We start from the raw sequence: 144,179 nt of genomic DNA on the forward strand, positions 1-144,179 counted from the left end.
TGGTCTGTGGTCCCCACCTGCAGAACCACTCCTTTATTGAGTGCGTCTTGATAATTGCCAATAATTTCCATCTGTTGTCTATTCCATTTGCACAACAGCATGTGAAATTGATTGTCAAGCAGTGTTGCTTCCTAAGTGGACAGTTTGATTTCACAGAAGTTTGATTTACTTGGAGTTATATTCTGTTGTTTAAGGGTTCCCTCTATTATTTTTAGCAGCGTATATACCTGTACTATGTGTATACATTTATTTTATCTGTTCTATTATTATTATTATTTATTATTATAGCGCCCATTTATTCCATGGCGCTTTACATGTGAGATCTATTTTAACCTGGCAGTGTGATTTTACATTACAGCGCCCTGAATTGCCGGCTTTTCTAAAGGACACTGGTGCGTATTTCTTGCAAGTCACATGCATGGTCCGTGTGTAATCCGTTTTTTTCTCGCACCCATAGACTTGCATTGGCGAGTCTCGGCCATAATACGGTGCAAATCGCAGAATGCTGGGATTTCTCTCGCACGTATAATATGCACTAGAAAAAAACGGATGATGGGAGCTGCCCCATAGATTAACATTGGTCCGAGTGCTATGCGATATTTTATTTCATAGCACTCGTCCGTATTCCTCTCTAGTGTGACTCCGGCCTAACAGTGTTTATCTTACACACTATAAGAGCTCATGCTGACATAGGTGATTTTTCAACAGTGTTTGCATGCCAAAACCAGGAGTGTCTCTAAAACATAGAACAGGTGTCAATATTTAAATTATATTTTTTTCCAGTTTGGTTTCGGCATTCAAACACTTATGAAAAATCACTGACGTCTGAATGAGCCCTTAGGGATTCAGCATCATACAGTACATGCCAAAAATTCCAAACTTCTGGGGCTGGGCAACCAATTAGTTTTATCTGAGGAAATAAGATTGCACAAAAAATCTTGCTTATGTTCAATTAACATTTTGAAATTACAATACGACGTCTCCAGACTCATTGAAATTATGCACCGCAGTTTAGGATGGTTTCACACTTCTGTTTTTTTCCAGTACCAGATATGACAGTGTCCATGTGGGTAATACTTGCGACACACGTGTGGCATACGTGTGATGCCCATGTTCCGCATCAGTACCACACGGATGGGCGCCAGGGAAGAAGCGCTACAGTAAGCACTGTTCCCCAGTGCCAGGTGCTGAAGACCGTTCTCATCATTCTCCCCTGCTCTGTCAGCAATCAGCGCGAGTAGGGGAGAATGATGACAGTTATATTCAAGTGATAACAATGAGAGCAGGTGGCAGCAGATGGGACTATTACTCAGTTCAAGCTCAGTGACTTCACCGCAGATCACAAGGAGAAATTCTCACTGTGATCTGCGGTGAAGTCACTGAGCTTGAACCGTGGCGACCTCATCACTGGATTTTTCCCATGGTGCTGAGGTCTCCGCAGTTTAGCCCTGCTGGGAATGCAGCCTCACTGACCGGCGGTAACCATTCACCAGTAGTTCTCAGCCTGGACAGTCGCATCTTGACTCCGTAGGGGTCGAAAGGTATTTATCCCCCAGACATGGATTACAGCGTGGGACAGAACGATGGACGGGTGAGGGATATTATTTTTTTTTTAATTTTTGCTTAATTACAGGATACGAGAGCTTTGGTGGAATTAGGCGTTAGGTGAGTATAACTGTGTTTGTTAATTTTAAATAAAATGGAAAACTGTGTTTTGTTTTATTTCTTATAAAAGACTTTATTCTGGCTGTGTCTTTATTTACCAGATAGCTACAGGATTAGTAATGGATAGGTGTCTTATAGACGCGTCTCTCCATTACTAAGCCGTGGGCTTGATGTCACCTAACAATACAAAGGTGACATCAACCCCACAAATATGAAACCCACTTGTCACCACTACAGGGCAAGTGGGAAGAGCTGGGCAAATCTCCAGAATTGGCGCATCTATGCGACCCATCTTTTGTGGGCAGCTGCGGGCTGCTATTTTTAAGCTGGGGAGCCTATACTGACCCCTTACCAGCCTGAGAATACTAGCCCCAGCTGTCAGCTTTAGCAAGGCTGGTTGTTAAAAATGGGGGGGACCCCATGCCAGTTTTCTTTAATTATTTATTTAAATAATTAAAAAAAACAGCATGAGAACTCCTCTACTCTTGATAACCAGCCTTGCTGAAGCTGAGGGTTGCAGCCCCCAGTTGTGAGTTTTGCCTGGCTGCTTATAGAAAATAGAGGGGAACCCATGTTTTTCATGTATTTATTTATTTACAGCACAGGACCCGGCTGATGAATATTTCCATCATCCGCTCCTGCTGTCACTGTTATTAGCGGCAGCAGGTGTCGGCTAATGGGAGTAAGAGTCCCATCAGCGACTGCATGCTGTCATTGTTCTCACTTGAATATAACTCTCATCATTCTCCCCTGCTCGCGCTGATCGCCAGCAGAGCAGGGGAGAATGATGAGAGTCGTCTTCAGCACCCGGCGCCAGGGAACAGCGCTTACTGTAGCACTGCTTCTCAGGCGCCTAGTCATGTCACACATCCTAGTAGTGTGTCATCCATGTGCACGTGTGCGGGACGTTTTGCGGCCGTGCTGCCGGTAAAAAATGGACATGTCTACATCACACGGTTCGAGGAATCACACTGACATGTGCACAGCAATGTAGATTTCAATGTGTCTACGTGTGTCAGTGTCTCCGGTACATGTGAAAACTGTCACCACATGTACTGGAGACAGGGACGTGTGAACTGTTCATTTAAAACACTTCTTACGGTTGTTGATTTCAGTTGTTTGTATCAGTGAAACTCTTCCAATAAAAATCTTTTATTTTATAATATATTCAGATATAGAAGATTTAGCTGAACTTTTTTTCTGGCATATGAATGTGATAGAATATATTGATATCAGCTATCAGGTGTGTAGAGTCATTACACAATGTTAATAAATACATCCATTGCTTCTCATGCAATTTTACAAAAACACAACAAACCAAAACTAGAGGTTGCCATACAGGAATTAAATATGACTTTATTGGCATGTTAATTATACGCACATTTTCTAACATTATCATTAAAAAAAGCTATTGAAAAAGCAGAATGATGTTACATGTGTTTCAAGTTACAGAATTAGCAGAAGATGTCAAAAAGGCCCAGATTGTCACTCAAAGCTCTAAGACAACAGCCAGACTTCACCGTGCAGGGGACTGAAAAAGTATAGTGACGGGAAGTAATGCAAATGCTGTGGAGCAATCCTAAATAACCATTATTAGTCATTAAATAAGATTCATGCACAGATATTTTGCTATGACTATAATTATTATCCATGCTCAGCTAAAGATGTAACAGAACAATTAAATTGGATTTCCTTTTAAATAGAATTTCAGTAGCAGATAAAAGCAAGGGCTCATGAACACAACTTACAAGTTGTACCCTTTGAGATTTTGGTTTTGGCTTTTATCCTAAGTCGCTCGTTGGAGAGTCGATATTGACTTTGTGGATTGCTACTTCCAGTAGTTGGCACTAGAGGTCTAGTCCTCTTCCTCTCTTAAGAAACAATTTGCATATTTCCCATTGCAGCTTAAAGGTTTCCTCACCTTGGCATGCTTGACATGTCACTCTACGCAAGGAGAAACGTAACCCCTGGATCCAAGTTGTACCCATAGAAGTCGATATTCGGTTGCTTCACTTGTCTCTGATTTCACATTGAGAGACATGAACATCTTCTTTTCCCTTAAATGCTGTATTACAGGGGTTTCTATCTTCGGGACATCGCTGCTAGAGTAAAATTTATCTGCAATATTCTTGGAGACACCGTACAGATGTTCATAGAGTGCCGATGGCTTTTTAGTTTTTTGCTGTAGGGACTTGTTATGCTCCACGAAGCCTCAGGATGGTCTTCATACCATTTTTAGCACATTAGCAAATTTTCTATGATAAATTGTTGAAGACCACTTTATGTAGTCGCTGATGCAAACATAAGTACAGTTACAATTATGAAGACTGTGATGTTATAAAATAAACCTAATACACATGAACGGTAGTCTGGGGTGTTGCGGGGCACAGTGACAGGTAGGAGCCTCTTTGTCATATTTGGCTTGTTTTGTGTAATACATAAACACGTTACCAAAACTATTACAATGCCCCAGGCCCCAAATAGCATAGCGTATATTAACATCGAAATTTGTTCAAAATGCTTACAAACCTCAATTGGCAAGTCCACTTTTTAAGAAATTACTGGAGAACTCCAAAACACTGAATACTTTTCAGAAATATATATATATGAAATCTTTCCAAAAGATAGCATTCACAAACTTTTTTTTAAAGCTTATGAAAAATTGCTTAATCAGCTTAGTTGCATATAAAAAGAAAGATAAGTGCTTGTGTTCTGTAGCAGCATTGGGCATATTGTTTTATCTTTTTTGAAGGAGGAACATTTTCATAGAATAGCACCAGTAATTTTATGAATTATGTAAAAATATATTTATGGCTGCAAATCTAAACATCTTGTAGAATAAGATGATGTTTTTCCATTAATTCACCAATGTGCCAAATCTTGAAACATTGTATGGCCACATGCACTAGAAGTAATAAGACGTAATAGAAAGCATGCAAAAAAGATAATGTTTATGTCTATGGTGAATGCTGGTGCCATGGTTTCAGGAATTTCGAAAAACTATTTAATTTCAAACACACTATTATGGAAATTTAAGATAGATTCCACCATTTAAAGCTTTACCGATCAGCGATCATATCGTGCTGCCGGTCACTCCATGTAAATGGATTTTCACGCAAACAGCAATATTTATAACCAAAAACATATGCGCAATTTGCATCATACAACTATTTTAGATCTGTGATTTTGCAGTAAAAAGCAGCTAAATCACAAAAACGTTGCATACAAGTCGCAGTCACATGCATCTTGCAATCAAAGTGTATAGCATTTGGAAATCCATCACATTTCAAACTGTCGCTGTAAATCACAGGTTTCACAAGTTGTTTTATCTTGGTCACATTTATAAAAAAAAGGGTAGATTATTATATTATCTATAGAAGAGATTTCAATACATCAGAACATTACTATGTGTTATAATAGACAAGGACGCAACTCGTAATCCAATATCTAATTTGCTATTTGATCATTTAAACCTGCAACATGTTACGCGTAAAATCAAGAGACGATGAGTACCTTTGTAATTACTGTGGTTTAGTTATCTTGAACTTATCACAAGCAAGGATTTTCTTCTGCATTAATAACTAATCTAAATTGACAGTTCTGTTGATCGCCTGTTATACATGCCGAGTTGATGTGTGATAAATCAGGAACGCTTAATGGGAACCTGACAGCAGATACACTGCCTTGTCCACAGGCAGCATGTAGCAGACGTTCGGCCATTTTTGACTCTCCAACGCTGCTGCATTTCAGAGAAACACATACTTTAGAAAGTGCCGGTGACCAAACCAGATGGGACACTAGACAGACAAACGGGTCCCCGGCGGCTTCTCCCTGTCTGCTGTCAATGACTAATAGGTATTTCCCTATTAGGTATTTCACACTCTATGGAAGTAATGAGCTTTGAAATTGTACCCCATCACTGAAGGAGGGGGAATTTTATTAAAACAATGTCCCGAGCTGAAAGCAAGTGGATTTTTACTTTGGATACCCTGATCCCTAGGGGACTAGATATTGAACTTGAATCGTTTGGCTTTTATTTATATTGACACTAATTGATTGATACTGGATCTATAAAAATGACTCTGTCCGTCAGAGAGACCATCCCTGAAGAAGGAAACCGAGTTTTCAAAATGCGTAGGTTTTTAGTCGTCTCTGCCACCCATACCTCCATCCAGCAGCAGTCACGTGGCACCATGTGATCCATCGCTTCACACAGGTCCTGCTCCTTCAGCACACCAGGACGCAGCCACCGACCAGAGTGACCGGATCCCCGCTGACCGCAGGAGCACTTGTCTCACGCTACATCATTATTAATACTTTGTATTTATTTTTATTTAACGCTTCTGTCTGGTGCAATCCCCATTAGGAAATGTGCTCCACTATTGTTAATGCCATCCAGTGCACATCTTGCCACATGTATGCAGTCCTTGATCAGCCGGCCGAGGGTGCATACTGCTGTGCGAGATGTGAGCACGTTGTGCATTTGGAAAACCAGATTCTGAATCTAATGTGCAGCTGGCAACACTGAGATCCATAGACAATATGGAGAGGAGTCTTCTGCTCACAGAGCAGATGCTCAATGGGATAGATGAGGAGGGGGATGGTAGGATGGAGCTGCAGGACAATGCAGTAGGTAGCTGGGTGACATTCAGAAAGCGGGGTAGAGGGAAGAGTGCCAGGGAGGCTAGTCCTGATCTGGCTCACCCCAATAAGTTTGCTAAGTTGGCAGATGAGGGGGGTGCCAGTACAGGGGTAGCACTGCTGCAGCCAGGCATGTCCTCTGAAAGCCGGAGGAGTGACTGCTCCAGTAAGGAGGGAAATAGGAGAGCAGGGCAGGCCAGACAGGTGCTGGTAGTGGGGGACTCAATTATTAGGGGAACAGATAGGGCAATCTGTCACAAAGACAGGGATCGTCGAACGGTGTGCTGCCTACCTGGCGCTCGAGTCCGACACATCGCTGATCGGGTGGACAGATTACTGGGAGGGGCTGGCGAGGACCCAGCGGTCATGGTGCACATTGGCACAAATGACAAAGTTAGAGGTAGGTGGAAGGTCCTTAAAAACGATTTCAGGGAATTAGGCTGCAAGCTGAAAGCAAGGACCTCCAACGTGGTATTTTCCGAAATACTGCCTGTACCACGTGCCACGCCAGAGAGGCAACGGGAGATTAGGGAGGTTAATAAGTGGCTCAAGAATTGGTGTAGGAAGGAGGGGTTTGGGTTCCTGCAGAACTGGGCAGACTTCTCAGTTGGCTACAGGCTCTACGCTAGGGATGGGCTGCACCTCAATGGGGAAGGTGCAGCTGTGCTGGGGGAGAAAATGGCTAGAAGGTTGGAGGAGTGTTTAAACTAGGGATTTGGGGGGAGGGTATTCAATTTATAGGAGGGGAAGATAGTGCGGATAGAGACCTTGGCACAAATAAGGAAATTGGGGGTGGCGGTGGCATGGGGGGTGGGGTAAGAACAGTTAATAATTTAAGAAAGAATAGAGGTACAGAGAGGAACATCAAGTGCATGTATACAAATGCCAAAAGCCTAGACAACAAAATGGAGGAATTAGAATTAATGTTGTTGGAGCATAATTATGACATGGTGGGGATATCTGAAACATGGCTAGATGAGAGCCATGACTGGGCTGTTAACTTGCAGGGCTATAGCCTTTTCAGAAATGACCATACAGATAAGCGAGGGGGAGGGGTGTGTCTGTATGTAAAATCATCCTTAAAACTGATCCGGCGTGATAATATAGGTGAATTAAATGAAAATGTAGAGTCCCTGTGGGTGGAGATAAGGGGAGGCGGAAAAAATAATAAATTACTGATAGGGGTTTGTTATAAATCTCCAAAAACAATGGAAGCAATGGAGAACATCCTTGTAAAGCAAATAGATTAAGCTGCGACTCAAGGAGAAGTCATTATTATGGGGGACTTCAACTACCCTGAAATAGATTGGGGAACAGAAACCTGCAGTTCCAGCAAAGGTAATCGGCTTTTGACAACTATGAGAGACAATTACCTTTCACAACTGGTTCAGGACCCAACAAGGAGGGGGGCACTGCTAGACCTAATATTAACCAACAGGCCAGACCGCATATCAAATATAAGGATTGGGGTCACTTGGGGAATAGTGATCACAAAATAATAAGTTTTCATGTATCCTTTAATAAGATGGGTAGTAGGGGGGTTACAAGGACACTAAACTTCAGGAGGGCAAATTTCCAACGGATGAGAGATGATCTTGGTGTAATTAACTGGGACGATATCCTGAGACATAAAAATACACAAAGAAAATGGGAGACGTTTATTAGCATCCTGGATAGGACCTGTGCGCAGTATATACCGTATGGGAATAAACATACTAGAAATAGGAGGAAACCAATATGGCTAAATAGAGCTGTAAGGGGCGCAATAAGTGACAAAAAGAAAGCATTTAGAGAATTAAAGGAAGTAGGTAGTGATGATTCATTAAATAAATACAAAAAAATCAAATAAATTCTGTAAAAAGCAAATCAAGGCAGCAAAGATTGAGACAGAGAGACTCATTGCCAGAGAGAGTGAAAATAATCCCAAAATATTCTTTAACTACATAAATAGTAAGAAACTAAAAAATGAGAGTGTTGGCCCCCTTAAAAATAGTCTGGGTGAAATGGTGGAGGAGGATGATGAAAAAGCCAATATGCTAAATGCCTTTTTTTATCAGTATTTACACAAGAAAATCCCATGGCAGACAATATGATCAGTGATAACAAAAATTCCCCATTAAGTGTCACCTGCTTAACCCAGCAGGAAGTACGACGGCATCTAAAAATCACTAAAATTGACAAATTTTCGGGCCCAGATGGGATAAACCCCCGAGTACTGCAGGAATTAAGTAGTCATTGATAGACCATTATTTTTAATCTTTAAAGAGTCCATAATAACAGGGTCTGTGCCACAGGACTGGCGAATAGCAAATGTGGTGCCAATATTCAAAAAGGGGACAAAAACTGAACTCGGTAATTATAGGCCAGTAAGCTTAACCTCTACTGTGGGTAAAATCCTGGAGGGCATTCTAAGGGATGCTATACTGGAGTATCTGAAGAGGAATAACCTCATGACCCAGTATCAGCACGGGTTTACTAGGGACCGTTCATGCCAGACTAATTTGATCAGCTTCTATGAGGAGGTAAGTTCCGGACTGGACCAAGGGAACCTAGTAGATGTAGTGTATATGGACTTTTTAAAAGCTTTTGATACGGTGCCACACAAAAGGTTGATACATAAAATGAGAATAATGGGGATAGGGGAAAATATGTGTAAGTGGGTTGAGAGCTGGCTCAGGGATAGGAAACAAAGGGTGTTTATTAATGGAGCACACTCGGACTGGGTCGCGGTTAGCAGTGGGGTACCACAGGGGTCAGTATTGGGCCCTCTTCTTTTTAACATATTTATTAATGGCCTTGTAGGGGGCATTCAGAGTAGAATTTCAATATTTGCAGATGACACTAAACTCTGCAGGGTAATCAATACAGGGGAGGACAATTTTATATTACAGGATGATTTATGTAAACTAGAAGCTTGGGCTGATAAATGGCAAATGAGCTTTAATGGGGATAAATGTAAGGTCATGCACTTGGGTAGAAGCAATAAGATGTATAACTACACGCTTAATTCTAAAACTCTGGGCAAAACCGTCAATGAAAAAGACCTGGGTGTATGGGTGGATGACAAACTCATATTCAGTGGCCAGTGTCAGGCAGCTGCTACAAAGGCAAATAAAATAATGGGATGTATTAAAAGAGACATACTGTAGATGCTCATGAGGAGAACATAATTTTCCGTCTATACAAGTCACTAGTTCGACCACACTTAGAATACTGTGCACAGTTCTGGTCTCCGGTGTATAAGAAAGACATAGCTGAACTAGAGCGGGTGCAGAGAAGAGCGGCCAAGGTTATTAGAGGACTGGGGGGTCTGCAATACCAAGATAGGTTATTACTCTTGGGGCTATTTAGTTTGGAAAAACGAAGACTAAGGCTAGGTTCACATTGCGTTAGGGCAATCCGTTTAGCGCTAGCGCTAGCAGATTGCGCTAACGCAATGTTTCTGTAGGGGCCGGGTTTAGGGGTCGCGCTAACGTCCCCGCTCTCGCAGATCCCCGATCTGCGAGAGCGGGGAACGGACCTCGGGCGCGCCGCGGAAGCTGCAAGCAGCGTCCGAGGCGTGCTAAAAAAGAACGGCACATCGCCGAAAAAGGCACGCGCTAGCGATGCGCTACAGGCGAAATTTACATTGCTGCTAATGGGTGCGCTAACGGACCCGTTGCACGGCGTTAATTGCGACATTTTCGCCGTGCAACGCTGTCCGTTAGCGATCACCCACTAACGCAATGTGAACCTAGCCTAAGGGGTGATCTTATTTTAATGTATAAATATATGAGGGGACAGTACAAAGACCTTTCTGATGATCTTTTTAATCATAGACCTGAGACAGGGACAAGGGGGCATCCTCTACATCTGGAGGAAAGAAGGTTTAAGCATAATAACAGACGCGGATTCTTTACTGTAAGAGCAGTGAGACTATGGAACTCTCTGCCGTATGATGTTGTAATGAGTGATTCATTACTTAAATTTTAAGAGGGGACTGGATACCTTTCTGGAAAAGTATAATGTTACAGGGTATATACACTAGATTCCTTGATAGGGCGTTGATCCAGGGAACAAGTCTGATTGCCGTATGTGGAGTTGGGAAGGAATTTTTTTCCCCAATGTGGAGCTTAAGGTACCTTCACACTAAACAACTTTCCAACGAGAACGACAACGATCCGTGACGTTGCAGCGTCTTGGATAGCGATCTCGTTGTGTTTGACACGCAGCAGCGATCTGGATTCCGCTGTGATATCGCTGGTCGGAGCTAGAAGTCCAGAACTTTATTTGGTCGTCAGATCGGCGTGTATCGTCGTGTTTGACAGCAAAAGCAACGATGCCTGCACTGTTTCTTCATGGAGCGAACAACCAGCGAGAACGATAAGTACGTCACTGGATCGCTCCTGCATCGTTCCGCTGTTGCCGGTGTCTGACGTCTCCTAGCGACCTAAACAGCGACGCTGCAGCGATCGGCTCGTTGTCTATATCGCTGCAGCGTCGCTTAATGTGACGGTACCTCTACTCTTTGCCACATGGTTTTTTTTTGCCTTCCTCTGGATCAACATGTTAGGGCATGTTAGGTTAGGCTATGGGTTGAACTAGATGGACTTAAAGTCTTCCTTCAACCTTAATAACTATGTAACATCATGGTACATCGCTGCATCCTTCGGGCCTGACTCCAGGACGCAGTTATCGGATCCCACGCTGATCATTGGAGGCACTGTGAGTAGCTAAACCCGCACACAGCTACACATGGTGGATCTACCCTGTACTGTCTAGCGCGCATTTGGGCATGAGCCCTCTATTACTTGGAGAAAGTAATTGGAGTAGCTGTCACCGACCAGGGCCGCTCTCCCCACGACTATAGACATCGAACTATCCTATTGAATATAGGTTTATATCACCATTAACCATGAACTAAAGGACACTATTGGATCTTTTATGCCAGGACTTATTGCTTATGACTATATTATATTATATTTAATCCACTTGTGTGCCTTTTATATGCATTAACGCTTTACTTCCTGCTGCCTCCTTTTGCGGCATCCAGGAGTACTCCATTTGGTTACATGTCTTCTCTCCCTGGTTGAATTGTTTTACTTACTATTTTAACTTATACACTAAAAATCTTTTTTTCACAGCCTTGCATCGGGCAAGCTGCAATATATACTATTATTCAGACATATTAATCACCTTTTTTGCACAGCCATCATTCTATTTTTATCCCTACTAATGGGCTAAATGCAACTTATCACTTACTTCTATCAGGTTTTACCTATTAAATGTTTGTTCATTTTATGAATAAGTAAATAGTTTTTCTCTTACCTCCTGTTTTTTTTAAGTGTAAATCTTTCACAAATATTTATTTCCCTATACCCGACTAGTCCCCCATGCGGCTTGGTCTTTAGCAGCTTTTAGATAGTTTTTTTCTCTGAAACGTCTCAGCACTTTAGAGCAAAATATACTTGGCTGAAATCATGTAGCTAGTGTCTGATACACTCTTGTTTGTGGGTCGGGCAGCTTCTATCAGCTGCCAGGTTCCCTTTCAAAACAACAACAGGTCACACCGAAGTAGAAATGTTGATAAATGAGTTGCGACTCTGATATCCTGCCTTTTATTTACCAGCCTATTAGTATAAGACAGGAAAAAGTGCCCCATAAATATTACGTAAAATGTGATAGTTACCTGTATAAATGTTTGTTTCCTTTTAAATACAATCTGCATTTATTTTGGCAATGCTGGAGTTACATCAGAAGAAAAGACAAGTACATTTTGTTCTCCCACGTATTACTTGTCATCTTAATTTACTCACTTCTTAATGTGTCTACTATTATAGATCTTCAGTTTTATGTCATCATTAAAAACAAGACAAATATCATAATGTCTTGTGAGATAGTTGGATGGGCCAATATAGATAGTATGTTGCAGCAGTGGCAAAGATGAGCCTATGGAACTCCGAAACTGACGTGTAGCTATGGGGTATTGTACATATTTAAGTCCCCTTCACCTGTATGTGTCTCCTGTACATGTAGCATCCATTTTTACACGTATCCACATGTACCCATTATAACCTAAGAAGCTGCACACATGTACGTGTTTTCACACAGACCGTGCGTCTGTGTGATCCACACGTAGACATGTCCATATTTATGCCAGCACGGATGACAAGGGCCAATACAAGTCAATAGGTCCATGTAGATACCTACCGGAATAGACTGCAGAATAGAAACTACAGATTTGTAAATGTTAAAGATGTGCAAAGATAATAGATACACAGATAATGGATAGAGATAGATAGATAGATAGATAGATAGATAGATAGATAGATAGATAGATAGATAGATAGATAGATAATAGATAGATATACAGGATAGATAGATAGATAGATAGATAGATAGATAGATAGATAGATAGATAGATAGATAGATAGATAGATAGATAGATAATTGATACATATATATGTATAGATAATGGATAGATAGATACATACATACATACATAGGTAATAGATAGATATACAGTATAGATAATGGATAGATGCATAGATAGATAATAGATAGATAAATGGATAGTTAGATAGATAATAGATAGATATATACATGATAGATAGATAGATAGATAGATAGATAGATAGATAGATAGATAGATAGATAGATAGATGATATGGGATGGATAGATAGATAGATAGATAGATAGATAGATAGATAGATAGATAGATAGATGGATAATAGATAGATATACAGTAGAGATAATGGATAGATGCATAGATAGATAATAGATAGATAGATAAATGGATAGTTAGATAGATAATAGATAGATATATACATAATCGATAGATAGATAGATAGATAGATAGATAGATAGATAGATAGATAGATATGGGATGGATAGATAGATAGATAGAGAGAGAGATAGATAATAGATATATAGATATGGGATAGATAATGGATAGATAATAGATAGATATATAGATAGCTAGATAGATAGCTAGATAGATAGCTAGATAGATAGATAGATAGATAGATAGATAGATAGATAGATAGATAGATAAAGAAGGCAGTGTTTGTAACTATATATACCTCACTATTTTCACTTTTACCTTGCTTGAGAAAGGTTCTATGAACTAAAATATTGCCATTTAGGCTTAATAAAGTCCTTTTTTCCAACTTTATTTTTGGATTGGAGTGCTGCCTTCTTTCTATGATTAATATTAAGCAACAAATTGAACAATTTGTCTGAAGGCCTGGCACCCGCTGTGAGTAGACTCTAAGTGGTGCTGCTCCATAATCTTGTCTAGATAGATAGATAATAATCCATGAAATATATATATATTATGCCTTGCTTGTGTAGCTTACTGTGCATCTTTTAATCTAATAAATAAATTAAAACAATGACATGGGGTCCCCCCATTTATGGTAAACAGGAAAGGTAAAGTACACAGCTGTGGGCTTATATTATTATATTAAGTCCTTCCCAGCCTAAAAATACCAGCCCATAGCTGTTCCAGAAGGGGAACATAACATGAGATGCTCCAATTCTGGGACTGCTACTTAGCACGTCCTGATGCCCTGGTGCATTGGCAATTGGGGTAATGGTGTTTGGTGTTGATGTCACCTGTAAAGTGTCCACTTTTTTTTCTTTTTTTAATAAAGTGGTGAACTAGGGAAAGTGTTGGGGAGAATTTATTTAAATAAAGTATTTATTGTGTGTGTGTTTACCTTTTATTACTGGATTAGTAGTGAGGGTGTCTCTCCATTGCTAACAGCAGAGCTGGTATTTTTAGGCTGGAAAGGGCATAATAACCAGGAACCTTCCCAGCCTGGTAATATACATTACAGCTGTCTGCTTTACCTTTGCTGGTTGCCAAAAATGGGAGAACTCCATGTCATTTTTTTTCATTCATTTACCTATTATTTATCAGATTAAAAGATGTATAGTAAGCTGCACAAGGGGCAAATTATATATCTCAGATATCTATTATCTATCTATTATCTATCTATCTATCTAAAAAATCAGAAAAAAAACAGGCAGCACTCCAAAAATCAAAGTGAAAAACCGTGGTTTTACTGATCCATTAGCAGTAACGTTTCAGCAGATTTCTCTGCCTATTATCTTTGCACATCTGTAATACATAAAAATCTGTAATTTCGTTTCTGCATTCTATTCTGGTATGTGTCACGCGTACAGCACATCGATGTCACACAGACGGCACATGGATGGTACACATGAATGGTACACACAGACGGCCAACAGAAAACCACATGGATAGTAATAATGGACAGACTCACGGGTACGTGTTTTAAGCAGAAGTGTAAAGGCGGCTTAAGGGAGCTTTATGAAAATTTGCGCCCAATAAAAGTGAACTAGTATCCATAGCAACCATTTTGGCCACTGCTTTCTTTATCCAAAAGGCCTTTACATAACATAATGTTGGAATTTGTGGTGTTGCTGCCATTTGCAACTAATAATAAATAATTTTATTTTTCTAGCGGCAACAAATTCCGCAGCACTTAAAAATTCAGAATTGAACATGCACAAACAATATTAGATATTATAAAATAACATAGAATCCAGCAATATAAACAAGAGGAGTGAGGGTCCTGCTTGCAAGCTTGCAACCTATAAGCAAATAGGGATAACACAAAAGGTACAAAGTGCTTGTAGTGTATGGTCTATCCATCATTATAATAAATAGGAGTATTCAAATACAGCTGCATGAATCAGCCACTATCTATGTAAGTACAGATACAAATTGCTATTAAGGGCATGAAGGGTGTGGAAAAAGATAATATGTATATAGTATACAAAATTAGGAAGGAGAACAGGAAATAGATTAGTGAGGTGAAGTGATAAGCCTGTCTAAAGAGATGTGCAAGCTTAAAACTGGGCATACTGGGAATTGACTGGATTGTCTGGGGTAGTGCATTAAAGACAACTGATGCCGCACGAGAGAAGTCTTGGAGACAGGAGAAGGAGGTTCAGGTTATAAGGGATGTTAAGGTACCGTCACATTAAGCGACGCTGCAGCGATATAGACAACGAGCCGATCGCTGCAGCGTCGCTGTTTAGGTCACTAGGAGACGTCAGACACCGGCAACAGCAGAACGATGCAGGAGCGATCCAGTGACGTACTTATCGTTCTCGCTGGTTGTTCGCTCCAGTTCGCTCCATGAAGAAACATTGCTGGCATTGTTGCTTTTGCTGTCAAACACGAAGATACACGCCGATCTGACGACCAAATAAAGTTCTGGACTTCTAGCTCCGACCAGCGATATCACAGCGGGATCCAGATCGCTGCTGCGTGTCAAACACAACGAGATCGCTATCCAGGACGCTGCAACGTCACGGATCGTTGTCGTTCTTGTTGGAAAGTTGTTTAGTGTGAAGGTACCTTTAGTCTTAGATCATTAACATAATGGAGAGCACAGGTAGGTAGTTACACAAAGATCATGGGGAAGACTTAGGGTGGTGCCGAACTGTGGAGTGCTTTGTGGGTGACAGTGATAAGTTTACATTTTACTCTATAGCAATTGGGCAACCATTGCAATGACTGGCATAGGGTGGAGGCATCAGTGTAGAGAATGGACAGAACTATGATCTTGGATACCATATTCAGGATAAATTGGAGAGAAGAGTTTAGTATAAGGGAGACCAATTGATAGAGGCAGTAGTCGAGACAAGAATTAATCAGGCCAATAGTAAGAGTTTTTGTAATGTCAGAAAGGTAAGAAAAAGTTGAATTCTGGAGATTCTTTGAAATGCATGTGGCTTAAGCAAGTGAGTGATTGGATATAGGGAGTGAAGGAAAGCTTTGACTCAAATATCACTGCTAGTCAGCTGGTCTGCTTCCCGAGAATAATAGTGGAACCATCCACGGAAATGACAATATTAGATTTAGGTAGGTTAGCAAACAGAGGAAACAGAAGTTCATTTTTGGAAAGATTTGTTTCAGATAGAGGGAGAACATGATGTTAGAGACAGCAGATAGTCACTGATTTTTATGGTAATGCAGGATTGATGTCAGCAGAACACCTATTGGAAGTAGCAATCCTAGACACTTTAATGAGCCTTGAAATATGACTTAGGATAAAAGAATAATCAGAATCTCAATTTCTAGACACAGTGTTTCGGGAATTACTTCTTCCAATAGGTGGCACAAGAGTTTAAGGCCTCTTTCTCTCTGAAGAGACAATTTACATATTTAGAGTTATCTAGGGCAGCACGGTGGCTCAGTGGATAGCACTGCAACCTTGCAGCGCTGGAGGCCTGGGTTGTAATCCCACCTTGGACAACATCTGCAAGGAGTTTGTATGTTCTCTTCGTGTTTGCGTGGGTTTCCTCCGGGCACTCCGGTTTCTTCCCACATTCCAAAGACATACTGATAGGGAATTTAGATTGTGATCCCCATCGGGGACAGTGATGATAATGTGTGCAAAACTGTAAAGCGCTGTGGAATATGTTAGCACTGTATAAAGATTATTATTTATTATATTTAATTTCCCAGAGGAGCATGCAAGGAGTTTAAGTCTTCTTAGGCCTCTTTCACACTTCCGTCGTTTGGCATCCGTCGCAATGCGTCGTTTTGGGGAAAAACGGATCCTGCAAATGTGCCAGCAGGATGCGTTATTTACCCATAGACTTGTATTGCCAACGGATCGCGATGTCGTGCACTGGATGCGTCGTGTTTTGGCGGACCGTCAGCATGAAAAAACATTCAAGGGAATGTTTTTTCGTACATCGGGTCCACCATTTCCTACCACGCATGCGCGGCCGTAACTCTGCCCCCTCTCCCCGGGACTTTACAATGGGCAGCGGATGTGTTGAAAAACTGCATCTGCTGCCCACGTTGTGCCAAATTTTCACAACGTCCGTCGGTACGTCGCGCCGACGCTTGCGACGGACCCGTACCGACGGAAGTGTGAAAGAAGCCTAACACTGGAATGCCAAACCTGGCATGTCACTCTCCACAAGGAGAACCTTTAGATCCCAGTCTTAGTCTCTCACCTAGCCAAATCATATCTCATACTTTGTACTGATGAGGGGCAATACCCCCAAACACCAAGTCTACAAACTGATATTCTGATTTGGCTTTTATGCTCAGTCAAATTTCAAGGTTTGTTAAAGGGTCGATAATGACCTGTAGGAATTCCTACTTCAAATAGGTGGCACTAGTGTTCAAGTCCTCTTCCTCTCTCAAGAGACAATTTGCATATTTGGTTCAAAGGAGGAAAGTGAAATTGATGAAATGTGGAAGGGAAGGGGATTCATGCTATTAGGGAATTGGGAGAAAATTTCTCATTGGATATGGTTAATTTTTCTGTGAATTTAGTGACCATATTGTCAGTGCTAAAGTTGGTGATTAGGGCATGCAATTTAAGCATGAGGACGGAGTTAAAAGTGGTATTTAGGATTGTTGTGATAATGAGGTGATGAGGGTTGTGAAGTAGGCTTGTTTGGACGAGTGAAGGGCAGAGTCATATGTTTTAAGTATAAACTTGTAATGGATTAAATCTTTGACCAAAAGGGATTTTCTCCATAGATGTTTGGCATACCTAGAGCACTCTTGGAGAAAACGTGTTTGCAGCATGTGTCATGGTTGCATCATCTGTGCTAAGGTGTTCAGTATGTACAGTAGGTGATGTGGCTTTATTGAGACCACTTTGCAGTGTCTCATTATAATGTTGCAAAGCTAAGTCAGCACATGCATGAGAAGGAGGAGATTGAGGTCAATGATAACTATAAATATTCCATAAGTCGCTGGATACTGATGGCATGCAGATGCAAGTGTGTCCTGAATAGGTCGACAAATCTTGAGAGAGAAGGTTGTAGTCAGAGCGGGAGAGGGAAGTGAGTAAATTCATACACTAATGAAAGTTGGAGGAAGACAAGGTCCAGTTTATTCCCATCTTTATGTATAGGAGAGTTAGTAAAGTGTGATAGGCCTATAGAGTTAGCGATAGAAGACAATTGACAGATGGAGAGTGGATTTTCAATGGGGATGTTAAAGTCTCCATGAAGAGGATGAGAATGTCACAGGATAGAAAGTGTGGAAGCCAAATGTAAAAGTGATCCAGGAAATGGTAGAATTGGTTCAGAGTGTGGTACACATCCGTCACTTCCAAAGAGAAGGTGGAAAAGACTGAAGCTGTGGACCCTAAAAGAGGTGAACATAAGTGGTGGGATGACTTGAAAAGCATATTTTGATAAAAGAAGCATACTAACACCTTAAATTTGTCTGTTCTCAGGTTAGAGGATATGAGAAAAATGTAGTCCACCATACAAAGAAATAACAGTGAAAGTGGAAGGTTAAGAGAATTTGGAAGGAAGAAGTCATGAATGCAGGGAAGTTTGTTGCACATTTACTGGGATTTCCAGAAAACACAGTGAAATGAGATAAGGGAAGGCATGAAATTATTGTTAATGAGATTAGCAGGGTTTCTGTGTTCAGCAGAAAAGGAGTTAAATGTACTAGTACAAGGAGGGTAAGAATTAGGGGAGATATCTCCTGTTGCCAGGAGAAGGAGACTAAAGAGAGTAAGAAAATCATTCAGTGATATACGAGAGTGGATAGTTTTGAGTGTTATAAGAATGTGATAAAGAGCATGTGAGCTATTCATGGGTAGAGGGGAGGAGAAAGGGACTGATGTGAATGCAATGTATTCAATGTATGAAATGGCTAGAACATAGCTGAAGTTAATAGGTAAGGAAAAAGCATTTTGCAACACAACTGAGCTAGAGACACATTTCTGCATCTTTCTTGTTTCACCTGTCTACTGCCCTGTCTAAAGGCCATGTTCAACTGCTATGCACTTCTACCCCCGATGGGACCACTTTTCATTTGCACCAACAAGGCATGTCATATTGTCTTCAGCACTTTACCTGCCACAATGGCATATTAGATGGCCTGACTTAATTCACAAACCTGCTCCTGTATGTTTATTCAGAGACTGCAAAATTACTAAACTTAACTAGTATGCAAATTACCAGTTATGAGTGGTCATCCAGACATTGCAGCTTGTGGGAAGAGTGAAATATTCTGCTGTCTAACCTCTTCCCTTCAATCTTGATTGAAATCCCCTACTACACTACCATACTACAACTCTGCACTCCTGGGCATCCATAGTGCAGTAAGGTTTACTGTGCACAGCTTCACTGCTGTACTGCTCATGCAGGAATCCTCTACTAACAGACTGAATGTAAACTGTTAAAAATGCTACAGAATGTGCTGCAATGTGCTCGTTTTGGAAGTATAAGGCTATGGGGCATGTGCAAAATTTTGAATGAGGCAGGTAGTGATATAAGGATCAAGCTTTTCACTTCCTTAGGATTATCTACAAAAAGCTTTTTTTCTGCAGACTAGCACAGTGCACTATGCCAATATGCTACAAGCACCAGATCACTAAGGTGTAAATCTTATTTTTTTGGTACTTTATCAAATGTACCCCATTAAGCAGAAAGCAGAGGATAAAATTAATACGTAACTAATACTATTGTGCTGATACAACATGTCTGTAAAATGTAATTCTGCATTGGCCTGTGAGCTGCATAATCAATATACATGCTCTACATTCTGCCATGTCCATAATCTACCATTACAATTTGTAAAATAGCGAAAGTGACTTGTGTCTAGTATATAAAAGTAATACTGCAGAACATTACCTTGTCATTTAAGGTTGATGTTTGCCTTTTTCTACACTATTCTTCATAGCTTTGCATTGTCAATCCAAGTCCCAATAACAATTTTCTATTGAAATAAGAAGCAAACACTTTTGCAACTTTTGCAAAAGTTTTGACCATGTTTAACTTAGAAATAAATAGGTAATATACATGTATATGTGAGAGTTGACAGGAATTTTTATATACTCCTTGATGTAATGGATCATGGTTAGTGTTGAGCGATACCTTCCGATACTTGAAAGTATCGGTATCGGATAGTATCGGCCGATATCCGAAAAATATCGGATATCGCCGATACCGATACCCGATACCAATACAAGTCAATGGGACACAAGTATCGGAAGCTATCCTGTATGGTTCCCAGGGTCTCAAGGAGAGGAAACTCTCCTTCAGGCCCTGGGATCCATATTCATGTAAAAAATAAAGAATAAAAATAAAAAATATGGATATACTCACCCCTCCGGCGGACCCTGGACCTAGCGGTGTTAACCGGCAGCCTCCGTTCCTAAGAATGAGCGAGTGAAGGACCTTCGATGACGTGGCGGCTTGTGATTGGTCGCGTGACCGCTCATGTGACCGCTCACGCGACCAATCACAAGACCGCAACGTCATCGCAGGTCCTTCACTCACTCATTCTTAGGAACGGAGGCTGCCGGTTGCAGCGGTTACCACCAGGGCGCGTCAGAGGGTGAGTATATCCCTATTTTTTATTTTTATTCTTTATTTTACACATGAATATGCATTCCGATCCCGAGTCCCGATATCGCAAAAGTATCGGAACTCGGTATCAGAATTCCGATACCGCAAATATCGGCCGATATCCGATACTTGCGGTATCGGAATGCTCAACACTAATCATGGTCTATAGCAGCGACTAAGGATTAAATGTTTTTTTCTGGTCCAAATCGATAAATCTACAGTCACTCTGTGCTGTACGCTGCGAGGACTCGCCGGTTTCTGAGTGGGGATCGGAGGGTGTGTATGAGTTTAAGGTTTTCTGATGTTTTTGCCTGATCCATCACTTGCTACTTTTCAAAAAGTGGCAAAATTTATTGCAAATGTACTCCTGCTCCCCACTGGATTGATTTTATGTACGCCAGGAATTCTTCAGCAGTTTTTGCAACTTTTTGCTGTAATAATCGCAAAAATGGATAAAGACAGATAAAAGAATATTTTTGACATTGGGCAAAATTCATGAACCATTGATGAATTTAGCAAAATAAATGTCAGTGAGTACAACAAGATAGAAAAAGAAAAGTTACTTAAAAAAACCCCCGCAAATGATGATTCGGGCCCATGGCGTCTTCTTCTTTAATAATAATACACATTTACTCATAGAGGGTAAAGAATGATACAGGGGGATAAAAAGACTCTACCAAAATCCTGATCGTATCCCATTACCCCCTTGACACTTGATTGAGCATTTACAAACAACAATAATTTGCCCTATGAACTGAGAAATACAGATCATACAAGGACTAAAGAAACAAGGACTTGGACAAAATCTAGTTCATGGTCTGGGGGTTAGATTGTACCCTCAAGGGAGTGAAAGAAACTCAAATCTGCCGTGATTTACAGTGCGAACATTATGCATGAAGTTTTCAGAAAGAACACGCTACAGAAAATATAGGCAGTGTAACGTGAGCAGCTGATTTGCAACAAGGAGGATGAAATGTGGGGTACTTTAGCAATGATTTTTCTGCGATGTGGGAACATACTTCAAGTAAATCGAAATACCTGAGGGTATGTTCACACATTCAGTTCGATTTTAGTGCCAAAAATCTGCAGAGTAATATAGCACCAGCTAAGCAGGTGAGATTCTAACAAACCTCATATATGCGTTGCACAACATTTATAGACAGTGGTTGAGATCCGGTGAATTTTTGAATATCAGCAGTAGGTCAGTTCTTTATGCAAAATCATTGCTCGTTTCATGCTTTGCAATGGAAAGGGAAAACTCTGCAGCAATTCTGCTATGTGTGAAAATCAGTAGTGATGAGCGAGTGTACTCATTGCTCAGGTTTTCCCGAGCACACTCGGGTGGACTCCGAGTATTTGTTAGTGTTCGGAGATTTAGTTTTTGTTGACACAGCTGCATGATTTGCGACTGTTAGACAGCTTGATTACATGTGGGGATTCCCTAGCAACCAGGCAACCCCCACATGTACTCAGGCTGGTTAGTAGCTGTAAATCATACAGCTGAGTCAACAAGAACTACATCTCTGAGCAGTCATAAATACTCGGAGACCACCAGGGCGTGCTCGGGAAAACCCGAGCAACTAGTATACTCGCTCGTCACTAAAAATCAGTGCTGGCTGCAATGTCAGATGCTATGAAAATATAAAAAGTGTCAGCCAATTGTGACTTTTATTCCATGATGAAACAATTTTTTTTTTGCTTTGATGCAGGAGAAAAGCTGTATTGTCACAAACCACTAAATTGCTGAGTAGCTGCAATATAATACCTAATGCCCACATTTCATTTGTGTTTTCACCAGTGTCCTGGCATAAAACACCTTTAAAAGTCACATTTTTGCACGACGAGAAGTTGCACAAAAATTTAGCGACTTTTGGTGTTTTCATGCCAGTTCTGGCCAGCTTCACCAAAATTGGAATTGGGCCCTAAGTTTTTGTCTCTTTGTTTTATTGGTTACTTTGTTGCAAAGATCGTGATAGTCTTACCATATTACAGCAAGTCTATCCCCCACAAAGTAAGGGTTGCGGCAGACAGAACATGTTCAGCTTGGCATGCAGTGCTTATTTCGATACTGAACAGATTATTACGCTGAGTTTTCCTTATTAATGACACTTTTTGAACATGTTATATCTGCAGGTAAATTTATAAAGAAGAAATGCTGGTTTCCATTGGCCTTCTCAACTCAACGTACTCAGCTGTCATCCATACTATTCATTAGAACCAGGTACAGGACACATGGGAGATGACACATTTAATTGGGCCTTTGCCTTAACTGGTTTAGTAGTTAGGTTTGGAAACACTCAACTAACATGTTTCATCCTTAGCAACAACGAAACTGAAAAAATCTGGACCATTGTATTTTCATCACTGATGTGTTATGTCTATGTGATATAATGGTCAGTATAGAAAGTGAATGTTAGTGTGAAAAACTAAATGACTTACAGTAATCTGGGTAAGTATCTACATTTTATATCCACTGGACTCTAACATTATTATATTGGAAGCACTAATTATGGCTTTATTCACCAACTATGCACCGGTAGTTATGCATAAATCTGAGAAGATTCAAAGTGCACAAATGCTGCAATCTTCATAAATGTTACCTTTCTATCAGTATCAAAAGTATCATCAATTGCTCAGGTTTATAAAAATTGTGTGCAGACTTCATACCAACCCTGTCATACTAATCTGAGTATTTTCTGGCCAGACCTACATGGGTAACCAGCCTGGTGCAGATATCAAATATACACTATTCGCAGCTAATATTCCCTCTAGGGTGAGTATCCCAGAATGGGAAGAGTTAATGGTCTCTCCCTGTCTATCATTAATTCAATGTTCTTTATGCTCACACTAAACAAAGGTAACTTTTACATGTCCAATGACAAAAGCACAGCTATTACCAACCCAAAAAACACTAAGATACACAATGATAAACTTCTTTTGGGTTTAAAACTGTACAACTTGATTTTAGTCATTATGCTGGTGACATGTAAAGGTGTTATCCAGACCCTCTCACTTACATCGCGAGCTAAGAAACGCTATTGACGTCTGTGGGCCACTTGCCAGGCTTGATACACAACCAGCAGGTAACGGGGACTTGTCTTATTATAGAACAGACTTCTTTTTAAAGGTGTTGTATCACAAAGATAACCCCTTCTCTAACAACATTTAGGTGGTAACTGCAATTTGGGCTTTTGTAAAGCATGGCACAACATTTTCCCTGCAGCATGTGCAGGATCGGCAATATAGTATAATACTGCCTCAGTTCATATGAATAAATGACCACTATGGTGAACATAGAAGAACACAGCAAGGACCAAAACAGCTTCCCATAATATTGCCTAGTTGTGCCACCTGCAACTAAAGAATAACACAAATTCCTTAGTTTGTTAATAACACAGAGCTTCTGTCCTGGGAAATATACTCCTGATTTCCACCACCTAATAGCAAAGGGGATGGAGCCAACTGCATAGGCTGAGGATATAATATGTACACCCTTCGTAGGTCATGTAATACATGTCCACTAGAGATGATCAAATAAATTCAATGTAAATCAAATTTGAGTCGAATTTTATAACATTGACAGGGAATTTAACAAGATGAGAGTAGTAGTCTGTGAATAGTTGGTAGACAGACAGAGATAGGAGAAGTGCTAGCAGAAACAGCAGTGCCCAAGTATTATTGATCAGTGATATGGTGTAGCTGGCATTGGTCCTTCTGTATTTGAATTTCAATTACACTTTTTTCATAATTCTTAATGCACTGGAAAGCAAAAGCAAGATAGAACAATAGCTTTAACAGAGAAATTCTGCAGCCTTATGCCACATTTTGCTTTCTGTACGTATACCTACCTAACATTTATTACGTCCTTTTTGAGCAAGGTGGAATAATTGGGATTGAAATGATTGGCAAAAGATAAGTTTAGTGTTGTTCAAAATGTATGGTAAAAGAAAAAGTGGCAATGGCAAAGGACATGGTAGTGTAACAAAAAAACAACAAAAAAGGCTAAGAGTGTGGGCGTCACTAGCAGTAGCACTACCAAACAGAGTCCACAATTTAACTTTGCCTCCAGTAAGTGTATTACTGTGGAGGAATTGGAGGGATTAGGGAATATATGGTATATCAATTGACACCACAGGATGATATTACCTCAAACAGCAATACCGTCAGTATGAGTCAGTGTTCTGTGCAGAACAGTCTGCCTGATCACAAATAGCTAAAAGAGCTAATTTTTTAGCCCAATTTTATTTAAAATGAATATTTTCTTAGTATAGTCTTTTAATACATTTGTTGTTGGTTAATATTGGGTTACCATCCATTTCTACGTTGAGAACAATTTGACCTTACTTACGCTATGTTTACATTAAAGTGAGTGAAAGGGGTTGTATACAATTCTAAGAGGCCTCAGAGTGTTAAACACATTTTTTTCAGCTCAATTGGAGTACCCACAAAATGAGGGGCATTTCATTGTGGTAAATCAATTTTTTTTCAAAAATTGCCAGACTTGGTGAATTCGAATTTCAAAAGATTTGATCATCTCTAATGTCCACCATAGTGTAAGGCAGACTTGCAAAGTGGCTCTGGCTAATAGATGGGGAGATCCCTTATACGGCCCAATAGGGCTTATGGGCAAAAGGATTCTTCATGAAACAACTGCAATTAAATTGGAGACATACTACAATTGACTTTACAAATATGTCATATTTGTGATAATATCCAGTATTTACAATTTTAGTACTTTTTTTTAGTTTCCAACTTACTAGTATTAAGACTCTGAAGATGATACAGATTGTGGAAATTGGTAGTTCCCCAGGAAGTTGGAAAAGCACATTTTTGACTCTAAAAAAGGAAACAATTGGCAATAGCCTCACTTGGGCTGTTAAGTCTTCTTCTGGATCAACACCATATGTATTTTTTAAATTTTACTACGCAACACAGAAATATAACAGTCAGAGCAATCATTAGCTAAAAAGATGCTTTCAGGTTGTTTTGTTTCCAAAACAATAGCATGTTAAATGGCTTCTCTGCTTTTATAGCTATATACAGTATAAGCAATAATGATGCATACTATGAGTTAACACTGTAAGATAAAAAACTGGTTCTAAAAAGTGTAGGGTTAAATACCATATGCTATAAAAGTAGCTTCATTTAAAACGATAGTCTTGCCAAAGACAGCAAAAGCGTAGCACCCATATAACACAAACTAAACTTATTAATAAAACCGGCACCCATAAGGTCAAACGCTTAATGTGAGTGTGCCACCCTCTAACTAAAGTAGATGTAACATCATTGAAAGCATTTCATTTCTACCACTGAATCCATGAATGTATCAGGATATGAAAGAACTGAAGAGGGAAATGAAACCCAAAAGTGGTCTACATGGTAAAATGTGCCAGAGCTTTGCACCATTGAGAGAGCACCTAGGGAACACAGAGCCTGTTGCTACTGCTAAAAGTATGTATGCACAGACATAGGCACCTCAAAATCTAGACTAATAAACAATACTGTATAACTACTCACAAAAGTGTCCGTGTACAAGATAATGTCAGGGGGACACAAAGTTTTACAACTCCAAAAAGAGAATATTTAAAATTCTAAACTCTACTTCGTAAATATAAGATAGCTCATGTTGCAGCACAATCGCCATATGAGTGAGTCGTGCAGAATGTGGAGTCTTAAACATCGCTGCAATCTATACGTACTTCGTCATGCTGAGTAGAATGATTGATGAGCACAATACGGTAAGCATTGGTCAGAAACACTCACTTTGTCTACTGGCCAACTTCACAATATGGAGACGAATGCACTAGGCACAAAATGTTGGATGTTCTGTAGATTCAGGAGGAACTGTGCTATGTTCATACTTGTGTGTCATGTGAGTTGTGCAGATAGCGTGTTGTGCCTCATTGTGGTGACGTTAGTTTGCGTAGAACTATGGCATCATGTATATATGGCGCTCTGCATCGTGTAGAATTTCTGTGCTGTGTCGCTGCAGTCCACAATCAGTCAGGGCCTCTCCTCAAACTCGGACACAGTAATACCACAGCGGCCGCCATGGCCAGGAGAAGGAGTGGATTCCAGAAAGCACCCTGGGAAAAGGAGAAAGAATGGGACATTGAAAACAATTTACAGTGAAAGTGATTATGGTTTTCTATTCCTTTCCTTCGCATTCATAATACAGCGGGTGAAATAAGTATTGAACTCGTCACCAATTTTGTAAGTTAATATATTTGCAAAGGTGCTATTGACATGAAATTCTCAGCAGAGGTAGGTAACAACCCATTCAGTCCACACAGGCAAAGGAATCAAACCATAGATGTCCATAAATTAAGTTATGTGTATGGTCATCTGTGGTTGATTTCTATAAGTGTGTGGACTGGATGGGTTGCATCATGTCAATAGCACCTTTAGAATATATTTACTTAGATAATTGGTGTAGAGTTCAATACTTATTTCACCCGGTGTATGTGTGAGTTTAGATGAATTTTCTAGAATCAGATAATTTTAAAAGTAACAGAATGGCATTTGTACAGTTGTCATCATCACAGTTATTTGAGTTTTACTGCACTGAAAGTATAAGGCTAAACTCACATTGTAAAACCTACAAAAACCAGCACAGGACCAATGTGAATGATTAAAATAATCTTTATTATATACAAAGTTACATAGTTACATAGTTATTAAGGTTGAAGGAAAACTTTAAGTCCATCTAGTTCAACCCATAGCCTAACCTAACATGCCCTAACATATTGATCCAGAGGAAGGCAAAAAAAACCCATGTGGCAAAGAGTAAGCTCTACATTGGGGAAAAAATTCCTTCCTGACTCCACATACGGTAATCAGACTAGTTCCCTGGATCAACGCCTTATCAAGGAATCTAATATATATACCCTGTAATATTATACTTTTCCAGAAAGGCATCCAGTCCCCTCTTAAATTTAAGTAATGAATCACTCATTACAACATCATACGGCAGAGAGTTCCATAGTCTCACTGCTCTTACAGTAAAGAATCCGCGTCTGTTATTGTGCTTAAACCTTCTTTCCTCCAGACGTAGAGGATGCCCCCTTGTCCCTGTCTCAGGTCTATGATTAAAAAGATCATCAGAAAGGTCTTTGTACTGTCCCCTCATATATTTATACATTAAAATAAGATCACCCCTTAGTCTTCGTTTTTCCAAACTACCGTATATACTCGAATATAAGCCGAGATTTTCAGCCCAAATTTTTGGGCTGAAAGTGCCCCTCTCGGCTTATACTCGAGTCATGATCGGTGGTGGGGTCGGCGGGTGAGGGGGAGAGGGCGCTGAGGCATACTCACCTAGTTCCGGCGTTCCTGGCGCTCCCCCTGCCCGTCCCACTGTCTTCGGTGCAGCAGCCTCTTCCCCTGTTCAGCGGTCACGTGGGACCGCTCATTAGAGAAATGAATAGGCTGCTCCACCTCCCATAGGGGCGGAGCCGCATAATTCATTTCTCTAATCAGTGGTGCCGGTGACCGCTGATAGAGGAAGAGGCTGCGGCACCCGGAGACCAGCTGTCCGGGGGAAGGAGCGGGACGCCGGGAGCAGGTAAGTATCGCATATTCACCTGTCCTCGTTCCACCCGCCGGGCGCCGCTTTGTCTTCCCAGCGTCTCTCCGCACTGACTGTGCAGGTCAGAGGGCATGATGACGCATATAGTGTGAGCGCCGCCCTCTGCCTGATCAGTCAGTGCGGAGAGACGCCGGGAAGATGGCGCCGAGGAGCTGCAAGCAAGAGAGGTGAGTATGTGTTTTATTATTTTATTGCAGCAGCAGCACAGCTATGGGGCAATAATGGACGGTGCAGAGCACTATATGGCACAGCTATGGGGCAATAATGGACGGTGCAGAGCACTATATGGCACAGCTATGGGGCAATAATGGTGCAGAGCACTATATGGCACAGCTATGGGGCAATGGTGCAGAGCACTATATGGCACAGCTATGAGGCAACGGTGCAGAGCACTATATATATGGCACAGCTATGGGGCAACGGTGCAGAGCACTATATGGCACAGCTATCTATGGGGCAACTGTGCAGAGCACTGTATGGCACAGCTATCTATGGGGCAACGGTGCAGAGCACTATATGGCACAGCTATCTATGGGGCAACGGTGCAGAGCACTATATGGCACAGCTATGGGGCAATGGTGCAGAGCACTATATGGCACAGCTATGAGGCAACGGTGCAGAGCACTATATATATGGCACAGCTATGGGGCAACAGTGCAGAGCACTATATGGCACAGCTATGGGGCAACGGTGCAGAGCACTATATGGCACAGCTATCTATGGGGCAACGGTGCAGAGCACTATATGGCACAGCTATCTATGGGGCAACGGTGCAGAGCACTATATGGCACAGCTATGGGGCAACGGTGCAGAGCACTATATATATGGCACAGCTATGGGGCAACGGTGCAGAGCATTGTATATAACACACAGCTTTATGTGGAGTATCTATGGGGCAACGGTGCAGAGCATTGTATATATGGCACAGCTTTATGTGGAGCATCTATGGGGCCATAATGAACGGTGCAGAGCATTATATGTGGCACAGCTTTATGTGGAGCATCTATGGGGCCATAATGAATGGTATGGAGTATCTATTTTTAATTTTGAAATTCACCAGTACCTGCTGCATTTTCCACCCTAGGCTTATACTCGAGTCAATAAGTTTTCCCAGTTTTTTGTGGCAAAATTAGGGGGGTCGGCTTATACTCGGGTCGGCTTATACTCGAGTATATACGGTAAATAGCCCCAAGTGTAATAACCTATCTTGGTATTGCAGACCCCCCAGTCCTCTAATAACCTTGGACAAGACACATTGATTAAAACCATATATGATAGGACAAGACATATAAAAATAAATGCCCTGACTCCCTGAGGAAGCAATGTGAAACGTACGTTGGAGAATGAGAGGACAAGCAGTGCATTCTGGCAATATGGGTTTGTAGCCCTTTACTATTCTTATATTGATGTGAACCTTGATCCATTATTTTGTATATATTTAGGTTATTTATTCTTTCCATTCCATGATATATTATTTATTTAATAATGAATTAAGATCTGTGTTATTTATTATGCACTGGCCCTATTTGTTTTAAATATGCATACATATTTTTACATGGTGTATATGGTTTTATTTTATGTATTATTGCACTTTGCACTTTTCATGACTATTTATAGATAGGGATTTTAAGCACCAAGCACTTTGGATCAAAAATGAGGATTATTGAGTTTTTATCTAATTATTTATCCTGTCCTTTTAATCGGGTTTTGTTTGTCCTATCGTTTATGGTCGTAATCAATATGTCTTGTCCACTTTGTATATACTAAAGATTATTTTAATAATTCACATTGGTCCTGTGCTGGATTTTTGTAGGAGCTATTATGCTTCTATTTATTTCCAGTTGACTAACTTATTAGTCCTCAATATATATTACTACCCTCTTCTTTAGTTGTTAATAAATTCACATTGTATTCGATGTTTGTTTTCCTAGTGCATACAATAATAGACAGCAAATACATGCTATCATAATGAATTGGAGATTGGGGCAAGTTTTTATAGTGTGCATTGTATTCTAGATAAAGAGACTCATGTACTGATTACTTGTTACTACATTACATATTAATGTTCCTCTTAGGGTACTGTCACACAGTGCAATTTTGATCGCTACGACGGCACGATCCGTGACGTCGCAGCGTCGTATGATTATCGCTCCAGCGTCGTAGCCTGCGGTCACACTTTGCAATCACGGCGCTGGAGCGATGCCGAAGTCCCCGGGTAACCAGGGTAAACATCGGGTTACTAAGCGCAGGGCCGCGCTTAGTAACCCGATGTTTACCCTGGTTACCAGCGTAAACGTAAAAAAAACAAACAGTACATACTTACATTCCGGTGTCTGTCCTCCGGCGTTCTGCTTCTCTCCACTGTGTAAGCACAGCGGCCGGAAAGCACAGCGGTGACGTCACCGCGTCACCGCTGTGCTAGCTTTCCGGCCGGCAGGCGCTCACAGTGCAGAGAAGCTGAGACGCTGGAGGACAGACACCAGAATGTAAGTATGTACTGTTTGTTTTTTTTACGTTTACGCTGGTAACCAGGGTAAACATCGGGTTACTAAGCGCGGCCCTGCGCTTAGTTACCCGATGTTTCCCCTGGTTACAAGCGAACACATCGCTGGATCGGTGTCACACACAACGATCCAGCGATGTCAGCGGGTGATCCAGCGACGAAAGAAAGTTCCAAACGATCTGCTACGACGTACGATTCTCAGCAGGATCCCTGATCGCTGCTGCGTGTCAGACACTGCGATATCGTAACGATATCGCTAGAACGTCACGGATCGTACCGTCGTAGCGATCAAAATTGCACTGTGTGACAGTACCCTTAGGGTAATTGCCCCAGAAAAGAATCACTATCTGTTAATAAGTATGAAGTGATGCTGTAAAGACCTGCTCCTGGTTTAGAAGACTAGATTGTTTATTGCGTATGGGACAACCACAGTATGGCTAAATACACACATCCGTGTTTTGTGGTCTGAGTATAGATCCCAATGAAGGGACCAGATGTGGGTCTCCTTACCTGGACTCATGTTCTTAATAGGCATATAAGAGGCTGTCAAGTTCAAATCGTGAGACCCACAGCTGGTCTGTGTATGAAACACGGATGTGTTAATCAGGCATAACAAAAATCTGTCACCGGATAGACCTCTTTATTAAAGACTGCCTACAAAGCCCATTCAGAGGTCCCTGTTTTTCACGTCCGCCAAAATAACTGACCCGCCTACCAGCACTAAAGGCATTCAGATGCCACTTTTAAAAGATTTACAGTGGCATTTAAGTGATTAAACTACAGCGATCGGAGAACGCTCAGATTGCTATAGTTGCAAGTAGATGATAGCTATGTAACACAGTTGGAATTTATCTGGTATGAAGTAGGTTTAGCTCCTGAGCCAGCTTTTGTACCTTCGTTATTGACTTATGATGAAAATTAACGTAATAGATTGTTAATGGGTGGAAGCCTACCTATCGCTAATATTGTTGTTACTAAAGAAAAAATTGGGCAATCTCAGATGGATGATTTTTCTAAATATCACATATTAACCCCCTTCATGACGTGGCCAATTTCCATTTTTGTGTATTCATGTTTTCCTCCCCTGCTTCCCAGAGCCATAATATTTTTATCTTTTTGTCCACATAAGGCTTGCTTTTTACAGGATGAGTTGTAGTTTTCAATTACACCATTCATTTTACCCCATAGTGTACTGGAAAACAGAAAAAAAAATCCAAGTAGGGAGAAATTGTGGAAAAAAACACAATTCTGACATTATGTTTTAGGAATTGTTTTATTGTGTACATTCAGTGGCAAAAAATGAATGTACATTCTGATTCTGCTCATCGGTACGATTATGGCGATATTAAACGTCCAATTTTTTTAAATTATTTAGTGGTTTAAAAAAATCATACTATTTGCAAAAATATTGGGGGATTGCGACGCTATTTTCCGAGACCCGTAAAGTTTTCATTTTGTTTTTGATGGAGCTATGTAACAGCTTATTTTTTACAGGGCAGGACAATGTTTTTATTGCTACTATTTTGGGATAGATATGACTTTTTCATATTTTGTGTCTGCTTTTTATGTGGTATTGCAGCTACCAAAAAAACCTTAATTTTGAGGTTCTTGAACTTTTTTCATTTATGCTGTTTACCGATTGGGTTAATTATTTTTATCTTTTATTAGATCAAACTTTTCTGAATGCGGTAATACCTCATATGTATTATTTATTATCTTTATTTTTAATGGGGGAAAAGGGAGGGTGATTTAAACTTTTATTTTTTTCATATTTTTTTAAAAGTTTTTTTTATTTTTCACTGTTCATAATAGTCCCTTTAGGGGACTTGAAGTTTGATTGTCTGATCGCTTGTGCTATATACAGAAATGCCAAAGCATTGCTGCTTTTAGTGAATATCACAGTCTCTTTTGAAGCTCGGCCACAGGCTAGGTTTCAAAGGAGTGCCGTAATGATAAGCCCGGAGGTCTTCAATAGACCCCCTGCTGTCAAAGCAACCCATCAGCGACCCACAATCACGTCATGAGTGAACCGATGGATGCATGGAATCGGGCACCTCCATGCGGGCACATGGTAAATGTCAGAGTTTGCCAGCAACATTTAACAGACTAAGCGATTCTTAGAAGCAGGTCATGGCTGTGCAAGACAGCCATCACCTGCCAGGTATGGGGCGGGCTCAGCCCGTGAGCCTGCTCCATACACCGGCTACCGACTTGTGTCATACATGTATTGCGTATGTCGTGAAGGGATTAATAAGAGTTCCTAAGTGTCACTAATGTGGCCTGTAGGACTCAGCTTTGTAACAAAAGTCAAGTCCGAACTTACAGGTTGTGTGATCCAGGCATGCGGATCTCACAACTCACCATGACCCTTCTAAATGTGAAAGCATGAGATCATGTGTGTTATCACGAGATTTTACTCCGTGCTGCTGCAACTTTTACTAAGCGGTTACCAAACAGTAGCTGCTCTAATAGTGTTATGCCCAGTTAAGGATGCATCAGCACTGAATAAGTGCAAAGTGTGAGATCTCGCGATAACATGTGAGCTTACAGTTTCACAGCAAAGAGGGCAGCAGTGTCTTGAGCAGTCCTGCACTGCCTACTGGGATCATACAATTTTTGCAAGAAAGTTGGGTAGTTTATCGGGAGGGGGTGGTGGAAGAGGAGTCATTAGATACCCGTATGACACTTTAGAAAAGTCACCTGACTGAGTTTGCCCACTCTTTTCTTTATCAGTTCCCTCCTAAGTCAATTTTTGCTTTTGCATTTTCATTGTTTCCTGTCCTTTTTCAAATAGCCACAACTCGTTTAATTTTATCAGGACCTGTTTTTTTTGAGGGATGGTTTGCAGTTTTTATTGTGATTTACTCCATTCACTTTACCATATATACTCGAGTATAAGCCGACCTGAGTATAAGCCGACCCCCCTAATTTTGCCACAAAAAACTGGGAAAACTTATTGACTCGAGTATAAGCCTAGGGTGGAAAATGCAGCAGCTACCGGTGAATTTCAAAAATAAAAATAGATGCTCCATACCGTTCATTATGGCCCCATAGCTGTGCCATATAGTGCTCTGCACCATTCATTATTGCCCCATAGCTGTACCATAGAAAGCTGTGCCATATAGTGCTCTGCACCGTTCATTATTGCCCCATAGCTGTGCCATATAGTGCTCTGCACCATTCATAATTGCCCCATAGCTGTGCCATATTGTGCTCTGCACCGTTCATTATGGCCCCATAGCTGTGCCATATAGTGCTCTGCACCGTTCATTATTGCCCCATAGCTGTACCATAGAAAGCTGTGCCATATAGTGCTCTGCACCGTTCATTATTGCCCCATAGCTGTACCATAGAAAGCTGTGCCATATAGTGCTCTGCACCGTTCATTATTGCCCCATAGCTGTGCCATATAGTGCTCTGCACCGTTCATTATTGCCCCATAGCTGTGCCATATAGTGCTCTGCACCGTTCATTATTGCCCATAGCTGTGCCATAGAAAGCTGTGCCATATAGTGCTCTGCACCGTTCATTATTGCCCCATAGCTGTGCCATATAGTGCTCTGCACCGTTCATTATTGCCCCGTAGCTGTGCCATATAGTGCTCTGCACCGTTCATTATTGCCCATAGCTGTGCCATATAGTGCTCTGCACCGTTCATTATTGCCCCATAGCTGTGCCATATAGTGCTCTGCACCGTTCATTATTGCCCCATAGCTGTGCCATATAGTGCTCTGCACCGTTCATTATTGCCCCATAGCTGTGCCATATAGTGCTCTGCACCGTTCATTATTGCCCCATAGCTGTGCCATATAGTGCTCTGCACCGTTCATTATTGCCCCATAGCTGTACCATAGAAAGCTGTGCCATATAGTGCTCTGCACTGTTCATTATTGCCCCATAGCTGTGCCATATAGTGCTCTGCACCGTTCATTATTGCCCCATAGCTGTGCCATATAGTGCTCTACACTGTTCATTATTGCCCCATAGCTGTTCCATATAGTGCTCTGCACCGTTCATTATTGCCCCATAGCTGTGCCATATAGTGCTCTGCACCGTTCATTATTGCCCCATAGCTGTGCCATATAGTGCTCTGCACCATTCATTATTGCCCCATAGCTGTGCCATATAGTGCTCTGCACCGTTCATTATTGCCCCATAGCTGTGCCATATAGTGCTCTGCACCGTTCATTATTGCCCCATAGCTGTGCCATATAGTGCTCTGCACCGTTCATTATTGCCCCATAGCTATGCCATATAGTGCTCTGCACCGTTCATTATTGCCCCATAGCTGTGCCATATAGTGCTCTGCACCGTTCATTATTGCCCCATAGATGCTCCTTATAAAGCTGTGCCATTGCTGCTGCTGCTGCTGCAATAAAAAAAAAATGACATACTCACCTCTCTTGCTTGCAGCTCCTCAGCGTCCCGGCGTCTCTCTGCACTGACTGATCAGGCAGAGGGCGGCGAGCACACTATATGCGTCATCGCGCCCTCTGACCTGCACAGTCAGTGCGGAGAGACGCCGGGAAGATGGAGCGGTGCCCGGCGTGTGGAACGCGGACAGGTGACTATGTAAGGTTACGTTCACATTTGCGTTGCGTCGGGCGCAGTCCATGCGCCCCTATATTTAACATGGGGGGTGCATGGACATGCGTTGCACTTGTGTTTTGTGACGCATGCGTCACTGTGGTGCATGCGTCAGGGCGCAGGGAACGCAGCAAGATGCAGTTTTTTCTGCGCCAAAAACCATGCAAAAGTGGACGCATGCGTCACAAAACGCTGCGTTGTGCATGCATTAACATTTGCGTTCTGCGTTGCGTCGCCGACGCAGCACCGCACAACGCAAATGTGAACTTAGCCTTATACTTACCTGCTCCCGGCGTCCCGCTCCTTCCCCCGGACAGCTGGTCTTCGGTGCCGCAGCCTCTTCCTCTATCAGCGGTCACCGTTACCGCTCATTAGAGAAATGAATATGCGGCTCCACCCCTATGGGAGTGGAGTCCATATTCATTTCTCTAATGAGCGGTCCCACGTGACCGCTGAACAGGGGAAGAGCTGCAGCACCCGGAGACCGTGGGACTGCAGGGACAGCGCCAGGAGCCCCGGAAGCAGGTAAGTATGCCTCAGCGCCTTCTCCCCCTCACCCGCCGACCCTGCCGCCGACCGTGACTCGAGTATAAGCCGAGAGGGGCACTTTCAGCCCAAAAATTTGGGCTGAAAATCACGGCTTATACTCGAGCATATACGGTAGTTAAAATAGAAAAAAAATTCTAAGTTCTTTGAAATGGTGAAAAAAAACCACAATCCTGCTATTGTTTTTCAGGATTTATTTTTACAATGTAAGTTGTGCAATAAAAATTACCTGGAAAAATGATTTGCCAGGTCAGTTTACAATTATGGAGGCACTGAATATGTATGTTTTTTATATATATTTTACAGACAATTTTTTTTGTTTTGTAAAAGAAAAAAAAGTCTTGTGTCTCCATTTCCAAGACCCATACCTTTTTTTAATACCATCAAAGGGGCTGTTTGGAGGCTTATATTTTGTGTCTGCTGAGCTTGTATTTATAATAATATAATTTTGAGGTAGATACTGTCAATAGATTAACAGATGCGGACTCCACTTCACCTGTGGCTGTTAGACACAGATACTGGCTGTAACTCGCAGCCATAATCTGTCTGCTGTGTATAAGGCCGACTCAGCCTGTTAGCCCACCCCATACACCCATTCCCATTTACGGCGGGTTTCAGGAAGGGATTTAGAAGCTTATAACAGAACACTGTGATGGCTACTCCAGGATCTTACAGGACTTCTTCTGAAACCAAGCTTTGAATCATTGTCCTCTTGTAAGGTCCAATGACACCCAACTTTTAGTTTCCTCACAGTGGGCATGTTTTCTCCTCGGATTTCCTAATACTTGATTGAATTCATTTTGCCCTTCACACACTGCAGGTTTTCAATGCCAGAGGAAGCAAAACAACTCTACAATTTCACCAAGCCACCCCCATTCTTCACTGTAGGCAGGGTGTTCTTTTCAGCTTATTCTTCATTTTTCCTCCTCCTGACATACCACTGATCCATAGACCCAAAATGTTTCAGATGGGTTTTTTTCACTCCACATAACAGAATTCAAAACGTATGTGGCTTTACTGTATCTCTAAGATCATTCTATGCCTTTTTATCTCTTTGAATTCCATTTTCTTGTTTGTGCAAGGTGATGATCTCTTCTCTTAGCCTTTCAAATCATTCTCTTGCCATATTTCCGACATTTTATCAAAACTTAAAGTCAATGAACCTCCAGCCAGTCCAGGTATTTGATGTTTTATCTCAGGTAGACCTGATGCAACTAATGAAGCCTTTAATTATTAGCAGCAGGTGTTATTGAAACAACGCCTATTATGAAAGGTTCTATTCAGGGAGTTAATTCAGAAACTGCAGTAGTCATTAAAAGTGGAATTTTGCACTAAATTTGGAGAAACCACTTGATACATTAGTTGTGTTGAGGTAATTGTTTTTATTTTATTAGTTTATTACACACAACAGAAAATTGGCAAATTTTGCTAATAAATCTAATTTGCAATGGGGCTGAATAATTTTGATTACAACTGTAAAAACAAATGACTCATCCATATTCTTTGTATTGTCACAATATGAAATATTGATATAAACTTCTATTCATGTGTTTATTAATATTTTTACATCTCATGTATGGATTTTATATATCTGATAGAATGTATACATTTTAATTGCATTAGCATTACATGATTTACTGTATAAATGTTGTTAACTCTTCTGATTGGCTGCATATCCAGCATGAATATATATAAATTCACAATATTTTGTTCCACTGCTTAATACAAAGAAAGTATTTTAGTGTATTTTGACTTATAAATTGTAGCTTTCGATGTGGCTTTACACAAAATGTGCTCTTTTTGACAATTTGTATGAGGTTCCAAACATAGGCATTGTGAGATCACATATTTCACAAAAACAAAGGTATGTATAATGGTACTTATTATGTGATTATGTTCCTATGGAAACTGTATAGATCTGTATATGCAAAAATTTCACTCAAGTTGCTGCTGCAGATAACGAATATAACAGTGTCTATGCAATTTGTAAGTTCAGGTCCAGTACAGCAAATAATGGTCAACCCATCCTATATGCAGTTTTCAATAACCAACGTGTAAGCAAAAATAAAGTAGACATAAATGTTAAAAATGCTTTAGTCTACTCTCCTGGATATCCAGAATGGCATTGACATGCCCCTGGTTGAGTAGGTGCATTAGCTTTAGATGGGAGAAATACATTTTCACCCCAAATATAAAGTTTAGCTATTAATGGGTTAAAAATTAACAGACTAAAAAAAGTGACTACAGCCGTAGAGAAGAAATAAGGAATAGTCAGTGCAATGCAAACAATAAACATGTAGTGCAATATGACTCTGCGTACCGATATTGCATGCCAGGAAAAAAATGACATGGCAGAGCAGAGGATGGAAATGTTTATTTTGGGGAAGGACTATTACTTATAACTTATTATAAGTAATTAAGGTAAATGTAAAATATGTAAACATCATGAAAAGACAAGCCATCAGAAAGGCATTGAGCGTACTTGGAGCCATCATATTTGCAGGCACATTTACGCGTGAGTATAGAAGTTTATTAGTGCTCATGCCATATTTCTCAACATGGGGCACGCAGCTTGAGGTTATTGGTGCCTCCACTGTACAGTAAAGTGGTAGAGGTGCTTTATAAATCAGCTATACCATGTGTATCAGAAACATCTTTTCTATCAGTTGCAAAAATAAATTCTAAATGTCAGAAAAAGTAGTGGAAGGGATTGGTATATAAAGAATTCACTTTGGGGGCCATTTTTATCACCAGAGAATTTCAATAGAAAACTTGAGTACGTGCATTGATAAATTTGCCTCGGTTCCAGGGTCAATGTAAATTTATATCTATTATATTTATAATCTATAGATAGCCTACATTTATGTTTTTTATCTATGAAAATTAGTACAAACTAAAATTTCAAAAAACAAGGGAAATTTCAAAGACGATTTCCAAAAAAATGTACATTTTCCCAGAAGTAAATAATGAGCATTCTATGCATAATACATACATTTTTTAAAGGAGCCATTCCAAATAAACAGCTTAAGTCCACATGGCTTTAACCAGGGCTATTCTTAGATTAGATCATGGGTGTGCAACCTATGGCCCGAGGGCCACATGTGACCCTTGATGCTTTCCTATGCGGCCATCAACTATCTGGTCGTAAGCATGCTTTATATGTCTGTTGCCTGATCATATGTATTTTCCATGTTAGGGAGTAAAGGAGTGGCAGGCAACAATGTAGGGATGCGTAACTATTAATGGTGCATTGTGTGGCCATGTCTGTGGCAAAATCTTCCTTTTGGTAAGGAGTAGATGAAGTAAAGAAGTGGCCATAAATGAGTGCTGCCATAATCATTTGTGTCTTCCTTTCTCAACTGCAAATGGGCAAGTAGAGGACATCAATCTTCCTGGTAGGTGGGAGTCCTATTAATGGAATCAGCAGATAGCAGATATTTATGTTTTGCTGTTTATAATGTCATATTACTGTCCATGCGATTGAAGTAATCTGACAATGTGGCCCTTGGATTAAAAAAAGTTTGTGCACTCTTGGATTAAATGGTGCTGATGTTCTCCATGTGATGATGGGCAGAGCTCTCCGTCCTCTCTATTTATGTATCTTGCAAGCTCCATCATCTTACTGGTATTAGCTCCAGTACACGTAGCATATCTCTATCCAGGTATCATCACCCCCCTCCATTCCAGGTATTATCTGACACTTCTAAGCCGGCGCCCGGTGTGCAGAGGCCATGAGTGATGGCTGGGAGGCGTCTGGATTAGGGGGGAAAGACCTGCCTCTCTGGCGATTTCGAGGTATGAGGGACAAATTTCAAAAACGATTATTTCAGCAGTGCCAGGGACCTGATCTAAAAGAGCCACCTTGTCAGAATGCAGCACCGGTGCTGCACAAGGTGGCTCTTTTAGTTACAAACGCCTGGGGCGTGACAGGTTCCCTTTAAAGTGTTTGGAAGCTTTATTGCACTATGTTCATATTTGTCTTGTCTTAATAATGGTACATGCATTGTCCCAAGGATCTCCTAGACAGAGTGTTTTTATCAGTTCCCAAATAGTATATATTAACTGTTTTATCTGGAGTGTTAATAGAAAAATACTACTTGTTTTTTGAACTTTAGAAAAACTTTTGAAGAAACTTTACACTTTACTTATTGTTGCAAACAAAATCGTTTTAATAATTGTATGTGACTGGACCTATTTTATGTTTATAGAGGGTTTTTTTTACTATTCAGCCTTCTCCTATTATTTATTTGTCTCAAGTCCTTGATTTGGACAAGCTACAATACATGAGAACATGCTCAGAATTCATTGTACTGATAAGTGGGAAAACAGCTTGTACTTCTTTGAAGAGGCTATTACACATCTCTGTAAGATAGTTTTCGTTTATTGGCAGTTATTTGTATTAAATTGCCTTCATCTCTCAGACTCAGTAGACTGATGAGACAAAATAATATTTTTTCTATCTGGCTATTTCAAGCCATAATTAAACCCATAAATGAAGATGCTTTAAATACTCAAATAACCCAAAGAAGTCCATAGCACAAATTTTATATATGAGACTACAGGTGCATCTCATAAAATTAGAATATCATCAAAAAGTTACCGTATTTTTTGGCATATAAGACGCACTTTTCCCCCCCAAAAAAAAGGGGGGAAAATGGGGGGTGCGTCTTATATTCGCAATGCAGGCTTACCGTGGACCGTGGCGGCAGAGGTGCGGCGGCAGAGGTGTGGCGGCAGAGGTGTGGAGATGAGGAGGCGCAGTGAGCGGGGTCCCTTTCCCCGGTGAGGTGATGCAGCAGCCCCGGTAATGCAGCAGAGCCGGGTGAATCCTGTTGTTATCGGTGCGCGCGGCCATCTTCCTGAGGCCGCGCGTTCGCAGATGGAGCTCTGCTGCCCGGGGCTTCAGGAAAATGGCCGCGGGATGCCGCGCATGCGCAGATGGGGATCGCGGCTGCCATTTTCCTGAAGCCCCGGGCAGCAGAGCTCCATCTGCGAACGCGCGGCCTCAGGAAGATGGCCGCGCGCACCGATAACAACAGGATTCACCCAGCCCTGCTGCATTACCGGGGCTGCTGCATCACCTCACCGGGGAAAGGGACCCCGCTCACTGCGCCTCCTCATCTCCACACCTCTGCCACCACGGTAACAACAGGCTTCACCCGGCTCTGCTGCATTACCGGGGCTGCTGCATCACCTCACCAGGGAAAGGGACCCCGCTCACTGCGCCTCCTCGTCTCCACACCTCTGCCACCGCGGTAACAACAGGATTCACCCGGCTCTGCTGCATTACCGGGCTGCTGCATCACCTCACCGGGGAAAGGGACCCCTCTCACGCCATACCTCTCACTGTGCCTCCTCATCCCAACACCTTTGCCGGTAACCACTGCTGCCACCCTCCCATGGACACCAGGCCGTGGCGTCGCCCACCTAAGCAGGAAGGGACCCTGCTCAGGTGCACGCCGTACCTCTTCACCCCACCTCTGCCGACACCATGCCTCCTGTGACCCTGCTCTGCCACCACCAGCCCACAGGTAAGATACTGTAAATTCGGACAATAAGAAGGACCCCCATCTTATAAAAAATCTTTTTTTCTGCAATTTTCACCCCAAATTTGGGGTGCGTCTTATGGTCCGGTGCGTCTTATATGCCGAAAAATACGGTAATTTATTTCAGTTCTTCATACAAAAAGTGAAACTCATCTACTATATAATTGTCTAAGCGTCACTTCCATCTTTCTGTCCTTCTGTCTGTCTGTCACGGATATTCATTGGATGCGGCCTCTGTCTGTCATGGAATCCAAGTCGCTGATTGGTCGTGGCAAAACGCCCAAGACCATTGCCACAACCAATCAGGATGTGCACATTCCGGAAGAAAATTGGCACTCCTTACTCCCCGCACTCAGTGCCCGGCGCCCGCATACACCCCTCCGGTCACCGCTCACACAGGGTTAATGCCGGCAGTAACGGACCGCGTTATGCCGCGGGTAATGCACTCCATAACCGCTGTTATTAACCCTGTGTGTCCCCAATTTTTTACTATTGATGCTGCCTATGCGGCATCAATAGTAAAAAAATGTAATGTTCAAAATAATAAAAAAACAAAAACCTGCTATACTCACCCTCTGTAGTCCGCCGAGCCGCTCGTGCCGGCCACCATCTTCCGTTCCCGGGGATGCATTGTGAAATTACCCAGAAGACTTAGCGGTCTCGCGAGACAACTAAACTTCGTGGGCTGCGCAATATACTACGTGGGCTGCACAATATACAACGTGGGCTGGGCAATATACAATGTGGTAAATAACCAAACACATGACAGAAAAAAGCATAGCAAGGGATAAAACAATCTATGCTAAAAGTATCCTACGATTAATAAGGACCAATAAATAGGGATAGTCGCTAACACAAATGTAGAAAGAGCTATGGGTCACAGGGGCCCAAAAAAAAAAAAAAAAAACGACCAAAAAATCCCAATGTATATCCCAAAATATCAACTTTATTGATGCATAATAATAATGAGAACATAACATATAGGAAACAGGTGAGGCACAATGCCGCAGGGTGTGCACAGACACCACCACAGGAGCATACTAAGGGGGCACGGAGCCGGGATAAAAACATGTACCCATCAAAAGAACAAAATTACTAATAGTAAAGTACTGCATAGTGTGTCATATTAAATGCCCTAATGACATACTGCTGCAAAATCCAGCAGCTATATACTGGACAGCAGGCCAAGATACCAAAGTATAATAAATGTATATTACCTCAAAGGGCAGATGGGTAGATTGTATCCGGGGTCCGTGCGCCCTCCCCGACGCACGTTTCGGTGAAAAGACCTTCCTCAGGGGGATTACTAAGGGGGGTCAGATGTGCCGTTTTATAGATGCCCGCGACCGGAAGTAACCGGAACGAAACCGGAAGTAGTTCATTGTTGCTATGGAAACGGGGATGTACATATCGCATGATAATGGTATCAAGCGCTACAAAGCAGCTTATACCCGATCATACCAGACACCAGACACCAGCAAATGCGTCGCACATCGCCACGCACCGAGTCGGCACAGGGCCCTGTGTCGCTCGGCGGTGAGCGTGTAGCGGCGCAAGCGCAGTGTGAGGCAAGTGAGAAAATAGCCGCGCATGCGCAGAAGAACTTACAGGTACGACACCGCCATGTTGGAAGAGGGAAACATCACCGTAGGCTACAGCAACATAAATACAAGCGGTAACGGGACAAACATAATATATGAATATCAAAGGATAACATATGAACAACATAATAAACAAAAGATAGAATAAATATATAAATATACAACACCATATAATGAATGTGCAAATATGAGCAATATATACCGGACACAAAGAAAGAGAGACCATCATTCAATCATAACAATTGCGGCCATATAAGATACATATATAGACATATATAATGTATTACATGCATAAATTAATCAGGCACAAGAGAATATAGATATAGCCTGATACTAATCTATATATCTAGCTACAAAGCTTATAATCAATTCAGGATATTAAATCCGTAATGGGCTCCACAATATGTCAAAACGTTTGACGTATAGCATTCAACAGAAGAGGCCATCAAGTTGACAGAGGGTCCGAAGTTAGAGATTGTCCATATATCAACATCCACGTAACAGACATCAGGTGAGACACGAAACAGCACAGCTAAACCTAAATATAAAGTGGATAAAGCAATACAAAAGTTAGAAACACCATATATGATAAAAAGTTAAAAACAACAAAACTAAACTGAAGCGGTATCCTGCACAGATGTACAACAGGGAGAGATCACAGGAAGGACGAGAAATTAAAATGCTCATTAAGGCCCCGTGGATGGACCGCGCCTCTCTCAATTAGAGTCCCGATGGATTTGGACACTTGGCACGGTCCATCCACGGGGCCTTAATGAGCATTTTAATTTCTCGTCCTTCCTGTGATCTCTCCCTGTTGTACATCTGTGCAGGATACCGCTTCAGTTTAGTTTTGTTGTTTTTAACTTTTTATCATATATGGTGTTTCTAACTTTTGTATTGCTTTATCCACTTTATATTTAGGTTTAGCTGTGCTGTTTCGTGTCTCACATGATGTCTGTTACGTGGATGTTGATATATGGACAATCTCTAACTTCGGACCCTCTGTCAACTTGATGGCCTCTTCTGTTGAATGCTATACGTCAAACGTTTTGACATATTGTGGAGCCCATTACGGATTTAATATCCTGAATTGATTATAAGCTTTGTAGCTAGATATATAGATTAGTATCAGGCTATATCTATATTCTCTTGTGCCTGATTAATTTATGCATGTAATACATTATATATGTCTATATATGTACAGTGGGGCAAAAAAGTATTTAGTCAGTCAGCAATAGTGCAAGTTCCACCACTTAAAAAGATGAGAGGCGTCTGTAATTTACATCATAGGTAGACCTCAACTATGGGAGACAAACTGAGAAAAAAAAATCCAGAAAATCACATTGTCTGTTTTTTTATCATTTTATTTGCATATTATGGTGGAAAATAAGTATTTGGTCAGAAACAAACAATCAAGATTTCTGGCTCTCACAGACCTGTAACTTCTTCTTTAAGAGTCTCCTCTTTCCTCCACTCATTACCTGTAGTAATGGCACCTGTTTAAACTTGTTATCAGTATAAAAAGACACCTGTGCACACCCTCAAACAGTCTGACTCCAAACTCCACTATGGTGAAGACCAAAGAGCTGTCAAAGGGCACCAGAAACAAAATTGTAGCCCTGCACCAGGCTGGGAAGACTGAATCTGCAATAGCCAACCAGCTTGGAGTGAAGAAATCAACAGTGGGAGCAATAATTAGAAAATGGAAGACATTCAAGACCACTGATAATCTCCCTCGATCTGGGGCTCCACGCAAAATCCCACCCCGTGGGGTCAGAATGATCACAAGAACGGTGAGCAAAAATCCCAGAACCACGCGGGGGGACCTAGTGAATGAACTGCAGAGAGCTGGGACCAATGTAACAAGGCCTACCATAAGTAACACACTACGCCACCATGGACTCAGATCCTGCAGTGCCAGACGTGTCCCACTGCTTAAGCCAGTACATGTCCGGGCCCGTCTGAAGTTTGCTAGAGAGCATTTGGATGATCCAGAGGAGTTTTGGGAGAATGTCCTATGGTCTGATGAAACCAAACTGGAACTGTTTGGTAGAAACACAACTTGTTGTGTTTGGAGGAAAAAGAATACTGAGTTGCATCCATCCAACACCATACCTACTGTAAAGCATGGTGGTGGAAACATCATGCTTTGGGGCTGTTTCTCTGCAAAGGGGCAAGGACGACTGATCCGGGTACATGAAAGAATGAATGGGGCCATGTATCGTGAGATTTTGAGTGCAAACCTCCTTCCATCAGCAAGGGCATTGAGGATGAAACGTGGCTGGGTCTTTCAACATGACAATGATCCAAAGCACACCGCCAGGGCAACGAAGGAGTGGCTTCGTAAGAAGCATTTCAAGGTCCTGGAGTGGCCTAGCCAGTCTCCAGATCTCAACCCTATAGAAAACCTTTGGAGGGAGTTGAAAGTCCGTGTTGCCAAGCGAAAAGCCAAAAACATCACTGCTCTAGAGGAGATCTGCATGGAGGAATGGGCCAACATACCAACAACAGTGTGTGGCAACCTTGTGAAGACTTACAGAAAACGTTTGACCTCTGTCATTGCCAACAAAGGATATATTACAAAGTATTGAGATGAAATTTTGTTTCTGACCAAATACTTATTTTCCACCATAATATGCAAATAAAATGATAAAAAAACAGACAATGTGATTTTCTGGATTTTTTTTTCTCAGTTTGTCTCCCATAGTTGAGGTCTACCTATGATGTAAATTACAGACGCCTCTCATCTTTTTAAGTGGTGGAACTTGCACTATTGCTGACTGACTAAATACTTTTTTTGCCCCACTGTATCTTATATGGCCGCAATTGTTATGATTGAATGATGGTCTCTCTTTCTTTGTGTCCGGTATATATTGCTCATATTTGCACATTCATTATATGGTGTTGTATATTTATATATTTATTCTATCTTTTGTTTATTATGTTGTTCATATGTTATCCTTTGATATTCATATATTATGTTTGTCCCGTTACCGCTTGTATTTATGTTGCTGTAGCCTGCGGTGATGTTTCCCTCTTCCAACATGGCGGTGTCGTACCTGTAAGTTCTTCTGCGCATGCGCGGCTATTTTCTCACTTGCCTCACACTGCGCTTGCGCCGCTACACGCTCACCGCCGAGCGACACAGGGCCCTGTGCCGACTCGGTGCGTGGCGATGTGCGACGCATTTGCTGGTGTCTGGTGTCTGGTATGATCGGGTATAAGCTGCTTTGTAGCGCTTGATACCATTATCATGCGATATGTACATCCCCGTTTCCATAGCAACAATGAACTACTTCCGGTTTCGTTCCGGTTACTTCCGGTCGCGGGCATCTATAAAACGGCACATCTGACCCCCCTTAGTAATCCCCCTGAGGAAGGTCTTTTCACCGAAACGTGCGTCGGGGAGGGCACACGGACCCCGGATACAATCTACCCATCTGCCCTTTGAGGTAATATACATTTATTATACTTTGGTATCTTGGCCTGCTGTCCAGTATATAGCTGCTGGATTTTGCAGCAGTATGTCATTAGGGCATTTAATATGACACACTATGCAGTACTTTACTATTAGTAATTTTGTTCTTTTGATGGGTACATGTTTTTATCCCGGCTCCGTGCCCCCTTAGTATGCTCCTGTGGTGGTGTCTGTGCACACCCTGCGGCATTGTGCCTCACCTGTTTCCTATATGTTATGTTCTCATTATTATTATGCATCAATAAAGTTGATATTTTTGGATATACATTGGGATTTTTTGGTAGTTTTTTTTTTTTTTTTTTGGGCCCCTGTGACCCATAGCTCTTTCTAATACACAATGTGGGCTGCACAATATAAAACATGGGCTGCGCAGTATACAACATGGGCTGCGCAATGTACAACGTGGGCTGCGCAATGTACAACTTTGGCTGTGCAATATACTACGTGGGCTGCGCAATATACGTGGGCTGCGCAATATACTACGTGGACTGCATAATATACTACGTGGGCTGCGCAATATACAATGTGGGCTGCGCAATATACAACGTGGGATGCGCAATATACAACGTGGGCTGCGCAATATACTACGTGGGCTGTGCAATATACTACGTGCGCTGCGTAATATACAACATGGGCTGCGCAATATACTACGTGAGCTGCGCAATATACTACGTGGGCTGCGCAATATACAACATGGTCTGTGCAATGTACTACATGGGCTGCGCAATGTACTACGTGGGCTGTGCAATGTACTACGTAGGCTGCGCAATGTACTACGTGGGCTGCGCAATATACAATGTGGGCTGCGCAATATACTGTGTAGGCTGCGCAATGTACTACGTGGGCTGCGCAATGTACTACGTGGGCTGCGCAATGTACTGCGTTGGCTGCGCAATGTACTGCTTTGGCTGCGCAATGTACTGCGTTGGCTGCACAATGTACTGCGTGGGCTGCGCAATGTACTGCGTGGCTGTGCAATATACTACGTGGGCTGTGCTATACACTACGCATACATATTCTAGAATACTTGATGCGTTAGAATCGGGCCACCATCTAGTATATTATATAGAGTCATTACAAACATGTTGATGATTATGGCTTACAGCCAATGAAAACCCAAAAGTCATTATCTCAGTAAATTCGAATACTTTATAACACCAGCTTGAAAAATGATTTTAAAATCTGAAATGTTGGCCTACTGAATTGTATGTTCAGTACATGCACTCAATACTGTACTGGGTTGCAGCTCCTTTGGTATCAATTACTGCATCAGTGCAGTATGGCATGGAGACGATCAGCCTGTGGCACTGCTGAGGTGTTATGGAAGCCCAGGTTGCTTTGATAGCAGCCTTCATCTCATCTGCATTGTTGGGTCTGGTGTCACTCATCTTCCTCTTGACAATACCCCATAGATTCTCTATGGGGTTAAGGTCAGGCGAGTTTGCTGGCCAATCAAGCACAGTGATACTGTTGTGTTTAAACCAGGTATTGGTACTTTTGGCAGTGTGGACAGGTGCCAAGTCCTGCTTGAGAATTAAATTTCCATCTCCAAAAAGCTTGTCGGCAGAGGGAAGCATGAAATGCTTTAAAATTTCCTGGTAGACGACTGTGCTGACTTTGATAAAGCACAGTGTACCTATAGCAGCAGATGACATGGCTCCCCAAACCATCATTGATTGTGGAAACTTCACACTAGACCTCAAGCAGCTTGGATTGTGTGCCTCTCCGCTCTTCCTCCAGACTCTGGGACCTTGATTTCCAAGGTCTACTGTGAAGCATCCACAATCAATGATGGTTTTGGGAGACATGTCAACTGCTGGTGTAGGTCCACTGTGTTTTATCAAGACCAAAGTCAGCGCAGCCTTCTACCAGGAAATTTTAGAGCACTTCATGCTTCCCTTTGCCGACAAAGAGATGGAAATTGAATTCTCCAGCAGGACTTGGCACCTGTCCACACTGCCAAAGGTACCAATACCTGATTTAAAAACAACAGTATCACTGTGCTTGATTGTCCATCAAACTCGCCTGACCTTATCCCCCACAGAGAATCTATGAGGTATTGTCAAGAGGAAGACGAGACACCAGTCCCAACAATGCAGATGAGCTGAATTCTGCTATAGAAGCAACCTGGGCTTCCATAACACCTCAGCAATGCCACAGGCTGATTGTCTTCATGCCACGCCACATTGATGCAGTAATTGATGCAGTAATTGATGCAAAAGGAGCAAGGACCAAGTACTGAGTGCATTTACGGAACATACATTTCAATAGGCCAACAATTTGGATTTTAAAATAATTTTTCAAGCTGGTGTTATAAAGTATTCTAATTTACTGAGATAATGACTTTTGGGTTTCAAGTGACTGTAAGCCATTATCATTAACATTAATAGAAATAAACACTTGAAATAGATCACTATGTTTGTACTGACTCAATACAATATATGAGTTTCACTTTTTGTATTGAAGAACTGAAATAAATTAACTTTTTGATGATATTCTAATTTTGTGAGACGCATCTGTATATCAGTATCATTGCAATGTTGTCTGTATAACCATGTTATAAGAATCTTTGAGTAATTCAGCTTTGGGCCTATAGCCTCAAGAGATAGTGCCTGCGGATAAACACATCTTTTCTGACAGGCCTCATTTGAGCATTTACAAATGAACAAGCTATTAAAGGGTATAAAAAAATAATAAAATAATGGACACAACTGTATATGACTGTTTAAATAGCCGAGTTATGTAGATAAGACCCATTAGAGTACTAAACAATGTTCCTTGATTTAGCAACACCTTTAGTTTTTCTTTGCATTAATACATCATGAAGATGTTTGACTTTGAAAAGCAAAATTCTTAGTACTTATGAAATTTGCCACACATAGTTTTTATTTTATACTTTGTGGTGTTTTCAACTTTAACAGTGCTTTACATGAATTTTAACTGGATTGCTTCTTTTCTGAAAACATTTATGACATACGGTAGATCTCCATGGATGTAAACAGATAAAACAAGATTTAGTAAAAATGGAACAGCAACCTATAATAATAGCATAAAATGTAAAATGGTTTATCAAACACAAGTTGTGGACTGATAATGCCAAGAAGCCGACCTCCATCTATGACCAATGACACACTGACAATGAGACAGAATAAAAATGAATATTTACTTAGCCATAAATTGTACAGAATTAAACCAAATAATGGATTTTATGGTGTTTGACAACTCTTAATCCATACCATATAAATAATAAATTACAGGTGAATAAAGGTTAAAATGAAAAGGAAGACAAGAGTTTGGAAGGACAGAAGCGGCATCAGGCATGGAAGCAGAGACAGCAAGATACTCCTAGCCGTGCAAAGCAAAGCATGCAGAGCACGAGGAGTTACATGGAAACCAGTACCTGATGTGCACTAGGACGTCTCAGCCCACCAGCACCAGAGTGTCCCCACTATAACAATAAGTCCTAGGAGGGGAAGGGAGAGAACAGGAGGGTCAGATCCACAGGGGGCCTGAGAGACGAAGAGGAGGGAGAAAAAGCAGGAAAGAAAAGTAAGAAAAAAAAGTGATGAATGGTGAAATGTGGAAGAGAATCCATGTCGAAATGAATCAGAATGACGTGATACAAGACAAATGTAGCCAGCAAAATAATAAAGGAAGGCATTTGATATGATTGTTTATCATACAATTAAAGAATATGGTTTTGTGTAGAAGAATGTAACAGGAATGTCAAATACAATGGAATAGACATAAACCGATATGGGTGGATATTATGCATCAAAGTGGTTGGTTCAGCCACAGAGAATTAAACATCACAGGAAAATATGGATGTGAGCAGAGTTTGATGTATTAAACATAATTAGTAATGGAGTATAGCCACAAAATTCATAATTCCGGTATAAAAGTTAATATTTGTACATTAAGTATGTAAATTTTAGATGTAATAAAGAAAAGTTTCCAGATAAATCACATTACGAAATGTTTAGAAATGGTAAATTCCACCAGGATATGGACAGATGAGTGATTGGCCAAAAATATTGTGATAGTGGCATGAGGCACATATGTGAAAGTACAAAATACATGACATATTTACGATGATAGCAGAATTATGTAAAGTCAGGAGAGTAATAGAAGCAGAAGACAGGTAGAATTATTCATTAAAGAAGCAGCCAAATAAGATGGAAGAAGAGAAACGTATAATAGAGAGAATGAGATGGGAAGTGAGAGGAAAAAGAGAGATGGAGAGAGAAAGAAAAATACATTGGTTACACAGGTGTCAGCAGAACGGTTAGTCCGCTCAAGTTTATCATTCGATCCAAAATAACACCCAGAATTAACAATTGAATTTTTGGCATTAGAAGTCAAATAATAAGCAGAAAATTAAAGCATCAATGTATATAAGATGTCGCTTTAGTGGTCACTGCAAGGTCTGCAAAGTCATGACTTCGGGATTCTTTTTAACCTTCAGGAATATGCTGTAAGTTTCTTATCCCATCTCCTGTACTCCATGATCATTTATATTAAGCAACATAAAATGCTTCAAAATATTGAATGATAACATTAAGTGCAACCGGGCTGTTATTGACTAAACATGCTAAGTAACAAATGACCAAGATTGTCAAAAGTTTCCAAGAAACTAGTTAAAGAGAAACAACCAATACGAGGGCACTTACTGTAACCCTTTCATCCCAAATGTAGCAAAGATTTATGTTTTGAAGCTGATGCACTAGTGAAACCAGCAACTGATAAATATTGAAAGGTATTTTCCAAGAATTAAGTACACGGACAACCCCTTCCCAATCCCTATGTTTCCCCTTTGTAAAATAATGACACCTATTCTCACCTCCATGGCTGTGCCATTCCAGTGGTGTCGGTACTGGCTCTTCCTGGAAAGGTTATTTCACGCAATTCCTGCAGCCAATCAGCGCTGACTTCATTTTGCCCACCTGCGGACAAATCCTGGAAATCCAGATGAAGCGAGATCTGCTCCCTGAAAGAGCCAGTGCCGACATCTCTGGATTGGCTGGGAGGTGAAAATAAGTGTTATTATTTTACTGGGGGGGGGGTTCTGGGGGGGCAAACATAGAGATTTGGAAAGGGTTGTCTGTGTAGTTGACAACCTCTTTAACTTTTTTTCTCCGAAAGCTCTCAATGAGTGAAAATACAGATTCTTCTATGAAAGAAATACCCTTAATTGTCACTGAAATAACTTGAAACTGACAAAAGTACTTTAAATTTAATGAAAGGCAACTAATGAAAATCAGACATTGCTTTTGAATTTTGGTGCAACAGAAGATTAAAAATAAAATAATGAAAATGGCCTGGACAAAATGCTACCTTTAACTTAAAATTTTGTTACACAAGATTTGGAGACAATCACTGTAAACAAATGATATTTCTGTAACTTCTGACACTTCTGCACCTGTCCATAAGTATTTTGGCCCACTCCTCCAGAGCAAACTGGTCCAGCTATCTCAGACGTGAAGGGTGCCTTCTCCAGACTGCATATTTCAACTCCTTCCATAAATAGTTCAGGGCTCATAGAAGGCCACTTCAGAATAATCCAATGCTTTGGTCTTAGCCATTCTTGGATGTTTTTAGCTGTGTTGCCAATTTTAATTCTGTTGGAGGACCCATGACCTGTGACTTAGACCAAGCTTTTTGACACTGGGCAGCACATTTCACTCCAGAATGCCTTTATAGTCTTGAGATTTCATTGTACCCAGCACATACTCAAGACACCCTGTGTCAGATACAGCAAAGCAGCTCCCAAACATAACTGAGCCTTCTATATGTTTCACAGAAAATACAAAGATCTTTTCTTTGTATGCTTCATTTTTGCATGCGTGAACATAGAACTAATGTAACTTGCCAAAGAACTCAAGTTTTCTCCAAGTCTTCAAAAGACATTCTCCCAAAAACGTTATGGCTTATCAATATGCATTTTGGCCAATTTCATTCCTATGTTTTGTGATTTGCTTTCAGTAGTGGTTTTCACTTTGAGCAAGACCGCCACAGATAATTGTCAGATCGCACTATGTATCTTGACCTCGAAGTTCACTTCTAATCTCTTTGGAAGTTGCTCTGGGCTCTTTGGTTACTATTCGTATTATATATCTTTTCAATTTTCCTTTGCAATCACAACCAGAAAGGTTGGCTAGAGTCCCATAAACTTTTAACTTCTGAATAATATGTGTAATTGTAGTAACAGGAACATCAAGCTGTTTGAAGATGGTTTCATAGCCTTTCACTTGTTTGCCAAAAATCTTCTTTCTAATCTCCTTAGACAACTCTCTCCTTAGCTTTCTTTGGTCCATGTTCAGTGTTGTACATACCAAGGCTACAGCAACCAAGGCCGCAGTGACCAACGACTCAGCCGCGGTACTAGCTGCGGTATTAGTAGCCACAAAGCTCAGAAAAAAATCATCAAATAAGGCTAAGAAGACTGTCTTCCCTATCCTGATCTCCCCATCTCAACCCCCTTCACCAAGGCTACTGCTGAGGATTCCACCTCCAGCTCCTTCCCCTACTCCTCAGAAGGTTCCTTTCCCACTACCCTGAAGGCCAGTCTCCCTTCCCAGACCATGGTTGCAATAGATCTTAATCTTTCTCCATGTAACCCATTCCTTACCAAGGAGGACTTTTCAGATCTTGTCTTCTCAGTTCCAACATAGCGGAAAGTGAAGGACAGCTCCATTGCTGAAGCCTCCAAGAAAATCATCATTGAAGTCGTGGAGAGCAGAGAGAAAGAGATGATCCCCCAAGAAGAGCTGGAGCAGATAGTGGAATCCATGGTAGCCGAACCAGAGGAACTGGAAGTCGCTGAGACCCCAACTTTGCTGCTCAATCGTCTAGAAGGCGAGAACCTGCTGGAGATCACGTCACCAGCATTTGACAAAGATGAAACTGACTGGAGTGGTAACAGGCATTTCATCTGCCCTAACTTCTCTTTTTTTCCCAATGATGGCTAACCTAAACATCTTTTCCATCAATGTATAGAGCATCAAAAACAAGTTCAGATATCAGACCTTTTCTGTTTTGCCTATCTTACAGTTCAGTTGTGTTATGTTTATACACTGATGAGCAAAGGGGTTACAATGTTTTCAACTTTTGAATTTCAAGCTCCAAATTTTACCATCCACTACTGCTTAGAATGCAAGACAATCATCCTGATTAGGGGAAGTGCTTTCATGTTTGATTCCATTCAACAGCTTGTACGGCAGGCTACTGGTTGCAGATGGCTCCTGGGTGCGAGAACATGTCATGGTCATAAATGTATATATATATCTCCTGTAAAGGATGAGTGCCTAAAGCTCCTCTAGGCCATGTGTCCTCAGTTTGCCACCACCAGGACCATAGTGACAGCCGGCGATTTTAGCTGTTCGATCGAAGAGGACGGTCGTAGTTTCGGCACATCTGTTAAGTTGGATGTCAGATCCAAGCTGCTCCTTGAGATGGTGGCCAAGGCCTCTCTTCTAGACATTGTGAGTTCCATGGGGAGAGGCTCCACGAACTATTTGTTGAGCCGATGTGATGACTTTCTCCACTCCAGGATTGACTTTGTGTCAATTTGTGTCTTTGTGTCAGGTTTTCCCCTGACCACAGAGCCATTCAGTTTCTAAGTGTAATGGGCCATGGTTTTCCCTCTGGCTCCGGCTCCTGGAAGTTGAATTATTCTCTGCTGGAACAAGTTGCAATCGTGGAGGAACTTAGAGTTGCCTAAGCCACATGGTGGTCCCACAAGGGGAGCTTTCAAACCGTTTGAGGCTGGTGGGAGTGTGGAAACTTGAGTTTCATTGTTTTCAAACAAGTGTTGACAACTGGCTTGTGAAAAGAGGCACTTCAGATGACTGCAGCACGAGCTGCTGTCGCTGCAAGACTTTCTTCACTGCAACTGGGATGTGAGGGAAGAGCTGGAGGTGACCCAGAAGAGCCTAAAAAGGCACTTTGAGGAGGAGTCCAAACAAATTGTCTTCCGTTCTCAAGTGGAGAACCAGGAGAAGGGTGAGAAATGTAACTCGTTCTATTTCAGGAAACTCCAAGCCGGCCACACACCCCTGAAAGAGATGCGAGATGAGAGCGGAAACATGCGACGTGGAAAGGAAGACATGATGACGATTGTCAGCCACTTCTACAGCGACTTCTACTCCCACAAGACTACCGATCCAAAAGCCACCAATAAGATCTTGTCATGTGTCACTAACCATCTTAATCCTGTAGGCGCAGCGCTCATACACTCCTAGACATCCCTGTGACGGTGAACGAATTGCTCTCTGCTGTTAAAACCTTTAGGACTCGCAGGACTCCAGACAGTGACGGATTTCCAGCGGAGCTCTATCTAGCACTGGGAGACCTCATCTGTCTGGACCTGTTGGAACTGTGCGAGGAGATAGTTGTGGAGGGCAGGTTATGGAGGTCCTTTGTTTTTGAGGGAAGAAATGGTCACTATTCTATCTGTGACTGACAGCTTTCTTTGTATAAGTGTGCAAATAGAGATAGCTGTCAGTCACTGATAGACCTGTCTACTGGATGAAAAATCCCAGAAATAAAAAAAAATACAGGTTATACTTTACCTTTTCTCACAAAACTATATATCAACCTACTCAGCTCCTCCTAGTCTATAACCTGTTGCCTGCAGGTTGGTTTGGAATTTCATTGTGACTGTTTCTCTTTAAATAGGCAGACTGACTGATTACAAGTTCAGAGACACCTGTGCTGCTAATTACAGGACACACATTTGTTTAACATGTCCTGATAGACAAATTATCTTTTCAATCTTTTCTAGTGGTCCATAATTTTTGTCCATGTCATTTTCATTAGTTCATTATTTTTTATTTATTTATTTTTTTTTATTTCTTTTGAACCATAATTCAAAAGCAATGTCTAATTTTCAGCAGTTGATATTCAGTAAATTTAACAGAAAATTACCTTTGTCAGTTTCAATTTATTTCAGTGACTTTTGTGGGCTTTTCTTAATTTAACAGAAGAGTACCAACAATTTTGTCCAGGTGTGTATCAAACTGATGATGAAGACAACATGGGCTACTGAGCTCATTGATTGGCTGCAGCGTGATAGGTGGTATATTCATGCTGTCACCACTGGAGCCTGTAAACAATCATTGGGAGTGAAGAGGAATTATTTTTGCCAAGTGAAAAAGAAAATCATTTTTGGAAAACACCCTTAATTATAGGCTACCAAAAGTAAAGAAGTAAAGGATGCTATATGGATTTACTGAATTTGCTTACCTGGTTAAAGAAAAAGAACTGGCACAAGTTAACATTCTATAAACAAATACAACTTTTACTAAAAAAAAAACAAGACTAGCTCACAACAATGTGGTAAAAAATGGTACGACTTTATACTGGATATAAAGATGGACTTAACAATTGCTTATATAACAAACAATCATGCATTCTAATGTGATCTTCATTGGGACAATATTTAAATAATATCTAAAATTATGGAAGTTAGAAAAAATAATTTTCACAATTTACTTCTCAATCCCTGTTTTACCCCCGCAAAATAATGACACCTCTGATGCCTGTGCCATTCCAGTGGTGTCATTGGTGCTACTGGCTCTTCCAGGGATTATGTGACATTGTTATTAGCCAATCAATGATTGCTATTGGCCAAACAGCAGCAGATATCACTGCCGCCGAATGTCAGTTACATCGAAAAAGGGGAGAGGGAAGCCAGGCACAAGAGGTGAGTGTAGGTGTTATTATTTCAAGGGTGGAAACAGGGATTAAGCCCCCCATAGCCCCGATCTGGGGTACGAGCATTTCATTTACTCAAAACTGAAAATAAAGATTAAACAACAACCACAAGACAGATTTCCTCAACCAAGATATCATTGTAATCAGTATAAGGGTGCCGACCTGACACTGTTTGTAGGTTGGGCACAATCCTGCTGACAGGTTCCCTTTAAAACCTAATATCCCTGCATGAAGTCAGCCTAGTAATAGTAAAAGAAATAGCAAGATGATTACAGCCCCATTCATACTGAACATTGTACTATGTATGGCCAAGATATTTGAATGTTCCAATAACTAAACAAATGTTCAGATTTCATATTGTTACTGATCTTTATTATTACATAGTAATAACATAATAAAATGTAGCAAAGACATGTGGCTGGGGATAAAAGCAATAAATTATGTTTGGTGATATTTGGGCAATCTCTAAAATCAGCTCTGAATATGTACCGTTTATGTATTTTATAGTGTGCAAGGACTGAAAAACAAATATCAAAAGGAAATTGCACTAAATAAAAAAAATAGATTGATGTTATAAGCTGCGACATTTTGCTTATAATAAACTCTAAGTAGCTCAGACCGATTAAAGTTCTTTAGTTCCAGTCAGATTTTATTTCACATAAATTTTAAATAGGACCTGTCAACAGATTTCACATCACAAACTGCATACTTTATTACATGAATGTCTTAGTCCTAATGAGGCCCTTTCTGGGCAAATTATATTTATGATCTATCTGTAGAATAGATCAATTAATATCAGATCCGTGGGGGTACTACCAGTGCTGCAGATCATCTCATCTATTGAGTAGAAGCTGATGTGCATTACTTGGCAATATAGTCTGATGGGGCCTAGTGAAAAATTTGGATCTGTGCCTTACATTTCAGATGTACAGTTGAAACCAGAACTTTACATACACTATATAAAAATACACATATGCATGTTTTTCTCAATATCTGACATAACGTCAGAATAAACCTTTCCTGTTTAGGTAAATTAGGATTACCATAATTATTAATAATATTTGCCAAATGCCAGAATAATGAGAGAGAGAATGTTTTAAGGCATTTTTATTACTCACTGCAAAGTAAAAAGTTAACATACACTAAGATTACTATGCCTTTAAACAATTCTGGACTGCCCATATGATGATGTCAAGTGTTTGGAAGTTGTTGGTTAATTAGAGACACACCTGTGGATGTATTTAATGCACACCTGAAACACACTGCTTCTTTGTGTAGCATCATAGGAAAGTCTCAAAAATCAGCCAAGATATCTGGAAGAGAATTGTAGACATTTCAAGATACCTGAAGGTGTCCACTTTGATCTGTACAAACAAGTATACGCAAGTACAATCCAGATGGGAATGTCCAGACATCATACCACTCAGGAAGGAGACGGGTTCTGTGTCCCAGAGATGAATGTGCTTTGTTCTGACATGTGCATATCAACCCAAGGAAAAAGCATAAAGACATTGTGAAGATGATGGCAGAAACTGGTAAGATTGTGTCAATATCCACAATAAAATTAGTACTGCATCAATATGGGTTGAAAGGCCACTCTGCCAGGATGAAGCAATTAAAAAAAAACATAAAAAAGCCAGATTAATGTTTGCGAATGCACACAGGAACAAAGACCTTAATTTTGGAGACATGTCCTGTGGTCTGATGAAAATAAAATTGAACTTTTTGTTCATAATGACCATCGTCACATTTGGAGGAAAAAGGGAGAAGCTTGAAAGCCTAAGAACACCATCCCAACTGTGAAAAACAAGGGGGGCAGCTTCATGTTGTGGGGTTGTTTTGCTGCAGGAGCGACTGGTGCACTTCAAAAACTAGATGTCATCATGAGAAAAGACGATTATGTGGAAACACTGAATCATCATCTCAAGACATCAGCCAGGAAGTTTAAGCTTAAGCAGAAATGGGTCTTCCAAATGGACAATGACCAGAAGCATACTGCCAAAATGATAACAATGTTTTGGAGTGGCCATCACAAAGCCCTGATCTCAATCCAATTGAAAATGTATTGGCAAAGCTGAAAAGGTAGGTGCGAGCAAGGCGACCTACAAACCTGGATCAGTTACACCAGTTTTGTCAGGAGGAATGGGCCCAAATTCTGACCAACTATTGTGAGAAGCTTGTGGAAGGAGATACCAAACGTTTGACCCAAGTCATTGAGTTTAAGGGCAATGGAACCAAATACTAATGAAATGTATGCAAACTTTTGACTTTACAGTAAGTAATAAAAATGCCTTAAAACATTCTCATTCTCTCATTATTCAGGCATTTGGCAAATAATAATTATGGTAATCTTAATTGACCTAAAATGGGAAAGGTTTATTCTGGTTTCATGTCAGATATTGAGAAAAACATGCATATGTGTCTTTTTATGGCTACGTTCACATTTGCGTTGTTGTGTGTTGCGTCGGCGACGCATTGGCGACGCAACGCACAACGCATGCAAAATGCATGCAAAACGCATTGTTTTGTGATGCATGCGTCCTTTTTTTGTATGATTTTGGACGCAAAAAAAATGCAACTTGCTGCGTCCTCTGCGCCCTGACGCATGCGCCCAAAAAGACGCATGCGTCACAAAACGCAACACAACGCATGTCCATGCATCCCCATGTTAAATATAGGGGCGCATGACGCATGCGGCGACGCTGCAGCGCCCGACGCTGCGGCGCACAACGCAAATGTGAACGTAGCCTATATAGTATATTTAAAATTCTAGTTTCAACTGTAGCGTTCTAGAGCCGATCAAGACATATGTGTTTATCCTCCATGTCACAATGTCCCCCATTCTATAATAGTGTCCCCGATCTTTGCCCCTTCCTGTAATAATGTCCCCATCCTGTAATAATGTTCCTATCCTGGCCCATTCCTTTAATAATGTCCTTTGTGCTGGCCCATTACTTTCATTATGTCCCCCATTATGGGCTCCTTCCTGTAACAATGTCCTCTTCCTGGTATAATGTCCCCCATCATAGGCCCCTTTCAGTAAGAATGTCCCCTGTTCCACAACAGGTTTAAAAAACAAACAAATAATTCTTATTACCTTTACCCGCACCGACGATGTGAGGGTCCTCTTCCATAGCTGGTGCAGAGTCCATCAGCTGACTTCGGAGTGCCCGCAGTGGGCAGTGCATGACGTCACTGACATGTGCCACCCATTACAAACATGCAGATGTCAACTGCTGGCTTCTAATTGGCCAGTGGCATGTATTGCAGAGCAGGAAGCAGCCAGGTTTTTGCACTGCAATACATTTCAGTTGAATTTGCTTCCTCTGACACATATCTCACTGAAATAGGCACTGGCTTCAGCAGGCCCTCCTCCCAGATGGGCCCGGTTATAGTGCACTCTCTGTGTTCATTAAGCCCCTAGGGCAGGGTTGCTGGGTGTCAGTTCTGCACAAATCCAAAATTGTTTAGCTATCCTAAAGATTGAACATTAACATAATCTGACTAGACAACTCCTTACAGTAAGTATCTGACTGGACAACTCCTTACAGTAAGTACCCCAGACTCATCAGGTCGAGGAGATGTATTTAGTAATACATATATTTTATATTAGGAAATCTGGTGACAAATCTATCTTAAATAGCTGAGTCAACAAGAGTCAGTAGATACTGCTAAACCCTGCAGTTCACGCCTGTTATTTTTCAGAGAGGAAACTGACAAATCTGTACTCATGGAGACAATCTAAATTTTCGCAAATATAATACAATTCTGCTAACCATTATTGGCACCGCTTCATTTTTGTCTTAGACTGTACAATATCTTTAGAAATAAATGGAAATGTACCAAAGTTACGGGATTTTTCAGTTAGTTAGTGGTCCAAAATAATACAACAATAAAACATTGTTTTTCAACTTACATGTTACAATTTCAAAGAATAAACAGCATGTGAAGCAATAAAGGCACCCCTAATTAATACGTGGTTGCACACCCTTTGGCATTGATGACAGCTTCCAAACGTTTTTTTGTAGCTTCTTGCACTTCGCAGCTGGTATTTTCTTCCACTCTTCCTTTGCAGTTTGTTCAAGCTCTTGAATGTTTGCAGGGTTCTTTTTCCCAATGGCAGATTTCAGCTCAAAATTTTCAATCGGACTGTGATCAAGACTTATTGCTGGACATTTTAAAACAGTCTATTATTTCTTCTTCAACCAAGCCTGTGTACTTTTGGATGTGTGCTTTGGGTCATTGTCCATGTCCATGTCCTGAAATATGGAATAAAAGGACTTCATTTTCATCGAAATAGTGAGTGCCGCTTTCTTTATTCTTCTGCCCACAGTGACATGTGATTGTTTATAGCTGAGCATTATACACTTATTCGATAGGCCTGCTGTAGTTTTCAGTTTTGATATCTGGCTGTTTTACTAAGGGAAAGCACTGCCAGCACTGGTGCCGGGTTATCTTTTTTCATTTCTGTGATTAGGTCAAGGCCTCCAGTACCAGATGCAGCAAAGCAACATCAAGCATGGTGGAGGATCTATAATGCCGTAACTATTGGTAGGGTGTTTTTTTCTTTATAAGCTTCACTGCACTGTCTGTAAACAAACTGCTGCTTTGCATTGCCAAATGCTCTATTTTTGTTTCATCTGTCCACAGAACATTTTCCCAGATGGATTGAGATTTGTCAAGGTACTCTTTGGCAAAGATCAGTAGTTCCTTTTTATGTCTTTTCTTCAGCAATGGTTTCTTCCTTGGCCTTTGCCCATAAAGCTCTTCTTGGTTTAGTGTGCGGCATATAATACTTATTGAAACCATGACACCGGACAGTTCCAGGTTGGCCTTCAGGTCTTTGGATGTTTGACATGGTGTTTTTTCCAACATTCGCACCAACCTTCAAAAGACATCTCTTGTCAATTTTCTTCTTTCTCCCATGTCCATGGAGATTCTTGATGATACCATGCTTGGCAAAATTCTTAATAAAATTGCGCACTGTTGAAACTGCGATACCAAGGTCTTTTGTAGATGGCCTTATGTCCTTTGGAAGTCTTGGGTTTGCTTATAATAGCAGTTCTAATGTCCTCAGACAGTTCCTTTGTCTTCAACATTGTGACAAAGGAACGGGGCCTACCATGTGGCTTTTTAAAACACTGAAGTCATTATTCATTGGCCAATTCATGTCACATGGGCACCAACAATTAATCACAGTTGATTCTCATTTGTGATTTGCCACAGGCGAGTCAAAATGTGTTTCCATACTACCTAGAATTGAGAGTCCTCAGTGGTTGATACCTTTTAATGGCTAACTGAAAAGATGGTAACAAATTGCAAGCTTTCGAGACTACACAGGTCTCTTCATCAGGCATAGACTGCCTGATGAAGAGACCTGTGTAGTCTCGAAAGCTTGCAATTTGTTACCATCTTTTCAGTTAGCCATTAAAAGGTATCAACCACTGAGGACTCTCAATTCTAAATATTTTTCTATCTACTGGCTAACACGGTACCAAGATATATATCTTTCCATACTACCGTAATTTAATGTAAAGGGTGTCAATACCAGTGTCACAGCAAGCTTTAGGTTTTTCCATTTTCCCTCCATTGTTTTTTGTTTTAAATTATTGTTTATCATTTGCACTATTGTATTTAACACAAGTGCTCTATACAAAAAAAGTTCACTTGATTAATGTCTTTCAGGAGATATTCCAGATTATGTACTTACACTTCTTGGGTGCCAATAACGATGAGCAGGACTGTATGTATTGCATGTACCACTCTGTATGAAAACTTCTGATGAGAAGTAAATAATAATTTTAAAGAAAACATAAAAAGGGAGACAATCGGGAGATTTATCAATGTAATCTCAAGGAAAAATAGAAAAGTTGGCCATAATATCTAATCAGATTCAAGCTACAAAAAATGTACTTACCTAAACCTCACCATATCTGCCCTTGGGTCCAGTCTATCTGAGATCATCTCTTTAAAAAATTCCAGGAGGCAAAAATTCAACAGGGTACAAAACCAGAACAGGTCTAGATGCCGGTCTTCAAAAACAGTGTGGAGATTCAGAGTGGCCACCTTTTTGTTAACTTAACTCATCTAAGCAATAATTGACAAGTTCTGCATTTGTACATGTTATACATTTCAGAATCTGAAAGAAGACCCACTTATGAATAAATACAATAGAGATCTCCCGGAAAATAAATTGCCATGTTTGTAAAGAAGTGAGGAACAACGTTAGTAGTTTTTCAGTATGTTAAAGTAAAATAAAAAAGCAAGGTGACCCTGCAGCATGCGTATGCACAGAATACTGATCAGTGACCCAGGATTCATGCAGTGTGGTACAACAAAACGTTATATTTGCTAGCAGAAGAATATATTGTACATAAGATATCACTACGTTTTAGAAAAAGAAACATTAGTTACCTGCAAGCCACTCTCCTTCAGTCTATGGATCTCCTCTCTGCACAACCTCAGCTCTTCCTGTAGCTTCTCCTGTTCCTCCTGGCTGAGGCGGTGACGTTGTTGCAGTTCCTCAATCTCAGTAATAAGACCAGCACACTGTTTGAGTAAGCAACAAGATGGAGTGAGTGCAGTGAGAGATGACATGTAAAGAGAAAGAAATACGGACTGTGTTATGTGAAGATTGTGGGGAATTCATATAAAACTATATTATCATATAATTACATTTACAGATTAACACAATGTCTTATATCCAACACCACCCTTGACCCTTTACACCTGTTATTTCCCACCTATTCTACTGAAACAGCACCAACAAAAGTGACCAATTACTTTCTTGGTGGTTAATCCAAGAGCCACATTTTTCTAGATTTGTTCTCTGGAATTGACATAATTGACACTAATAATTTCATATCTCCTCTTTAAAATGAACCTGGCAGGTTCCCCATAACCGTTTGCAATATGCTAATTAGGGGGGTATTGATTTCCCCAGAATTGTTATCACACTATTCAACTAATCACACCCCTGTGTCGAAGCTGGATCTTTGCTGCAAATATCACTCATATATGTGACTTTTGGAAATGTTCTGTGTGAAAAACAAAGACTAGGCTTCATTGTGCAGTAACATGAAAAGACGAAAGTCGTGAGCATGCACAAGATTTGTAAAGGGTTGACAGTGATTGTCATGGTAACAAGATGACTAGTGTGGGGACACAGACACCCCCTCGAATAGTCTGAGGCTAATTAGCATATTGTAAATGGATTTATAAAATGTTTGTTTGCCATATAGTGTAATCAAATATACAGTACAATGTGCTTGTTAGGAATAGTATTAGTATAAGGGTATTAATTGTAAGAATATTAATTATAATTAAGGGTATTAATCTAAGAATAAATACATGATGGCAGTTTGAAGAGCATGGTGAAGCTGTTAGGTTCTCTTTATCTTTAAAGAGAATTCCTAGTTGGTAGAAAGGTGCCTTGATAACAAGTTGATCACAAGGTTCCCCCAGTGATTAGATGTAATCTGTGAGGAAATCTCTTATTCAGTTCCTTTGCAGCACCACCACAGGGTAAATGAAGTATTACTCAGTGCCCAGTTGGATCAATTGGCTACTTGTGTAAAGCAGGTCATGACAGGTCCTCCAGATTTAGAGAAGCTCTTCGTAGCTGCTGTCCACCATGGGCAAGAGATGGAAAAGAGGACCTCTTCTTTTAACTCAATTGCTGAATAGAATACATGAAAATGGGTTGTCTGAACTGGAAAAGTTCTCTAAAGTCTATTTCCATGGCTTCATCCCATGTCCCATAACATGTTGATTATACCAAGATAGAGTCCCTAATTTTTACTTTCTCCCAGGGCAATTTCACAAAAAAATCAAGCTCATTATCTTTCCTCTTTCACCCTCATGTCAAAATCTTTACAGTTAGGAACCTCCATATCTGCTCCTATTAAAATGGGTGAATTGCCTTTCTTGCTGGGTTTTGTGCTCTCGGTCATTAATTATTACACTAAATAACCTCACTGACCTCACTTTGTGCGATCTGCACTTTCTCTTCAGCACTCTGTAGCTGGACATTCAGTCTGTTCTTGTCCTCTTCACGAGACGTTTTCTGTTTCTCAGGCTCGCACATGCTCTTTGTCTCAATAACTCCGCTCAGAGCAAAGATGTTTTCAGCATCATATTGTGGGAGTTTTTCCAGTGTCATACTGTCATTCTCTTCTCCATGATCTTGATGTGACTCTTCTGTGCCATCCTCAGGATTTGTGTCTGCTACTCTGCATAGTAATATATAGAATTATCATAATTAATTACGGTAAGGTAAAGTTTGGGTAATTATACCATTTCCATTAACCATATCATTTGTTTAATCAGATAGCCAAAATAAGTGAATCGCAGCCTCATAGTATCGACGCTACATTGTTCTAAAATTAAACTACTCAACCAAGAGCTGTGCATCTGAGAAAGGAGAATTGACACAAGTACTTTGTCTCCCAATAAAATTCTGAATGGCTTGTAAAACTTTTAAAACAGCTTTTTATAATAGTTGTTCCACTTGTCTATCGCCATTTTCCTTGTAATCAGTGAAATCCTTTATCTTGCATAATTCTGGTGAGAGAAGATTGTTCCATTGGTATACATTTGGTGCAACTGGAAACTCATAACAGACTCTTGCACATATCCTTTTACATCACTGCCAAGATAGAATACAGGAACTACCACCTGAGGACATCAATGCCTCCAGTATATGCAGTGGGGAGATACGTGTAGGAGTCTATAAAATTAACCTACAAACCAGACTAGTGATGAGCGAATATACTCATTACTCGAGATTTCTCGAGCACGCTCGGGGGTCCTTCGAGTATTTTTTAGTGCTCAGAGATTTTGTTTTCTTGCCACAGCTGAATGATTTACATCTTTTAGCCAGCATAAGTACATGTGGGGGTTGCCTGGTTGCTAGGGAATCCCCACATGTACTTATGCTGGCTAACAGATGTAAATCATTCAGCTGTGGCAAGAAAACGAAATCTCTGAGCACTAAAAAATACTCGAAGGACCCCCGAGCGTGCTCGAGAAATCTCGAGTAACGAGTATATTCGCTCATCACTAAACCAGACCAATGTCTCTCCTTGACTCCAGCCATGAAAATGCTGCATATGAGAAGTAATATAGTATATCAACCAGTCTAGGATGGTCAGGTCTCCCATGTCTTTGTCACGCTTGAGCATTTCTAGTTTAATTATTGCCTGATATTTTTGCTATAAAAGCTCCATAAATAGAGCCTGAATTTCGGGAAACAACAACACGGGGATCCATACATGGGAATACATGGGGATTTCCTCGACCGATGACTAAGAAACCAAGCAGGTGGGGAAGTGTGTATGAAGCCGCATTCACATGTTCAGTATTTCACATCAGTATTTGTTCCATTCCTGATTTTGGCTTACAATCAGAGGAAAAGTATAATAGAAACACGTCACCAGTTCTGTATTTCTCACCCACTCCAGGTTTTGACTTAGGCTGCCGTCACACTAGCAGTATTTGGTCAGTATTTTACCTAAGTATTTGTAAGCCAAAACCAGGAGTGGGTGATAAATGCAGAAGTGGAGCATATGTTTCTATTATACTCTAATTGTTCCACTCCTGGTTTTGGCTTACAAATACTGATGTAAAATACTGACCGAATACTGCTAGTGTGACGGCAGCCTTACACATACTGAGGCAAAATACTGACCAAATACTGAACGAGGCCTAAGTGTTTGGCCCTGCCATGATGCACCAAGTGTCTGTACTTGGTTTAACCAGTTATTTTATGCTGAGAGAGTCCCTACTATAAGTTTCCTTCTAGAAATTGTGTTGCATATGAAGGGATGAGCTAATAAGCTTCAGCATTCACAATTACTGGTGGATTGTTATAGGGAAAAAATTAGGTAATTTATGAAGAGCTATAAGGTAAAAGGGGCACACACACAGTTCTGGCAAAGGGGCCCTCTGCTGTCTGTGTCCATCCCTGCTTTCATTAACCTATTGTTAAGCATTTTAGTCGCTAATTTAATATTACTGGCAGCAAGGATATTAAGCGATAGGAGTACATGCTTGCTTGCATGCTGCAGTACATCTCCATAGCATGGGTGGAAATACCGCCGGTTCAACTGATGCGGCTGCACCGGGGCCCGGAGGCTCTGGGAGCCCCTGCAGGCAGGGCCGACGTAAGGGGCAGGCAGCTGCCTAGGGCCACTGCTCCCCAGGGGCCCTCAGCTAGCGGCACATCACACAGCCGCTATGGGGCCCCTTTGAGGCAGGGTGGCCCGCCTGCTGCCAGCACCGACTCCCCCGCCGCATTGAACTATACCGGCGTCTGCCGGTACAGTTCAAAGCAATGATGGAGGAGAGCGTCAGATGATGCTCCCTCTCCCATCATTCCCCACTCTGCCTCTGACACTGCCGGTGCGCGATGACGTCATCGCGCACTCACTGTGCACCAGCCGGCAGTGCAGCCACCAAGACAGGAGCAGGGAGCAGCGTGGGCACGAGGAGAGGTGAGGAGTGTCTTTTTTATACTATAACAGTGAGTACTGAACTGTGGGGCCATTCTGGGGGGATGAGAGATAAGGGGCTGTGCTATATACTATGTGGCTGTGCTATATACTATGTGGTCTGTGCTATATACTACGTGGGCTGTGTTATATACTACATGGGCTGTGTTATATACTACGTGGGCTGTGCTATATACTATGTGGCTGTGCTATATACTATGTGGGCTATGCTATATACTTCATGGCTGTGCTATATACTATGTGGCTGTGCTATATACTACATGGCTGTGCTATATACTACGTGGCTGTGCTATATGCTACCTGCTTGGGCTGTGCTATATATTACATAGCTGTGCTATATACTACATGGGCTGTGTTATATACTACGTGGCTGTGCTATATACTACATGGCTGTTCTATATACTACGTGGGCTGTGCTATATACTCCATGGCTGTTCTATATACTACTTGGCTGTGCTATATGCTATGTAGGCTGTGCTGTATACTACATGGCTGTGCTATGTACTACATGGGCTGCGTTATATACTATGTGGCTGTGCTATATACTACGTGGCTGTGCTATATACTACATGGCTGTGCTATATGCTACATGGCTGTGTTATATGCCACGTGGCTGTGCTATATACTATGTGGGCTGTGCTATATGCTATGTGGCTGTGCTATATGATATGTGGCTGTGCTATATGCTACGTGGCTATGTTATATACTATGCAGGCTGTGTTATATACTACGTGGGCTGTGTTATATACTACGTGGGCTGTGCTATATACTACGTGGCTGTGTTATATACTACGTGGGCTGTGTTATATACTATGTGGGCTGTGTTATATACTACGTGGCTGTGCTATATACTACGTGGACTGTTATATACTACGTGGCTGTGTTATATACTATGTGGGCTGTGCTATATACTATGCGGGCTGTGCTATATACTACGTGGGCTGTGCTATATACTATGCGGGCTGTGCTATATACTACGCAGGCTGTGCTGTATCCTATGTGAGCTGTGCTATATACTATGGGGGGTATATTATATTCTATGGGGTATATTATATTCTATGGGGGCTGTGTTATATACTATGTGGCTGTGCTATATACTATTCGGGGTATATTATATTCTATGGGGAGGCTTTGTTATATATTATGGGGGGTATATTATATTCTATGGGGGAGGCTGTGTTATATACTATGTGGCTGTGTTATATACTATGAGGGTACATTATACATTATATTCTATGGGGAGGCTGTGCTATATAATATGGGGGTACATTATATTCTATGGGGAAGTCTGTGTTATACTATGGGGGTACATTATATTCTATGGGGAGGCTGTTATATACTATGGGGGCTGCATTATATTCTATGGGGGGCTACATTATATACTATGGGGAGGTGGGCTGTTTTATATTCTATGGGAGCTGTATTAGATTTTATGAGGGAGGATCGCATCATACTCTTTGATGGGGCTACATTATATTCTATGGGGAGGTGGGCTGTATTCTATTTGGGGCTACATTATATTCTAAGGGGGCTGTATTACATTTATATTCTATGAGGGGTTATTGCATCATACTGTATGAGGGGGCTACATTATACTATATGAGGGGGGCTGCATTATATTCTATGGGGGGGTTACATTATACTCTGTGGGGTGGTTGCATTATGCTCTATGGGGTGGCTGCATTATACTATATGTGGGCTGCATTATACTGTATCGAGGACTATAAGGAATACATTATCCTATATGAAGAACTATGGGATGCATTATACTATGGGAAGTGAATTGTACGACACGGATGATGATGGCGGTGCATTATACTATATGGAGTACTATGAGGAGTGTATTATACTATGTGGAGGACTGAGCAGTGTATTTTAATATATGGAGGACTATGGGGCATATTATATTATATGGAGGACTGTGGAGTATATTATATTATATGGAGGACTATGGGGTGTGCATTTTACAATATAGAGGACTATGGGCCGTGCATTATACTATGGGAAGTGAATTGTACTACATGGATGACTATGGCAGTGCATTATACTATATGGAGCACTATGAGGAGTGTATTATACTATGTGGAGGACTGAGCAGTGTATTTTAATATATGGAGTACTATATGGAGTGTATTATACTATATGGAGAACTATGGGAAGTGTATAATACTATATGGAGGACTGAGGAGTGTATTATACTATATGGAAGACTATAGGGCATATTATATTATATGGAGGACTATACAGTGTGCATTTTACAATATGGAGGACTGTGGTGCACATTATAATATATGGAGGACTATGGGGTGTATTATACTAAACAAGCAAAATGCTGCTTATTCTTCGAGTGATTAGATTGTTTATGCCGAAACAGAAATTATTGTTCTCAGCAGCACATCACCGCTGTAAACTGTAGATGTGCTGCTGATAACATGATCCTGTATGGTGATCTGTTAGTGATCTATTACTGATCATTCTGTCCCCATCATTCTTTCTCAGACGGTGGAAAGAGGCTGGGAAACAAGGGTTGAACGACTTCAATAATGTCGATCACACTCATTTAATGGCCTGAACGCAGCGCATGTAAATACAACCGTAATGCTTCTGTGTGATGTGAAATATGTTAGCATTTGGGGTTTCATTTTAAACTTTGCCTAAAACCGTGGCTTTGTCTGCCTGCAGGGCGACTAATATTGAGGCCAATCTGGCCAGTTTATCCGGCCCCGAGGCTCCGGGGGGCCCCTGGTGTGCGGTGGGCAGGGAGCAAGCCCTGCAGCTCCACGGCCTGCAGGAGAAAATGGCAGCAGAGCGGAGCTGCAGGGAATGGATCCGTCCTGCTTTCTGCCCGCGCTTCTTGTCTCTCACAGCAGAGGCTGAATGACATCATCATTCATCGCAGTGGCTGTTCGATACAGGAAGCTGCCAGCAATGGTGAAGCTTCAGGATACTGTGCACAGAGGTGAGGTGAGGTGAGTGTGTGTGTATGCAGAGAGGTGAATGGTGCTGTGTGTGTGTGTGTGTGTGTGTGTGTGTGTGTGTGTGTGTGTGTGTGTGTGTGTGTGTGTAGGTGGAGGAAAGGGCAATGATGGGGCGGAAGGCAATGATTGGGTTGACGGAGAGGGCAATGATAGGGGTGGTGGGGGAGGAGGAAATGATGGAGGTGGTGAATGTGCAATAATGGGGTGGTGGGGATAAAGCAATAATGGAGGTGGTGAAGGGGGCAATCCTGGGGGTGGGGGAGAGGGCAATAATGGGATGTGGGGGGAGGAGGACAATGAGGGGGATTGGGATGGGAGGAAAGGGGACTTATAATGGATTTAGGAACGGGGAGGTGGAGGAAGACGTTATTATCGATTATTTTGTCTAACAGTCCCTTAGTATATAGTGTATGCACTTATGTATAGCACAGTCCCTTAGTATGTATGTATGTGTATATATATATATATATATTTATATATATATATATATATATATAAATATATAATATATATATATATATAGCTTTGTCGCTTTAAAAGGAGCGGGGCCCAGACACATTTGCTGCACAGGGGCCCCAAGCTGTCTGTGTCCGCCCCTGCTCCATAGATGTTGTTTGTAGCAACATTTATAATGATGGTCCTCACTTGCAGGAGTAGGACAATGTATTGTGAATGTCTGTCATTGGGGATGGACTGCAATGCGTAAATGTGAATTATTGATTGAGGTCAGAGAAGTGCATGGTGGATTTTTTAGGAAGGAGAGACACATAGGAGATAAGTAATCAAATGGCATTTCCAGTAGAGTAAGACTGGCCAAATTCATTTGAGGTACTGATTTTTAATTGGCTCATTTTTGGAGTGCTAAATAAATGTATGTCAGTTATGAGCTTGAATAGATTTCCACTATAATTTATGATAATTTCTTGTGTGATTTATAGGGATACTGTTAGACTTTGATTGGCAGCTACTCTAGTATTAAGCCCTAATTTTTTTTATTTTTTTTTAGTAAAATGCCAGGACCAGCATAAAAAAGTAAAAATAATATACCGGTAATATATCTATGGTTACACAGAAAACTAGTGTCAATACTACCGTATGTTTTGGCATATAAGACGCACTTTTTCCCCCCAAAAAAAAGGGGGAAAATGGGGGGTGCGTCTTATATTCGCAATGCAGGCTTACCGTGGACCGTGGCCGCAGAGGTGCGGCGGCAGAGGTGTGGCGGCAGAGGTGTGGAGATGAGGAGGCGCAGTGAGCGGGGTCCCTTTCCCCGGTGAGGTGATGCAGCAGCCCCGGTAATGCAGCAGAGCCGGGTGAATCCTGTTGTTATCGGTGCGCGCGGCCATCTTCCTGAGGCCGCGCGTTCGCAGATGGAGCTCTGCTGCCCGGGGCTTCAGGAAAATGGCCGCGGGATGCCGCGCGTGCGCAGATGGGGATCGCGGCAGCCATTTTCCTGAAGCCCCGGGCAGCAGAGCTCCATCTGCGAACGCGCGGCCTCAGGAAGATGGCCGCGCGCACCGATAACAACAGGGTTCACCCGGCCCTGCTGCATTACCAGGGCTGCTGCATCACCTCACCGGGGAAAGGGACCCCGCTCACTGCGCCTCCTCATCTCCACACCTCTGCCACCACGGTAACAACAGGCTTCACCCGGCTCTGCTGCATTACCGGGGCTGCTGCATCACCTCACCAGGGAAAGGGACCCCGCTCACTGCGCCTCCTCGTCTCCACACCTCTGCCACCGCGGTAACAACAGGATTCACCCGGCTCTGCTGCATTACCGGGTTGCTGCATCACCTCACCGAGGAAAGGGACCCCTCTCACGCCATACCTCTCACTGTGCCTCCTCATCCCAACACCTCTGCCGGTAACCACTGCTGCCACCCTCCCATGGACACCAGGCCGTGGCGTCGCCCACCTAAGCAGGAAGGGACCCTGCTCAGGTGCACGCCGTACCGCCTCACCCCACCTCTGCCGACACCATGCCTCCTGTGACCCTGCTCTGCCACCACCAGCCCACAGGTAAGATACTGTAAATTCGGACAATAAGAAGGACCCCCATCTTATAAATCTTTTTTTCTGCAATTTTCACCCCAAATTTGGGGTGCGTCTTATGGTCCGGTGCGTCTTATATGCCGAAAAATACGGTAGTTCCCCTATATATTTATCTATCAGACTTCTTGTTTTAAGGTGAGTTTGTTATAAATCGTTTATTTGTTATAATAGATGTCTCAAGGTCCTTCAAACTAGTAAATGATATGAACCTTAAAATTATCAATTTTATTAGATATGTTTTTTAAAAAAAATGGACATAACACATTAAATTTTTATCTCCCTAGTGGGATGGATACATTTCTTCACACCAGGCAACACCAAATATATCCTGTTGTACTCTATAGTGTTATCCTATTAAAATAAACTTCCCAGCCACCGAGGTTGGCACCTTACAATAAAGCGATATATGGCACCCCCACTCGCTGGTAGCTGTCCCTAGATGACCTTAGTTCATCCTAAACTATTACTTATCTTATTGTGCAAGGCATTATTAAAGGTCATATAAGAGGGGTATACAGGGTGGATACACAAGTTTTACAAAAGGATAAAGGAAGATGAATCTATAGTGATAGATACTGGTTGTATATAACCACTTGACAGTCATAGTTGAGGAGGCTCAGATACATCCTTTCTCAGCTCCTATATGAACAATATGCAATCAGCATTTCTAATTATTAAATCTGGTTACTGATTACCAGTTACTTATCTTTTGCCTTTCATGCCTTGATGCATTTCCCCGTATCTTTGTTCATCAGGAGGCCCGGATAGTAGGTTGAAAAGTGGATAAGACTTCCAGCATGAAAGGCGAAAGATAAGTAACTGATGAGCAGCAACTGGATTTACTAATTAGAAATACTGACAATATATTGTTCATCAAATATAAGAGCTGAGAAGGGGATGTAGGGGATGTGGCGGAACATATAATACTCCACCCCCTTCTCCTGTGATAAAGTTATTATAGCTGCTATGTGTCTAATGTATATAATGCTATATTGCATGTACTTGTTAAATAGGGAAAGTGTAGTGTTGAAGTTTGGACACTAGATGGGGCACAATAATGCACATAGTCATGCTAGGAGGGGTCAGCTGTTATGGTGCTGGTGGTTAGGAACACTTGGAATGACCTGATAGGTAAACCAGAAATATAGGACAAGCTCTGGGGACGTCGGAACTTTACTGACCGCAAACCTGATCCTATCACACACACTATAGGCAGCCGTGGAGCGTACCTAACTCTCCCTAGACGCCTCTTCACAGCCTGAGAGCTAGCTACCCCCTTGAGAGAAACAAAAGCCTCACTTGCCTCAGAGAAATTTCCCCAAAGTAAAGTCAGCCCCCCACAAATAATGACGGTGAGTTAAGAGGAAAATACAAACATAGGAATGAAAACAGGTTTTAGCAAAAGAGGCCCACTAGTACTAAATAGTATGAAGATAGCAAGGGAACTGTGCGGTCAGTATAAAATACTACAAAATATCCACGCAGAGAGTACAAAAGACCCTCACACCGACTCACGATGTGAGTGAGCAACTCTGCTCCCCAGAGCTTCCAGCTAGCAAGAAAATAGCATATAAGCAAGCTGGACTGAACTTATAATATACTGAGAAAAATTTTCCAAAAGCAATGAGCAAAAATGAACTAGCATGAACTTAGCTTCTCCAGGAGGAGACAGGTCACACATGAAGTCCCAGAGAGAACTGAACCAATACTGAATACAATGACAGCTGGCAACAAGTAAAGATCTAGGTGGAGTTAAATAGGCAACCAGCACTGCAGAAAACGAGGCAGCTGGAGCCCAGCTAAAGACCAGCAGTATCACTCAAAGCCACCAGAGGGAGCCCACGAACAGAACTCAACAAAGTACCATTCACGACCACAGGAGGGAGCCCGAGAACGGAATTCACAACAGTACCCCCCCCTTGAGGAGGTGTCACCGAACCCTCACCAGAGCCCCCAGGCCGATCAGGACGAGCCAAATGAAAGGCACGAACCAAATCAGCAGCATGGACATCAGAGGCAACAACCCAGGAATTATCCTCCTGACCATAGCCCTTCCACTTAACCAAGTACTGAAGCTTCCGTCTCGAGACACGAGAATCCAAGATCTTCTCCACCACATACTCCAATTCTCCCTCGACCAACACCAGAGCAGGAGGATCAACAGAAGGAACCACAGGCACCACATACCTCCGCAACAATGACCTATGGAACACATTATGGATGGCAAAAGATGCTGGGAGGTCCAAACGAAATGACACAGGATTGAGGATTTCAGAAATCTTATAAGGACCGATGAAACGAGGCTTAAACTTAGGAGAGGAAACCTTCATAGGAACATAACGAGAAGACAACCAAACCAAATCCCCCACACGAAGTCGGGGACCCACACAGCGACAGCGGTTAGCAAAGCGCTGAGCCTTCTCCTGTGACAGCCCCAAATTGTCCACTACGTGGTTCCAAATCTGCTGCAACCTGTCCACCACAGAATCCACACCAGGACAGTCAGAAGGCTCAACCTGCCCTGAGGAAAAACGAGGATGAAAACCAGAATTACAAAAAAAAGGCGAAACCAAAGTAGTCGAACTAGCCCGGTTATTGAGGGCGAACTCAGCCAATGGCAAAAAAGTCACCCAATCATCCTGATCAGCAGAAACAAAACATCTCAGATAAGTTTCCAAGGTCTGATTAGTTCTTTCGGTTTGGCCATTTGTCTGAGGATGGAAAGCCGAAGAAAAAGAGAAATCAATGCCCATCTTAGCACAAAAGGACCGCCAAAATCTGGACACAAACTGGGACCCTCTGTCCGACACAATGTTCTCCGGAATACCATGCAAACGAACCACATTCTGAAAGAACAGCGGAACCAAATCAGAGGAGGAAGGTAATTTAGACAATGGCACCAAATGGACCATCTTAGAAAAACGATCGCAAACCACCCAGATGACAGACATCCTCTGAGGGACCGGAAGATCCGAAATAAAATCCATGGAAATATGCGTCCAGGGCCTCTTTGGGACAGGCAAAAGCAAAAGCAATCCGCTGGCACGAGAACAGGAAGGCTTGGCCCGAGCACAAATCCCACAGGACTGCACAAAAGAACGCACATCTCGCGACAAGGAAGGCCACCAAAAGGACCTAGCCACCAAATCTCAGGTCCCAAAAATCCCAGGATGACCCGCCAACACTGAACAATGAACCTCGGAAATAACTCTACTGGTCCATCTATCAGGGACAAACAGTCTCTCCGGTGGACAACGGTCAGGTCTATCGACCTGAAACTCCTGCAGCACCCGCCGCAAATCAGGGGAGATGGCAGACAGAATCACCCCCTCTCTGAGGATACCAGCCGGTTCAGGAACTCCCGGAGAGTCAGGCACAAAACTCCTAGAAAGGGCATCAGCCTTCACATTCTTAGAGCCCGGAAGGTACGAAACCACGAAATCGAAACGGGAGAAAAACAGCGACCATCGAGCCTGTCTAGGATTTAGCCGCTTGGCAGACTCGAGATACATCAAATTCTTGTGATCCGTCAAGACCACCACACGATGCTTGGCTCCCTCAAGCCAATGTCGCCACTCCTCAAATGCCCACTTCATTGCCAACAACTCCCGATTGCCAACATCATAATTACGCCCGGCAGGCGAAAACTTTCTAGAAAAGAAAGCACATGGCTTCATCACAGAGCCATCAGAGCTTCTCTGAGACAAGACAGCCCCTGCTCCAATCTCAGAAGCATCAACCTCGACCTGAAAAGGGAGAGAAACATCCGGCTGACGCAAGACAGGAGCCGAAGAAAACCGATGTTTCAGCTCCTGAAAGGCCTCAACGGCCGCAGGAGACCAATTCGTCACATCAGCACCCTTTTTGGTCAGATCAGTCAAAGGCTTAACCACACTAGAAAAATTAGTGATGAAGCGACGGTAAAAATTAGCAAAGCCCAGGAACTTCTGAAGACTCTTCACAGATGTAGGTTGAGTCCAATCATAAATGGCCTGGACTTTAACTGGATCCATCTCGATAGTAGAAGGGGAAAAAATAAAGCCCAAAAAGGATACCTTCTGGACTCCGAAGAGACATTTAGAGCCCTTCACAAACAAAGCATTAGCACGCAGGACCTGAAATACCATCCTGACCTGCTTCACATGAGATTCCCAATCATCAGAAAAGACCAGGATATCATCCAGGTATACAATCATGAATCTATCCAGATACTCTCGGAAGATGTCGTGCATAAAGGACTGAAACACGGAAGGGGCATTAGAAAGCCCAAATGGCATCACCAAGTACTCAAAATGGCCTTCGGGCGTATTAAATGCTGTTTTCCATTCATCGCCCCGCTTTATACGCACAAGATTATACGCTCCTCGAAGATCTATCTTGGTGAACCAACTAGCCCCCTTAATCCGAGCAAACAGATCGGCCAGCAAAGGCAAAGGGTACTGAAATTTGACCGTGATTTTATTAAGAAGGCGATAATCAATACAGGGTCTCAAAGAACCATCCTTCTTGGCCACAAAAAAGAACCCTGCTCCCAATGGTGACGAGGACGGGCAAATATGTCCTTTCTCCAAGGACTCCTTTATATAACTCCGCATAGCGGTATGCTCTGGCACAGACAAATTGAACAGTCGACCCTTAGGGAACTTACTACCAGGAATCAAATTTATAGCACAATCACAATCCCTATGAGGAGGTAGGGCACTGGATTTGGGCTCATCAAATACATCCTGGTAATCCGACAAAAATTCAGGGACTTCAGAAGGAGTAGAAGAGGCAATTGACACCAAAGGAACATCACCATGTACCACTTGACAACCCCAGCTAGACACAGACATTGATTTCCAATCCAATACTGGATTATGAACCTGCAGCCATGGCAACCCCAACACGACAACATCATGCAAATTATGTAACACCAGAAAGCGAATATCCTCCTGATGTGCAGGAGTCATGCACATGGTCACTTGAGTCCAGTACTGAGGCTTATTCTTGGCCAATGGCGTAGCATCAATTCCCCTTAGTGGAATAGGAAACTGCAAAGGCTCCAAGAAAAAACCACAGCCCCTGGCAAATTCCAAATCCATCAAATTCAGGGCAGCACCTGAATCCACAAAAGCCATAACTGAGTAGGATGACAGAGAGCAAATCAAAGTAACAGACAAAATAAATTTAGGCTGTACAGTACCAATGGTGACAGACCTAGCGAACCTTTTAGTGCGCTTAGGACAAACAGAGATAGCATGAGTGGAGTCACCACAGTAAAAACACAACCCATTCTGACGTCTGTGATTTTGCCATTCAATTCTGGTCAGAATCCTATCGTATTGCATAGACTCAGGCTTCTGCTCAGAGAACACCGCCAGATGGTGCACAGGTTTGCGCTCCCGCAAACGCCGATCAATCTGAATGGCCAAGGACATTGAATCATTCAGACCCGCAGGCGTGGGGAACCCCACCATAACATCCTTAAGGGCTTCAGAAAGACCCTTTCTGAAAATCGCTGCCAGGGCACACTCATTCCATTGAGTGAGCACAGACCACTTCCTAAACCTCTGGCAGTAAACCTCCGCTTCATCCTGACCCTGAGACAGAGCCAGCAAAGTCTTTTCTGCCTGGTCTACTGAATTAGGCTCCTCATAAAGCAATCCAAGTGCCAGAAAAAACGCATCTACATTTAGCAATGCAGGATCTCCTGGCACCAGGGAGAATGCCCAGTCTTGAGGGTCGCCACGTAACAAAGAAATAATAATTTTAACTTGCTGAGTAGGGTCACCAGAGGAGCGGGGTTTCAGAGCAAGAATCAATTTGCAATTGTTTTTGAAATTCAGAAACTTAGATCTATCTCCATAAAACAAATCAGGAATTGGTATTCTAGGCTCTAACATAGGATTCTGAACTACAAAATCCTGAATGCTTTGTACCCTTGCAGTGAGATGATCCAAACTAGAGGACATACTTTGAATGTTCATATCTGCAGCTGAGTCCTGAACCACCCAGAGATTAAGGGGAGGAGAGAAGCAAAACACACTGCAGAGAAAAAAAAATGAACTCAGGACTTCTCTTATCCCTCTTTTGTGAGGCATTAACACTTTCGGGCCAGCTGTACTGTTATGGTGCTGGTGGTTAGGAACACTTGGAATGACCTGATAGGTAAACCAGAAATATAGGACAAGCTCTGGGGACGTGGGAACTTTACTGACCGCAAACCTGATCCTATCACACACACTATAGGCAGCCGTGGAGCGTACCTAACTCTCCCTAGACGCCTCTTCACAGCCTGAGAGCTAGCTACCCCTAGAGAGAAACAAAAGCCTCACTTGCCTCAGAGAAATTTCCCCAAAGTAAAGTCAGCCCCTACAAATAATGACGGTGAGTTAAGAGGAAAATACAAACATAGGAATGAAAACAGGTTTTAGCAAAAGAGGCCCACTAGTACTAAATAGTATGAAGATAGCAAGGGAACTGTGCGGTCAGTATAAAATACTACAAAATATCCACGCAGAGAGTACAAAAGACCCTCACACCGACTCACGATGTGAGGGAGCAACTCTGCTCCCCAGAGCTTCCAGCTAGCAAGAAAATAGCATATAAGCAAGCTGGACTGAACTTATAATATACTGAGAAAAATTTTCCAAAAGCAATGAGCAAAAATGAACTAGCATGAACTTAGCTTCTCCAGGAGGAGACAGGTCACACATGAAGTCCCAGAGAGAACTGAACCAATACTGAATACAATGACAGCTGGCAACAAGTAAAGATCTAGGTGGAGTTAAATAGGCAACCAGCACTGCAGAAAACGAGGCAGCTGGAGCCCAGCTAAAGACCAGCAGTATCACTCAAAGCCACCAGAGGGAGCCCACGAACAGAACTCAACAAAGTACCATTCACGACCACAGGAGGGAGCCCGAGAACAGAATTCACAACAGTCAGCTGCAGTTAAGACAGGGAGGACTTCCTGATTAGGTTCAGAAGGACCAGGGCGCCCAGACATTTCACACGGACTTAAGTGCCCAGGACAATAGCAGTTTCCATGCAACATTTTATCAAGAGAAAAAGCCCAGCCATCCACAGCATTGGGCCAGAACAGCAGAGGCCAGTACAGCAGTGGGAAGGAGAAACAAACCAGTTCAGGGACACAGGTAGCTCCAGAATGTGGCAGCTTATAGCTTGGGCAGATGCCCTCAGTACTGGGGTGAAGCGGTTGCAGGGGGAGCACCCAGATGCAGTGAGCTTGGAATAAGAGGATGTTGGATCACCATAACGCACAGTACTGAAGGGCAGTCACTCGCCAAGTGGCAACTAGCTTCGGAGATGGAAATTCTCTTATCTGGTGCAAAACAGACTAAGGAAGGTCTAACCGTAGCAGAGCTGAATTGAGAGGATGCTGAGGAACCATGCGGCACGGTCCGACCCTGGTATGTGCTGTGTGACAGGAATGAAGGTCCAGGGCAAGAAGAGGAGATGTGTAATGCAAATCCTGTTGTAAATGCTGTGAGAAATCTGGATGTGCTGCGTAAAGCTAACAGAAAAGTTGTTTATTTGAAAGTTGAACAGGACTGTGTCTCAATCTTTATTATACCAACTGATGGGAACCTACAGCAAAACAGAGGCGACCCTGACAGTGCAGAAAGTGGAGCCACAGGTACGCAAAGTGATGGACAATGTTTTCATGTATTGGGAGGCCAGGGCACAGCTACACTGGAGTGTTTGGCCATGACTATGGCCCTGGTCATGCCCCTTACAAAAGATAAAAAATGTTTGTATTTTTTGTGCTGTATCTGTTTTTCTTTTATTGCATATCTAATAAAATTGATCATTTTAAGATATATATGATCTACTACTTTAAAGTGTGTTTAGTAATAATATAATTTTATGAAGAATATGTGGTGATATCTATAATAAAATGTTTTTAACTTCATTGTTGCTTTTTATGACCAGACATAACCGAACTGAATGAGCAAGTGATATCGAGGCAAATACATCAAGATTTACCTTTCTCCGCCCATTAGCAAGAGATGACTCTTCAGTTGACTGTTGCTCTCTTGCAGAATACTGCGTTCCATCTGAAGGTGCTGACACTGGTCTCGCAGGAACTGCAGCTCCCCTGTCATAGGGGCATAAAATATGAATGTAACTTTGAACTCAGAGCAGACATGATAAAATATCATTGGAACTCAGGGGACTAGTTAAGGAGACATATAATCGTAACAGTAATACATAGTTGTATTGGTTTTCATAGCTGTATTTGAAAAGTGGACAATCTAACATTTTGATCCTTATGTACATTTATTTTTGTGATGATAAAAATAATTGCATTGTCGGTCTACATGTTGAAGAAGTTGTGTCCTTTTGGCTTTTTCTTAAATTTTCCCAGGATGAAGGCTGCTGACACTCAGTTATCAGCTGTTAACTTTGAGGAAACTCAACAGTAAGTGCTCAATATTCATACCTCAACAATGCAGGGTAGTAATGGAACAATTGCTGGTGAAATAAACTATCTAACAAAGGTTAAATTGACTCAAATAACACAGCAACGTCATGGTAATCTTTGCAATGTGATGCTATTTGAAGGTACATGTCGTTAAAGGCCCTAAACTGTGGAACGTCCCATTGTCTAAGGTTGCTTTCACATTCCGATGGTGACGGCAGAGCGAATGTGCACTCTGACATGCATCATTTTCTGGAGTGTAAGCCAACAGGAGACAGACCTTCAGACGCAGTCTGCTACGTCTGAGTGTCCACCTCCTGTAGGCGTACACTCCCGAAGATGATTCACGGCAAAGCGCGCGTTTTGCTGGGGGTTCGGACGTAAACTTCGGTTAGGCCAGAGGGCAGACAAACTGCATGTGCAGCCAGTTCATCTGCACAGGGGCCTGTGCAGGATGATGGACTCAGTTGCATGGCATATATCTCAGATACTGGAATGTTTGTTTCATTTTCTCCCTGTGTAAAAGAAAGAAACCCCTGCTTTAGCAATGAGCCACAGCTGCTCTTCTAAGTATAAGATGATTTTCTCAGTGAAAAAACGCTGTCCATAATCTAAACTAATCTCCCGATATCTTCCCACACACAACCTTGGTCCTTCTAAGACTTCCTCCCCTTCTCCACAGTTGTATATTTCTCACCCAATGGCCTCCAAAATGTCTTCTGAGCATCACCCAGCCTCTGGAATTTTGTGTCCTAAGATGTCTGATTATCCTCCACATTCTGAACTTTCAGACAGAACTTAAAAACCCTTCTGTTCAAGAAAGCTTACATCCTGCAATGACCCGCTGCCATCTCACCACCTCTGAAGCTGCCGCAGTACCCTAATCTATTGTCTCCTTCTCCATTATTCAGTAGACTGTAAGCCCACAAGAGTAGGGTCCTCTCACCTCTGTACCCATCTGTCACTATTGTTTTTTTCATTGTAATTTCTATTTGTGTTTTGTATGTAACCCCTCATGTACAGCACCATGGAATTAATGGTGCTATACAAATAAATAATAATAAAAGTAGTATTCATACATTCTCCATATATATTCTCATATATTCTACATCACTGTAGACCAGACCCATATATTTGGGGTAAAATAAAAGTAAGATTTTTTGTTCCTACAAAATTACTAATAAAATAATGAAAGACAATCATTGTGTTTATGAATATGTTATGATTGCATATTTTATATAAGCTTTGTATGCTTCTATGTGCTATGTATATCTGTGCTTAATGTGGAAAAGCAGATGTTTTATGAATTAGCATGTTCATATTTTATTACACTATGCCGAATATGCATGTAGATGTATGTGTGTTTACGCCTGACACATGCACAGTCCAGACACTAATGACTAGTGACTGGAGTACAGTTGTGAAAAAATATAGCAACTTTTTAAGAAGTTGTAATTGACTAATTGGGCAAAAACATCTGAAAAGCTCAAACCATGCCCATGGTAGCGAACATTAAAAAAACACAGGCAAACACAGAAAATACATTAAAAAAAAAAAGTGCAAATTGAAAGAATAAGGCACAACTGAAAATCATGCAAAAACACCGAAAACTAGAAACTAAAGGGAAAAAATGGAAAAATGGAATTAAAAAAACACTCTCATGAAATTCCTTATGCCCTAAACCCGTGTAGTGTATATTTGTTCTAGTGTCAGTGTGTTAATATATTCGCCGATCAATATCAATCAATAATATATTCGCCGATCAACATATTCGCCGATCAACATCTTTAATAATAATAATCTTTATTTTTATATAGCGCTAACATATTCCGCAGCGCTTTACAGACATTATCATCACTATCCCCATTGGGGCTCACAATCACAATTCCCTATCAGTGTGACTTTGGGATGTGGGAGGAAACCGGGGGACCTGGAGGAAACCCATGCAAACATGGGGAGAATATACAAACTCCTTGCAGATGTTGTCCTTGGTGGGATTTGAACCAAGGACTCCAGCGCTGCAAGGCTGCTGTGCTAACCACTAAGCCACCGTGTTGCCACACCTTTCTTCTTCTACTCCATATTAGCAGATCCCCCTGGGGTCTATGTGTTAGCCTGAAGTCACTTTTACAATGTTTGTCTTTGTAAGATCATAGGTTGCATTGTAAGAGAGACTTCCGGCTCACACATAGACCCCAGTGTGTTCTGGCAAGTCAGAATTGCAGTCATGTGAGTGAGAAGAGGACCAGAGCATCGCTGGAGACCTGCGGAAGAAGCTGACTAGTGAGTACATTAACACACTGACACTAAAACACATACAGTTTAGGGCATACAAAGTTTCATCGGAATGCTTCTGCAATGAATAGGACCCTTTGTGCATACATCATGATAGACAATTGTTGTGCTTACCCTGCAGGGTCCCTGGCTCCTGGCCTGAGTGGCCACTACAGCTTTTCATGCTGATCTCTGCTCTAAGAGTGGTTATTTCCATTTCATACTCCTGTCTTGTCTCCTGCAATTCATGCAGCTCTGCTCTCAGTCTGCACAGCTCCTCCTGCAAGGAAGCAATGTCACTCTCCCTCTCAGCTGCCGCTTCCTCCGCAGCTTGCCTCAGAGACATGATCTCCTCCTGTGCGCAGCGTAACTCTTGGGTCACCTCCAGCAGCTCACACTCCTTCTCCTGCTCCAAGCTGTCAACTTCTTCCTGCACAGAACGCAGCTGAGCTTCAAAGAGGAGAAAAGAACATGTTATTCAGATGGAAAACCAACATTAAAACATTTGGACCTAAATAGTTTAATTTGAACACTACATAGGCACAATATTTCTTGGGCGACTAAGTGTATGTAGATAACATCCCTGCTAGATCTAGAGTGGCTTGTAGCTAATAGTGATTGAGCGAACGTGATGGAATAAGGTGTTATCCGAGCGTGCTCAGGTGATGAGTGTCTTCGGCATGCTCGAATAATATGTTCATGTCCCAGCAGTTGCATGTCTCACGGCTGTTTGACAACTGCAACACATGCAGGGATTGCCTAAAAGACAGGCAATTCATGCATATGTTCTGGGTATTGAATTGCCGCGAGACATGCAGATGCAGAGACTCGAACATATTATTCGAGCACGCCAAAGACACTCAGCACCTGGGCATGTACGGATAACACCTTATCCGAGCACCTTCATTCATCACTAGTAGCTAACACACATGCAAAAATGTTTTGGCCTATGATGATCAATTTTGGGTGAAAATAATCATTGAGGAGTTATTGGTAATTGGTAAGATTCCTATCCCCCCTTCTTCCAGGTCAGCCTCTCCTCCTTGCACATAGACCAGTGCAGTGGAAGTTAAACCATACATGGGAGTGATTGCCCATCCAGAAAGAGACTTGCAGAATTAATTTAACAGATAAAAAGACTTTTACAACTTAATAACAAATAAACAAAAAGAGACTTGGCTCTGTTTATTTGTTATTGAGTTCTAAAAGTATTTTTATCCATTAAATTAATTCCTTGAGTCTTTTGCTAGATTGCCAATCACTCCAGTGTATGGTTTAACTTCCACTGCATTTGTCTATGTGCAAGGAGGAGAGGCTGACCTGGAAGAAGGGGGGATAGGAATCTTTCTACCCTTACAAAGTAAGTGGAGCTTCAATCCTTCAACTCCCCATCTCCCCGTGTGGGCTCACTGTGCTCTTCAGCTGGCGCTCCTTTTTTTGTTTGTTTGTTTTTTCAGCTGTCTTACAATACGGCACCTGATTAGGACATCTGAACCTGCTAGCAGTGTATTTAGTGTAAATATTTTGTTGCTTTTTCTTCACTTCCTCTCTCCTCAGAATTTCTCCTTTTTTTGCTTTTTTTTCCCTAGAATGATAGAGTTAAAAAGACCTCCAGGGTCATTGTATCCAACCCCATTGACCAATACAGGATTAACTAAACCATCTCAGACAGATGTCTGTCCAGCCTCTGTTTGAAGACTTCCATTGAAGGACAACTCACCACCTCTCGGGGCAGCCTGTTCCACTCATTGATCACACTCACTGTCAAAAAGTTTTTTCTAATATATAATCTGTATCTTCTCCCTTTCAGTTTTATTCCTTTGTTTCTTGTATTTCCATGTGCAAATGAGAATAAGGATGATCCCTCTACACTGTGACTTCCCTTCAAATATTTGTAGACAGCTATTAAGCTATTCTTTTATGCAAGCTAAACACTGCCAGATCCTTTAGCTGTTTCTAATAGGACATACTTTTCAGTCTGCTCACCATCCTAGTAGCTCTTCTCTGAACTTGCTCCAGTTTTTCAATCTCTTTTTTAAAATGTGTTGCCCAAAACTGGACACAGTATTCCAGATGAGGTCTGACCAAGGAGGAGTAAAGGGGGAAATTTACTTTACATGATCTAGACTCTATGATTTTCTTAATACATCCCAGAACTGAGTTTGCCTTTTTTCTTGTTGCATCACACTGTTGACTCATGTGCAGTCTGTGATTTATTAGTATACCCAAGTCTTTTTCACACGTGCTGTTGCTTAGTTCTATTCCTCTTTTTCTGTAATGATGATGATGGAATTTTTGTTTTTCTTGCCCAGATGTAGAATGTTGCATTTCTTTCTGTTAACGATAATTCTATTAGTCGCTGCATATTGTTCAAGCTTATCTAGATCCTTCTGAATTTTTTCTCTGTAACACAAGTTTTGGCCAAATTAACATGGCCAAAATAAAGAAGAGATCCATGCCGCTGGAAGAAGCAGGTCGCAACACACGCATCGGGCTGTGGAGATGCTGCACATAGTGATGAGCAAATGTTCTCATTACTTGAGATTTCCCGAGCACACTCGGGGGTCCTCTGAGTATTTTTTAGTGCTCGGAGATTTAGTTTTCATCACTGCAGCTGAATGATTTACAGGTACTAGCCAGCATAAGTACATGTGGGGGTTGCCTGGTTGCTAGGGAACCCCCACATGTACTTATGCTGGCTAACAGATGTAAATCATTCAGCTGCGGCAAAGAAAACTAAATCTCCGAGCACTAAAAAATACTCGGAGGACCCCCGAGTAGCAAAAAAAGAAGAGCCACCTTCACAGAATGCAGCCTTAGTGCTGGAAAAGGTGGCTCTTTTACCTAAAAACACCCGGGGGGTGACAGGTTCCCTTTAATAACAGCTGATCAGGGAGAGTGTGGGATGTCAGACCACTACAGATCTGAATATTATACCACTATTCCACTTTAATGTACGTCATATGATAGAAAATAAAAATATTTCTTAAAAGGATTCCCTTATTATTTTTAATGGATTACATGGCATAGTGCTTGTAAAAACAAACAACTTTGCAATGTACCTCTTATTAAAAATCCTTTCTAGCCTGAAGACCAAAGGGATCTTTATTTCTAAAGTTACTGCTCATTGCTTAGGTTAGTGGCTAACCTTGCAGTCTGTGGTGGCCAGTCTGATTTTCAGGGAGCATTGAGATTACAAGCTTTTTGCTATATAGCTTGCAAATGTTGCACAATAGCTTGCTGGAGCACTGGATCCATCCAGGTTCAGGGCACCTGTGCTCCGCCTATGCTGCAGACACAAAACTGCCTCAGCCTGCAACATGGGAGAGCACACAGTTCAGACCATGTCACTGGTCCAGAACATCAGTTATCAGGAGTGCACTGCCCCCCGACAAGCAAGAAGCTCGGAAGCAGGAAACGGTTGGCTCATGAAGACAGAAGACAAGAAAAATCATTTAAATAGATACCATGATGATTGTTTATGCCAAGATGAATTTACACTTAAAAGGTGACAGATTTTGCAAATCAGTGAGATTTGTGCCACTGTGTAACCCACCTTGCAGTCTTTGAATTTGCTTGGTAAAGATTTCAGCTTGTTGAGCACTTGCCAATCGTTCTTCCTCCAAAATACCTGTAAAAACAATAACAGCAGGTGGCATCACCAATGTCAAATCACTTTATTAAATTGACATATTTAGGTTGTTTTATATTAATAAAAGCAAGCTCAGGTACATTTGATGCCAGAAGGATGAGATGTGATGCTAGAGGAAATGTTCAGCTACAGAAATAGATATACTGCCATGCTAAGGATATGGTGCCAGTAGAGCACAGATGTAATGCCAGAAGGGAAAAATGGGTGTAAAGAAGAATGTTAACTCAGAATCGAGAAAAAAATAAATCAGAATTGTTTTGTGAAACTGTGAATGTTATAAAAATCAAACATAATGTAACAGTGCTGCACTGAAAACTTTCAATGCTTTGGAGTATTTACCCTGCATCTCCAAAAAGCTATCTTCATGTTTTAGTGCCAGGTCCCGGGTTTCTTCCAGCTCTGTGAGCAACTGTATGATCTGGGTTCTTAAATCTTGGCTTTCCAAGAGCATGCTACTAGGGCCACTCTCTGAACCACTTTGAACATCTCCAGACTCTGACTCAAGGTCTGGTGGCTCTTCATCTTCTGAATCTGCAGTAAAGAAAGTCAGAGTTCCATATAGTTACATAGTTAATACGGTTGAAAAAGACAAATGTTCATCACGTTCAATCGAGGATTGGAAAATGAGGATGGGCATACGCACTACCATAATGCATGATCCAATCAGACTTAAAAGAGGTAATCTTTTCCTATTGATCCCAGTTGACAATCCACGGGACTAAACATCCAGGAAAGCTTCACACATTTACACAGGATTTTATTATATTTTTCTCTATAAAAGAAACCAAGACTCTTTTGAAATAATCAATGATTCCAACTATGCCCAGCTCTAGACTATTCTGCATATTATTAGTTCTTATGATAAAGAAGGCTGGTCTCCTCTGGAGATTTAACCTTTCTTTCTATATGGAGGGAGTATCCCGTGTCGTTTGAGTGGGTTCTGTACTGTACATGTTGTTTATGTACTTGTATAAGTTAACATTCATGTCCCCCCTTAGGCATCTCTTCTCAAGACTAAATAAATGTTATTCTTTTAGTATTTCCACATAACAAAGATCCTTCATGCCCCTTAATAGTTTTGTGGCTCTTCTTTGTACCTGAACTAACTCCAGGGCAGCCTTACACTGGTTCCCAGAACTGAACTTCTTATTACAGATGGGGTAGCACTAATGCTTTCTAAATCCAGACTTAATGTATCTCGTTTTCAGTTTTTAAGTTGGTGCCACTCAAAAAAGTCAACACTTGGCATTCCAACAACATGAGTCCAAAATAGGTATATATAGAATGTAATTTTATAGAATTGTATGACATTGTAACAATATCTTGGCTAAGGCCATTTCTGCTCTATCAGGACAAGTAACGGTCCATGTTCCCTTTCTTTTAGGCCTCTTTCACATTTCCGCCTTTTGTCTCACATCGAAATCCGTCGAGTTTTGAAAAAACAGGATCCTGCAAATTTTTCTGCAGGATCCTGTTTTTTCCCACAGACTTTTATTAGCGATGGATCGTGACGGATGGCCATCCGTTTCATCCGTCGTACACTGGATCTGTCGGAAAACAGCGGTCCATCGTGCAGAGAAAACGTTCAGAGGAACGATTTTTGTGCACGTCGTAAAACTCTCTCTCTCTCTCGAATGTTATATTATAAAATTCGGCCAAGAACTCAGTCGACGCATCCGTCATAATACTGGATGCGTCACACACGTTTTCCTCTATTTTCACAACGTCCGTCGACGCGTCATTTCACTGCACTATGACGCACAGCCAACGACGGAAGTGTGAAAGAGGCCTTAGCCTTCTGTAACTCACCCTATCCTGCAATCTTTACATATTTTGTTGCAAAAAACTAAAAGATAATTTAGAACAAGATTTTACAAAACTTGTGGGGAATAACTTGACTGATATTCACTGAGCACTGACATTCGGTATGAATTGAAAAGTTAGCTTTAAACCTTATTGTCCAATATTAGTGACCGGCCGCAATATTCTTGTGGATTAACGGGCTGTGGAAATCTAGTAAAAAGTGGAAAAGGGGAAGCCCCATAATAATGTACATGCTTTCAGAATGAGGTGCTCATCAGCAATTGCTTGTGGATGTGGTATTTAAGTGCAAAACTTTTAGCCTCATAATTTATACTGTTTAAAGGCATAGCACATAAACACACTAAATATGTTAGATATGAGTAAAAAAAACCCTAAGATTATTTCCACTGATTAAATTAGCACTGTCTTGCATCTTATAAATTAGGACCTTTCTTTATTTTAATCATTCTCTTTTTTTATGTATTACTTTATTCTTTGATTTCTTTTATTATTACTATTACTATTATTATTATTATTATTATTATTAATAATTTTCTCATGTTATATATTTGACTTGGAAAAATTACAGATTTTGCTAGTCTTTAGGTTAATTTTGCACATACATATACATTTATTATAGAGCTAGATTACACTTATAACAAAATCCTTATATATTATTTCTAAACACTCTTTTTCGGTGATTACTTTGTATCTCCGTTTATACTGCAACCACACACACAAATGATACACCATTTGAAAGGTAAACGTGTCCCCTTCAGCAAGAAAATAGCCAAACAAACCACACATCCACGATGTGATCACAAAATACAGTTTAAACATTAATTTTCATAAACCTGCAGTAAGGAAAAATGACCTGCAGGTGGCACCACACTACCCCAAAGCTGTTTACAGACATCACAAATAAATTCAAACAGATTGCACACTTCACTGCAGGTGAGTCAAATACACAAACACATGTGGAAACTGTTTTTCAATTGGAAACATGCACTGCCTATTGTACTTTTCAAGCTGCATTTGGAGCGCAGACCTGACATTGTTTGGGTTTGGAATTACTTTGCAGGATGACTAGGAAGAGGTGTATAAAAAGCAGGCCTCGGGGCAGGCCAACATGAACGAGACGTCCCAGACCTCTCTTCAGACACTATCTCATCGAACATCAAACAGGCTACAACCTCATGAACAAAGGAAACAAAGACTTGAGAACCATAGACAGGCTCAACAGAAGCATAGACAACAGATAGTGAATCAGAGTAGAACACTACTGCAAAAGCAGTGTATTGATTTAGTTCCACCTGATTACTTCCTGCGTCTACAACAAGACATCTGTGCAAGTAGGTGCCAACATTCACTTCCAAAGACATACTGTTGTGCTAGTGCAGCGCCCCAGAGTCCTGGTCGTTGCAGTATTGTCGCTCTTCCACCAGGAGGAGTGATGGTACGTCTGATGGCACTAAAAGAGTTCACCTGACCAGGTTTCACAGTCACACACTACACTTCACACTCCAGCCACCAGGGGGAGCAAAGGGTTCTATCTATTAGGCCACTCCTCACACTCGGGTAAAACTGGGGGTTGGATAGGAAGTTAGGGAGAGAAGCTGCCTGGGTGAGACCCAGAGAAGACCTGTCAGGCAGACAGGGAGAGAAGGAGGAACATCTGAGCTGCAGACAGAGGTCCCTGTCAGGGGTGGGATCCTGGCAGAGACTTAGCAAGAGATAGAACAATACGAAGCTGCGCCTGCACCTCATTGTGGCAGCATCCTAAGAAAGGACAAGAAGCGAAGTATATTGTGGAGAAGTGAGAAACGAGATCACAGCACAAGGAGATAATACCAGGGGGAGTCCTGCCTTAAGATCGGCAACATCCTTCTGAGGCGCGTAGCCGGTGGCCGGAACACCGAGGGAGTAATAGGCTCTATGCATTACTTCAAACAATGGCAGGACAGTTAATTCCAAGTTGGCTGTCCAACCTTTAACCTAATGAAGACAACAGAGGCAAATTGTGGGAGAGGGGCGTCTCTAGGGTCCCTATAAAATAGCTCCAGGCCCACCCCGTCATACGGGTCGTCCTATCCATATCATCTGGGGGACGTAGAGAGAGAATAAACGAAACATACATGACAGTTGTGAGGACTATCCCGTGGTGCTCAGCAGGGAAGTACTACAACACACAGGCGCTAGTAGGAAGGCTACTGATTTCCACATGCAAAGGGAACTCAGGATGTGCCTTCGGACCGGCCGGATTCAGCCAGCCCTGTTAGCAGTGCTCTGGATTGTGGACGCTGAAGTCTACAGTAAAAGGTAAAGAGACTGCAACCCTGTGTCCTCGTTATTTACTGCGACCTACACCATCATCATCTACCTTACTGGGAACCCTGGGGACATACTTCACCTGTGGGAAGGTACACCATCTAGCTGCCATAACATCACCCCAGTGGACCCCTAGCAGCATCGGTCATCCTGACCGAATACCACAGGTGGCGTCACAAACACTTGACAAACTACTCCTTTAATTTGGCACCCCTTAGCAGGGCTACGGACCGGGTCGGGCCACCGTGACATCCCCAGAACTGAGACAGAGGGACCCGGTACTGAGTACCCCACTGCCCTGCGCCTGGGGGTGATCCACTTGATTATTACTTCCAGACAATGAAGTTAAAATGCACAGTGTTGGGAATATGGGTAAAGTATGTCCACATTGTTCAGCAAAGCTCTATTTAGGTGAAGTCGTGTGCTGCCACCTGCAGGTTATATTTCCTTACTGCAGGTTTATGAAAATTAATGTTTAATCTGTAATTTGTGATCACATCTGGATGTGTGGTTTGTTTCGCTATTTTCTTGTTGAAGGGGGCAAGTTTACCTTTCAAATGGTGTATCATTTTTGTGTGTGGGTGCAATATCAACGGAGATACAAAGTAATCGCAAAAAAAGAGTGTTTAGAAATAATATATAAGGATAAATACCTGTCTGTGTTCATCATGTCATCAAATACATTTACATTTGACCAGCTTGCTTTTTCGTGAAGTGCCTGCGCCCCGACGACCAATGTGCGAAAATTTCACACGGGCCAACTAGTATTTATATATTCAAATTTTACCTGGCAGTACAATACTCTATTTTTTATTCTGTTCATTTTTTATCATTTTTTATCTTAAATTACAAAAATTACAAACTTAAATTACAAAACATCATTCAAGACTTGATTAAAGCATATATAGTTTTACTTACACTCACCATTCAGCAACTCTCTAGGGTAAGAATGATTCCTTCTAGTGAGAGGCTGAGGAAGCCAGCGAACAGAAGAACCTGAGCCTGGGCTCGATCCTGTAATAGAAAGTCAGATACATTTATAGTACAAAGTAACAATCAGAATGTTACATAATCATTAGCAGAGCGTGTCTTGAGGCACCTAGGCCCCAAAGCAAATCGAGGCCCCAGCCACCACAAAGAAAACAGCTAAAAACAGCTGATTGATGAGGTGCAAGTTGTCAGACCCCACTCCAATCAGATACTGATATCTTATTCCATGGAGTAGGGTCATCAACATTATAAGTCTGGTCAACCCCTTTAAAGGGAATCTGTCACCAGGTTTGTGCTACCCAGCTTTATTTAGGGGCAAACAACCTTATTCCAGCGATGTGTTACTTGTCAACAAAAAAAGACAATGGAAAAGAAGGCAGATCATGGATGGTGACCTGTCAGGAATCTACTATAGATAACCCTCATTTATGTTGGTAAGATGCTGAAGATGCTTCTAGTGCAGAAGGATACAGTTACACATGGTGCCCAAATAACAGTGCCAGACAGGTCACTAAATAACACAGTTCAATCCCTAAATTAAAAAATCAAGAAGTACCCCAAGCTTCCTTTCCATTTATACAGATTCCAAGTATGGGATGGATCGCCCCCAGGCGCAGGGCAATGGGGTACTCGGTACCGGGTCCCTCTGTCTCGGTTCTGGGGATGTCACAGTGGCCCGACCCGGTCAGTGGCCCTGCTAAGGGGCGCCCAATTAAAGGTGTAGTTTGTCAAGTGTTCGTGACGCCACCTGTGGTATTCGGTCAGGGTGACCGACGCTGCAGAGGGGTCCACTGGGGTGATGTTATAGCAGCTAGATGGTGTACCTTCCCACAGGTGAAGTATGTCGCCAGGGCTTCCCGGTAGGGTAGGTGGTGATTGTAGGTCGCAGTAAATAATGAAGACACAAGGTTTCAGTCTCTTTACCTTTTACTGAAGACTTCAGCGTCCGCAGTCCAGAGCACTGTTAACAGGGCTGGCTAAGTCTGGCCGGTCCGAAGGCACATCCAGAGTTCCCTTTGCAGGTGGAAATCAGTAGCCTTCCTACTAGCGCCTGTGTGTTGTAGTACCTCCCTGCTGAGCACCACAGGATAGTCCTCACAACTGTCGTGTATGTTTCTGATGTTCTCTCTCCGTCCCCCAGATGGTATGGCTAGGACGACCCGTATGACGGGGTAGGCCTGGAGCTATTTTATAGGGACCCTAGTGACGCCCCTCTCCCACAATTTGCCTCCGTTGTCTTCATTAGGTTAAAGGTTGGGCAGCCAACTTGGAATTAACTGTCCTGCCATTGTTTGAAGTAATGCGTAGAGCCTATTACTCCCTCGGTGTTCCGGCCACCGGCTACGCGCCTCAGAAGGATGTTGCCGATCTTAAGGCAATTACCTCCTTGTGCCGTGATCTCGTTTCTCACTTCTCCACAATATACTTCGCTTCTTGTCCTTTCTTAGGATGCTGCCGCAATGAGGTGCAGGCGCAGCTCCGTAATGTTCTATCTCTTGCTAAGTCTCTGTCAGGATGCCACCCTTGACAGGGACCTCTGTCTGCAGCTCAGATGTTCCTCCTTCTCTCCCTGTCTGCCTGACAGGTCTTCTCTGGGTCTCATCCAGGCAGCTTCTCACTCTAACTTCCTATCCAACCCCCAGTTTTACCCGAGTGTGAGGAGTGGCCTAATAGATAGAACCTTTTGCTCCCCCTGGTGGCTGGAGTGTGAAGTGTAGTGTGTGACTGTGATACCTGGTCAGGTGAACTCTTTTAGTACCATCAGACGACCATCACTCCCCCTGGTGGGAGAGTGACATTACTGCAACGACAAGGACTCTGGGGTGCTGCAGGGACAAAAGTACGGTACCGTATTTTTGGACTATAAGACGCACCGGACTATAAGATGCACCCAGGTTTTAGAGGTGGAAAATAGGGAAAAAAATATTTGAAGCCAAAAAGGTGGTAAAATATTTAATAACATAAACATACTATTATATGTGTTGTTATTATATATAATAGTATGTTATTATGTTGGAAGCTGCGGGTAGAAGATGGTGCTACGGGACCAGTGTGGTGGCTGTAAAGTACTATATGAAGACGCTGGAGGGTGAGTATAAGAATGGGGGCACAGGGCTTATATTTAAAGCACCACTCCAGCACTGCAAAATAACACTGGAGTGCTGCTTTGAGATCCCATTGGGAGAACTATAACTCCCAGCATGTCTTGCAGATCCTATGGCATGCTGGGAGTTATAGTTCATCACAGAAGTGGCAGAGTCCTTTATTGTGTGTTGTAGTGACTAACCTTTTAATTGTGGCAGCCAGCCAGCTGTGGTGAGGTAAAATGCTGGAGCATTCCATCCCATCACACCACAGAGTGCTCCCTCTTGTTGCCTGTGATGACATCAGAAGAGGGAGGGCTCTGTGCTGCCATGTGATGCTCCAGCCCGCCCTCTTCATGACATCACACAGGTCCTTGTGCTGGAGCACTCAGCATCCAGCACAGCCCCGGCAGGCAGGTATGCAGCGATCTTGTCTCCCCTGGCCCCTGCTGCTGCTGCCTCCTCCACCAGACACACAGATCTTCCCAGCTGCTGCAGGAATCCAGCACTGGGGAAACCATGTGTGTCCTTGTGAAGGAGTATTCATTTGCTGCTCCCTGCTCACTGCTCAGCTGACAGGTGGGCGGGGAAGCAGCTAATGAATATTCACTGCACTTTAATGATCGGGACCATGTGGTTTCCCCAGAGCTGATTCCTGAAGCAGGGCAGGGACATTTTTCTGCCTCCTGCCTCCCAGTGCAATCCCACTCGCTGTTGCCCCCTCCCCACGTTACATCCCTACCATAAGACGCACCCACACTTTCTTCCAAAATTTGGAGGAAAAAAGTGCGTCTTATGGTCAGAAAAGTACGGTGTTTCAGGTGCCCAAAATATAAAGGTGAGTGGAGCACCTTCAGCAACCATGTAAATCGCACACACTTAAAGGCCACATACAGCTCTGGCAAAAATTAAGAGACCACTGCAAAATTTTCAGTTTGTCTGTTTTTTCTCTTTATAGGTATATTTTTGAGTAAAATATAAATTGTTCTTTTATTCTATAAACTACCGACAACATGTCTGCAAAGTTCCAAGCAATACATTTTGTATTTATTTTCTGAAAATGAGAAATGGTAAAAATAACAAAAAAATGCATTGCTTGCAGACCTCAAATAATGCAAAAAAAAGTTCATAATCATTTAGAAACAACAATACTAATGTTTTAACTCAGGAAGAGTTCAGAAATCAATATTTTGTGCAATAACCATGATTTTTAATCACAGCTTTCATGAGTCTTGGCATGCTTTCCACCAGTCTTTCACGCTGTTTTTGGGTGACCTTATGCCACTTCAGGTACAAAAATTCAAGCAGTTCTTCTTTGTTTGATGGCTTGTGACTATCCATCTTCCTCTTAATTACATTCCAGAGGTTTTCAATGTGGTTCAGGTCTGGAGATTGGGCTGACCATGACAGGGATTTGATGTGGTGGTCCTTCATCCACATCTACCTTGATTGACCTAGCTGTGTGGCATGGCCCATTGTCCTGCTGGAAAAAACAGTTCTCAGAGTTGGAGAACATTGCCTGAGCAGAAAGAATCATCTGTTTTTCCAGGATAACCTTGTATGTGGCTTGATTCATACGTCCTTCTCAAAGATTAGCCTGCCCAATTTCAGCCTTGCTGAAGCATCCCCAGATCATCACCGATCCTCCACCAAATTTCACAGTGGGTGCAAGACACTGTGGCTTGTACGCCTCTCCAGGTCTCCGTCTAACCATTAGACGAAAAGGTGTTGGGCAAAGCTGAAAATTAGGCTCATGAGAGAGTCCAATCCTTATGGTCTTTGGCAAACTTCAGCCTGGCTCTCCTTTGCTTCTCATTGATGAAAGGCTTTTTTCTAGCCTTACATGACTTGAGTCCTGCTTCTAGGAGCCTGTTACAAACTGTTCTTGCCGTGCACTTCACCCCAGCTGCCATTTACCATTCCTTTTGTAGGTCACTTGATGTCATCCTGCGGTTGCTGAGTTACATTCGAATAAGATGACTGTCATCCCTGTCAGTGGAGAGACGTTTTCGCCCTCTGCCAGTCTGTAGCTTTGTTGTCCCCAATGTCTGCTGCTTGTTGCAATGGACTGCCGTCTTAGAAATTTTAAGGATGGAGGCAACATGACGCTCACTGTGTTCCTCTGCTAGTAAAGCCATTACTTTTCCTCACTCAAGACTTTTCTTTTCAACTCGATTCTGAACGCGGCGATACCAAATATGTGTAGGCTTGATTTTTTTTTTATTGATTTATTTTGATTGGGGCGAAAGGGGGGTGATTTAAACTTTTATATTTTTTTTATTTTTTTCACATTTTTTTTAAACTTTTTTTTTAAACTTTTGCCATGCTTCAATAGCCTCCATGGAAGGCTAGAAGCTGGCACAGCACGATCGCCTCTGCTACATAGCAGCGATCTGCTGTTCGCTGCTATGTAGTAGAAAATCAGGTGTGCTGTGAGCGCCGACCACAGGGTGGCGCTCACAGCTACCGGCGATCAGTAACCATAGAGGTCTCAAGGACCTCTATGGTTATAATGGAGAAGCATCGCCGACCTCCGATCATGTGACGGGGGTCGGCGATGCGCTCATATCCGGCCGCCCGGCCGGATGCGGTAGTTAAATGCCGCTGTCTGCGTTTGACAGCGGCATTTAACTAGTTAATAGCGGCGGGTGAATCACGATTTCACCCGCCGCTATTGCGGGCACATGTCAGCTGTTCAAAACAGCTGACATGTCCCGGCTTTGATGCGGGCTCACCGCGGAGCCCTGCATCAAAGCAGGGGAGCTGACCTCGGACGTACTATCCCGTCCGAGGTCAGTAAGGGGTTAAGTAGAATGAGGTGTACTCTGGTCGGAATTCAACTAACTCTGTAATGGAATGGCTGTCAGACATGTAGAGAAGCTGATTTTTATAAAACTGTGCAGTGGTTTCTTAATTTTTGCCAGAGCTGTATATATATATGTGTGTCCCATCCCCAGTTTGTCCTGTAATAATCTTTCTTATGAAATAAAATTTGATATTTTTTCATTATCTTGTACTTTTCCCCATCGTTTCTTCTTTTTGTGCATGCTTGAAACAAAGTTACCAACAATTTTATCTGGCCCACTTTGGGGATTTTGTGTGAAATTATGTCCAATTTGCCTTGTTTTCTGAGATTTTTTCATGTTGTTGCAATACACACAAAGGAAATAAACTTTTGTATAACAAAACATGTAATTGCAATAATTTTCTGAGAGAAATACTTAATTGTCTGGAACAATGCTTTCGGCCATGACTGTATAATTGTTTATGTATATACATACAGTATATCACAAAAGTGAGTACACCACTCACATTTTTCTAAACATTTTATTATATCTTTTCATGGGACAACACTGAAGATATGACAATTTGATACAATGTGAAGTAGTTAGTATACAGCTTCTATAACAGTGTAAATGTGGTGCGTTCTCTAAATAACCCAACACACATTAATGTCTAAACCGCTGGCAATAAAAGTGAGTACTCCTGTTCAGAACCAATATGGTTAAGTTCAGCGGACAACACAACGTGCACCACACAACGGGATAGAATGGGGAGAAGAAGGCCCTCACCATAGGGAAAAATGGATGGGGCACCTCCTGAGCTTCAATCTGTGCCTGTCCCTAAACTCCCCTAATGCCCTAAGCGGGTCCTTCTCCCCACCGCCGTCTCGCGCCTAAATGCTGTTTGCCTCCTCGCTATTCCCTGGCTAGTGCAATGGCCGGCAAAGATGCTGCCGATGGTGAACAACACAGGGAGAGGGACAACAACAAGACAGACAGTAAAAGGGGAACTTAACTTAACAACTCTCTCTGCTGCAAAGCACTGCACAGCAGAGGAAAGACACCAGGACCACAAACACCACAAAACCAGCAGATTCACCACTGCAATCAGAGAGCTCCTTACTCCAGGCCTGGTCAACATAGATTGCTCTATCACCGACAGTCAGCTGATGTGTTTTTTAAAGGATGGTGGAAGTGGTCACCACCCACATCAGCTGACTAGCAATCAAAGCAGCTGTCAGCATGGAAACTGACATTAACTCTTACTATCCCGAAAGGAAAAAAAATTACATTTAAATTATAGTGGAGCCACAGCTGCCATGAATCCAAGATGACTCATGACAACTCCCCTAAACGAAAATGGACAACTTGTGCCCAATTTGCCATTTTCCCTCTCCAGTGTCATGTGACTCACTAGTGTTACAAGGTCTCAAGTGTGAATGGGGAGCAGATATTTTAAATGTGGTGTTATTGCTCTCACACTCTCATACTGGCCATTGAAAGTTCAGTGTGGCTCTTCATGGCAAAGAACTCTCTGAGGATCTGAAAAAAAGAATTATTACTCTACATAAAGATGGTCTAGGCTATAAGATGATTGCCAACACATTGAAACTGAGCTGCAGCACGGTGGCCAAGACCATACAGAAGTTTAGCAAGACAGGTTCCGGTCAGAACTGGCCTCACCATGGTCGACCAAAGAAGTTGAGTGCACGTACTCAGCATCATATCCAGGGGATTTCTTTTGAAAATAGATGTATAAGTGCTGCCAGCATTGCTGCAGAGGTTGTAGGGGTGGGGGGGTCAGTTTGTCAGTGCTCAGACCATATGCCGCACTCTGCATCAAATTGGTCTGCATGGCTGTCATGCCAGAAGGAAGTGCTTCTAAACATATTGCACAGGAAAGACTGCAAACAGACAAAAATACTAAGGACATGGATTACTGCAACCATATCCTGTGGTCTGATGAGACAAAGAAAAGTGTATTTGGTTCAGATGGTGTCAAGTGTGTGTGGCGGCAAACAGGTGAGGAGTACAAAGATAAGTGTGTCCTGCCTACAGTCAAGAATAGTGGTAGCTGCCGGATTTGGGGAGCTACAGTTCATTGAAGGAACCATGAATGCCAACATGTACTGTGACATACTGAAGCAGAGCATGATCTCCTCCCTTTATAACAACCCCAAACACACCGCCAAGATTACCACTGTCTTGCTAAAGAAACTGAGGGTAAAAGTGCTGGCCTGGCCAAGCATGTCTCCAGATCTAAATCCTATTAAGCATCTGTGGGGCATCCTCCAACGGAAGTTGGAGGAGTGCAAGGTCTCTAACATCCACCAGCTCTGGAGGATGTGAAAGACGATTCCAGTGGGAACCTGTAAAGCTCTAGTGAACTCCATGCCTAACAGAGTGCTTGTAAATAATGGTGGCCACACAAGATATTGACATTTTGAGAAAAATGTGGCCATTTTGAAGCACTGAGGAGTGTACTCACTATTGTTGCCAACGGTTTAGACATTAATTGCTGTGTTTTGAGATATTTAGAAGGCACCAAATTTACATTGATACACAAGCTGCACACTAACTACTTTACATTGTATCAAAGGGTCAAACTTTCAGTGTTGTCCCATGAAAAGATAAAATAAAATGTTTCCAAAATTTAAGGGGTGTACTCACTTTTGTGATATACTGCTTGTATGTGTATATCATAATATATTTTGAATGATTTGCAGGATTTAAACATATATTTTTATTACGTACATCGCATTTGATTAGGATTTGCACATCTTTGTCCGGGCATACCCACCACTAGACTCATCCGTGGTGTTCCATTTTATATTTATTCATATATGTATTGGTTTTATTTATGATTGTCGAAATAAAGTTATTGAATTTTACTTGATCTCTGTATAAAGCTTCTTTTTTGGTATGTTTGTGTGTGACCATGGAGCTAAACCTCTGTAATGGCATGACTAATTGGAGGTCATACCCCATCAAAAGATACCTTCTTCGTAATTGTAATCCATACTAAAGGGATTGTCCCTTTTCAGAAAACTTTTCCTAATATGCACAATGCATTGTAAAAAACCCCCCATAAAATAGTTTTAGCTACCATCCAAGGGTCCAGCGCTATGTTTCCACCACTGCCACAGACTTCGTTACTTGACTATAGCAGTGATGTCATGTCAATCAATTATTGGGGTCATCAGCTCCGAGATTTGCTGCAGAGATTTCAATAGGACAGCACAACTACAGCCAAGTAGCATAGACCATGGCAGGAGCAAAGACCTTTCTGAGCACCGCAGGAGGGTAAGTAAAGCATAGTTGTTGTTTTTTTTTTACAACAGACTGTACATAACAGAAAAAGTTTTCTTAAATGTAATAATACTTTTAAGCTGACAGGTGTCACAGTGTTGGCAAAATAAGGTTCAGAGTTCTGAAACTGGGGTGAACTGGGCAACCACTGACAATCCATCCCTAATGGATTGTAACTTTGCCTAATTCAGAGGATGGCACTCTTGTACATGAAGGAAGGACGTTCGGTGTAGGGGTAGAGGTAGATGTGGCATTGTGACCTGTTCTACCCAGGGCCGCCATTAGGGCACTACTGCCCTGTCTGGCGTATGGGGTCCGATCAGCAGAGGGGGCCCACATCGGGCCCCATCTCCTCTGCTGATCGGGCCCCAGCGGCAGGCTTCTGTTGCTGCAGTAACTGAACCTACGTCCGAGATGCAGGTTCAGTTACTCTATTGCTGTGAGGGCCCGCACGGCAATAGTTAAATCCGCCAGCCAGTCGGAGGCTGGCAGCTGACATCAGCGAGCACGTTGCCGGTGTATGACGTCATTGTCATTCGCCGGTGAGTTCGTGCTTGAAATGATGCAGGAGTGCCTCCGGTAAGAAGAAAGGTTTTTTTTATTAATAGCGGCCCGGGGCAGAATGGAGACATGGGGGCAGGATGGGAGACAGGGGTGCAGGATGTGAGACACAAGAGCAGGATGAAGACACAGGGGCAGAATGGAGACACAGGGGCAGGATGGAGACAGGGAGCAGGATTGGAGACAGGGACCAGGAATGGAGACAGGGAGAAGGATTGGAGACAGGGCAGGATTGGAAACAGGGGGCAGGATGGGAGACAGGGAGCAGGATGGGAGACACAGGGGGCAGGATTGGAGACACAGGAGGCAGGATGGAGACACGGGGCAGGATGGAGACATGGTGTAGGATGGAGTCAGATGGAGCAGAAATATGGGGCAGGATGAAGACAGATGGGGCAGGATGGAGACACATGGTGCAGGATCATGGGGCAGGATGGAGACAGATGGTGCAGAATCATGGGGCAGGATGGAGATAGATGGGGCAGGATCATGGGGCAGATGGGGCAGGATCATGGGACAGATGGGGTAGGATCATGGGACAGATGGGGCAGGATCATGGGGTAGGATTAATTTTTTGAGGATACTGTTTTAAATGGGAGAAGCGGTCCTATTATTGTGCAGAGCAACACTGTCACCTTCTTTTCTTCATCTGGTGTAGTTTAGAATTTCGGGAAAAAATAAGTAACGTGCTCTGCATGCGGTGCTCTAGATAACTGTGTTATTTCCTGCAGAGACAAGCCCTGGCTGGAAGAAGTGATGGCGGTCTGTGCTGGATGAAGATGAAAAGCGAAGATGAAGGACTTCACCTAGAGAAGTCACTGGTGAGTCAGTGTGTTACCTGTACACTGACACTATATACTGTATACTATATACAGCGGTCCTGTGTACAATGTCACCAGTGATCACTGTATTACCTTTACACTATATACAGAGCTCCTGTGTGTAATGTCACCAGTGATCACTGTATTACCTGTACACAGACACTGGATACTAAGTACAGATCTCCTGTGTATAATGGCACTTATGGTGATATTAGTATTGTGGGTTTTTTTATTACTGATCAGTATTTTAGTATTCAGTCACTATGTGGTGGTAATATGTTGTCCGGCCATGGTGTGGCAGTATTTGTTCCTTGTATGTGCTATTATTTGGTCACTATGTGGTGGCAATATGTGGTCTGGACATGGTGCGATGGTATTTGTTCCTTGTATGTGATATTATTCAGTCACTGTGGTGGTAATATGTGGTCTGGACATGGTGTGGTGGAATTTGTTCCTTGTATGTGGTATTATAGGTCATTATGTGGTGGTAATATGGTGTCTGGTCATGGTGCGGTGGTATTTGTCCCCTGTATGTGATATTATTGGTCATTTTAAAAATTTAAAAATAAATAAAAATATACCTAAAAATTGTATTTGATATTTTAACAAATGTTTAATAGGTTAGAGTAGAGTAGGGCCGGGCCAAAAGAGTCTACCTTTTCGTGTTGGCGGTTTAAAAAATCTTTTGACTGTGGACAGTTTGAGGGGTGGAGGAGGGGCTGGGGTGGAGCCTGGGCGGAGTCTTAAGGGGGCCCCGAAAATTTTGCCAATATGGGGCCCTGAAATTCCTAGTGGCAGCCGTAGTTCTACCAATAGAGCAAAGGGATTTCTACACCAAGAAAATGGTTTTCATGCTTGACACATGGGCAGAACACACTATGCCGGATTGTGGCCTCTCAGGGACACAGATCAGTATACCGTAGGACAGGCTGCAAGCTGACAGTCACTTTGGTAAGAAAGGACCATTCCCAATGGTTGTGCCTCTACTATTACTTCCAGTGCATTAGTGGACGATATGGCCCATATTAAAAGAATATTACTATTAAAGATCTGATAGTTGGGAGCCCCGTTGGAGATTTTGCATTGGGGCCCACAAGCTTCAAGTTACACCACCTGGACAATACCCTACAGTTGTAGAATCTGACACTTACACTGAGGGACCTAGGAGTAGAATCTATGTTATAAAGCAGCTAGATTATAGAGGACCTACGTTGTAAATTAACAACATTATAAATCAGCTCCATCATAGAGGGCCTCAGCTAAAAGGAGCTACAATAAAAAACAACATTATAAATGAATGATGTTATTAACGACCTACTTTGTAAAACACCTACAACATAAAGGAACTACATAATAAAAGAACTATGTTATAAATGAGCTTCATTACTAAGGCCCTACATTAGAAAGGAGTGACATTATAGCTCGTAGCTGACCTATGCTATAAAGGGCCTATGTTTTAAAGAAGCAACCTTATAATAGTGCTGTTATATAAGAGCTGTGCAATGAAGGAGAAGCATTGTAAAGGATGTATGGTTTATAAAAGCTCCATTATATGACCTACAATAAAAAGGACCTTTATTACAAAGGAGCTAGCTAAAACAAGTGCATTACTGTTAGGGCTAGCGGAACGCATCAAATAATTAGAAAGATAGAGTAAGGTGCGTTCGCAGCCCGGGGTCCACCATGCAGAGATGGAACCTCCTGCTAAGTAATGACGGACTATATGGCAGTACAATATGGATTCACACACGGGTTAACTTCACCCAGTATGAAGAAAGCGAACCCTGTTGCATCACAGGGCCGTGGTACCGCACAAAGAGCGCAAGCAAGGAGTCATAGAACTCTACCCCTAGACTAGAGTACAACTAGACCTCTTGCGCTCGACACCGCAACTGGGGTGTCAGCGTAACCAAAATAATAATTTAGATGCACGGGAGTGCGTGCGGTGCCGCTCTGGTGGACGCCACTAACCACCCAGGCTTGGGTAACGAAAGCGCTGTGAAAGCGCACGGCGCCGCACTAGCGGTCACAGCAATCTGACGCTGTATTGTGTGTCACGTGCTGATGGCTAAGTCGGGCGCTAGATGGCAATCATCCACCTTACATGAGCAGTCATACACAAGGGAGGGGATAATTAATGAACGACTTTCACACATCAACACACACACGTTTACAAGTGTACACTAGCGCATGGCCGTGCGGTCAAGCGAACCTTTTATAGCTGCAGCATGTACAGGACCTTCCCAGAAGGACCAATGGGAGGCTGCCACAGAAGTTGAGCACCTTCAGAACCTTCCTGGAGGACCAATGGGAACTGCTGCAGTATCTGAGCATGTGACCCTCGATCTCCAACGGGAGATCTTACACTGGGCATGCTCAGAAGGGGAAAAGCAGGACTTAGTCCCAAAAGCATCTGCTCGCCGCTGCCCAGCACTGGCTTCAATGGCAGAAGCTGGAAAAGCAGCAGTAACCCTATGCACAGAGTGAGACTGAGCAAGACGCTGGGACAGATGTCTCCGCTGAGCAGACTCCACTGCTGCTGGAGAAGAATGGGAGACCGCAGTGGAGATGGTTCGAGATTCCCCCTGTGCAGAGGTGGGAACTTGACACCTAACATTACCCCCCCTAGGGCTCCCCCCTCCTTGGACCTCGCTACGCTCGAAGGCAGCAATGAGCTGTGGAGCTCGAATGTGCTCAGCAGGCTCCCAGGACCTGTCCTCTGGACCATAACCCTTGCAATCCACCAAATAAAATTTTTTGCCACATACCACCTTGCACCCCAAAATAGCGTTCACCTCGTAATCGTCCGTAGACGAACCCGATGTCCCGGCAGATGACTCGGAAATCCGGGACATGTATACAGGCTTCAAGAGGGACACATGAAAGGTGTCGGTGATACGTAGGCGTGGAGGAAGGGCCAGACGGTAGACTACAGGGTTAACCTGTTCGAGGACCTTGAAGGGACCCAAGTAGTGAGGTGCAAACTTAGTGGACTCAACTCGCAGCCTGATGTTACGGGCGGAGAGCTAAGGAGCAAAGATCAGAGCGGGGCGCCGATGTGCATCGGCGGAGGTCCTCATTCTCTCCTTGGAGGCCCGAATAGCATCCTGAGTGCGGTCCCAAATGTCCCGTGCCTCCAAAGCCCAGTCTGCCACCCTGGAGTCGGTGGAAGACACGGGCATGGGCACAGGGATACGCGGATGCTGGCCGTAATTAAGGAGGAATGGAGTCTGACCGGTGGAGTCGGCTATGGCGTTGTTAAGCGCAAACTCCGCCCACGGTAGCAAGGATGCCCAGTCATCCTGCCTGGCAGAAACAAAATGTCGTAAATATGTGACCAGGGTCTGGTTGGCCCTCTCAACCAACCCATTCGTCTCGGGATGATATGCCGAGGAGAGATTCAACTCAATACTGAGTAGACGAGAAAGCTCTCTCCAGAATCAAGACGCAAACTGGGGACCCCGGTCACTGACAATTTTGTCCGGCATACCGTGTAGGCGAAATATATGCTTGATGAACAACGCTGCCAGAGCCCGTGCAGAAGGTAGCCGTGGAAGAGGCACCAAGTGCACCATTTTGGAAAAATGGTCGGTGATCACCCAGATAATGGTGCAGCTACGAGACTTGGGTAAGCCCACCACAAAATCCATCCTAACCATCTCCCAGGGACTGTCCGCCACCGGCAGGGGGTAAAGCAACCCAGCTGGCTGCTGCCAAGGAGACTTGTTCTTGGCGCAAGAGACACACGCCCGAACATAGTCTGCGACATCACGAGCCATATGCGGCCACCAGTATGACTTCGCCAGTAGCACAGATTTCCTTTTGGACCCGAAATGTCCACCCGACCTGGATGAGTGAGCCCAAGAGAGAACCTCTGGACGCAGGCTGGATGGTACAAAAGTCTTGCCCGGAGGCACAGACTCTAACGAAACCGGGGCCACAGTTCTCAGGCTCTCGGTGGGGACAATAAGCCGAGGCTCCTCTTCCTCCTCCTCAGATGATACAACGGAGCGAGAGAGAGCGTCGGCACGAATGTTCTTCTCCCCGGAAAGAAAATGGAGAATGAAATGAAACCGGGAGAAGAACAAGGACCATCTGGCCTGGCGAGAATTTAACCGCTGGGCTGTCTGCAGGTACACCAAATTCTTGTGGTCTGTGAAGACTTGGAAGGGAAAATGAGCCCCCTCCAAGAGATGTCTCCACTCTGAGAAGGCCAACTTCATGGCTAGCAACTTCCTGTCCCAGATGGAATAATTCCTCTCCGCTGGTGAGAAGGTCTTAGAAAAGAAGAAGCAAGGATGCTTCCGACCTTGAGCATCCTTTTGGAAAAGGACTGCTCCAGCACCAACAGATGTGGCATCCACCTCCATTATAAATGGCTTATCTACATCGGGGCGATGTAGGATGGGAGCGCTAGCGAAGTGTGACTTAATGGAGTGAAAGGCCTTGGAGACCTCCTCAGACCACAATTTGGGATTTGTTCCCTTCTTGGTGAGGGCAACCAAGGGAGCTACCAAAGTTGAGAAGTGTTGAATGAACTAGTGATAGTAATTAATGAACCCCATAAAGCGCTGCACCGCTTTAAGAGAATGGGGTTCCTGCCAGTCCGTCACAGCCTGTAGTTTGGCAGGATCCATAGCCAATCCCTGGGCGGAGATAATATAGCCCAGGAAAGGTAAGGACTCCTGCTCAAACACACATTTCTCCAACTTTGCGTAGAGGGAATTTGCCCGTAAGATGTCGAAGACTCTGCAATCATCTCTCCGGTGGGAGTCAATATCTGGAGAGTAGATGAGAATATCATCCAGATAGACTACGACCGAGGTGGAGAGCATATCCCGGAAGATGTCGTTCACAAAGTCTTGGAAAATGGCTGGGGCATTACAGAGCCCGAAGGGCATCACCAGATATTCATAGCGCCCATCCCTGGTGTTAAAAGCCGTCTTCCATTTGTCCCTCTCATGGATGCGAATCAGGTTGTAAGCACCCCGCAGATCTAATTTTGTAAATACCCTTGCTCCCCGAAGCCTATCAAAGAGCTCAGATATCAGAGGCAGAGGATACTTATTCTTAATGGTGATGGCATTAAGACCCCTGTAATCTATACATGGACGTAGTTCTCCGTTCTTCTTCTGCACGAAGAAGAACCCAGCTCCTACAGGTGACACTGACTTCCTAATGAATCCTCTTGCCAGATTTTCCTGGATGTACTGAGACATTGCCTCCGTCTCCGGGAGAGATAATGGATAAACTCGACCCCGGGGAGGCTCAGCACCAGGCAAGAGATCAATAGGACAGTCATAGGGGTGGTGAGGCGGAAGGGTCTCCGCAGCCCTTTTGGAGAACACGTCCGCATAGGGTCAATATTGCTTGGGGAGAGAGGATAGATCTGCTGGTACCTCAGTAGTAGCAACGTGAACGCTTTCCCTCTGACATCTACCCCCACAAGTTTCACCCCATCCCAAAAGTGTGGACCACTCAATATGAGGAGAGTGGTACCGTAGCCAAGGTATCCCTAACAGGACCTCATCAATTCCGTCAGGAATGACGAGCAGAGATATAATTTCCTGATGAGATGGCGACATGGACAGAGAAAATGGGATGGTCTGGTGTGTTATCTGTGAGGGCAGTGTCGACCCATTTACCACTCGTACAGTTACTGGTTGAGCTAACATTACCAGGGGAATTGCGTGACATTGGGCGAAGGCAGAAGACATAAAATTGCCCTCCGCCCCAGAATCCACGCAGTGCTCTACCGAGTGGGAAGATGAGCCTATAGTAATTGTCCCCTTAAAGGACAATTTGGAGGCAAACGTCGCCGTGTCTAGTGTACCTCCACCTACTACCACTAGATGCTGACGTTTCCACGACCACTGGGGACATCTGGTGGCAAGATGTCCTGACTGCTGGCAAACATGAAAAACCTGGAGTGCACGAGCGGCCCAGGACTTAGATCCTGCTCGTGACACTACCATAGCCTCATGTGACTCAGGGGCCTGGACTGGAGATTCCAAAGGTTTGGTGAAGGTGGGAGCCAACCGAAACCTCTGCCTACACTGGGCTCACTCTAACCTCCGCTCGTGAAAACGGAGGTCAATGCGAGTGGACACAGATATTAACTCTTCCAGTGTGGCGGGAATCTCCCTGTTGTGAATTCCGCTCTTGGGCTCCCTCCGGTGGTTGTAAGTAGCACTTTTGTGAATTCTGCTCTTGGGCTCCCTCCTGTGGTTTTGAGTGGTATAGCTGCTTCTTGGATTTAGCATCAGCAGCTGCCTCCACTGATCGTTTTCTGGCTCGGCTATTTTAGTCTGGCCTTATCCCTCAATCAATGCCAGTTGTCAATTGTTCCTGCTTGGAGTCACTGCTCTTTTGGATTTCCCTGACACTCTGACCAGTTCTGCAAAGATAAGTCCTTGCTTGTCCTTTTGCAGTCCACTTGTTGTGGACTTAATTGTTCAGCACATTCTATGTTTTGCTTATTTGTCCAGCTTATCAGTATGGATCTATTCAGCTAAGCTGGAAGCTCTGGGCAGCAGATTTTGCCCTCCACACCTTTAGTCAAGTGTGGAGATTTTTGCATTTCTCTGCGGTGGACTTTTTCTAGTTTTTATTACTGACCGCACAGTGTTCTTTCCTGTACTATCTATCTAGCTAGAAGTGGCCTCCTTTGCTAGATCTTGTTTCATACTACGTATGTCCTTTCCTTCTCCTCTCAAAGTCATTATTAGTGGGGGGCTGTCTATCCTTTGGGGATTTTCTCTGAGGCAAGATAGCTTTCCTGTTTCTACCTTTAGGGGTAGCTAGTTCTCCGGCTGTGACGAGGTGTCCTGGGAGTGACAGGAACATCCCACGGCTACTGCTAGTGTTGTGCTAAGATCAGGAACTGCGGTCTGTATAGTTACCACCTGCTCAGAGCTAGTCGCATGTCGCTCCTAAATCACCAGTCCATAACATCTCCCTAGTGGCCAGAGCATCCTTCACGTGGTCAGCCAGCCCCCTCCAAAATATCGGAATAAGGGCTTTATGCGACCACTCCAGCTCAGATGCTAGGGTGAGAAAGTGGACGTCAAAATGGCTGACCAAGGACGAGCCCTGAGTCAATGCCAACAGTTGGAGCGCCGTATCATGGGTGACTCAAGGTCCCAAAAAGACCTGTTTCAGAGTGCTCAGGAACAACGGAGCACTCTGCACCACAAGATCGCCACGCTCCCACAGCGGCGTAGCCCACTCCAACGCCCTGTCCGACAGGAGAGACACAATAAATCCCACCTTAGCCCGCTCTGTGGGGAAACGTGTGGCCAGAAGCTCGAGATGTATAGAGCCCTGGCTCACGAAACCCCTACAAGGATTGCTGTTTGTCTGTTATAACTAGCCAGACCCTGGCGCTAGTGTAATGTTAGGGATAGCGGAATGCACCAAATAATTAAAAAGATAGAGTAAGGTGCGTTCGCAGCCCGGGGTCCACCGTGCAGAGATGGAACCTTCTGCTAAGTAATGACGGACTATATGGCGGTACAATATGGATTCACACACGGGTTAACTTCCCCAGTATGAAGAAAGCGAACCCTGTTGCGTCACAGGGCCGCGGTACCGCACAAAGAGCGCAAGCAAGGAGTCATAGAACTCTACTCCTAGACTCGGGATTAGAGTACAACTAGACCTCTTGCGCTCGACACCGCAACTGGGGTGTTAGCGTAACCAAAATAATAATTTAGATGCACGGGAGTGCGTGCAGTGCCACTCTGGCGGACGCCACTAACCACCCAGGCTTGGGTAACGAAAGCGCTGTGAAAGCGCACGGCACTGCACTGGCGGTCACAGCAATCTGACACTGTATTTTGTGTCACGTGCTGATGGCTAAGTCGGGCGCTAGATAGCAATCATCCACCTTACGCGAGCAGTCATACACAAGGGAGGGGATAATTAGTGAACAACTTTCACACATCAACACAAACACGTTTACAAGTGTACACTAGCGCATGGCCGTGCAGTCATGCGAACCTTTTATAGCTGAAGCATGTACAGGACCTTCCCAGAAGGACCAATGGGAGGCTACCACAGAGCCTGAGCACCTTCAGGACCTTCCTGGAGGACCAATGGGAACTGCTGCAGTATCTGAGCATGTGACCCTCGATCTCCAATGGGAGATTTTGCACTGGGCATGCTCAGAAGGGGAAAAGCAGGACTTGGTCCCAAAAGCGTCTGCTCGCCGCTGCCCAGCACTGGCTTCAATGACAGAAGCTGGAAAAGCAGCAGTAACCCTATGCACAGAGTGAGACTGAGCAAGACACTGGGACCAATGTCTCTGCTGAGCAGGCTCCACTGTGGCTGGAGAAGAATAGGAGACTGCAGTGGAGATGGTTTGAGATTCCCCCTGTGCAGAGGTGGGAACTCAACACCTAACAATTACATTATAAATTAGTTATGTTATAAAGCAGTTATATTGAGTAGTGGTGAACTAACGAGCTGGTATAAGGTGTTATCTGAGCATGCTCAGGTGCTAACCGAGTGACTTTGATATGCTTGAATAATATATCTGAGCCTCCGCTCCTTCATGTCTGTTCGACAGCAGCAACACATGCAGGGATTGCCTAACAGGCCATGCCTGTATGTGTTTCATCTAACAGCAGCCAGACATGCAGCTGAGGGGACTTGAACATATTTTTCGAGCATATCGAAGTCACTCGGTTAGCACCTGAGCATGCTCAGATAACACTTTATACCAGCTCGTTTGCTCATCAGTAATATTGAGTATTTGTTTCGATAAATTATTATAAATAAATTAAAAAAATGAAAAAGCAAGAGAACAATTCTGTGATGGAAAATATATAATAACTGGTTATTAAAGCATTTATTCCCCACAAAGTAAAAAATATAATTTATATACTTCATTTACATACACTACTATTTAATTTGTAAGTATATACAAACATTAAAAGCAGTATTAGAAAACTGTCTATCTGATTAGATAAGTGCTCAACGTAATTGTTATAGGGCTGGCACTCAGACGTGCTAATATCTCCTGCTTCCAATCATAGGAGCTCTATTAAAGGGGTTGTCTGGTTTCAGGGGAAAAGTCTGTAGTCACTTATAATGACTGCAGACTGCTGAACGGTAACAATGTGCGATGCCCCGATGTCACGACTCTCCTGTATTCTCATGCTGGTGGGAGACCACGTGACCTCACGTATGTGATTTGCATGCCGGCGGTCACGTGCTGACTAGACTCCTGCGCTTCTCTCAGTTCTCTTCTATTGAGAGACCGTCACGATTCTGCATCCTGCTGGCACAGAGCGTGACTGCAGACTTTTCTTCTGAGACCACATATCCCCCTTCGATCTGTAAGCAGCCATAAGCCCCTCTGTGGCAGCAGCAGGCAGCCTGAATTACATCCTTTAGGTGTAAGAGAAGATGTGCAGCCATTATGCTCCATGTCTATGGTAGCAAGGGATTAGACATTAACTCTTACGCCTCCGACCAGATTCATGTATTCACGCATTGGACCGACATAAAGCACAGTCCTAGAATATGATTATTAGTCACTGCATAAACCAGTATGACATCTGCTGCATATTACAAGGTCATCCACAGTCACTGACGGCAGAAGCCATATACACGTGATATAAAAACATTAGTCATACATTTATAATACGATATTAAATAAAACCTAAAGCATGTGATACAGAGCCGCATCGCTGCATAGACTTCTGACACCTGGCATAAAGTCAAATCTTCTGCAGCGGCTCTCAGGCTATGATGGAGAATGGCAGTATATGCCCCATGCATGGTGATGCGGACTAACGCGACCAGCACCTGGAGCCGGCACATGGTGCAGTGCATGCAGCGACATCGTGTGATCCCCATATAACATATGTGATCACTGTATGAAGGAGACAGGCTGTTACATAACGGTGCCTCGTATGATGAGCAATGGAGAAATCAGAGATGTGAGATGCATGACGCTACGGTGAGACCCATGATCCAGAACATCATCACCTGTCATCTGCTGGGCTCTGGCTGAGCTCTGACCGTCCACATCCTCCATACTGCGGCTGTGTGACTGAGGATGGGAGATGCAGCGGGGACTGGGGATTTACAGCACGATGATGATGCAGTGTGATGTGGCCGACTAATGCATACACAATGGATAGACAGACAGCAGGGGGTTAGGATGGAGCGACACAAGTGCAGGGAAGACAAATGATGACACACAGCATCTAATAGACTCAGTAAAAAAAAAAAGACTGGGGGAAAAGAGAGCAGATGTAGGGAGGAGTCATGGATCTGGGAGGCTGCGAGACGCAGGTGATGAATGCTGCCTCTCACTCTATGCAAATTGCTTCCAGAGATGAAGAGGACTTGGGCTCTATAGCGCCACCTATTGGAAGCAGCGATTCTATAAGTCACTATCGACCCTTTAACGAGTCTTGCAATATGACTTAGGATAAAAGCCAAATCAGAATCTCAATTTGCAGACACTGTATTCCGGGCGCATTGTAAAGTATGAGAACTGATTTTGTTGTGACATACATAGAGTGACATTCCGGCTCTAACATGCCAAGGTAAGGAGGCTAAGGGTGAGTGTCCACGGTAAGTAAACGCTGCGTGATTGATGCTGCAGCGTCAAACACGCAGCGTCCAGATGTTCCAGCATAGTGGAGGGGATTTTGTGAAATCCCGTGTCCACTATGCGTGGAAACCCGCACGCGGCGGCCCTGCGACTCCGGACATGCTGCGCGTCTTTTCAGATCGCAGCATGTCCGTGCTACCTGCGGCGACGCTGCGTCGCCGCAGGTAATATCACAGGGCCCTATGGCGAGGGGTGCGATGATCCCGGATGTGTACAGTACACATCCGGCATGATCGCGTCCCAGAAAGGGGGCGGGGCTTAGCGCCGAGCGGGTTCGCCGCAGCGGCGATACCGCCGGCCATCCTGAGCGTGGACACGCAGCCTTATTCGCCATGCAATGCTCCTCTGGGATTGTTGCTTCCAACAGGTGGCGCTATAGAGTTCAAGTCCTATTGCATTCTGAAGAGACGATTTGCCTATTAAATTTCCCAGAGGAGCATTAATAATGGAAAGGTTCTGTGATAGGGCCAAAACGTTGACACATGGGCTGATAAAGTCCACACTTTTTACTTATTAATAGAGGGCTGTTTATTTTTTTATTTATATATCTGACGGATTATGGGATTATTGGTCCCGGAGGCTAGTACTGAGTTTTTTGGATTTTTTTGCATTTTATTGCATGTTGTGCTGCTTCATTTTTCTCTATTTATATTGAATTCTGGAAGCATGCATACTTTTTTGATTAACTGATTGCAGCCATTTTGTCTGATTTTCTTAATTGCTGGTGGACCATGGATATAGCTTCATATATGCTCGATGTGTTTATTTATACCAGGGAGGATGAGGAGCAGATCTTTGGAGCAGTGGAGGGAGATGCAACCTTTCTGGGTACTCCATCTTCATGGGATAATACATGGGATATATACAAATATGAGGATGAAAAAGAAAGACTGACTACATTGCAGTAGCATTTAACCCCTTCATGACATACGCCGTACTAGTACAGCGCATGCCGTGTCTCCCCCTTGATGTGGGCTCCAGCGCTAAACCCACATCTTTTCTGGCACGTCAGCTGTTTTGAGCAGCTGACATGTACCCAGAACAGCCACGGTTGGAATCGAGATCCACCCGCGGCTATTAACCCATTAAAGGTTTGATTGACCCTTTCCTTACCCGCTGGCTGCATGCTGGCAGCAATGTTGGATTGAAGTTCATTCTCTGTTCTCCGGAGCACACGCCTGCGCAAGGCAATATTGCCTTGCAATGGCGTGTACTCCGGAGGACACAGCATGAACTTCAAGCCAATATTGCGGCAAGCATGCAGTCAGCGGGTAAGGAAAGGGTGAATCAAACACCCGAAAACCCCGCCCATATGACCCAAAACCGGTCCCGCCAAATTCAGGTGACAGGTTCCCTTTAAGTGCCACTGTCAAACTCTGACAGCGGCATTTAACATGCGCTTCCCGCAATCACGTTGGAAATTCACCCATCGGTGACCCCCTGTCACGTGATCGCGGGTCACAAATATGTTGGCATGACAACCAGAGGTGTCCTGCAGACCGCTATGGTTATCAATGCTGGACTGCTATGAGTGCCCCCCAGTGGTCGGCGCTCATAGCAAGTAAGTAAATCTGCTACATACAGCCGATTTGATCATCGCCTGTATGTAGCATAGTCGATTGGGTTAGGTCAGCTTCTAGTCTCCCATGAAGACTATTGAAGCATGCAAAAAGTAAAAAAAAAGTTTAAAAAAAAAATTAAATATAAAAGTTCAAATCATCCCCCTTTTGCCCCATTCAAAATATAAAATGAAAAAAATCAAACATACACATATTTTGTATCGCCGCTTTCAGAATTGCCCGATCTATCAATGTAAAAAATGTCATTAACGGGCGAGCAAAAGATCGTATCTACACTAAAATAGTATCATTAAAAACGTCAGCTTGGCACGCAAAAAATAAGCCCTCACCCGACCAGAGATCACAAAAAATGGAGACGCTACGGGTATTGGAAAATGATGCAATATTTTCTTTTTTTTCTGAAAATCTTTATATTTTTTTCATCACTTAAATAAAAAAGAACCTAGGCATGTTTGGTGTCTATGAACTCCTAATCACCTGGAGAATCCTAATGGCAGGTCAGTTTTAGAATTTGGTGAACGTGGTAAAAAAAGATTAAAAAAAAACCCTTTGTGGAATAGTACGTTTTTTGCAATTTCACCGCACTTGAAAATTTTTTCCCATTTTTGAGTACATGATATGATAAAACCAATGGTGTAGTTCAAAAGTAGAACTTGTCCCACAAAAACAAGCCCTCATATAGCCATATTGATGAAAAAATAAAAAAAATAAAAATGTTCTGGCTCTGGGAACAAGGGGAGCAACAAACAGAAACGCAAAAACGAAAAAAGGGCTCCGTCTCAAAGGGGTTAATAACACTTTGTCAATATTATAAAGTGAGGAAAAATTATTCCAGGGTGTATGCAATCAATTGTGAGTTCAATCCTTTTTTTTTTTTTTTAACGTTCAAGTGACTGCACATGCTTTTACACAATATGCAATGGACATTATGAAAAATGTATATGAAAATTTAAAGAGACAAAGTCCGAATATTCAAGGAAAAAGAACTGGAATGTATTCACAAACTTATTACTTTTAAAACCAATGGTTTGAATGTGGAATTTAAAATCAATGCCATTTTATAGATGGGTATGCATGCCTTTACCTGTAAGGGGGCCGACGAGACCATGGGTACCTGCGTGCCGGGTCCAGAACTGAAAGGGCTGCATCCTCTGTTTCCGGGGGGAAGCTTTAGAGAGGCGGACCTTCCACTGTTCACAAGGGGAAGCCAGAGCAGAGCCGACCCGGGTGTTGCAGCAGCCACAGAAAATAGTGCTCCGGTCGAGAGCACCAGCACCAAGCATATCAGCATTGCCCACTGCCAACAGCGGGGACCAGGGAGAGCAGGTTGTTCGGTGTGTGTCCAGTGACCACCAGAGAGAACCAGGTGCCGTACACTACGTGACCATGAGTACTTCACACGCGCTACCCTAAGAGAGACCACACACGGGACTGACACTTGTGTCCTGACGTGGGCAGAGAATAGTTGTCCTGACCCTTGTTACCTGACTACCCCAGTTAAGATAGTTAAGGAGCCACGTTGGGCTCGTACAGGACTATGGCCCGTGCTTTTCTTAGCCACATCAGTATATGGACAAGGAGCAGTGGAAGGTACTGGAGACAGACCACTACCGTCAGAAGACGAGCCAACGACTATAGTACCATCCTGGAAAAGGCACTGCGCCCGCCATTGCTGGCGCTATTGAGTTTGCAGCAGGAGCAGCAATGTTATGACTTCCTGATACGCTTGCTACCTAAAGGCTGAGTCACACATAACGATATCGTAAACGATACCGTTGCAACGTCACGCTTTTGGTGACGTAGCAACGATCCTGCTAACGATCTCGTTATGTGTGACAGCGACCAACGATCAGGCCCCTGCTGGGAGATCGTTGGTCGATGGGAATGATCAGGACCATTTTTTGGTCGCTGATCACCCGCTGTCATCGCTGGATCGGCGTGTGTGACGCCGATCCAGCGATGTGTTCACTTGTAACCAGGGTAAATATCGGGTTACTAAGCGCAGGGCCGCGCTTAGTGACCCGATATTTACCCTGGTTACCATTGTAAAAGTTAAAAAAAAAACAGTACATACTCACATTCTGATGTCTGTCACGTCCCCCGGCGTCGACAGGGTTAAAACTGCTTTTGGCAGGAGCGCTGCTAATGCACGCGCTGCTGCCGAGAGCTTCCCTGCACTGACTGTGTCAGCCCGGCCGTAAAGCAGAGCACAGCGGTGATGTCACCGCTGTTACTGCCAGCGCTGACACATTCAGTGCACGCCGGTGGACGCCGGTGAGGGACGTGACAGACATCAGAATGTGAGTATGTAGTGTTCTTTTTTTTTTTTTACTTTTACAATGGTAACCAGGGTAAATATTGGGTTACTAAGCGCGGCCCTGCACTTAGTAACCCGATGTTTACCCTGGTTACCCGGGTGCTGCAGGGGGACTTCGGCATCGTTGAAGACAGTTTCAACGATGACGAAGTCGTTCCCCTGATCGTTGGTCGGTGGAGAGAGCTGTCTGTGTGACAGCTCCCCAGCGACCACACAACGACTTACCAACGATCACGGCCAGGTCGTATCGCTGGTTGTGATCGTTGGTAAGTCGTTTAGTGTAAAGGTACCTCAAGTGTCATTATTTGAACAGTTGTACTTCACTTTGCCATTCATACTGTTTAACTCCTTATCTCCCTATTTGGAGAATTCCCCTGTAAATAAACCTGTTAACCCTTGCTCTGCCTTCCATCTGTCACTGCATCCTGCATTCCTGCGAATTCTACACATGTTGTAGTTGGCAGGATGCAGTCTACGGTGCAGGGGTGGCAGACCAAGCGGTCAGGGGTGCCCCAAGGGCCAGTTTACCGCTGGGGGCAGTATGGAGCAACCTCCCGATGTTTACTGGAATGGAGCTGGACTGAGCGAGTCAGGGGAATGTTGAGGATATACCCCATGACCCCTGCATTAGAAGGAGAAGCAAGGGATTCTGTATTGCTATGACCCCCCATGAGCGAGACACTTTTGACAAGGTGTTACGTTACTAGATAAGACGCATGGAGACCCCACGAATGTAGGAGAGTTACGCATGCATTTATTTAGGCGTATTCAAAGAGAGGGGGAGACTGTGACGCAGTATATGAACGTGCTACAGAAAATCCACACTGCCATTATTAAGAAAGCTGGCGTATGCGTAGGATCCCTTGAACTAGTGCTGCAAGACCAGTTGGTGACAGGCTTGCGAGATGTGCTGTTAAAGCAGGCTTTGCGGGAGCGCTTGCGGACAAACCCGCGCATGATGTTTGCTGAAGTGGGGAGTGAAGTGCGTGTATGCGAGCAGGAGCAGAGGGTTGCAGCCTTTACAGAGATGGCTCGGTGTTGCGGAGTACCCACCCCGAACGAGGAAGAGCTGAAGTGGTCCCGCAAATTACGACAAGGAATGGAAAAAATTTGGGAAGAAGTCGAAGTCCTAAAGAAAATCCTTGCTGCTGTCTTAGAGCTCAGCGTCATACCCCAAGGTAACTCACAGGAAAAAATAAAGGAAGTTAGAGGAGAGGTGCGGAGAATCAGAAGTACCCCAGCAGTCACCCCGAAATTTGCTTCCAGGTCATGGCGTGAAGAGCGTTCGCAGATGCGATAAGGGACACCTGTCAAAAAATTACCCTACCCGAGACCAACGATGGCAGAGAACTGCTCATCCTTTCGAAGGTCTTGCTAATGGAGCGGCCCCCAGATGCAGGACAGCGGGGTACTCGGTACCGGGTCTATCGGTTCTGAGAATGTCACGGTGGCCTGACCCGGTCCGTGGTCCTGCTAAGGGGCACCCAATAAAAGGTGTAGGTGGTGGTGTAGGTCACAGTAAATAACGAGGACACAGGGTTGCAGTCTCTTTACCTCTTTACTGAAGGCTTCGGCATCCGCAATCCAGAGCACTGCTAACAGGGCTGGCCGAGACCGGCCGGTCCGAAGGCACATCCAGAGTTCCCTTTGCAGGTGGAAATCAGTGCCTACCTACTAGCGCCTGGGTGTTGTAGTACTTCTCTGCTGAGCACCACGGGATAGTCCTCACAACTGTCGTGTATGTTTCTGTTCTTTCTCTCCGTCCCCAAGATGATATGGATAGGACGCACCCGTATGACGGGGTAGGCCTGGAGTTATTTTGGGACCCTAGAGACGCCCCTCTCCCACAATTGCCTCCGTTGTCTTCATTAGGTGATTAAGGTGAGGCAGCCAACCTAAAATTAACTGCCCTGCCGTTGGTTTGAAGTAATGTGTAGAGCCCAATACTTCCTCGGCGTTCCGGCCACCGGCTACGCGCCTCAGTAGGGTGTTGCCGATCTCGGGGCATGACTCCTACTGGTTCTATCGCCTTTGGGCTGTGATCTCGTTTCTCACTTCTCCACAATATACTTCGCTTCATGTCCTTTCTTAAGATGCCACCGCAATGAAGTGCAGGCGCGGCTTCGTAACGATCTGTCCTTTTGCTAGGCCTCTGTCAGAATCCCACCCCTGACAGGGACCCCCCTGAATCTTCCCAAGCAACCTCTTCTCTCACAAAGTGTTACCTGGGCAAAACCCAGTCAGCTTCTCTCTAACTTCCTATCCAACCCCCAGTTTCACCAGAGTGTGAAGAGTGGCCTAATACATAGAACCCTTTGCTCCCCCTGGTGGCCGGAGTGTGAAGTGTTATGTGTGACTGTGATACCTGGTCAGGTGAACTCCTTTAGTGCAATCAGACATACCATCACTCCCCTTAGTGGCGGAGCGACAGTACTGCAATGACCAGGACTCTGGGGCGCTGCACCCCCCCCCCCCCCCGGTTAAGTCCAGTACTCCCGGACTGGGAAAGAAGAACAACAATACATGTTAGCAAAAGACATACAAAATTTTGAAATGCAATAAACAAGTAAATTTAACAGTGCGTCCCTTTATGGGAGGTGAGGACACTTGAACGTTACAAACAAAAACATATTTACTTAGTGCTTAAGATTTTAAATAACATTTATTAAATAACTGACTATAAATAACTATGATTACCCAGCCGGGTATACTACTCCTAAGTGCAAATTCTGAACAATAATTTAACTTCTCCTTTAAGGGCGTAAGGCAGGGACCCACTAAAGGCATACTACAAAACTACAAGTGCAAATCAACATTTTCCTGAGCTCTCTTTCTCCTATGCAGGACTCTCTGGTCTACCCCCACGGGCCTACTGCATCTTTCCTTCGCTCTCTATTATTAGTTCCGATAATCACGTCCACTTCAATTATTATTCATTATCAACAGTTCTATTCCTTATCACTATCTTTCTATCTACATACTACTATGTAAAACATCATTACTTTTCAACTTTCTTAAAGCAACATTATATCTTAACTAATTGCAACAGTGAACATCCCCTTTAAGAGGGACATTTCAAGTCGCTTTGAGGTAGTGCAACTCTCAAGTTGCAAGTCTGCAGTGAACAAGAGCTTCTGCGCTGTATCCAGGGACAGTCTCTTCAAAAAGCTCCTTCTTTTGTAAAACCAGTAGAGGGCACCTTTAAGAAGGTGCAACTATTTACAGCAACAGTTTGTGAACCATTCACCGTCCATGATTCGGCAGTCCTTTAAAACACTGATGCAAAACAAACATAAAGCATTAGGGATCCCGGGTAAACGAAGGCATCCCTTTAAGAACTAACCCTGATCGGGTTCAAAGCAGCAAAACAGCAGGAAGACAAACAGTTAAATGAACTATTTACATTTTCGTTGCACCGTGGCGTACTCCGGTTAGTCAGGAGGTGGCCTCCACCAGGGCCTTACCTGACAGGTAGCCCTCTGCGGCTTAGGAAGGCTTGACTCCAAGTCCACTCCCGGTGCCAGGTGCACTCCATGAGTTTGGGTTTTCTGCACGACCAGGTCGTGCGCTGCGATGAGTGTCTGCGTGGGCCGGAGGATAACGCCAGCAGCGACAGAGGCTGCCGCAGCCGCTTCAGCGGCAAGCTCCTCCCCCTCAGTTCTGGATACCGCCAACACGGCGGTACATTGCTGCATATCTTGGGCCCACCAACTTCTTCCCAAGAGATATCGGCGATAAGTCACCACGTCTCCAGGCTTCAAGAGGGACTTTGCACCATCTCCGCACAGGCAGGGCTCCACCTCGTCCCGGGTGATGCGGACTCTCAGGGTCGTTCCAATTTCCTGAACGAAACCTTTCCCTTCCTGGGGCTGGTAAACAATCACAACGCCTCATTTCGGCAGGGAACCATCCAGCAGCTCGCCCCGCGTCTCCCTCTCCACTTCCCGCTGGAACTCCGCGATCAGGTGGTTCCGGTACTCTCCCCAAGGGAAGGGCCCAAGGTCATGCCCCCCCGGTAAATTGGGGTCAGGCGGCGGGGACAGCAGGGCGCCAGCGGTCTCGGCGGTAACTGGGTCAGGTGCGGAGGTGAGGTGACCTCCCTGGGAGTCGCGGCACCGAGTACCTGCACTCGAGGTAACTCCTCCGGCGCCACTCCACTCTCCTGAGGAGGGCGTATGGACTGGTGACAGCTCAGGCAGTGGACGTCCCATCGGCAGCTCCCAGGGATCCAGATCCTCCAACGGAGGCATGGCGGAATAATCCTCTGGCGACGGGGGTCTGTGCGGGGCCATTCTTTTTTGTAAGCCTTCTCTAGTCTCCAGTCCCACCTCATCTGAGTCATAGTTTCGTTTCTTCGGTCTCCGCCCGCCATAGAAGATCAGGAGGCGGGTCTCAGCTGCTGACGGACACGTCCTCAGGATACAGAAATATTTAGACTGGGCAGCCATTGTCTTTCGCGCTCTCCAGCTTGTGTACGCCCACTCCACGCCCTTCTTCTTCTCCTGCGCTCCTCGTAGCGCTGTAATGGCAGCGGTTTTGGCTGGAATTTTTGGCGGCAAAAGCAATACACAGTCTTTGCAATAAATCACGGTTCAAGCACAATTCAATCACAGTTCCAAGGCACACATGACCTGATTCTTCAGGCTTAAGTAGATCCTGTTCGTGATGCCAAGTTGGAGCGGCCCCCAGACGCAGGACGGCGGGGTACTCGGTACCGGGTCTATCGGTTCTGAGGATGTTACGGTGGCCTGACCCGGTCCGTGGTCCTGCTAAGGGGCGCCCAATAAAAGGTGTAGGTGGTGGTGTAGGTCGCAGTAAATAACGAGGACACAGGGTTGCAGTCTCTTTACCTCTGTACTGAAGGCTTCGGCATCCGCAATCCAGAGCACTGCTAACAGGGCTGGCTGAGACCGGCCGGTCCGAAGGCACATCCAGAGTTCCCTTTGCAGGTGGAAATCAGTACCTACCTACTAGCGCCTGGGTGTTGTAGTACTTCCCTGCTGAGCACCACGGCATAGTCCTCACAACTGTCGTGTATGTTTCTGTTCTTTCTCTCCATCCCCCAGATGATATGGATAGGACGCACCCGTATGACGGGGTTGGCCTGGAGTTATTCTGGGACCCTAGAGATGCCCCTCTCCCACAATTGCCTCCGTTGTCTTCATTAGGTGATTAAGGCGAGGCAGCCAACCTAAAATTAACTGCCCTGCTGTTGTGTTGTGAATTCCGCTCTTGGGCTCCCTCCGGTGCTTGTAAGTAGCACTTTTGTGAATTCTGCTCTTGGGCTCCCTCCTGTGGTTTTGAGTGGTATGGCTGCTTCTTGGATTTAGCATCAGCAGCTGCTCCCACTGATCGTCTTTCTGCTCGGCTATTTTAGTCTGGCCTTACCCCTCAATCAATGCCAGTTGTCAATTGTTCCTGCTTGGAGTCACGGCTCTTTTGGATTTCCCTGACACTCTGACCAGTTAAGCAAAGATAAGTCCTTGCTTGTCCTTTTGCAGTCCACTTGTTGTGGACTTTTTATTGTTCAGAACATTCTATGTTTTGCTCATTTGTCCAGCTTATCAGTATGGATCTATTCAGCTAAGCTGGAAGCTCTGGGCAGCAGATTTTGCCCTCCACACCATTAGTCAGGTGTGGAGATTTTTGCATTTCTCTGCAGTGGACGTTTTCTAGTTTTTATTACTGACTGCACAGTGTTCTATCCTGTACTATCTATCTAGCTAGAAGTGGCCTCCTTTGCTAAATCTTGTTTCATTCTATGTACGTAATTTCCTTCTCCACTCACAGTCATTATTTGTGGGGGGCTGTCTATCCTTTGGGGATTTTCTCTGAGGCAAGATAGCTTTCCTGTTTCTACCTTTAGGGGTAGCTAGTTCTCCGGCTGTGACGAGGTGTCCAGGGAGTGACAGGAACATCCTGCGGTCAGTATAGTTACCACCTGCTCAGAGCTAGTCGCATGTCGCTCCAGAATCACCAGTCCATAACACCGTTGGTTTGAAGTAATGCGTAGAGCCCAATACTTCCTCGGCGTTCCGGCCACCGGCTACGTGCCTCAGTAGGATGTTGCCGATCTCGGGGCACGACTCCTACTGGTTCTGTCGCCTTTGTGCTGTGATCTCATTTCTCACTTCTCCACAATATACTTCGCTTCATGTCCTTTCTTAAGATGCCGCCGCAATGAAGTGCAGGCATGGCTCCATAACGATCTGTCCTTTCGCTAGGCCTCTGTCAGGATCCCACCCCTGACAGGGACCCCCCTGAATCTTCACAAGCAACCTCTTCTCTCACAAGGTGTTACCTGGGCAAAACCCAGTCAGCTTCTCTCTAACTTCCTATCCAACCCCCAGTTTTACCAGAGTGTGAGGAGTGGCCTAATACATAGAACCCTTTGCTCCCCCTGGTGGCCGGAGTGTGAAGTGTAATGTGTGACTGTGATACCTGGTCAGGTGAACTCCTTTAGTGCAATCAGACGTACCATCACTCCCCTTAGTGGCGGAGCGACAGTACTGCAACGACCAGGACTCTGGGGCGCTGCACTAATAGGCGGGTGTGCCAACCCTGGAGTGAATGGTACGGTGGGAAGAGGGAGCCTCACCCAGAGCAAGACAGGGCCATGACATCAAATGCCGAGAGAGGTGGAGCAGGTTTCGACCATCTAATGTGAGGTGTCTGTGCAGCTCAGGCATGTGAAGGCGTTGACTCAAGTAGTTGATTGGAGTATATCACTACCTTGCTTGCTACCAGGAAGATGAAGCAGTTGTGTGAGGCAGAGAATGAGGTTGAGGAGCTGGAGCGGAAGAAGAAGGAGACGGCTGAGACCTTTGTGAAGGCAGACCAACAGCTGCAGAACTGTTATGATCCTAGTGGCAAGGATCGCAGGTCGGACTAGCTAAGTAACTGAACAGACTACTAGCTCTGGGGAAGTGGTAACTAGACTGACCGCAACCTGATCCTATCCGCAAACAACTATAGGCAGCCGTGGAACGTTACCTAAAAATCCTAGACGTCTCTTCACGGCCTGAGAAACTGACTATCCCTGGAGGAAAAGAAAGTCCTCTCTTGCCTCAGTGGAATGACCCCAAAGATATAGAATAGCCCCCCACAAATATTAACGGTGAGTTAAGGGGAAAGCACAAATGCAGAGATGAAATCAGATTTAGCAAATGAGGCCCGCTAATACTAGATAGCAGAAAATAGGAAGGGAACTGTGCGGTCAATAAAAAACCCTATTCAAAATATCCACGCAGAGATTGCTCGAGCCCCTGCACCAACTAACGGTGCGGGGGAAGCAACTCCGTACCCCAGAGCTTACCAGCAAATAGAAATCACATATTAGCAAGCTGGACTAGACTCATCATACACAGAATTCATATTGCAGGCAGATGAGCAAAAAATATTCAAACAGAACTTAGCTTATCCTGAAGAGGCAGAAAACAAGATAATCAGGAGTAATCAGAATAGCACTGAATACATTGACAGCCGGCAACAAGTGGAAGTGAAGCAGAGCTAAATAGGAGCCTCCCTGGTGAATAACGAGGCAGCTGATCCAGCCAGACCCGCAGGATAATAAACCAAACCACCAGGGGGAGCCAAAAAACCAAAGTCACCCAATACCATCTGTGACCACAAGAGGGAGCCCGAAAACGGAGTTCACAACAGTACCCCCCCCCCCTTGAGGAGGGGTCACCGAACCCTCATCAAAACCCCCAGGGCGATCAGGGTGAGCCACATGGAAGGCACGAATCAAATCGGCCGCATGAACATCAGAGGCGACAACCCAGGAATTATCCTCCTGACCATAGCCTTTCCACTTAACCAAATACTGGAGCCTCCGTCTAGAAATACGAGAATCCAAGATCTTCTCCACCACGTATTCCAATTCTCCCTCAACCAGCACAGGGGCAGGAGGCTCAACCGAAGGAACCACAGGCACCACATACCTCCGCAACAACGACCGATGGAACACATTATGAATAGCAAACGATGCCGGGAGGTCCAAACGAAATGACAAAGGGTTAAGGACTTCCAAAATCTTATAAGGACCGATAAACCGAGGCTTAAACTTAGGAGAGGAGACCTTCATAGGAACAAAGCGAGAAGACAACCACACCAAATCCCCAACGCGAAGTCGGGGACCCACACAGCGACGGCGGTTGGCAAAGCGCTGAGCCTTCTCTTGTGACAGCTTCAAATTGTCCACCACATGATTCCAAATCTGATGCAACCTATCCACCACAACATCCACTCCAGGACAGTCAGAAGGCTCCACCTGACCCGAGAAAAAACGAGGATGAAACCCTGAATTACAAAAAAAAGGCGAAACCAAAGTAGCAGAACTAGCCCGATTATTAAGGGCAAACTCGGCCAATGGCAAAAAAGTCACCCAGTCGTCCTGATCAGCAGAAACAAAACATCTTAAATAGGTTTCCAAAGTCTGATTAGTGCGCTCGGTTTGGCCATTCGTCTGAGGATGGAAGGCCGACGAAAAAGACAAATTAATGCCCATCTTAGCACAAAAGGTCCGCCAAAATCTAGACACAAACTGGGATCCTCTGTCGGAAACAATATTTTTAGGGATCCCATGCAAACGAACCACATTTTGAAAAAACAGAGGAACCAACTCGGAGGAGGAAGGTGTTATGATCCTTAATGGCTGAGGATCACAAATAGACCAGCAAGTGAATAAACTAAGGACGAGCTCTAGGGAGATGGTAACTGGACTGATCGCAAATCTAAACCTATCCAACACAACTAGAGGCAGCCGGTGAACGTGCCTAAAAAATTCCTAGATGTCTCGAGCCAGCCTGAGGAACTAGCTACCCCTAAAGAGAAAGAAAGACCTCGCTTGCCTCCAGAGAAATAATCCCCAAAGATATAGAAGCCCCCAACAAATATTAACGGTGAAGTAAGAAGAAGGCACATACATAGGGATGAAATCAGATTCAGCAAAAGAGGCCCACTAGTACTAGAAAGCAGAAAATAGAGCAGGGGTCTATGCGATCAATAAAAACCCTTACAAAATATCCATCCTGAGATTTCAAGAACCCACACACCAACTAACGGTGTGTGGGGAGAAACTCAGCCCACTAGAGCAACCAGCAAGCGAGGGCATTACATTCTAGCCAGCTGGACAAGAAAACATGATAAACACTGCTGATCAAAAAAAGAGCAAACAAAACTTAGCTTATCCTGGATGGACTGGGAGCAAGGTAGTCAGAAGGAATCTGAGTAGCACTGATTACATCGACAGCCGGCAACAAGTGGAAGTAAAACAGAGCTATATAGGAACCTCCCAGAGGATAACGAACCAGCTGATAGCCAGAGACCAGCAGGATAACAGACAAAGCCACCAGGGGGAGCCCAAAGCAAAAGTCACACCATACCACCAGTGACCACAAGAGGGAGCCTGAAAACAGAGCTCACAACAGTACCCCCCCTTGAGGAGGGGTCACCGAACCCTCATGAAAACCGCCAGGGCGATCAGGATGAGCCACATGGAAGGCACAAACCAAATCGGCCGCATGAACATCAGAGGCGACAACCCAAGAATTATCCTCCTGACCATAGCCCTTCCATTTAACCAAATACTGGAGCCTCCGTCTAGAAATACGAGAATCCAAGATCTTCTCCACCACGTATTCCAATTCTCCCTCAACCAGCACTGGGGCAGGAGGCTCAACCGGAGGAACCACAGGCACCACATACCTCCGCAACAACGAGCGATGGAACACATTATGAATAGCAAATGATGCCGGGAGGTCCAGACGAAATGACAAAGGGCCAAGGACTTCCAGAATCCTATAAGGACCGATAAACCGAGGCTTGAACTTAGGAGAGGAGACCTTCATAGGAACGAAGCGAGAAGACAACCACACCAAGTCCCCAACGTGAAGTCGGGGACCCACACAGCGACGGCAGTTGGCAAAGAGCTGAGCCTTCTCTTGAGACAGCTTCAAATTGTCCACCACATGATTCCAAATCTGATACAACCTATCCACCACAACATCCACTCCAGGACAGTCAGAAGGCTCCACCTGACCCGAGGAAAAACGAGGATGAAACCCCGAATTACAAAAAAAAGGAGAAACCAAAGTAGCAGAACTAGCCCGATTATTAAGGGCAAACTCGGCCAACGGCAAAAAGGTAACCCAGTCGTCCTGATCAGCAGAAACAAAACATCTTAAATAAGTCTCCAAGGTCTGATTAGTTCGCTCGGTTTGGCCATTCGTCTGAGGATGGAAGGCCGACGAAAAAGACAAATCAATTCCCAATTTAGCACAAAAGGTCCGCCAAAATCTAGACACAAACTGGGATCCTCTGTCAGAAACAATGTTCTCAGGAATCCCGTGCAAACGAACTACATTTTGAAAAAACAGTGGAACCAACTCGGAGGAGGAAGGCGACTTAGGCAAGGGCACCAAATGGACCATCTTAGAAAAACGATCACACACCACCCAGATGACAGACATTCTCTGAGAGACAGGGAGATCTGAAATAAAATCCATGGAAATGTGTGTCCAAGGCCTCATCGGGACAGGCAAAGGTAACAGCAAATCACTGGCTCGAGAACAGCAAGGCTTAGCCCGAGCACAAATTCCACAAGACTGCACAAAGGAACGCACATCCCGCGACAAGGAAGGCCACCAAAAAGACCTGGCCACCAAGTCTCTGGTACCAAATATTCCAGGATGGCCCGCCAACACCGAAGAATGAACCTCGGAGATGACTCTGTTGGTCCATCTATCCGGGACAAACAGTCTCTCCGGTGGACAGCGATCAGGTCTATCCGCCTGAAACTCTTGCAGCACACGTCGCAAATCTGGGGAGATGGCAGACAAAATCACCCCTTCTCTAAGGATACCAGCCGGCTCTGAATCTCCAGGAGAGTCAGGCATAAAACTCCTAGAAAGAGCATCAGCCTTCACATTCTTCGAACCAGGCAGGTACGAAACCACGAAATCAAAACGAGAGAAAAACAACGACCAACGAGCCTGTCTGGGATTCAGCCGCTTGGCCGACTCGAGGTAAATCAAATTCTTGTGATCAGTCAAGACCACCACACGATGCTTAGCTCCCTCGAGCCAATGTCGCCACTCCTCAAATGCCCACTTCATAGCCAACAACTCCCGATTAACGACATCATAATTCCGCTCGGCAGGCGAAAACTTTCTTGAAAAGAAAGCACATGGCTTCATCACAGAGTTATCGGAGCTTCTCTGCGACAAAACAGCCCCCGCTCCAATCTCGGAAGCATCAACCTCCACCTGGAAAGGAAGTGAGACATCTGGCTGACATAAGACCGGAGCCGAAGAAAACCGGTGCTTCAGCTCCCGAAAGGCCTCCACAGCCGCAGAGGACCAATTAGTCACATCAGAACCTTTCTTGGTCAAATCCGTCAAAGGCTTAACAACACCAGAAAAATTAGCTATGAAGCGACGGTAAAAATTAGCAAAACCCAAGAACTTCTGAAGACTCTTAACAGATGTAGGCTGCGTCCAGTCATGAATAGCCTGAACCTTGACTGGGTCCATCTCAATAGTAGAAGGAGAAAAAATGAAACCTAAAAAAGAAATCTTCTGGACTCCAAAAAGACATTTTGAGCCCTTCACAAATAAAGCATTGTCACACAGGACCTGAAACACCATCCTGACCTGCTTAACATGAGACTCCCAATCATCCGAAAAAACCAGAATATCATCCAGATACACAATCATAAACTTATCCAGATATTCACGGAAGATGTCATGCATAAAGGACTGAAAGACTGAAGGAGCATTAGAAAGTCCAAAAGGCATCACCAGGTACTCAAAATGGCCTTCAGGCGTATTAAATGCAGTTTTCCATTCATCACCCTGTTTTATACGCACAAGGTTATACGCACCACGAAGATCTATCTTGGTGAACCAACTAGACCCCCTAATGCGAGCAAACAAATCAGTTAACAATGGCAAAGGATACTGAAATTTGACCGTGATTTTATTCAAAAGGCGATAATCAATACAAGGTCTCAGGGAACCATCCTTCTTAGCCACAAAAAAGAATCCTGCACCAAGAGGGGAAGAGGATGGGCGAATATGTCCCTTCTCCAAAGACTCCTTTATATAACTCCGCATGGCAGCATGCTCCGGCACAGATAAATTGAAAAGTCGTCCCTTAGGAAACTTACTACCAGGAATCAAATTTATAGCACAATCACAGTCCCTATGAGGAGGTAGAGAATTGAGTTTGGGCTCCTCAAATACATCCTGGTAGTCTGACAAAAACGTAGGGACTTCAGAAGGAATGGACGAAGCAATTGACACCACAGGAGCGTCACCATGAATTCCCTGACAACCCCAACTTGACACAGACATAGCTTTCCAATCCAGGACTGGATTATGAGTCTGCAACCATGGTAGACCCAACATGACGACATCATGCAAATTATGCAATACAAGAAAGCGAATCACCTCCTGATGAACAGGAGTCATGCACATGGTCACTTGTGTCCAGTACTGAGGTCTATTCGTAGCCAATGGTGTAGAGTCAATTCCCCTTAGTGGAATAGGGAATTTTAAAGGCTCCAAATCAAAACCACAGCGCCTGGCAAATGGCCAATCCATCAAACTCAGGGCAGCACCTGAATCTACAAAGGCATTAACCGGGTAAGATGACAAGGAACAAATCAGGGTAACAGACAAAATGAACTTAGGCTGTAAAGTACCAATGGTGACAGATTTATCAACCTTTTTTTTGCGCTTAGAGCATGCTGAGATAACATGAGCTGAGTCACCACAGTAAAAGCACAACCCATTTTGCCGTCTATAATTTTGCCGTTCACGTCTGGTCAGAATTCTGTCACATTGCATAGATTCAGGTGTCTGTTCAGAAGACACCGCCAAATGGTGCACAGGTTTGCGCTCCCGCAACCGCCGATCAATCTGAATGGCCAGAGTCATTGACTCATTCAGACCTGCAGGCGTAGGGAACCCCACCATGACATTCTTAATGGCTTCAGAAAGACCTTCTCTGAAATTAGCAGCCAGGGCACACTCATTCCACTGAGTAAGCACCGACCATTTCCGAAATTTCTGGCAGTACACCTCTGCTTCATCTTGCCCCTGCGAGAGGGCCAATAAGGCTTTTTCAGCCTGGTTCTCAAGATTAGGTTCCTCATAGAGCAATCCAAGGGCCAGAAAAAACGCATCTACACTAAGCAATGCAGGATCCCCTGGCGCCAATGCGAAGGCCCAATCTTGTGGGTCACCATGCAAAAAGAAAATGATAATCTTAACTTGCTGAACGGCATCACCAGAGGAACGAGGTTTCAAAGAAAGAAACAACTTACAATTGTTCTTAAAATTCAGGAACCTAGATCTATCTCCAGAAAACAACTCCGGAATAGGTATTCTAGGCTCAGACATAGGACTGTGAACAACAAAATCCTGAATACTTTGAACCCTAGCAGCAAGATGATCCAGACTGGAAGCCAAGCTCTGGACATCCATGTCAGCAGCTGAACTCAGAGCCACACCAAGACTAAGAGGAGGAGAGAAGCTAGCACAGCAGCTAGACACACGGCAACAACATGAAAAAAAAAAAAAAATTCTCAAGGCTTCTTTTCTCCTGCTTCTGCCATGCAATTAACACTTTGTGGGCCGGCTGTACTGTTATGATCCTTAATGGCTGAGGATCACAAATAGACCAGCAAGTGAATAAACTAAGGACGAGCTCTAGGGAGATGGTAACTGGACTGATCGCAAATCTAAACCTATCCAACACAACTAGAGGCAGCCGGTGAACGTGCCTAAAAAATTCCTAGATGTCTCGAGCCAGCCTGAGGAACTAGCTACCCCTAAAGAGAAAGAAAGACCTCGCTTGCCTCCAGAGAAATAATCCCCAAAGATATAGAAGCCCCAACAAATATTAACGGTGAAGTAAGAAGAAGGCACATACATAGGGATGAAATCAGATTCAGCAAAAGAGGCCCACTAGTACTAGAAAGCAGAAAATAGAGCAGGGGTCTATGCGATCAATAAAAACCGTTACAAAATATCCATCCTGAGATTTCAAGAACCCACACACCAACTAACGGTGTGTGGGGAGAAACTCAGCCCACTAGAGCAACCAGCAAGCGAGGGCATTACATTCTAGCAAGCTGGACAAGAAAACATGATAAACACTGCTGATCAAAAAAAGAGCAAACAAAACTTAGCTTATCCTGGATGGACTGGGAGCAAGGTAGTCAGAAGGAATCTGAGTAGCACTGATTACATCGACAGCCGGCAACAAGTGGAAGTAAAACAGAGCTATATAGGAACCTCCTAGAGGATAACGAACCAGCTGATAGCCAGAGACCAGCAGGATAACAGACAAAGCCACCAGGGGGAGCCCAAAGCAAAAGTCACACCATACCACCAGTGACCACAAGAGGGAGCCTGAAAACAGAGCTCACAACAGGAAGGCAACTTAGGCAAGGGCACCAAATGGACCATTTTAGAAAAACGATCACACACCACCCAAATGACCGACATTCTCTGAGAGACAGGGAGATCCAAAATAAAATCCATGGAAATGTGCGTCCCAGGCCTCTTTGGGACAGGCAAAGGCAACAACAAGCCACTGGCACGAGAACAGCAAGGCTTAGCCCGGGCACAAATTCCACAAGACTGCACAAAGGAACGCACATCCCGCGACAAGGAAGGCCACCAGAAGGACCTAGCCACCAAATCTCTGGTACCAAAAATCCCAGGATGGCCTGCCAACACCGAAGAATGAACCTCGGAAATAACTCTGCTGGTCCATCTATCCGGGACAAACAGTCTCTCCGGTGGACAGCGATCAGGTCTATCCGCCTGAAACTCCTGCAGCACTCGTCGCAAATCTGGGGAGATGGCAGACAAAATCACCCCTTCTCTGAGGATACCAGCTGGCTCTGAATCACCAGGAGAGTCAGGCACAAAACTCCTAGAAAGAGCATCAGCCTTCACATTCTTCGAACCAGGCAGGTATGAGACCACGAAATCAAAACGAGAGAAAAACAACGACCAACGAGCCTGTCTAGGATTCAGCCGCTTGGCCGACTCGAGATAAATCAATTTCTTGTGATCAGTCAAGACCACCACACGATGCTTAGCTCCCTCGAGCCAATGTCGCCACTCCTCAAATGCCCACTTCATAACCAACAACTCCCGATTACCAACATCATAATTCCGCTCGGCAGGCGAAAACTTTCTTGAAAAGAAAGCACATGGCTTCATCACAGAGCCATCAGAGCTTCTCTGCGACAAAACAGCCCCGCTCCAATCTCAGAAGCATCAACCTCGACCTGGAAAGGAAGGGAGGCGTCTGGCTGACATAAGACCGGAGCCGATGAAAACCGGCGCTTCAGCTCCCGAAAGGCCTCCACAGCCGCAGGAGACCAATTAGTAACATCAGAACCCTTCTTGGTCAAATCCGTCAATGGCTTAACAACACCAGAAAAATTAGCGATGAAGCGACGGTAAAAATTAGCAAAACCCAACAACTTCTGAAGACTCTTAACAGATGTAGGCTGAGTCCAGTCATGAATAGCCTGAACCTTGACTGGGTCCATCTCAATAGCAGAAGGAGAAAAAATGAAACCCAAAAAAGAGACCTTCTGGACTCCAAAAAGACATTTTGAGCCCTTCACAAATAAAGCATTGGCACGCAGGACCTGAAACACCATCCTGACCTGCTTAACATGGGACTCCCAATCATCCGAAAAAACCAGAATATCATCCAGATACACAATCATAAATTTATCCAGATATTCGCGGAAGATGTCGTGCATAAAGGACTGAAAGACAGAAGGAGCGTTAGAAAGTCCAAAAGGCATCACCAAGTACTCAAAATGGCCTTCGGGCGTATTAAATGCAGTTTTCCATTCATCACCCTGCTTAATACGCACAAGGTTATACGCACCACGAAGATCTATCTTGGTGAACCAACTAGACCCCCTAATGCGAGCAAACAGATCAGATAACAATGGCAAAGGATACTGAAATTTGACCGTGATTTTGTTTAGAAGGCGATAATCAATACAAGGTCTCAAGGAACCATCCTTCTTAGCCACAAAAAAGAACCCCGCACCAAGAGGGGAGGAGGAGGGGCGAATAAGTCCTTTCTCCAAAGACTCCTTTATATAACTCCGCATAGCAGCATGCTCCGGCACTGACAAATTGAAAAGTCGTCCCTTAGGAAACATACTACCAGGAATCAAATTTATAGCACAATCACAATCCCTATGAGGAGGTAGAGAACTGAGTTTGGGCTCATCAAATACATCCTGGTAATCTGACAAAAACGCAGGGACCTCAGAAGGAGTGGATGAAGCAATTGACACCACAGGAGCGTCGCCATGAATTCCCTGACAACCCCAACTTGACACAGACATTGCTTTCCAATCCAGGACTGGATTATGAGTCTGCAACCATGGCAGGCCCAACACGACAACATCATGCAAATTATGCAAAACAAGAAAGCGAATCACCTCCTGATGAACAGGAGTCATGCACATGGTCACTTGTGTCCAGTACTGAGGTTTATTCGTAGCCAATGGTGTAGCATCAATTCCCCTTAGTGGAATAGGGAATTTTAAAGGCTCCACAACAAAACCACAGCGCCTGGCAAATGACAAATCCATCAGACTCAGGGCAGCACCTGAATCCACAAAAGCCATAACCGGGTAAGATGACAGGGAACAAATCAGGGTAACAGACAAAATAAACTTAGACTGTAAAGTACCGATGGTGACAGATTTATCAATCTTTTTTGTGCGCTTAGAGCATGCTGAGATAACATGAGCTGAGTCACCACAGTAAGAGCACAACCCATTTTGCCGTCTATAATTTTGCCGTTCACTTCTGGTCAGAATTCTATCACATTGCATAGACTCAGGTGTCTGTTCAGAAGACACCGCCAAATGGTGCGCAGGTTTGCGCTCCCGCAAACGCCGATCAATCTGAATGGCCAGAGTCATTGACTCATTCAGACCTGCAGGCATAGGGAACCCCACCATGACATTCTTAATGGCTTCAGAAAGACCTTTTCTGTAATTTGCAGCCAGGGCACACTCATTCCATTGAGTAAGCACCGACCATTTCCGAAATTTCTGGCAGTACATCTCTGCATCATCTTGCCCCTGAGAGAGGGCCAACAACGCTTTTTCAGCCTGGTTCTCAAGATTAGGTTCCTCATAGAGCAATCCAAGGGCCAGAAAAAACGCATCCACACTGAGCAATGCAGGATCCCCTGGAGCCAATGCGAAAGCCCAATCTTGAGGATCGCCACGCAAGAAAGAAATAATAATCTTAACTTGCTGAACAGAATCCCCAGAGGAACGAGGTTTCAAAGAAAGAAACAACTTGCAATTGTTCTTAAAATTCAGGAACCTAGATCTATCTCCAGAAAACAACTCCGGAATAGGTATTCTAGGCTCTGACATAGGACTGTGCACAACAAAATCCTGAATACTTTGTACCCTTGCAGCAAGATGATCTACACTGGAGGCTAAACTCTGGATATCCATATCAGCAGCTGAACTCAGAGCCACACCAAGATTAAGAGGAGGAGAGAAGCCAGACACACAGCAGCTAGACACACGGCAGCAAAAAAAAAAAAAATATCTCCAAGCTTCTTTTCTCCTGCTTCTGCCATGCAATTAACACTTTACTGGGCCGGCTGTACTGTTATGATCCTAGTGGCAAGGATCGCAGGTTGGACTAGCTAAGTAACTGAACAGACTACTAGCTCTGGGGAAGTGGTAACTAGATTGACCGCAACCTGATCCTATCCGCAAACAACTATAGGCAGCCGTGGAACGTTACCTAAAAATCCTAGACGTCTCTTCACGGCCTGAGAAACTGACTATTCCTGGAGGAAAAGAAAGTCCTCTCTTGCCTCAGTGGAATGACCCCAAAGATATAGAATAGCCTCCCACAAATATTAACGGAGAGTTAAGGGGAAAGCACAAACGCAGAGATGAAATCAGATTTAGCAAATGAGGCCCGCTAATACTAGATAGCAGAAAATAGGAAGGGAACTGTGCGGTCAATAAAAAACCCTATTCAAAATATCCACGCAGAGATTGCTCGAGCCCCCGCACCAACTAACGGTGCGGGGGAAGCAACTCCGTACCCCAGAGCTTACCAGCAAAAAGAAATCGCATATTAGCAAGCTGGACTAGACTCATCATACACAGAAATCATATTGCAGGCAGATGAGCAAAAAATATTCAAACAGAACTTAGCTTATCCTGAAGAGGCAGAAAACGAGATAATCAGGAGTAATCAGAATGCCAGAATCCCTTGTGAATAACGAGGCAGCTGATCCAGCCAGACCCGCAGGATAATAAACCAAACCACCAGGGGGAGCCAAAAAACCAAAGTCACACAATACCATCTGTGACCACAAGAGGGAGCCCGAAAACGGAGTTCACAACACAGAACTTTGTAGACTGTCAGGTGAAGAGTCTGATGCTGGAGCTTCAGGACAGCACAGAGGATGAAATTGACTGTGTTGAAAAAACCCTCCAGAAACGAAGAGTAGAGCTGCGAGGGGGTCGACCAACTACTGTCAAAGACTGAGAGCCAGTTGAAGGACACGCGGGACAAGACAATGGAAGCAGTACAAATACATAATGTAATAGTGCAAAGTTCGCCTGAGGAATTTGCTCCTACAGCTACAGATGATGAAGAGGAAGAATTTCTCGACTTGACTGACAAGCAACTCCTACACTGTTTCTTTTGGCAGAATGTGGAAGAAGAGGACGAAAAAATTGTATGCATCTGTCGGCCCTCAGAAGAGCATAGTGGAATAGGAAGAGTCTTCGCCCATGAAATGACGATCTAAAACAGAGGGGAATTTAAGGGGGCCAATGAGACTGTGGGTACCTGCGTGCCGGGTCTGGAACTGAAAGGGCTGCATCCTCTGTTTCCGGGGGGAAGCTTTAGAGAGGCAGACCTTTCCCTCTTCACAAGGGGATGCCAGAGAGAGCTGGACCAACCCATAAACCCTGGAGAGCAGGAGGAGCCAGAAAAGGGCACATGGTGACTGAGGCATAGAAAGAAAAAGTGCGCGAAGCAGGTCAGTCTGGCGCTGGCGCAGAGTAGTGGAGAGGGCAGCACAGAGAGCAGCGCGCAGAGTGGTGAGCGGCGCACTCTGCTTCCCTCACCACAGAGTACCGGCGTGGCGATGGGCCATAAAGAAGGAGCCCCTGTCACCTGCAGAGCAGAGCTGTGCAGAGCAGAGCCGTGTAGAGCCATGTACACAGAGCAGAGCCGAGCCAGATGTTGCTGCAGCCACAGAGAGTAGTGCTCCGGCCAAGAGCACCAGTGGCAAGCAGATCAGCGTCGCCCGCAGTCAACAGCAGGGACAAGGGAGAGCGGGATGTGCAGTTTGTGTCTAGTGACCACCAGAGAGAACCAGGTGCATTACACTACGTGACTGTGAGTACCGCACACGCGCTGCCCCAAGAGAGACCACACACAGGACTTACACTTGTGCCCTGACGTGGGCAGAGAATAGTTGTCCTGACCCTTGTTACCTGACTTCCCCAGTCAAGATAGTTAAGGAGCCACATTGGGCTCGTACAGGACAATGGCCCGTGCTTTTGTTAGCCACATCAGTATATGGACAGGGAGCAGTGGAAGGTACTGGAGACAGACCACTACCGTCAGAAGACGAGCCAACGACTACAGTACCATCCTGGAAAAAGCACTGCGCCCACCATTGCCGGTGCTATTGAGTTCGCAGCAGTAGCTGCAGTGTTAGGACTTCCTGAAACACTTGCTACAGAAGTGTCGTTATTTGAACCGTTGTGCTTCACTTTGCCATTCATACTGTTTAACTCCTTATCTAGGGCAGCACGGTGGCGCAGTGGTTAGCACTGTAGCCTTGCAGCGCTGGAGTCCTGGGTTCGAACCCCACCAAGGACAACATCTGCAAAGAGTTTGTATGTTCTCTCCGTGTTTGCGTGGGTTTTCTCCGGGTACTCCGGTTTCCTCCCATATTCCAAAGACATACTTATAGGGAATTTAGATTGTGAGCCCCAACGGGGACAGTGATGATAATGTGTGCAAAAAATGTAAAGCGCTGCGGAATATGTTAGCGCTATATAAAAAAAATAAAGATTATTATCTCCCTGCATGTAGTATTCCCCTGTAAATAAACCTGTTAACCCTTGCTCTGCCTCCCGTCCGTCACTGCATCGCGTTCCTGCGATTTTTACACAGGATTTGCTCTTATAATGTGTATATTTAGATCTAACATATTCAAGTGAACATGGATGTTTTGATTATAGTTTTCACTATTTTTCACAGATTAATCACTGGACACAATGCAACACGAAGATGAGTCACACAGTTTTGAAAGATTATTCAGGTTTTTTGAAAATGATTATGATTTTTACGTATAATTTACTCTTGGAATAATTTCCGTGGAAACCAATAGCTTAAGCCTCTTTAATAATGCTATCATTTCTGAAATTGCATACCTTTATGTATTTATGTAAATCTGCTCCGATATTATGCGAGGATTTGATCTGCACAAGATCATGACCCCCATCTATTCCATGGACTGCAGTTTTGTGGTTCTATAAGGGTCTGCTGCGGTCCTGCGGATAGTGATATATCACTGCTGTACTAGAAAAGTGATCCTGTTGCTTTGACATGGCTGTCACGAGTTAATCTGCGGAATATATGATATGAGATGTGTTATCTAGGATTACCAGCTGTATAGTTGTACTGATACTATTGAAGGATTGTTTCCCATAATAAACATGGCGGTTTGGGTGTCTAGGAGCATGCACACTAGGAATGTGTTAATTGGGAAGCATTACCACAAACAAGATGGTGGGCTTGAGTTCCTAAGCTACATAGAGCATGCTCCGTGAAAAAATGACTGGGAGGAATGTATTCATGTGTTTAAACTTATTGAAAATGCTGTTTGCGTGGTTTCCTTTATATCTTTGCTGGGTGTGTCATTATTTTAATCAATTTAGCACATCTGTACTATTTAAACTGTTTATGCACAAATGTACTGTATTATGAATATACACAGTGTGTAAAAAAATGGGTTTGTGATGGCTTTGCTATGATCAATATGTCACATGGGATTACACAAACTAAATGAATTACAATGAAATTGTTAGTGAAATTTGAATTTTTGACTTATTCTTATTCTCAATTCTGTACTGAGCACATTGCCTTTTGCTGACACTACATATGTGTTATGGACCTGGTGGTTAGGTGCACCTGGAATGACCTGATGGTTAAACTAGAAGACAGGACAAGCTCTGGGAAGTGGGAACTCTGCTGACCGCAAATCCTAATCCTAACACACACACTAGAAATAGCTGTGGAGCGTACCTAACTCTCCCTAGACGCCTCTTCACAGCCTAAGAGCTAACTACCCCTAAAGATAGGAAAATAAGCCTTACCTTGCCTCAGAGAAATTCCCCAAAGGTAAAGGCAGCCCCCCACATATGTTAACTGTGAGTTAAGAGGAAAGTCACAAACACAGGGATGAAACAGGTTTCAGCAAAGGAGGCCAGACTTACTAGATAGACTGAGGATAGGAAAGGGATCTATGCGGTCAGCACAAAAAACTACAAAAAGCCACGCAGAGTGTGCAAAAAGACCCCCGCACCGACTCACGGTGCGGAGGTGCCACTCTGCAACCCAGAGCTTCCAGCTAGCAAGGCAATATCATGTTAGCAAGCTGGACTAGAACTTAGCAAGCACTAAGAAACATATTCAGTACACAATGAACAACAAATGAACTCGCAGGGACTTAGCTTCTGCTGGAGTAGACAGGCCATCAGAAAGATCCGAGAGAGATCTGAACCAGTACAGATACATTGACAGCTGGCATGGAGTAACGATCTGAGTGGAGTTAAATAGAGAAGCCAGCCTAGCCGCAAACGAGGGCAGCTGAGGAAGCAACCTCAGAACCAGCAGTTCCACTCACAGCCACCAGAGGGAGTCCACGGACAGAACTCGCCGAAGTACCATTCATGACCACAGGAGGGAGTTCGAGAACGGAATTCACAACAGTACCCCCCCTTGAGGAGGGGTCACCGAACCCTCACCAGAGCCCCCAGGCCGATCAGGATGAGCCAAATGAAAGGCACGAACCAACTTGGCCGCATGGACATCGGAGGCAAAAACCCAGGAATTATCCTCCTGACCATAGCCCTTCCACTTGACCAGGTACTGAAGTTTCCGTCTCGAAATAGGAGAATCTAAAATCTTCTCCACCACATACTCCAACTCCCCCTCGACCAACACCGGAGCAGGAGGGTCAACGGAGGGAACCATAACGGAGGGAACCATAGGCGCCACATATCTCCACAACAACGACCTATGGAACACATTATGGATGGCAAAAGAAGCTGGAAGGGCCAAACGAAACGACACAGGATTGAGAATTTCAGAAATCTTATAAGGACCAATGAAACGAGGCTTAAACTTAGGAGAAGAAACCTTCATAGGGACATGACGAGACGACAACCAAACCAAATCCCCAACACGAAGTTGGGGACCAACACAGCGACGGCGGTTGGCGAAACGTTGAGCCTTCTCCTGGGACAATGTCAAATTGTCCACTACATGAGTCCAAATTTGCTGCAACCTGTCCACCACAGAATCCACACCAGGACAGTCCGAAGGCTCAACCTGCCCTGAAGAAAAATGAGGATGAAAACCAGAATTACAAAAAAAAGGCGAAACCAAAGTAGCCGAACTGGCCCGATTATTAAGGGCAAACTCAGCCAATGGCAAGAAGGTCACCCAATCATCCTGATCAGCCGAAACAAAGCATCTCAGATAGGTCTCCAAAGTCTGATTAGTTCGTTCGGTTTGGCCATTTGTCTGAGGATGGAAAGCCGAAGAGAAAGACAAATCAATGCCCATCTTAGCACAAAAGGACCGCCAAAACCTTGAAACAAACTGGGAACCTCTGTCCGACACGATGTTCTCCGGAATGCCATGCAAACGAACCACATGCTGGAAAAATAGTGGAACCAAATCAGAGGAGGAAGGTAATTTAGGCAAGGGTACCAAATGGACCATCTTAGAGAAGCGATCACAAACCACCCAGATGACCGACATCCTTTGAGAGACAGGGAGATCTGAAATAAAATCCATGGAAACATGCGTCCAAGGCCTTTTCGGGACTGGCAAGGGCAAAAGTAACCCACTGGCACGAGAACAGCAGGACTTGGCCCGAGCACAAGTCCCACAGGACTGCACAAAAGAACGCACATCCCGTGACAAGGAAGGCCACCAAAAGGACCTAGCCGCCAAATCTCTGGTACCAAAAATCCCAGGATGACCAGCCAACACCGAACAATGAACCTCAGAGATAACTCTACTAGTCCATCTATCAGGGACAAACAGTTTCTCTGCCTGACAACAGTCAGGTCTATCAGCCTGAAACTCCTGCAGCGCCCGCCGCAAATCAGGTGAGATGGCAGACAGAATTACCCCCTCTTTGAGAATACCAGCCAGCTCAGGAACTCCCGGGGAATCAGGCACAAAACTCCTTGAAAGGGCATCGGCCTTCACATTCTTAGAACCCGGAAGGTATGAAACCACAAAATTGAAACGGGAGAAAAACAGCGACCATCGAGCCTGTCTAGGATTCAACCGCTTAGCAGACTCGAGATAAGTCAGATTCTTGTGATCAGTTAAGACCACTACGCGATGCTTGGCTCCCTCAAGCCAATATCGCCACTCCTCGAACGCCCACTTCATAGCCAACAACTCCCGATTGCCAACATCATAATTACGCTCAGCAGGCGAAAACTTTCTAGAAAAGAAAGCACATGGCTTCATCACAGAGCCATCAGAAGATCTTTGAGACAAAACAGCCCCTGCTCCAATCTCAGAAGCATCAACCTCGACCTGAAAAGGGAGCGAAACATCTGGCTGACACAACACAGGGGCCGAAGAGAAACGACGTTTCAACTCCCGAAAAGCTTCAACGGCCGCAGAGGACCAATTCACCACATCAGCACCTTTCTTGGTCAAATCAGTCAATGGTTTAACAACACTGGAAAAATTAGCGATGAAGCGACGGTAAATATTAGCAAAGCCCAGGAATTTCTGAAGGCTCTTCACAGATGTAGGCTGAGTTCAATCATAAATAGCCTGAACTTTAACAGGATCCATCTCGATAGTAGAAGGGGAAAAAATGAAGCCCAAAAAGGAAACCTTCTGAACTCCGAAGAGACATTTAGACCCCTTCACAAACAAAGAATTAGCACGAAGAACCTGGAACACCATTCTGACCTGCTTCTCATGAGACTCCCAATCATCCGAAAAGACCAAAATATCATCCAAATATACAATAATGAATCTATCCAAATACTTTCGGAAGATGTCATGCATAAAGGACTGAAACACAGATGGAGCATTAGAAAGCCCGAATGGCATCACCAGGTACTCAAAATGGCCCTCTGGCGTATTAAATGCTGTTTTCCATTCATCGCCTTGTTTAATACACACGAGATTATACGCCCCTCGAAGATCTATCTTGGTGAACCAACTAGCCCCCTTAATCCGAGCAAACAAATCAGACAATAGAGGCAAAGGGTACTGAAATTTGACCGTGATTTTATTGAGAAGGCGGTAATCTATACAAGGTCTCAGAGAACCATCCTTCTTGGCCACAAAAAAGAACCCTGCTCCCAACGGTGATGACGACGGGCGAATATGCCCTTTCTCCAAGGACTCCTTTATATAACTCCGCATAGCGGCGTGTTCCGGCACAGATAAATTGAAAAGCCGTCCCTTAGGAAATTTACTACCAGGAATCAAATTAATAGCACAATCACAATCCCTATGAGGAGGTAGGGCACTGGATTTGGGCTCATCAAATACATCTCGGTAATCCGTCAAAAACTCAGGGACTTCAGAAGGAGTAGAAGGAGAAATTGACAATAACGGAACGTCACCATGTACCCCTTGACAACCCCAACTGGACACAGACATTGATTTCCAATCCAATACTGGATTATGGACCTGTAGCCATGGCAAACCCAACACGACCACATCATGCAAATTATGCAACACCAAAAAGCGAACATCTTCCTGATGTGCAGGAGCCATGCACATGGTCAACTGAGTCCAGTACTGAGGTTTATTCTTGGCCAAAGGCGTAGCATCAATTCCCCTTAATGGAATAGGATACTGCAAGGGCTCCAAGAAAAAACCACAGCGCCTGGCAAACTCCAAGTCCATCAAATTCAGGGCAGCGCCTGAGTCCACAAATGCCATAACAGAGTAGGACGACAAAGAGCAAATCAGAGTAACGGACAAAAGAAATTTAGGCTGTACAGTACCAATGGTGACAGACCTAGCGAACCGCTTAGAGCGCTTAGGACAATCAGAGATAGCATGAGTGGAGTCACCACAGTAAAAACACAGCCCATTCTGACGTCTGTGTTCTTGCCGTTCAGCTCTGGTCAAAGTCCTATCACATTGCATAGGCTCAGGCCTCTGCTCAGAGGACACCGCCAAATGGCGCACAACCTTGCGTTCACGCAAGCGCCGATCGATCTGAATGGCCAAGGACATTGATTCATTCAGACCAGCAGGCGTGGGAAACCCCACCATAACATCCTTAAGGGCTTCAGAAAGACCTTTTCTGAAAATTGCTGCAAGGGCACACTCATTCCATTGAGTAAGCACAGACCACTTTCTGAACTTCTGGCAATATACCTCCGCTTCATCCTGACCTTGACACAAAGCCAGCAGGATTTTCTCTGCCTGATCCACAGAGTTAGGTTCGTCATAGAGCAATCCAAGCGCCAGAAAAAACGCATCTACATTAAGTAATGCAGGATCTCCCGGCGCAGGGGAGAATGCCCAGTCTTGTGGGTCGCCACGTAACAAAGAAATAATGATTTTTACTTGCTGAATGGGGTCACCAGAGGAGCGGGGTTTCAAAGCAAGAAACAGTTTACAATTATTTTTGAAATTCAGAAATTTAGATCTATCTCCAAAAAACAAATCAGGAATTGGAATTCTAGGCATAACATAGGATTCTGAACTACATAATCTTGAATGCTTTGTACCCTCGCAGTGAGGTGATCAACACAAGAGGACAGACCTTGAATGTCCATATCTACACCTGAGTCCTGAACCACCCAGAGGTTAAGGGGAAAAGAAAGACAAAACACACTGCAGAAAAAAAAATGGTCTCAGAACTTCTCTTATCCCTCTATTGAGATGCATTAACACTTTGTTGGCCAGCTGTACTGTTATGGACCTGGTGGTTAGGTGCACCTGGAATGACCTGATGGTTAAACTAGAAGACAGGACAAGCTCTGGGAAGTGGGAACTCTGCTGACCGCAAATCCTAATCCTAACACACACACTAGAAATAGCTGTGGAGCGTATCTAACTCTCCCTAGACGCCTCTTCACAGCCTAAGAGCTAACTACCCCTAAAGATAGGAAAATAAGCCTTACCTTGCCTCAGAGAAATTCCCCAAAGGTAAAGGCAGCCCCCCACATATATTAACTATGAGTTAAGAGGAAAGTCACAAACACAGGGATGAAACAGGTTTCAGCAAAGGAGGCCAGACTTACTAGATAGACTGAGGATAGGAAAGGGATCTATGCGGTCAGCACAAAAAACTACAAAAAGCCACGCAGAGTGTGCAAAAAGACCCCCGCACCGACTCACGGTGCGGAGGTGCCACTCTGCAACCCAGAGCTTCCAGCTAGCAAGGCAATATCATGTTAGCAAGCTGGACTAGAACTTAGCAAGCACTAAGAAACATATTCAGTACACAATGAACAACAAATTAACTCGCAGGGACTTAGCTTCTGCTGGAGTAGACAGGTCATCAGAAAGATCCGAGAGAGCTCTGAACCAGTACAGATACATTGACAGCTGGCATGGAGTAACGATCTGAGTGGAGTTAAATAGAGAAGCCAGCCTAGCCGCAAACGAGGGCAGCTGAGGAAGCAACCACAGAACCAGCAGTTCCACTCACAGCCACCAGAGGGAGTCCACGGACAGAACTCGCTGAAGTACCATTCATGACCACAGGAGGGAGTTCGAGAACGTAATTCACAACACATATGTTATTACTGACTCATAGTAAATGTCAGCCCCATATATAGAGACCACGTGCTCTGTGGGACGTATAGATAACATGGCCACAGGAGAGGGGGGGTTCTTCTTCATTCCCTGCGGACTTCACACATCTCACACAGACTTCAGACGAGATGGACAGCTGGTATGTGACTTAGCCATGTGCTTCTTGATGGCTTATGACAGAGACAGACGCCATTTACCATTCAGAATCTCAGAAAGGATGGGGAACAAAATTTGATATGGATAAATGGACAATCTCTTTGTAACTATTTCACCTATTTTATGTTTTGCTGTAATGATGCTTTTTGATGGACAATCCAATAAACCAGTACTTTTTTTATAAGAAATATCATGACATTTTCTTTAGAGTATCGCATCTGGTAAAGAGTCCTGAATAATTAAATATATGAAATAACTATTTTTAACATTTGGGCAAGCCAGCCATGCCTGATTTTTTGGGCTATTTTTGTAGATTTCCTTTTACTTGCACACGGGGGAAGAGAGAATAGCTTCGCTAAACGTCAGTTGTGCAAGTTTTCAGGAATTCCACTATGATACTTCAAGTCACAAGGATTGGACAGGAACCTACGAGTGAGGACTAAGAGGTGCCAGATGGATTGACAAGTACCAGAAGTACTACAAGTGCCAGACATACTGAAGATAGACGTGCTGATGACCAGAGCCCAGCGTTGTCCAACAAAGGAACTAGAAGCTGAGATATTTCAAGGTAAGAAAAATGGATATAGTTAATTCTTATTCTAAGCAAAGCAAACTGAAATCCATGTCTTTAACCAAGTCTAACTTAGAAGTTTTATGGCTTAGCTTATATGCTGAATGTAAGATTGAAAATCTAAAGCTGATGACTATTAATAAAGAAAAAGAAAAATTTAAAAATATTTTACAGTTGGTTGACGTATTTCACAAGTTTGTGTCAGAGAAAGCCAAAAATGACTTTGTAAAAATAGTGTCATAGGAAAGTAGCGATGTTCCCGAGATTGACTGTAATATGGAGATGGAACAAGATGTGAGACACGTGTCTGTAATGATCACTCAAGGTGACCTTGTGTCTCATGATGTAAAAAAAGATGGAGGAAACATGGGAGGAGACATGAGGACTGATGTAGATAATGTATGAGGGACAGAAGTACAAAGGCCACTAAAAATAGATGACTCAGAGGCCCAACTCCAAATTAAAGTTAGAGAAAACTTGTTAAAATTATGCAAAATCATTCTTGCATATGATAACAAAATCCATGTGTGTAGAAATTCAGACATATTTGAGAGTTTTGCTGACAAGTTTGATTTAACTAATAAGGAGAAAAATCAGTTGTTTAAAATGTGGCTTCCTGTAACTGTTTATAGACGCTTAACATTAAAAATGTCTTATGATAACGACTCACGTGGAGATTTAAATGACACAGACAGATTAAGAATTCTCATTTTCTGTGGATTAAATGAAAATTATCCAGATATTGATATTCTTCAAAAATTAAGGATGGCTGGAAAGAATGAACCTTTACATTCTGTCTATATTTGAACGGTTGTACAAAACTCTCATTAAAAATGTCAAAACACAATCAATAATAAAATGTTTTGTCAACAAATTTGGATTCCTAAATTCTGTATCTCATGTTATTGCGTCACAAAAAGATTCTTTATTTGAATGTGCACAATCCCTTGATTTTTCTAGGAAACTTGAGAATCATACTAAGTTTGTAAAATCAGACAGAGTAA

At 43.6% G+C, this 144,179-nt stretch overlaps 1 protein-coding gene across 6 annotated transcripts; it reads right to left on the bottom strand.

Annotated features, from left to right (window-relative positions):
- Positions 1-22,876: 22,876 nt before the first annotated feature.
- On the bottom strand, positions 22,877-111,149 carry CCDC136 (coiled-coil domain containing 136). 6 transcript variants are annotated; one of them, XM_077264394.1, is made up of 10 exons: positions 110,802-111,149; positions 91,176-91,271; positions 86,466-86,657; positions 86,031-86,105; positions 82,610-82,924; positions 79,765-79,876; positions 64,210-64,459; positions 62,643-62,777; positions 49,915-49,977; positions 22,877-26,751 (listed from the first exon to the last, which is right to left on the bottom strand). In XM_077264394.1, the coding sequence occupies exons 1-9, from the start codon at positions 110,848-110,850 to the stop codon at positions 49,963-49,965; spliced, it is 1,239 nt and encodes a 412-aa protein (XP_077120509.1). In that variant the 5' UTR covers positions 110,851-111,149; the 3' UTR covers positions 22,877-26,751; positions 49,915-49,962. The 6 variants fall into 6 exon arrangements, with proteins under 6 accessions (XP_077120509.1, XP_077120510.1, XP_077120505.1 ...); XM_077264395.1 differs by having other exon boundaries at positions 91,182-91,271; positions 110,802-111,125; XM_077264390.1 differs by having other exon boundaries at positions 49,915-50,023; positions 91,182-91,271; positions 110,802-111,125.
- Between the last annotated feature and the right edge of the window lie 33,030 nt (positions 111,150-144,179).

The sequence above is a fragment of the Ranitomeya variabilis genome, chromosome 5, assembly GCF_051348905.1.
Source record: "Ranitomeya variabilis isolate aRanVar5 chromosome 5, aRanVar5.hap1, whole genome shotgun sequence".
Classification (NCBI taxonomy): Eukaryota; Metazoa; Chordata; class Amphibia; order Anura; family Dendrobatidae; genus Ranitomeya; species Ranitomeya variabilis.

What these genes read in the sequence shown, in the direction of transcription:
- CCDC136 (XM_077264389.1), bottom strand. Translation starts at nt 110,850, where the DNA reads ATGGAGGATGTGGACGGTCAGAGCTCAGCCAGAGCCCAGCAGATGACA. An exon ending in TTGCTAATGGGCGGAGAAAG is followed by an intron (nt 64,460 to 79,764) that starts GTAAATCTTGAT and finishes ATTACTATGCAG; the next exon opens with AGTAGCAGACACAAATCCTG. An exon ending in TGAAGGAGAGTGGCTTGCAG is followed by an intron (nt 50,024 to 62,642) that starts GTAACTAATGTT and finishes TTCGTCTCTCAG; the next exon opens with GCCCCCTGTGGATCTGACCC.